This window comes from Agelaius tricolor, unplaced genomic scaffold (assembly GCF_023055355.1).
Source record: "Agelaius tricolor isolate 1412-34295 unplaced genomic scaffold, bAgeTri1.0.p SCAF_3, whole genome shotgun sequence".
NCBI lineage: Eukaryota > Metazoa > Chordata > Aves > Passeriformes > Icteridae > Agelaius > Agelaius tricolor.
The window spans coordinates 4,807,703-4,940,899 of record NW_027269263.1 but is presented as its reverse complement, the minus strand read 5'-3'; the positions used below and the strand labels follow the sequence as shown (position 1 = coordinate 4,940,899).

At 47.7% G+C, this 133,197-nt stretch overlaps 3 protein-coding genes and 1 long non-coding RNA gene across 4 annotated transcripts; 1 reads left to right on the top strand and 3 right to left on the bottom strand.

The window, feature by feature from the left end:
- Positions 1 to 3,118: 3,118 nt before the first annotated feature.
- LOC139587735 (sodium- and chloride-dependent GABA transporter 1-like) lies at positions 3,119 to 26,635 on the bottom strand. Its single transcript, XM_071422253.1, has 14 exons — positions 26,298 to 26,635; positions 21,599 to 21,730; positions 20,269 to 20,369; positions 17,184 to 17,293; positions 16,683 to 16,815; positions 15,358 to 15,492; positions 13,806 to 13,909; positions 13,388 to 13,512; positions 12,600 to 12,712; positions 8,098 to 8,229; positions 7,272 to 7,374; positions 6,757 to 6,857; positions 5,816 to 5,983; positions 3,119 to 3,292 (listed from the first exon to the last, which is right to left on the bottom strand). The coding sequence occupies exons 1-14, from the start codon at positions 26,536 to 26,538 to the stop codon at positions 3,188 to 3,190; spliced, it is 1,803 nt and encodes a 600-aa protein (XP_071278354.1). The 5' UTR covers positions 26,539 to 26,635; the 3' UTR covers positions 3,119 to 3,187.
- Positions 26,636 to 45,828: 19,193 nt separating this feature from the next.
- LOC139587736 (sodium- and chloride-dependent betaine transporter-like) lies at positions 45,829 to 76,140 on the bottom strand. The gene is made up of 14 exons (XM_071422254.1): positions 75,948 to 76,140; positions 72,227 to 72,361; positions 70,738 to 70,878; positions 69,447 to 69,534; positions 67,750 to 67,882; positions 64,744 to 64,878; positions 63,169 to 63,272; positions 61,579 to 61,703; positions 61,242 to 61,354; positions 60,403 to 60,540; positions 59,019 to 59,121; positions 52,784 to 52,884; positions 51,600 to 51,770; positions 45,829 to 48,984 (listed from the first exon to the last, which is right to left on the bottom strand). Exons 1-14 carry the CDS (start codon positions 76,138 to 76,140, stop codon positions 48,838 to 48,840), a joined length of 1,827 nt encoding a protein of 608 aa, XP_071278355.1. The 3' UTR covers positions 45,829 to 48,837.
- A 15,223-nt stretch (positions 76,141 to 91,363) lies between these two features.
- Positions 91,364 to 123,628, bottom strand: LOC139587733 (sodium- and chloride-dependent GABA transporter 2-like). The gene is given in 17 exon segments (XM_071422252.1): positions 91,364 to 91,867; positions 93,010 to 93,180; positions 94,215 to 94,315; positions 94,926 to 95,028; positions 96,100 to 96,237; positions 96,385 to 96,497; positions 97,041 to 97,165; positions 99,859 to 99,962; positions 109,013 to 109,147; positions 113,341 to 113,473; positions 115,626 to 115,710; positions 116,214 to 116,354; positions 117,351 to 117,485; positions 121,850 to 122,071; positions 123,442 to 123,468; positions 123,471 to 123,506; positions 123,610 to 123,628. Coding segments are annotated over 17 exon segments (1,905 nt in total). The 5' UTR covers positions 123,626 to 123,628; the 3' UTR covers positions 91,364 to 91,747.
- A 3-nt stretch (positions 123,629 to 123,631) lies between these two features.
- Positions 123,632 to 131,991, top strand: LOC139587734 (uncharacterized). The gene is made up of 3 exons (XR_011678467.1): positions 123,632 to 123,788; positions 124,034 to 124,241; positions 126,671 to 131,991. It is a non-coding gene; the product is annotated as an uncharacterized lncRNA (long non-coding RNA).
- Positions 131,992 to 133,197: the final 1,206 nt, after the last annotated feature.

The following is a 133,197-nucleotide window of genomic DNA, read 5'->3' as shown; positions in this document are numbered from 1 at the left end:
TGGGAGGAGAGCATGGGAGAGAAACAGGGAAGAGAGACTGGTGATAATAAAAAGAGCTAGAGATGGGGAAAGAATAGAAAGGAGAAGAGAAAGGAGGGAGAGTTGTAATTTTACAGTAGTGGAACTAAGAAAGCAGGAGGAAGAAAGCTGAGGTAGATAATTTCCACTGGGCAAATGATACCAGGGAAGGACTGAGGCAAGACAACAAAAAGGAGCAGGGTAGGAGAGAGAGAGCAAAGGAGAAGGTCACAAGCAGAAAATGGAGCAAATGGTTAAATCTCATCAAATATTGTTATTGTGAGCAGCCCCTGCTGCCACATCTAGAACAATGTGCCACAGGCAAGGCCACAGGTCAGAGAGATGCTGCGGCTAAAATCCTAGAAAACAGGAATTGGGGTTTAGAGATTTCCTCAGCAACCAGGGAAAGAATTTTGATTTCTGGACCCTTCCTTCTCTACTCCCCTAGAGGAAACAACCTTTGGACAGCTCTGCCAGCAATCAAGCTCTTTGGCCAAGAGACAAAAAAATTACCACTTACACTGATTTGTTCTTCCCCAGGCTTGAGTTGTCCCAATGAAGCTGGAAGAAACAAAGTCTTCCATGGTTTTATGGCCTCACTCAAAAATTGAATCCATTGCCCATCACCCACCTGCGCAAGCCTCAGTCTGCATTTGAGGGAAGGGAGGTCATGGGACCTGGATGCACAGGCAAAAGCAGGTCTCTAATAAGGGTAATTACTGCAAAGTTTAGAGCTTAAACACATTTTTTGTGCTCAGATGTCCCTCTCTAAGGACATACATGTTTATAAAGAGTGGTTTCCTTATTGCCCCAGTTCATAAAAAGAGGTGAAATTGGAATAGAAATGTTCAGCTAAGTGGCACAGACAATTAAGGACAAGGAAAGATGACATGTCTGTAACTGGCTGAGATTAATAGTGATGAGCTATGATTGCAGCTTTCAGTGTTTGGCTTTTGGCTTTACAAGACTAAGCCTATAAATACAGCATTTCCTCATGTCTATTTAACAGCTGCAATTTTTTTGACACAAACACTGTAACAATTACAGGTGGGACAGGGCGTGATCTCAGCTCAGGGTGTTGGAGACCACAAAACATGCACTTAATGCCCACAGCCATAACTGCTGAGAATCATGCATACAAATACAGATTGGTTACACTTCTGAAGCAACATTAATCAAGATGCACTGATGAGTTGGCAGGGGACCCATTCCCAAAGGGGTCTGACCTCAGCTTTCACCAGAAAACTTCTTTCTTCCTTCTGTTACTGGTCCACAGGCTGGAAGACTGGCAGAAGAGTAAGCTGGCCCCATGCTCTGGTGAGTCACAGGGACAAGCAGCACAGGGCCAACCTGCAGCACTTTGAAGCTACTATTGGAGAGCAGAACAATTGTGCAAAGGCTCATCACGCACCTGTCACCTGCAGGAGGACACCTGGGGGACTGCAGTGAGTCACTTCTGAGACCAGACTCTTTGGCAGGAAAGATGGGTGGAATGTACCTTTTCTTGAATGCTCATTTATGAGTTTGTTGATTCTGATCTAAAGCTGGGAGTGTCAGCAGGCCTGGCAATGCTGTGCCAGGGGAGGGGAGAGGCTAATCAGCACTAAGTGACAGTCTGTGTGCTCATCAAACACTCTGTGTCCAAGGATGTCACTGTGTGGGGTCACTGGGAGGCTGGCACAACTGGGAGTGTCACTGTCACACCTACACGTGGTGCTGTGATAGGCCACCTCCTTTCACAAAGCTTCACTAACCAAGAAATATGCTGCTGTTTTAGGATGGCTCTGAAACACTTCACAGCCTTCTCCAGATGTTACACTCCTCCAGCACCATCTACAAGAGCTCACAGCCCTCTGTGGTTTATGTGTGGAGAGCTGGGATGTGCCAGTGACTGATCTGGCTGAACAAACACGTCCCAAGGGAAGTCAGCACTGCTTCACAGGGGTGGGTTTAAGCACGGTGGTTACATCCTGCCAACTGCCTCAGGAATTCTTGCCTTCCACCAGCTGGGATTTAGGAGTGGCCACTTCCTGAAAAAGGTATAAACTGAACCACCCATGGGCATCATGCTCCATCTGATTGTTTCCCATCCAGGGACACAGCCAGGGAGGGTGCTTGGAAGGAACTACCCTGTTTTATCTTGCATGGAGATTTTCACAGTGCTGGAAAATCTCTTTATCACACAGCCTTGCCTCTGCACCAAGCTTGTTGTGGTCAGTGTGGGAGACTTGAACAGCCTGTAGCAAAGAGCCCTCCATTTACCCTTTTAGCTGCTTTTTAGCAAAGAGCCCTCCATTTACCCTTTTAGCTGCTTTTAGACTCAAGGTGTGGCTACTGCACACAGCTACAGAGGGCAGGATGCTCCAGAAAAGAAAGGTTGACTGCTCTGCTGGGCTCTGGCTCACAGTGCCAGCCCTAATGGATGCAGCAAACATGTCTGGAGACTGTGCAGGGATGAAACATAGCACTGTGAGCAGCACACCCTGTCCCCAAGCCCTTCTCCAGGTGTGGGGTGATGTCCTACAGCTACAAACAGGCAGGACTTGTCACTAGAATCCCTTGTTCTGCACTAGAGCCCTTTGTTCTGCACATGCCCTCCAGTTATGTATTTGCTGGTGTTTTATGCTCCATCAACCAACAGCCATCTGGGATTTGAACACAGGGATAGCAATCTCTCTGGGGTGGAACACAGCTGTGTGCTGGGGGATGCTCGGTGGAGTTTCACATGGAAAGGCAAGAAAAACAGAGAAGTGGATAACAATCAGTCTAAGCTCTCTAGAGACACCACCTCTCCTCTGGAGGAGGAAGATGTGGGTACCAGCTGCTCCTCCCTGAGGGCCTGGGCCAGGATGTTGCAGGATGAAGGTGGCCACCACACAATGCCCTGGGCCAGGATGTTGCAGGATGAAGGTGGCCACCACACAATGCCCTGGGCCAGGATGTTGCAGGAGGAAGGTGGCCACCACACAATGCCCTGGCAGCAGCTTGTTCAGGGCCTTGATCAGCCATGCCAGGAGGAAGACCCACAAGCAGGTTCCTCCACCAGGTCCACCAGGACAAAGGAAAGCCACTGCAGAGCCAGGGACAGCCAGCTGTGCCAGAGGAGCTCGAGGGACAATGTGGAGCTTTGAGCAACTACAGGGCAGAGCGAGGAGTTGGGGCTTTCCTCCTACACGGCGGCGTCCGAGATCTTCCCGTTCAAGGATGTCTTGGGCTGGAGGCCGTTGTTGTGAGCGTGCCCCTCTGGCCTGGGCTGGGTCATCTGCTGCAAACGCTGCCCAGGAATGAAAGGAGAGAGTGTGTAAGCCAGGGCTGGGACAGCCAGGGCATGCATGGCAGCAGTGAGGGTTGGGATCCTCGCCACATGGCTCAGAGGTGACCCTGATTGCAGGGCAAGGGGATGGTGCATGCAGCGACTCCTCCAGCAGCATTTGGTAGTAGCCCAAAAGCCTCTGAGAGTCACCTTTGCTCTGATGCTGCACAGAGCACAGCAGCTCCTCCTTTCATCTGAAACATGGGGAGCATCCTGATAAGAGGCAAACTGTTACCAGGCAAGACCAGCTGCAAGGAGGAAGAAGAGAAAGCTGCAATGCCACAGGCTTCAGAGCAGACCTATTTTTCAATTAGGGTTGGTTACAGAGCATTACTAAGTAACTATAGCAGGTTAACAAGGTTACAGTCTGTGCCTTTGATGTTGATCAGAACATCCACCTGCACAAACCTTTGCACAGCAGCAATTCCTGCCACCCTGAGCTGACCAAATGGAAATTGCAGAGTCAAGTAAAGTGAAGCAAAAACCCATGAAAATATGGAGGGGCCAATCATTACTGGAGGCATGTGGATTGAGCATCAGGAGTGATGAAAAAGAATGAATCACTTTTACCAGTCAGGGAGGGACTGGTGCTGTGCACTGCAGAAGAGAATGCAGAGGGGGATTAAGCCTGACCTGAACAGACATCACTAAGAGAAGTAGAACCTCTTTCCAGTAAAGGGGAACAAACTCCTACCCTCCAATACCACTGAAGTGCCTGCTTCTGGGTGAATTCCCTGAAATGTTCACTGAACTGCTTCTGCCATTCATTGTATTTTTCCCCCTCTAACATTCAGGCTCAGTAGGATCAAAATGACTTGTAATCTTTCCTGTCTGTCAAAACCACTTTATGCAGGATTGGCATCTAATTTCCCTCCAGCTCTATTACAAATTAATCCAGGATCTGTGTATATAAGAGGCCAAAAATTCTCTCTGTCTCTCTGATACCAACACATGCACACACAGATTAGCCTACTTTCTTCCTGCTGCCATCTGCTGCTCACTCATAGGTCTATGAATGATTGAGAGGGGGTCTGGGTCTCATGATGTTTGCAAAGAGTCACACGGGGAGGGTGCACATCAGCCACTCATGCTACTTACTGCTGCTGATGGTTTGCACAAGATGCTGAGGGGAGGGGTGGAAACAAACTCATGAGCTTCCCTCCAAGCCCCTGGGGCAGCACAGGAATGCACAGCACTTTGGAAGGACTGTGGATATAATTGGCACAAGCCTTTGGTCAGGAGGAGTCGAGCTGCTCCTGAGAGGTCCCAGAGCAGTTTGGGCTCCCCCAGATGCTGCAGTGTGCTTTCTCCATCTCCAGTGAAACAGGATTGGGACTAGGCAAAGGGTTGAACCCATACCTGTACTTTCAGGCTTCCCTTCCCTCCTTCTCCAACTTTCATGATGAGTGAATAAGGAGCCCTGTAAATGTCAGAGAAAGGGCCTACAACTGGAATTCAGTTGGCCTTCAACCCAAAATCAACTAAGTGGCTTGACATAACGCCCTGGCTTGAGTCCTGCAGGAAGGACAAGTACTTAAACCCAGCTTCAGATGAGAAACCAGAAATTGAAAGCAGATCTGAGATCCCAAACCCACCCAGTTCACCCACATCAGAGCCCATCCAAATGGAATGCTGGGAGGAAGAAAACTCAAATCCACCTGCAACTTCACCTCAAACGTAGAGAACCTGAAGCTGACCTTAGCCTAGTAATTCCAGCCACAACTTCTTTGAGTCAAAGTTTGTTAAATATACAGCATCCCTAAAATAAACTCATGTGATTTAGATGGCTTCTGGTTGCTGTTCCAGCTGGGCTGGGAAAGCCATAAATCAACACTCCTGGGGTGGCTTCTACCAACTGTAAGCACTGAGCCAGTGCTCTCAAGACTGAATGTCAACATTGTACATAAAATCTTAACAGTAACTACTGGGTATGACATAGAGACTCATGATTCACTGCTTCAAAAAATCCTGCTCAAATTACTAAAGAAAATGTTATAAACAAGACTAATGTGGTGGGTATTGTGGGTCGGTCTTGCTTCCTAACACCTCAGTCACTCAGTGTTCTCTGAAAGGCACATGACAAACCACCCCTGTGCTTGTTTCTGCTGCTAGAAGAATGCCTGAGACATTTCAGGATTCAGGCTTGGAGGTGCTGATCTCCCAGCTGAGGAGTGCCAAGTAAACTTGCTCATAGCCAGGAATCCTTAGGAGCTGGGATTTCTCTGGGTCAAGAAACCTCAAGGATTTCTTCCCAAACTCTTCCATGGCTCCAGTACCCCATGCCAAAGAGATACTCAAGAGATGTCCAGTGCACTGGGGTGATCTGAACCCTCCCTCTCTCCTGGGGAGATGGTGCACAGAGCTCCTGAGCACCAAGCTGGTGCACTCTGATAACTCTGTCAGAGCAGGACCAAGCTCTGCTTGGGCCAGGTTCAGTTCAGGGAGGAGCTTACCCTGGGCAGAGGGTGGTGAAGCTGTTCCTACCTGCCGGAGAGTCCCTGTTGAGGTGAAGAAGGAGTAGAGCATGTACCCTGGAATCAGAAACATGGAGGACAGGGCCATGAGCCACCCGATGCCTTGGCCCCACACAGGATAGACGTACTTGCCCAGAGTCAGAGGGGTCATTTCCACCACACTAAAGAAGAACACACCCTAGAAAAGAACACCAGCCATTGCAGGGGAAAGTGCAAAATCGGGGTCCCACCATTCTTTCCTTCATTACCTTCTTAGCTCCCAACAGCCTTACAATAACCCAACAGCTCTTTCCACTTGTCTTGATTCTTTCAGCCCACCAACTGGTAATTTCATATAATTTCTTCTTACCCTAAGCTGGATAAGATAACCTAAGCTTTCCAAAAAGCTGGAATTGGAATACCCCATATTTCCTTCTTCCCTAGACTCCTCAGACAAGCAGTGCCTCCACAGCAGCTCCTATGCAAGTAAACAGCATCCTCAAGCTGGTCCCAGTCTTCATATCACACCACTCCCTGCACTGCTTCTGCTGGGAAGGCAGGAACCTGCAAAGGCCAAACTGCTCTGCAGTCAGTTATCCTGAATTTGGTGATAACTTTCGTTCTCATAAGCCTGCCAGAGGCTGAAGCTGGAATAGCTGAAAGCCAGAGCTGATAATAGCTTTTTAAAACATGACATTATTTTGCTTATCTTCTGGCATCTCAGAAAAAAAAAAAAGAAAAAAGAAAAAAGAATGAAGAACCGATGGCCTCGTTTAGATTAAAAGCAATCATCTGGAACTTTTTTATGGGCGATTTCCAGCAGGCAGAGTGAAAGAGATTCCTCTATCACTTTACCTGCCTGGGACCTCCTTGCACCAGACCTGCACTGGGTTCAGAACACAATGTTCACCTACAGCCCATCTAGAGTCCTTTCTAGACCCACTCCTGCACAGAGGATTCCCCAGGTCTTACCAGGCAGACAAGAGGTGTGAAGAAGGCCCAGCAGATCTTCCACCAGATGCAAGGCTTGTAGCCAATCATTTCTTCAATGTTCCTGTAAAACCTGTTCACACCTACAAGAAGAAATGAGTATTGAAAAAAAAACCAAAACATCCCTGCACCATGGCATTAATCTCTTTTCATGGCAGAGCACAGGCCAGGCACAGCAAGGGGGTGACAAGGTGGCATGAGAATAATTAGCTAGAAGGGATGAAGTAGTGGGACACAAACTCATGCTAACAGCTTCCATGCTCCTGGGGTCCTCTTGAGGGCCCAGAGGGAGGGACCCTGGGCATCTGCCAGTCTGTGCTGAGGTTTTGTGAGGGCCTGGAAAAGTGAGATGACACCCTTCCACTCCTGATTTTCTGAAGTTATCAATCTAAGCTGTGTTTGGCTGCAAAATTGTCACTGTGTTCACTGGTTTTGGCTTTTTCAGTAAGTCACCATGCCCACAGAGAAAACAAAGGAACAAGGTGTTTTGTGCTTACCATAACACCAAGAAATTGAGATGGTCTCAAAGAAGACAAGAAAAAGAAGACACATGCCACTGGCTGAGTAGTAATCAAACAGCTTGAAGACATAAATGCCACCCTGAAAAGACAAAAACAGGGTCAAGGAGCTCAGTTATAGACTATGACCAACAATATTAGCCAGCAGCTTGGATTGCTACTGTCCATGTCTGTTGGTTTAATGTCCATTTCCTTGGACAGCAGAGCCACTGTTGTGATGTTTCCACTGGAGTCTGGTTCCCAGCAGCAAAACTGATGTGCCCTTGCAGACAATTAGCCAGCCTACTTAGGCATAGCCCAGGGTGAGGAGAAAAGTAATTACTAGGATCTCTTCTATTTCTCTGCTTTAGAAGGAGTCAATTTAGTCTGCTCTGCCCATCCCCAGAGTTTTGCCTTGCCTCCTCATGAACCCACACTGCTCCACAAATGGTCTCCTGACCACTCAGCCCTCACCTCCCCTCATGAGAACATCAGCTTCAGCTCCAGAGGTTCAAGCCCCCAATACACAGGTTTTCTTTGTGTTATCTTAATTCTTTGAAGTAAGCATTCCCTAAATTTGGGGTCTGTTGGCTTGAGTCCTTATTGCAAATAGCAGAACAATAGGCCAAGACTGACAATAGGATGATGGTAAAAATTATGGAGGCATCCTAAGTCACTTGAGACGTAGCAGTGATGAGCAAACCACATCACCCAGAATAGGGGAAATGCTGTCACTTGTCCCAAAGCTTTGCTGGTGCTGTGATATGCCAAGTGGCCAGAAAGGAGTCAGGAATGGAGGTAAAAGCACGGCCTGTACAATCTGTACCTGGGTGATGTTGGAGAATCCAATGAGATAAGAGATGAAGCAGACTACTGCGATGAAGATCTTCTTCCTGGCTCTGAGGACTTGAGGATACTCATCCATCAGGGCTGTAATGAACCCTTCCACAGTGCAGAACTATGGGAAAAGGCACACACTGAGGATACTTATATAAATAACTTAACCTGCACACATTTAACCTCAATGTTGAGAACCTTATGGACTCTGCAGACTCTAGAAAAGAGTCATCTCTGCACAAAGCTGGTCTGAACCATCTTCTGAAAATTCATCTCTCTCCCCACTGAATATAGATTGAGCTAGGAGCACCAACTATAAATATTAAGTTAAGTACTTAAAAATAGCTCAGATAAATCTCTGCCTTTTGCTTCTCATGCAAAGCCTCCTCTTTCTTCCCACAAACTCTCTAGGGTCTCCCTATCACTTCCCTGTTCCCCACACTGCCAGGCCCTGTGCCACAGTTGTGGGTTTGGCTGCTGCTGGGACACATGCAGGACCTTTATTGCTCTCCCCTTCTTGCTCTTGTCAGCCTGTTGTGCTGTTCAATGATCTAAAATGCTCAATAAAGACCTGTATTACCCAGTCTCATGTGCATGTAAATAACAACATCTCTGATTACCCAGTCCTTGACTGCATTTCATTTTTTCAAGCACACAGCATTAAATGCATGTAGCACACCAAAAGCCCATCTTCACAGCACATCATCTTTCCAGAGGTGGAAATCCCAGGATGGTTTGTGCAGAGCTGCACCAGCCACAGTGTAATAATGTGGTCTGCACTACAACACATAACGAAATCCCCATGAGTGTTGCCTTCCAGTTTTCATTCTACTTCTGCCTTCTGGTACAAGGGCAGTTTGACTGCCCTTGTGAAGTGCATTCTTCTCTCCCATCTCTTGATAAATTGTGAGATGTACTTTTATATCTTGCTCCCAGAAACTACAGGTAACATACGCTCTCTCAGAGAGCACATCTTGCCTCTAGCAATAACCCTGGGAATTTATGAGGGCAGCAAACTGGCTTCCCTGGTCATGCTGAGCAAATGTACAAGCCAGTGCAATGAAAATTAGAGTGCTTTCATCACTTCTCGATGTCAGGGACTTCCCCATCCCTGGGAAGAAAAAAATCCCCTAGAGTGGAGGTGGAGGTATACAGATCAAAAAGAGCAGCAGAGGGTTGGGAAGATGTGTGGAAGAAAAATGGAGTGCCTGAGCCTATGATAGTAAAATTAGGGACCCCAATGCAGGGAAATGATTGGTATTTGATTTGATGATTTTGGAATGTTGAATATTGGTTTTATTAAAACTATACTATATTACATTATAACTGTATTAAAGAGAGATATTATAATATACTATATCTGTACTACAAAAAATACTAAAGAAATACTTACTACTAACTAACAACTCGTGACTGTCTCTTGACAGTCAGGACACAGTTTTGAGTGATTGGCTAAGGAAACAAAATAATTTTTAGTAGAATTTAATTGCTAAATTTTTTTAGGTAAATAATTTCCTAACACATTCTACATCTGTAAAACAAGAGGAGTAGTAAGCAGAGACAAGAATTGTTTTCCCTTCTTCTCTGCCTCTCTCACAGCTTCTCTCTGTTCAGAGGGCATGTGAATACCACAGGCTATAGCTGGGCAGGCATGGTGGAAGAGTTTGCACACTGCTGGGGCTGCCTTCCACATGGGCAGAGCAAGGCAAAGGGAGATGTGCATGCCCAGGGCTTTATATCCACATGGAAAGCCAGTATTCCCAGAGCATCAAAGCTCAACTGCTTCCGCTTGAATTTTGAATGAGCTAAGCTTTTTATGTTGGCACAAGTGCCATTAAAGCATCTTTTGCCGTTCATGCATGGGTTAAGCTGCCTTTATAGCCATTGACAGTGAGTGCTTCACCCCATCCCACCTGGCTTCTTGTCTGGAAGAGTCAGGACTGAGCTAGCACCACAGTGTGAAAAGATAGCATGACTAAAAAAACCACTGCTGAAAGCTATTCCTTCCACATGGATGCATGGCCAGGCACTGCCAGAGTCATGGCAGGGCCAGGGGATCTGAGACCAAAAAGGCAAATGCATTTGGAGGGGAGCAGCCCTGGTCATGGGCAGAGGGTAGTGTCCAGCAGAAAAGAAGCAAAGAAAACGATGCCTTGAATAATTGGATGGAGTAAAGCTGACAGCCCTTTGGTGCAGGAAGAATGATCAAAATCAGGGAACACACAGAAAGAAAGACAGGGAGATGGGTGGTGAGGAACAGGGCTCAACAAAGTCAGTTGAATTCTCTTTGTCTCCTATCAAAATTAAGCTCCTGTGTAATGGATAAGGTGGAGAAACAAATGGTTGTACATTGCTTTTTCTAGTCATGGAACAGACAATGACCTTCATACCATTTACTGAAAATTGCCTCAAGACAGCCTCAGACTTGATAGGGGATGCAGCCTGGAGGAGGTTTACCTTTCCAGCCCCAGGGACTGCAGGTGCTTGGCATGGGGCTCACTCTTCCCAGCTTACAGACCAAACCTTGGCTGCTTGCACATGCAGACACCTGAATGAAAGCATGCTGCTTTCAGAGTGGCAAGGAGCTGAGCACTGGTGCCTCCTGTTCTTGCCACTGCAATCTGCTTTCCAAAAAATTCTCCTTTTCCCACCAACCCTCTCCAGCCACAATTTTTAGCACACATTCTTCTCTTCTTCATGCCTCACCCCATGATATTATTTCTCTCCCAAGCATTTTATTTCCATTAACTTCTCTCTATTGCTCCTTTTCCTCTTTAGGGGCCTAATCATTACACAACCTGCTGGGTCCAGTAATCTGGGCTTGGGAGCCACAAGAGTGGCCTCACTGCTGGCAGCTGGAAATCCTCATGACCAACCTGTGCCAGGCAGCCTCACATGGGACAGACACAGGCTGGCAGTCACAAGGCTTGCCAGCTCCCCTGAGCAATAAATGCCTGACCTGGAAACTGGTAGGTTAAAAGGAAGCACCAGGATATTATGAAAGAGGTTCTGGATGGGAGAGAGCTGAAGCCTGGTTGGATCAGAGCAGAGGGAACACCAAGGCACAGGAGGGAGGTGTCTGTCAGTACAGGTCACTCATCCCACAGGAACACCCTGGCAGGAAGAGCAGCTGGAGCTGTGCTGCACCTGCAGGACACAATGCTCGCTCCCCATCTGCAAATGCCACAAAGGATATGCAATCAGCACGCAGAAAATCCTTTTTTTTTTTTAAACTAAATGCTCCAAAATGCATGTGGAATTGCAGCCAGTGTAGCAGCCTGTGCTGACTGGTTTATATGCAGAAGCTGCCATGCTGTTGCTGGTGTGTTTGAATGAGGCAGAGCTCCAGCATGCAGACAGAAAGCTTCTCCGCCTGTATTTAGCTGTGCTGTTTAAAAGCTTGTTTTCCTTTTGATGCTTCATTCCCCCCCACCCCAGCCTCTTCCTCCAGGCAATGATAGCCTCCCAACAGACTGTCTGCCCTCTGAAACTGGCTGTCAGGAGGGACATGGAGAATTTCAAGGGGTATTTCAGAAGCAAATGCAGCAAATAAATTCCACACAGAGTGCTAGAGGGCTTATTGTCATGTCTCGATTTACCAGCACTGAGTGAATATTCCATGCAGCTAATTTTTTTTTCCTGTAAATGTAGTTTCTTTCAGAACATTCAGGTATTATTTTAATTTTTTTTTCCTATATAATGTCTGTGGTAATGCATTCTTGAGCTTTATAAAATGCATATGAGAGTGTGACATGATTGAAAACCAGGTTTGTTGATTAGATTTTCCTGGAAACCAGGTGTGACATTTCAGGAATAGCTTTGAGTCTGATTGTGAAGTAGGCTTGGCTTTATGAACACTGCCTCTAATCCAAGAGAGCATCCATTTTGTACTGGTGGTTTGTGCTGCAAGAGAAGAGCACAGGGGCACAAGGGTGGATATGACAGACAAGTGCAAGTTTTTGCAGGAACCTTTGATTTTTATACACTCCAAAGGAAGGCATGCTGCAATGCACTGCCTCACTGGGTAGCTATTTTGATGCTGAATTATCAGAAAAAAACTGTCACCACTTGTAAAAATGCAGAGATAATGTTTTTTGTTTGTTTTGTGAGGGCTCTGAGGGGGCAAGATAGAGACCTTTTGCGACATCTAACTTCTTCCCCCTCAAGTATCTTGTAAAACTTTGCCACCAGATAAGATGGCAAAGTAGTCAGGGTACCCAGGCACAGCCTTTTCCAAGGCATAGATCCTTCTGCCACGATCTATCCCTGCTAACCTACAGACGAGGTCAGGGAGCTGCAGCTCTGCTCAGGGTTGCATTGTTGCTGGCATCAACAGCAATGCCAAAATGCTGCAGGAAAGCACAGCCCTCACACCACGAGAGAGTAAAAACCCACTCTGCTCTGCACTGTCCCAAGTGCAGAAGGGGACACCACAATTGTACCTGAAGACATCTTTGCATCTTCCTCCACTTTGTCCCTGAGTTGTCTCACCTGACTGTCCAGACCCAGCATCATCAGCATGGAGAAGAAGAGGATTGACCAGAGTGGGGACAAGGGCAACTGTGTGACAACCTGTGGGTAGGCCAGGAAAGCCAGTCCAGGGCCTGCAGTAAGGAAAAGGGGGATGAGCCCATGTTCACAAAGCATTTGATGGCAAGTCTGAGATAAGTGCCACAGCTAAATAGACAGACAAAAATTACAGCCAAGAACTCAGGGGTTTTCATACAGGAGCCGTGCCTTTGTGCCTGTGACACACCAGCTTGGTGGGAGGCATGGGGGCAAGATGGGGAGACAGGAGTGGAGAAACAAGTCCTGCAAGCAAGTAATCAAGTAATCAAATTGTTGCAACCAAATGGAGCTGGAGCACTGTGCTAGAAAAATAAACTGATATTCAGAGCTGGTTATAACTTTCCTGGTGCTTTTTTCTTTTTTCCCCACCACAAAATGCTGTTTCTTGAGATAAAAGCTTTCTCTGGAAAGACAGCAATTTCAAAATATGTCTTCATGCAGAAAGACACAGTCCTATCTTGGTTAAAAAATTATTCTGAGATCTCAGTCTCAAGATTTTGCATGAAAAAGGGACTCCAAATTTTGATCGCATCTACTGAAAACATAGGTAGTGCCTATTCTCCATAAGAAAGTTTCAGACAGCAAATGGCCTAAATATTTCACTACAGCAAAATAAAACTTCAGCACACATAGTCAGGACAGAACAAGAGCACCCCACACAAATGGTTGTCACAGGTTGCTGTTGCATTTGAGCCTGGGTTTCTGTTTACCTGAGGAGGCCAGCTCTGACACTGACTTCTTCGTGATGTGTGACATGAAGCCGATGATAGAGAAAATAACAAATCCAGCAAATACACTTGTGGTGGAGTTTATACAACAGACAATAATGGAGTCTCTGGAAGAGAGAAAGAGAGAAAAAATCCCACCTGCAGGTCCCACCAAGAGCAGACAGTGGGGTAAACAAAAGACCAAGCCCTGCGAATAGCTGGTCCTTTGCCTTGGACAGGTAGCACAGGTGACATACTGAGTGTCCTGTAGGCAGGGATCCCCTCTAAAGAGATCACAGTGTGTCCCCTAGGCTGCATGGTGCCAGCAAGGGGACAGCAGAGATCAGGCAGATCCACCACAACCCCCTGCCTCACCCATGAGGAGTCCCAGCCACACAGGAGGGTGGAAAAACCCGCTGACCTGTAGACGTTGTTGTGGAAAGTGTTGTAGCTGCCCAGAGCAATGAGGGAGCCCAGCCCCAGGCCGTAGGAGAAGAAGATCTGAGTGGCTGCATCCATCCAGACCTGTGGAGAAGAAGCCAGAGGAGGAGTGCAGCAAAAGGGGACTCTGTGCTGCAGGTGCATGTCCTGCAGCAGCACAGTGCAGGGCTAGCAGGGGGACTGGGTGCAGACTGTGGAGCTGAGTGCTTGGATGTCCAGCCCACTGGGGTGGCCAGGACCTGAGGGAACCCTGTCAGTAGGGCCCAGTCAAGAGTTTCTTACTAGTATCTAATCTAAAGCTATTCTCTTTCAGTTTAAAACCATTCTTCTTGTCCTGTCACTACATGGTCTTGTCAAAAGTCCCTCTTCCAGGGCTTTTCTGTAGGGCCCTTTCTATTCTGGAAGGTAGGGAATCTGCATCCTTCCCATGTGTCAAGTGTATCAAAGTGCAGCCTAGCCCAGCATCAGACATACCCTCCAATGGGATGATGTAGATGGAGGAAGGGTCATGCATTTCTGAACAGTGTCCCGTGCAGATCAGGAGGGATTCTTGCATTGTCTGAGAGTGTGTGTGTGTGTGTGTGTGTGTATGTGTGTGTTTGCTTTCTCACATGGGCCCCCAAGGGATGCTGCTCCACTCAGAGACCCACATCCTTCTCTCACACCCTCCATTTCTCTTCCACTAGTGTGTCTTTGATTTTCCAACATGGAGCTGTTTGTGCAAACAACTGCAGAGGACAGCTTGCAAAGCTAGTCCCAGTGCCTTAAGGTGTTAAACCTTAGAAAGTTCAAGAAAAGGAGACAGACTGTTTCTTAATTGTGTAGTATTTACACAACTCTTCTGGTCTTGAGAACCCTGTTTCCTGCATTAGAGCCAATGCAGTTGGTAGTATGGTTACAGAGAGTGTCCTGAAAGAGGGATCCTTGGGACCCTTGCTGGAAAGTGACAAATGTCCAGCTGTCCCCACTCGCACATGACTGGTGACTTTGAAACTATGAGAGTATTGCTGCTGAAAAATGCTGAGTCTGTGTATCCTGAAAACTTCATTTTTGCAAGAATCCCTGCTCCTCCTGGGTCTCCTCTCTGCTGCCAGTGACCAAGAACACATTACTGGCCACCACTCATCACTTAAGCACTTACAAAAACTGCTGCTGCGGGTGCTGCTGTGTTTGTGCTCCTTCTGAGGCCCCCATGCCAGCACCACATCATCCTTTCTCTGGCACCACCAGAACAGTCACTGAAATGAGACATTCCCAGCCCAGAGGGAAGGTCCCTTTGTCAGGATAACTTCTGACTCCCCCTACCCTGTGGATAACACTGTGCCTGACTACAGCAGAGCTGCTGCACAGATTTCCACCATGAAGGGCCTTTTCCTCTGTTTCGTCTCAGCCTATGGGACATGGGTTATGAATACTTGTATAGGGTTATTCTGGAGTTATTTTAAGTAATTACAATATTCATGGGAAGTGCCTGGGGAAGCCTAATGCATAGACAGCTGGGAGATAAGAGCTTTCCTCACTAGGCTACAAACCTCAGAGTCAGAGAGCTTCCTGAAGTCAGGTGTGAGGTAGAAGAGGATCCCCTCCTTGGCTCCTGGCAGCGTGACTCCCCGGAACAAGAGGATGAAAAGCATGAAGTAGGGGTAGGTGGCTGAGAAATACACCACCTGAAAAAGACCCCATGGGAGAGAAGACATCAGCCCACCAGTGCCCAGGACCTTTCCTGCCCAGGGTGTCATTGAGTCTGGCATGTTCTCCTGTGAGGACAACAGGCTCCCAAGCACAGCCACTTTCAGTAGGATTTCCTTGCATTTTCTGTCCCCCATTCCCATGCTAGTAACGTTTCTGGCTGTTTGAGGTTTCTCCCTGCCAATGATACACAAGGACACACTAATCACAAAAGTAGCATGCTGAAGTCTGGATGAAATACCCAAAGACAAGGGAATTGCACAGGGATAATTTTAGCCCACAGAAGTAATCCCCTTAAGTCATCATATCCTTATTTTGCAGAGCTAAAGCTGGTGTTTCTCTAGACCAGTGCATCAAGCAAAACAAGTTGTCTTGATTCCACTGCTTTCTTTTCAGCACTGTTTCAGTATCTTATGGGTATGTGCCATCCTTCATCACAGGGCTCACACCAGTAATCACCAGGGCTTTGCTGTGGCTGTGTAGCTAAAGCCTGTTTGAGAGCCACTGGGGAAGTTAACAGCTTAGGTGACCTACCCTTGAAGTGCTTCTTTCTGATCTCTCCTCTAGATTATTCCTTTCATAATAGTGTCTGGCTGCACCATGCTGTGCTCTAAATAACACATCTCAGCATCTCAGCACTGCTGTTTCACTAAACAAAGCAATTACCTTTCTGCTGTGCTAGCCTGGAACACTGCACAGGGAAAAACAACGGGCTTCTCATCTGAACGTCTCCCACCAATATCAAAAGGGCAGCAGAGAAATTGTCAAAGGAGATGGTGAGATTTTTTCCACCAGAGGCAATTTAAGAGACTGTGATTGTCAGAAGTGGGAGGCCACAAGAAGCTTTGCTCTCTCAAAGGGCTGTCCCAAAGTGGGAAATATAAGTAATTTCTGAAAATGCCTCTTCCCAAAAAGAATGCATGCTCAGACCCATGACCCTACTGGCAAGAGTTATTCTCTACACTTAGAATGAAAATTACCATAAACATCATAGCAATTTTCACAGCCATGAAAGGTAAATGTCAGGAATTTAATAGCATCTACTGTGATTTTGCCTGTAAGCACTGTAACCTTAGTTATAGACACTTAAATAAAATTGAGTCTGGAGGACATTTTGACGGCCCAGCAACGAGAGGCAGCACCAAAAGACCCAGCCCTCACACTGTACCTTGCCTGTCCACTCCACACCCTTCCAGATGGAGAAGTAGACCAGCAGCCAGGCCAGGGCCAGCGTGCCAGCCAGGGGCCAGCGGACGGTGCCAGGCTCCCCCAGGCCTCCAGACATCTGGTGCATGTTCCTCCTAAGGGTGGGAGACACTGTGTCAGGAGGAGGTCTAACAATCAAGGGCTGAGGAATTTGGAGCTCCCAGAGGTGGCTGGAGGGTGAAGGGCCAGGTGCAGACAAGTGTGAGCACCCACAAATCCCTAGAGAGAAGCGAGGATCATTGTGATGGGACAAAGGGAGGTGAAGAGAGGTGGACAGACTGTTTGCCTGCAGGTCCATCTGACATGCGTCTGCACAGTGCACCCCATGCCCACCATGGCTGTAACGCCCTTCTGCCAAAGCTGCCCAAGGAGCAGAGCCCACAGGCACAGCCACAGCCCTGGTGGGCAGGCACAGTGACCACAGGGAGGGGGAGAAACCTGGTGTGGGCAGCTGGGGACGTACTCCCAGAACTCGGTGACGGCGCTGGTGAGGTTGGTGGTGTCGTTCAGGGAGTAGTTGGAGAAGCAGCGCTCGGTGTTCCAGGCGTTCCCACAGCTCTGCCATGGCAGCTCCTGCACCAGAACAAGGACAGGAGGGTCATCATTCATGGGATATCTCCCAAGTGAAATCTGGCTTCTTCTAAACTGAAGCCCCTTAATTTTTTTTTTTTTTGCAAAGATAATGGGCAGCTCCACTGGATGGGCATGCCCTTGTAGCCAAAATAATGGAAAAATTTTCAAAAATATGATAAATTGTGACAAGGATTTTTGGGGAAAAAATATCATGATGTGATTAGGGCAATATTGTAGCTCCAATAAAATGTTAGCAATTTCCCATATAGAAAGCCACTTCCAATTAACTGTTGATAATTAATACCTACAAATTAAAATACTATCAAGGGATACTGTGTTTATAACCATTACAGCTTTTTGCTAGCTTCACTCAACAAGTGGTTGGAATTTACTGCAGAAAGAATAAGCAGGGATTTGTTTTTTATGCTTCATTTACACCAACTTCAATTCTTAAAAAACAACATGGCCCTGAGAATGGAGGCAAAGTGTTGTCTACATCAACAGACTTTTATAACACAAGCATAGGAGAAAATTGTCCAGGACAGTAGCTGTTTGATACTGTCCACTGCCCTGATTATAAGCAGCACAAAGGGATTCCTGGGAGATGTTTACACTGTGGGTAGCAGTGAGACAGCAGCACAACACTACAGAGTTGCTGCAATCAGCTCTGGCACTGCAGGCAGTGAAGCAGCAGTGCCAGGGACCATGTGAGTGTGCAGGACAACTCACCCAGGCCATGCAGTGCCATGGCTGAGCCAGCCCAAGGAAGCAGCTCAGATATGAGCAGCTACCTCTTTTCCCAAGCACAGTGTGTGTAGACAAATACAGAGCAGCTATTCTGGGTGATTTCCTTCTGCAGATAAGACCTGAGGCTCCAGCTCAACAAAGCTTTAAGAAGAAGTTTGTATCCATCCCTATTCCTCCAGGAATGTAGATGCCTCTTTGTTGTAAAAGCAGATCCACTGACAAGGGGAGAGAATGATGCATCTGACTCCATCTTATCAGAAGGTTAATTTATTACTTTATTATACTATATTATATTAGAGAATACTATACTATACTAAATAATACAGAAAAGATACTTACTGAATGCTAAAAAAATAATAATGAAAACTTGAGACTCTTTCCAGAGTCCCAACACAGCTTGGCACTGATTGGCCAATGAGTCAAAACAACTCACAGCAGAATCCAATGAAACAATCACCTGTGGGTAAACAATCTCCAAACACATTCCACATGAGCACAACACAGGAGAAGCAAATGAGATAAGAATTGTTTTCCTTTTCTCTGAGGCCTCTCAGGCTGCCTTTCAGCTTCCCAGGAGAAAAACCCTGGGCGAAGGAATTTTTTCAGAGAATGTAAATGCCACACTCTTCAAAAAAATTATCTGTATTTTAAGTGCCTTTAAGTGCTGCCTTCACTGCTCCATCTAAATCAGTTCACTCCAGCAGATGATACCTTCAAAGAAGGTATCCTGGCAGAATGGTGACTATTGCAGGGGTGCAGGTGACATTCCAGTGGCCACCCAGACCACTGCACCCCCCTCAGTGGTGATTTCATGAGGACTTGCTCACTGCACTGAAGAAAAGGCAGTGGCTTGAGCAGCGCTGCACAGCAGCTCTTCAATGTCTGCATGTTAGAGAAGCTGCACAGCTCTCACAAGGAGGGGCAGGCTGGGGGACAGTTTGTTGCTGCTCCATTTCCTCTGAATTTCAGAGGACAGAAACTGCAGAAGGCAGGCTGGGCTCTTATTATAGTTCAAAACACTCTTAGTCAAATTTAGAAGGCACAGGGGACAGACATCAGCCTGGCTTTTTCATTTGCACCTTGGGTCCTTTTGGGAATTTGGAATTATTATCTTGGTAAAAGAAAAGGTCTTGAGCCAAACATCTGGATCTGCCTATGCACATACAAGCACTGTCACCACCTGGGTCTGTAACACCTGAATGTACCAAAGCCTTATCCTGAGAAACATCCTGCCCAGGGTGGAGTTGGGATGGGTTACTTTGGGGAAGACCTCTGTTTATTTGGGAACCCCTGAGGGTGCATCTAATCACCCACAGCCAATAATTCTGTTCTAGATCCAGGACCCTACAGTGATAGGTGGTGTTGGTGGTAGAAACACAGTTGGGAATGCCCAATGAAATGATTCAGCAAAAGTCTTGACAGATACTTGAAACTTTTGCAGGAACAAAAAGGAAAACTGGATGTGCAGTGTCCACAATAGCACTTCAGGGTTATATCTAAATGACATTTAAAAAGATCCCATTTGAACCATGGGGTTGATGTCTTTAAGGCTTCAGGTTGCTCAGAGACTTACATTAAGGAAACTCTTACCAGTTTCTGGGTTGAAATAAATAATTCAGCTACCAAGAAGTTAATATGGGGTGTGATTCTAACCTTGTACGGTAGAAGGCCCTGCTATGGAAGAGAAACCCACTATAAATTATAACACCAAAGCACACACTAAGGGACAGTCACAAGCAGATGTCTAGATACCTTCTGAATCATTTTCCCAGCAGAAAAAAAAATTCCTTGGAGATAATTTATCAAGTGAGGAGTGAACAAGAACTAATTAAGATAAGGAGCAAGTCCTGAGAAATAAGACCATGATATAACAAAGCCTGACAAAACCAGTTCTGGAAATGCGCAGCTCAGATTCGAGCAGCCCAAGAAATAAAACAGAAACACAGGCTGAGCTTTAAAGACTGAAGTGAGTGGGGAACAGTTCCTGTAGAGGGGATAGGACCATCCTCACCAGAGGACAAGCATCACTACCCATCAGCACCACAAAACTGCCTCCAGGGCTGATGAACCTCTTCAGGAAGGGTGTAGCACGATGCTGACAAGGGCTCTTTGCACAAATGACAAGCAGCTAGTGACCACTGTGGGTCATGAACAAACCACCGCCCACAGGTGGGAGTGAGGACCCAGAGCACAGCCAATGCCACGCTGCAGACACGCCCGTGACTCACCGAAGTGAAGGAGTTGAAGAGATAGTAGAGAGCCCAGGCAATGATGACAATGTAGTAGATGTTCAGCCAGAAGGACAGAACCATGGCTGCCAGTCCCACACCTGCAAATGAAGGCAGAGAGCAGCATCAATCCATGTGGCAGTACCTGTTGTTGGTTTCTCTAGGTCTGGATTGAAGGTACTTGAGACACTAATTCATGTTGGGACTCAGGTGTTTATTGTTTCTTATCAGTAAAACAGTTTCACTGCTGTGAGTTCAGCAGCAAGGCACAAAATGGCCAACAGTCTCTTGTTCCAAGGTCTTTTAAGACTAAACTATCCAATTAAGAACTGGCACCTAGATTATTTTCCTTTTTAACCCAATAACTCATCCCAAAGAGCTGCAATGTGGACTTTTCTGCCCAATTACAAAATGGGCAGAACCGATGAAGAAGAAGGAAGAAGAATCACAAAGAAGAAACTCAGGACAACACCCTGTGCCCTCCATCTTGCTTCTATCCACAACATACTAAAAATCCCAAAACCTAAATTTCTCACCTGATACACCTACACTACTCTCTATAATCTATTTCACACTTTTGTGGGTTCTAGTCTATCTTGAAGTCTAGGAAACTTTCTCCATGAATGAGGGTCAGAGTCAGTGCTCCCCTGGGGGTCAGGGCACCCCAGAGCAGACAGAGAAATATTCCCAATGCCCTGGGTTTCCACAAATCCAGGTCTCCAGTACCCAAGGGAGTTCATGGGCACCACAGCATGGTTTTTTTTTGAAAACCAAAAAAAGGGAACCAGCTCACCAACATAGAGTGTGCTATAGTTGAGCTGGTCAGCAAGGGAGGCTCATTCCCTTATGTCTCTCAGCCACCCATTTCCACTGGGGGAACAGTGTTACTTCAGTGTGCTACTGGTACTCTATGGACAGAACTCCCTGAAAACAGGATCTTGTCACTTCCCTGGCAGAATTTTACTTTCCCACATCCAAGGCATTTCTAAATCACCATTGGCTTCTAGAAAACAGTTACTTCAAGCATGGCAACAGGTTGCATTCCCATGCAATTAAAGTAGGCACATATAGAGAGGCTTGGGAAAACAAAGGGTCTTCTGCAACCAGAGTCACAGTCCCTTGTCATCACACAAACCTGCTTGAACAGAGCACAGTGCTGTTAGTGACTGAAACAGAGGTCAAGGACAGCTTGATAAAGACAGAGAGGAACCCCCCCCTCACCTGGCACCCCATCCCAGCCCCCAGGGATTTGCTGATTTGCCTTCAAACCATTAATGGGATGCTGCCTGTAGTTACATGTCATTGCTGGCACAAACATACAGCACAGTACCTTTGAACATGGGTGCTAATCTCCAGACTCCTAGTCCACCAATAGAGGTATACTGGCCCAGAGCAGTTTCCAGCAGGAAGAGAGGAATCCCAGCAAACACCAGCGTCAGGAAGTAGGGAATGAGAAAGGCCCCTGAAAGAAGGAGCAATGTTATCAGGCAGTTCCCCCTTTGATCAAGAAGGAAATGCCTCCAGCTGCAGTTTCTTGCTCTGCAACAGCCATGTGATGAGGAGCAGCCTCTCCCAGAGGTGACAGCTTGCAGCTGGAGTTGATGTGTTTGGTGAGTCTCCCACTGAGGTAACAGCTGCCTTTCCCTTATCACTGTGGGTATGCATGTACCATATGTACAAATACACTGGCATCACTAGCTGTGCAATGCCAGGCTCACTTTGTTAGCTGCTAAACCCAATCTGACACCAACCCCAAAAGCTTGGACACTGACATTGATAACTTGTTGATGCTTTTTGTCTTACCTGCAGAAGCTTTCAATTCTTCTTCTTCTTGAGGGAATAGTGCATAGGAATATCTGGCACTGGCCATGCTTTCTTTGTTTATAGCTGCTTCAGTCTTTTAAAAAATCTGTGACCAGGACTGTATTGGCTCTTGTAACAGTGCTATATACCACCCCACCTGTGTTTTAGGTTTTACCCTTAAAATTCCTAGTGAAAATATTATTCTTGTCCATGGCCCTATGGAAATCATCTCATCACTGCAAAGGAGGTAGAACACTCATTCATTAGGGATATTACTGACACCCAGTTTTTAGAAGAGCAATTAGAATAGAAAAGACTTGCTCTGTGATTGGAAGACTGTACAAGTTCAGGTGATCCTGACTTCTAGGATGTGGGACAAAGCCCAGTTTTATCTTTCTCATGGAATAGGCCATCGTTTCTGAGGAGGACAAACTTTTGCAGAAGATGCTCGCTGGGGACGGAGGGAGGACACTCAGTTTGCCCAGAAGTGGCTGGCTGTGTTCAGGACAGCACTGATTCCTGCACCAGCCTTAGGGCTGAGCTGTCAGTCTGAGTCTTCCTCTCCAGATAATTGTAGGAAAGCAAACACAGAGCCAGCAAGCAAAGCCACTCTGGAGAGCTGTGGCCCAGCTTGCACCCAGCAGAGCCAGGCTCCAGCAGCTGCTCTCTGAGGGCAGGGAAGCAGCCAGGCACAGCCAGGGATGCTGGCTCAGGGGACACCCAGCTGGGGACATCTGCCTGCCAAGCAGGGAGCTGAACCCAGCTGGGAGAGGCAGGTGCCAGCACTCGGCATGAGAGTCCATGGGAGGCAGCATGCAAGAGGAGCTGGCAGTGGGTGGTGGGGAGAAAACACTCTCTGTGCCAGCAGCTCAGTGACCATGAACCTGAATCACAAGCTGGCGTGGAAGCACAGGCTCTTGGCTTCACCAGCAGCCTGGTGCACAGGAGAGAACAGCTCTGGGCATCACTGTGCCTGCTCAGCAGCCTCCCCTGTGTGCTCACTAGACACCACAGCCTGCAAGGTCCAGGCCCCTGAGAGCCCTGTGGGAAGCCTGTATCTGCTCCAGGGCTGCTGCCACCCTGCTGCTGCGCAGTTTGGAGGCTGAGCTTAGCAGCAGTGCAAGTCTCCTCCTCGCCTCTGTGCAAGCAATTAATGAAATTTGGCTGCAGCTCTGATGATTCTGCACTTCTCATCTACAGTAGGTCAGGAAGGTTTGTAGGTGAAAGATCTAATTAGACTGTTGGAGGAAAAAAAACCTAAAAAACAAACAAATGAACTTTTGGACACAAGTCTTTATCCTGGCTTGATTCTCAAGAATAGTGGGAAAACTACAAACCAGACCACCTCCTTGAGCTGAGGGCTGTTGGCAATGCCACTGCCACTCTGGAGGGCCAGGTCCCCAAGTAGGCATGGATAATATCCCCAGATCCTGTACAGCCAGATAGGAAATCAGTTCTGAAATTTGTATCTCAGGTTTGCAGGCCGGTACAAAATATGGTTGTGCATGACCTTGTGAAAGTCCCAGCTTGTCTCCAGATCCACGGGTGTCAGAGGTGATGACGCTGGTCCTGCTCAGAGCACTGACCCTTGGAGGCAAGGAAGGATCAATAGCCCCTGGCACTCACTGTGCAGCCCCAAATCTGCCTGCTCCTAGTGCTGCACAGCAGAGAACAACAATTAATCCTTAAAACAGGGAACACTGCCCACGAATCAAAAATTGAGCATTACAAGCTGTTACACTGTGTTGTTTTGAGTCTCAGTGTGCAAATGAGGAGTGGAAGATGCTTATTTAAAGGACTGCTTTTCTCTCAAGTTATTCAAGCTTAGGATCTCACAAGCAATTTTTAGCATGTACTGAGCTGCATTTAGAGTGCATTTGGAGTCTCGTACAATTCTGTTGAGATCAGAGGGACTGTATAAGGTTAGAGATCACTGTAGAGGCTGGAGGCACAGCTGGGCACATCCAGCTGCGTGCAGGGCCAGCAGGGAGCCCAGGCATCACTTTGGGTGAAGCCTGCTCCCCGCAGCGGCTGGGCCGAGCGCTGTGCTGCCGTGCCCCGGGCTCCCTGCGCCGAGCAAGCCAGCCGTGAGCCGATGCAATGCGACAGCGGTAAGTGAGACGACAATATTTCCATTCAGTTCAATTTGCCTGTGCGTAATGGAAGCAGCCCACACGGCCGGGCTCTGAGCAGCGCACATGCGGGGACGCTAAAATTAGCGTTCCACCCACAGTCTGCTGCGCTCCGTCGAGGCAGAGCCGAGGCGGTGCCCGCCCGGTTGCGAAGGAGCCGCGTCCCGGTGATGCTCCCGTGCGTCAGCCCCGGCTGAGCCAGCGCCGCTCGCTCCTTGGTGCTGCCGGCTGCGGGAGCGGCAGGGCCAGGGGAAGGAGCCACCCAGGCTGCCACGAACGGCACGAAGCGGCAGGGGAGGCAGGGTGCTGGGAGCAGGGAGCAATGCCCGCATTGCATCTGTCTGCTCACAGCCGGCTGCTCCCTCTGCGTGCCCGCGGCTGCCGGGGCAGAGATCGCTCTGTGTGCCATTGCCAGTGCTAAAAATAGCGCTCCGCACCTCTCCAGCACCCTCTGTCCTAGGTTCTCTGCTGACTTCATGCATAGGATCGATTTTAGCTTCGCTACACCCCTCATCTCATTACAGGCATTGTCATCTCCACCTTTATGTGTGAGGAGACAGTCACGGGCAGCACAGAGCTGGTGTGAGACTTGAGATGACACAGCAATCACAGGGCTAACAACCAGTGCTGGACCCAGCCACGAAGAAATGTTCTGTGAGGAGAGATAGCAGCCAAAGTGTGGCCAAAGATGACAAACCTGCACCATGGCTCTGGAATTGGTGGCACAGGCTCCCCAGGGCAGGCCTGGATGTTCCCATAAACCTCACTCAGCTCAGCTGCACATTTCCATTCTCCACAAAACCCAAAGAAGCTGTGGATGCCCCATGCCTGAAAGTGTACATGGCCAGGTTGGATGTGGCTTTGAGCAACCTAGTGGAAGGTGTCCCTGCCCTTGGCAGTGGGTTTGGAACTGGCTGATCTTTTAGGTCCTTTCCAACCCCGATCATCCTATGATTCTACAATTCCATGAAAACAGCATAATCAGTTAGAAATCTTCTTGTCCAAATTGCTAACTTTCTAGTCTCCTGCTAGGACTCACTCCACATGATTCACAGAAAGGGCCTAGATACCCTTAAATGCCATGAAGTTAAGCGGACATTGCTTCAGGGAACAAGACCCTTCTCCTCTTTTCCAGGGTTGAAGGAGAAGAGCATCCTACACTGCCTGCAACAGCAGAAATGGGCTGGTGATACAAGAAGTTATGAGAGCCAAAGGTAAAAGGAAAATTAAAAAGACATGGAGAAGAAACATGAGAAGAGACCCTCAGAGCAACATGAATGAGCGTGGCACTTGGGGTGGGGACTCCAGGCCAGGAAGGGCTAAGAGGGAAGCAAAGAGCAACGTGGGAAGACTAGGCAGGCAAAAACTGAAATTATATATACAGCCTTAAAGGTGAGGAAAATGGGTTTGGAGTTGTGTGGGAAGTCTGTAAAATGGTTCAAGGAAGTGAGCAGCTCTTCAAAGGGGAGAAGGAAGGCTGTTTTAGTAACAGGCACAAGCAATGGGAGAGCTCAGCATGGAGTGAGAAGAAAGAGCCTCTGCTCTACTGACACCTGCCTGTACTCCCCTCCACAAAAGCATCTCCCTGACAAGGCAGAAGAAAGAGCACCATTTGAGAGGGGAGCTGAGGCACAGAAGTGTGTTTTCTGAGTTGATCCAAGATGTGCAGAAATTCTGTAGCTGAGCAGAGAGAATTTCCTTGAGAATGCCCTAGACTGAGGAGAACCCAACCTTTAACAGATGCAAACTGGTTTCTCTGGAGGTGCCCCAGAATCCCACTGGGTGCCTATTTGTGCATAGCCCTTCCTGTAAGTAAATGAGGTCCCACATGCCTGTTTTTGGGGTTTTTTGTAGCAAATTTGAACTTCACAAGCATGACAGAACTCAAACTGCTTGTTTTATTTCTTTGGACTGCTTCTTCCCAGCCTGCACTTGCTACTAAAGCCCACAAATCATGGAAATTTGTCTCTGGACAACTTAGTAACTCCCACCATGTGGGAGAGCTCTCAGCTGGAGGACCACCCATTTGCCCAGACCCACACCAAGCCAAAACCTGCTCAGGTACAAGGGCTGCTCATTGTGCATTTCTCTCACCTCCTCCATTTTTGCCACAGAGATAAGGGAAGCGCCAGACGTTGCCCAGACCGATAGCATAGCCCACACAGGACAGCAAGAAGTCAAATTTCCCCTTCCAGGAACCTCTGTCTGGGATCTCCTTCTTCTTCTTCTTGGTGCCCACAACCTCAGGGCTGATGGGCTCTGGCTCCTCCAGGGCTGCCTGCTTCACCTCAGAGGGAGAGCTCAGCTCCACAGAGGTGTTGTCCATCTTGCCCATGGTGACTCAGAAGTGTGTCCACTCTTGCTGAGGGGCTGGAGGAGCAGGAAAGGCAGTTTCTGCCCCGGCCACGAGAAGACAAGATGGGAAGCACTGTGCAAAGCTCCTGGTGAGAAAGGAGAGAAGGAAGGTGTCCTGTATCAATGTGGTGTGTCAGACTTGGTTGCTACCATTACAGAACAAATCCCTCAACTCTCATCTTACCTGCTTCTCATCCCAGTGCTCTGCAGGAAGAGCTTTGGGACCAGTAGGCATGCAGCAAAACCACAGGTTGTGGGTGACCCACCACACAGCACAGAAATACATCTGTCCTGTCTGAATGACAGTGGAGGAGGGCACGATGAAGGTGCCAGAGCTCCCAGGTCTGGGGTCCAAAACTGACTAGAGCACAGAGCCATCAGAGAGTTTGTGTGGCCCAGCCAGCCAAGCACTGCTATGGATGTGCTCCCCTTGGAAATCCCATGCATTTATCCCTCACCACAGCAGCAACACAGCCTGTTCACAGCTGCACACCTGCAGCATCTGGCAAGGCAATCACTGCTTGCTCAGCCCCTCCCTGTACACCATGTTGCATGTGGTTCTGTAATCCCCAGGTGTACCCAGCTTGTGCTGACTGTGACTAGAGCCAGCCTGTGAACCACTGAAATCCCATTAAGTCAGGACTTCAAAGTCCTGATGATTAATTGCATGAGTCCAACAAAAAAATTTAGTTAATACCTGCATTGATTTTAGTTCTTAAGGAGTATATAACCATCACACCAAAATAATTTGGAAAGAGAGAGAGCAGGCTATGTTACTACACCTGTGTCTAACCCAATATTGCACTCATGTCTTGAAAAATAAGTGCAATTCTCTCTTCGTGTCACACAAGCTATTGCAAAGTCAGAAAAAGGCATGGAAGAGAGCCAAAAGGCTGCTTAAAAGAGTGGAGTAACTTCCATGTGAAGAGAGTATAAATGAAACAGGATCCATTGTTCTGTGGAAGAGGTAGCTGGCAGGGGCCTATAAATGTATCAGTGTCACAGCATACAAGTATTCACCATTTCTGACACAAGAACTGCAAGGGATTAAACCATGACCAGCAGGTGGTAGGTTCAAAAAGAGCAAGAGGTGATATTCCAGAAAATGTGTAGCTATAGAGCAAGACTCCCCACTGCAGGACATGCTGGATGCCAAGAGTTTATATGACTTTAGAAGAGGAAATTAAGGGGATAAATAATGGGAGGAAAATCCACCAGAATCTACGACTGCAATTCTGCAGTAAACCTTGAGCTGGAAGTTGTTGGAGGTTGAGGGACTCTTCCAAGGAAATAGCACTCTCTACTTTTCCTGGTTTTATCCTCTCCCCTCAGCCAGCACAGAAGACAGGACTGGCATGGGGTTTGCTCTCACCCACTTCTCAGCCCATTTTACAGAGACAAATTTAATCCTCACCAGGGGTCCTGAGGGTGATCAGTGCTACAGTCTCCCAGAGAAGTCTGTTGACAAAAACATTAATAGATGCAAACACTGGAAAACAAACAAACAAACAAAAAGAAAACCAAAATAGGTATCTCAGGAAATATCAGGAAACAAATCAATGCTGTAAAGAGATGTCATGCTCTGGCAGTTAAAGCTGACCTTGCTTGAGCTTCTTTCTAGACTTGGCAGTCTAGTCTCATAAAGAAACAGTACCCATTTGTCCCATGGGATGTTTGGGGGACTCATTAATTGGCATTCCTAAAGTGTACTGGACAGAGATGGTCTCCTAAATCCAGGATCAATGGCAGTATTACTCCTGTTTACTACAGCAGGCATCCCATGATTACAGCAGGTGGATTTTCTTCCCCCACAGAATACATCACTGAGGTTAGAAAAAGTCTATCAGCTGTGAAGGGAATGGCTGAACCAGGAAATATCTGTAATTCCTTCTGATAAGTCAGTGGAGAAGCCAGAAATCCCCTTGCTGTGGTACAAAGTCTGTAACCAAGCTCCCTGAGCTACGGAGCCCACACCAAGCCTCACCCTCACTCCTCCAGCCCCAGGGTGGTTGCAGTAAGCCCAGCAGTTAAGAGGCAGCATGAAAATGGTTTCTGGGGAGAAGAGACCATTTCACATAGCCCATGAGGCAGATGCCAGAAGAGACCATTGCAGGATACTCAGAGCAAAGTCTTTGGTTGACAGATCCCATTTCTGTCCTACACCTTGTGATAGCACTGTCACACCAGCTTCTGGCTCCTCACTAAGGCAGGGAGAAAAAGCTTATGCAGAACATGTAGGAGGAAAGTAAAATCAAGAAAATTTATAAATCAAAATAGAAGAAATAGCACCAAAACCCTTGGGAAGAACTCAGAGCTGGGCTAAGTCAGGGTAATAAGCTATGCCTGGAGATATAAAAAATTTGACTCAGTAGGAGCCATTTAGACTCACTTTTTTTTTTCTGTAGACAAAAAAAAAAAAGGTAATCTGCTATCTTTAAAAAGTATTTGTATATCCTGCTCTCCCTGTGCTCTATTCCCTGTTCCTGTTGCCACATTTCTGGGGTGATACTGCAGCTAGATGGTCACACCTCATATGTCCTAGATTTGGGGTAAGATGATAAAGGAACATCAGACCACACTGGAAATTTCTTCTTACCTGAAAAGTGAGGTCCTTCATCTCCAGCTCAGAAAGAGTAAGCTAGATCTATAGAGGGTTCTTCACGGTCAAGAAACAGAAAAACAGACAAGGGGATCCCACTGAGGATCCATCCCCCCTACTGTCCTGTCTTTCTGCAGTGATCGATGATAGGACAGAAGGGCTTGTGCATGTCCCACAGCCCAGCTATGCCATGTCCTTCCCCAGACACATAGCCCTGACCAGCAAAACCACAGGCACCAATCTCCCCAGGCCAAGTGTTTGACTCCTGTGCTGCTCACGTGCTGAACAATTCCTACTGGGACAAAATATCAGCCCCTCCACTTAACCACACAGGTCTCGTCCAGCACAAGCACAAAGCTTTGTCCTGTGCTGACAGCAGAGAGGGAGCAGAGTCAGTTCAGCAGCTCTCTGTCATGTCAGATTATTTGTTCTGAAAAGCACACGGCGCTTTGGGCACAGCAAAATGCCTGAAGGACTCAAAATGATAATCAATAAGAGCAGAGCTACAAGATGGAGGTGGCTCTGCTTTGCAAGGACTTGAAAACAAGGTCAAAGTTTCAACATGACACTACAGCAGGTTTTTCATTCAACTTCTTCCAAATGCACCATGTTCTGAAGCCAGAGCTTTCCAAGCAATCCATGAAAGCTAATGCCATAAATTCCTGGCAGTAAAGGAGTGACTGTGTTTCACCAAGTTGTATAGAAGGCCTGGTCTTCTGCTGCTCAAGTCAATAAAAACAATTGCCTTGTCCCCAGTGGATGCAGAGCCAGGCTGATACACGTTGTGGCAAACAGACTGTCTTTTTTTTTGAGGGATTTCACTTCAAATAAGAAAATAGCACTGAGAAAGTATTGCTGCCACTTGAAACTCTGCCTCCTGAAACACTGTTGCTAACAACAGTGACCTTTTTCCTTTCCCCTGCTTCAGCATCAAATATTAACAATCTCCTCAAATTTGACATATACCAAAAATTTCAAGGGCATAAAATTGCCTGAAATGAAACAGCAAAATGAGCAAAATGACCTATGGAAACATATGTAAGAAATACTTTCACACACCTCTCCACCTCTTATTTGTCAGTGATTTAACAGCCACACAAATTACTTCTGACCCATGCAGGTAGAGCCACAATTAGTTTAATTACACAGTGCAGGCTGTTGTTTAGTCAATTAGACTTTTCCTTCCATCCACAGCATTTTAATGACAGCCAAGTAGCCCCAAGGCTGGTGTGTCTTGTTCAGAGCCATGACCGGCCCATCAGGGCACAGCAAACTCTCTGCTGGTTTTCTGCTCACTGCAGCAGCAGCATATGCTGGAGCTTCCTGCATCCATGAAAGCTGGAGGGTCTGGGGAAAAGCTCCCTATGGAGCCTGGGGATTCTGGCTGAGTGCTGGCCCCATGTAGGGTCCACTCAGGGCTGGAGCATCACTGTCCTGTCCAGCTGGGTCAGGCTCATGCTTCACAGCCCTCTCTGCATGCTGCCCAAGAGGTGCCATGGCAGTCACCCATTTCATGGGCTTTCACCTGAAGACAGGTGATTGCTTGGTTGGAGAAGCCAGCACTCACAGAGGATTTGAGAAAAAAATAAATTACCTCTCCAGATGATGGAGCTGCTGGGTGGCCTGCAGTTCCACGCCCTTTTCCATCCTCTTGCATAAGATTTGTGTTGATGATACCTGGGTCTGACCTGCAGCTGCTGTGCAATGTGCTTCTTCCACCAGCAGCTCACATCACTCTTAATAATGTGACAGGTGAGGCTGGCACAACACGACAACCTTACCCAGATGAGAAGAAGGGGCATGAGCCAAGTTTCATAAACCATCAGATAAATGTGACTTTCACATGAGGCAAGGACACATCTTTCAGCCCCCAGCCATGATTCCAGGAGGGCTATGGCAGTACCTCAGAGCCCTGAAAAAGTTTTTGGAGCTGCTGGGACCGGCTTCATCTTTCCATGCAATCGCTTTGTCAAGGAGCACCTTCATTTTTGTGTTATACATGCAGGAGGAATGGGGTCAACTAGAGCAACAACCTGTCTCCAGATCCCCACTTGAATTTCCTCTGGCTCCTCACCCCATAGGGGAAGGCAGGCTCAGGTCCTGCCCCGGCCACAGGCTGTGCTTCACTCACCACTTCTGCCACCACCTCAACATTGTCCCTAAGGAAAGCAGGGGTGCGTGCCTCTTCTGGAAAATGCAAATGATGCAGCCTCTGAACCATTTTAAAGCTCTCACTTAAAAACTCATCCTGGTCCCTGAGAAGCTTCCTCAGGAAGCAGAGAGATGGCAGGACTCTTTTTTTGCCCTAGCAGACTGTCCTGACCCAGTCTGCAGCACCAGGATCAAGGCCAGGCCAATCCCACTCCCTCATGGCAGTGTCTGAGCACACTGCACATTTCCAGATTTGAAGGCATCCCTGTCTCCATCCTCCTCAGTGAAAGTACAGCATTAAAAAGATTAAAGGCCTATTTCTGCTTATTTTAAATGTGTTGATAAAATTTAAAAGTGTTTTTCTTTTCTTGTATAATGCAACCTGTCATGCTGGGATGCCAGTTTCATGAGGTTGGTAGGTTTTGCTGCATTATTCTTTTGCCCTGCCTGAAGCAACATGGACATTTTTAGCCCAGCTTTATTCTGCAAAGACCCATCTGTCTGATCCCAACCCCAGCTACTTTTTGAGTTCACTGGTGAGTTTCACCTGTACATGAAAAAAGAGCACAGCTCTCAAAGAAGTTCCTCAAGGAGTAGGGAATGGAGGGAGAGAAGAGCTGCAGGTTAGTGCTCCTCCAGAAGAAGGGTGGTGGGGTGACCTGCTTTGTTCCTTGGCAAGGCATAGTCCCACTCCAAGGAGGCAAATGGAAAAAACCTTCCCAGTGCCTTAATGAGAACATCAGTGGGGCAGAAGTGCCTAGAATGGACACAGAGAGGGCAATTTCAGATGGAATTTCTCACTTGTTTTATACCTCCTGTGCCTGTTTGTGACAGCCCAGAGTGGTGTCCAGGCACTGCCACCAGGATGTGGGCAGGCATCTACACTGGCCCCTTCTCTCTTTTCTCCAGAGAGGCTGCACTGTCACAGCTCAGTCAATGCAGCCTGAGTTACTGCTCACTGGCCACTACCTCACCAAAACTCTATCTCTGAGCCAAGATTTTAGCATAAATCCTGATCTGAAGCAACATCCTGGGTGAGACTTTGGCATTCCCAGGGGTAAACTGCCCTGTCTTATAAGGACTCATCAGTGCTGTGCAAAAGCCATGGCTGTGCAGTGCATGAGGGGGAAGAAATCATAACTTCATGCACATAAAGCTGGATTTGATGCAGCTCCAGAGGTGTTGCAAGTGATGCCAGTGGTTATTTGCTGTATTTGTCTTAGTATGCTTTGGGGGTGGTTTTGTGTTTCTTTTTTGTTTGGTTGGTTTGGTTTTGGGAGGTTTTGTTTGTTCGTTGTTTGGGGGTTTTTGTTTGGGTTTTATTTAGGTTTTGCTCCTTTTTTTAAATGAAGCCATTGAACTATGCAGATTGGGCAAAATCAGTGTTGCAAAGATAAGTAATGACATGCACTCGAGAAAGTCACCTTGGACTTTGTTGCCACAATTTAATAAAAAATAAAATTGAATAAGGAAAAGCATTGTGCAGGAAAGAGCAGAAACAAGCATGAGAATGATCCAAGCTCTGCTCTGAGCTGCCAGGGAGCAATCTCTTCTCACCTTGTGTGGCAGAAGAGCAAAGGACTGGCTGTCCCTGGGGCTGGGAAGCTCAGGTTGGGAAATGACCCATGCACAGGGCACAGACGAGTTCAGCCTGCTCCACACTGCTGCCCTTGGAGTAAGATGAGCAGGTGAATACCCTGCACTGCCTCAACAAATTTCTGCTGCTGCATTCAGATGCAAGCACAAGGAGGAAAGTAGATAGGAAAAGAATGAGAAAATCCCAGACCTTCCCCCTGCTCCTTCTGGGCAGGGTCACAGCAGCTGCCAAGCACCTCATCCAGAACATGGCACCTGTGAATGTGCCTGTCACGACTCTGGCACAAGTTTACAGCTCCAAAAGGACTAGAGCCTCACCATGGAGACCGTAACATTGTTTTCCTGCTGCAGCCTGGCCAAGCTGAAGAGAAAATCTGTGTTCATTCTCAGATGCCAAACTCTTTGTTCTTCTCATGAAACTGAGAGATAATCGTGCTCCAGAGCCCTCAGGCTGCCACAGGGGCTCCCTTTGATCACATGCTTTTTTTGGGGGTGGAAAATAGAGAACAGCAGAGCCAGCTGCCTCAGCAGGAACCTTGCAAGAGCACTGGTAGCCTCTTGGCTGAGGTTTCCTGGAAAACATGTTCATTACCCAGAGAACCATCCACTGCTGTCCAGGATCAACCTGCAACTAGCTGGGCATTATTTCTACCAATTCAACATTCAGATCTTCTCTCCTATCCTCACTTCTTGTGCTAAGCTCCATAGAGCTGTGGAGAAGGAGCATCTCTTCCACCAGCACTTGTGACCAGGAGATAAATCAGAGGAAGGAAAGGCTGTTGTCCCTGCTGCCTTGGCTGAACACTCAAGTGACATCCCACACAGCCAGTCCATACCAGGATGCAGACCTGGCCCTCCAGCACCAGCACCAGCCTTTACCACATGAGTACCTCCACAGGGGTCAGACGCAGCTCCCACTTGCTCTATCCCCAGCAAACAGGACTCAGTGTCATGGGGTGTTCACCTGCAGTATAAGGACATCAGTTCCTTGTGCCTGTAAAGTTTCTTCATAAGAAAATGCATTTCCAGCGGCATGTCTTCAACCTGATTGTTGTTCTCCACACAACAAAAACTGTTGCAGAGCTTCTCTTGGAGGGGAGAGAACCAAAATTAAATGTGCTGGAGGTCTCTACCAGGTGCTGGCAGAATCACATCAAGGTCACCAGCAAACTGAGGAGACTTTGGTATCCAGACTGCAGCTCCAAGAAGCACTCATGAGAGATAGGGAGCAGGGAGAGGGTAAGAGGAGAGGGAGAAAGGGATGTGTGAGTTTGTCCAGGTCTCCAGTGCTGTGGAGACAGAGGAGAGATGGGGAGGGCTTCACTGAAGGAGTGAATTACCTCCTCCAGAGTCAGAGTCTCTTGCAGGTAGATAGGAAGGAAGGGCACAGACACAGACCCCAGAAACATCCCAGCTGCTATACAGGCAAGGAAGCTGAGCTCCACTGCCACAGACCATCAGAGCTTGCAGGACCTTTGTGAAGGGTCACAAAGAACCTAGAACACTGTGCGCCATGTTGATCCTTGGGGCTGAAACATGTAAGGCTGGGGAGGGCTATCCCAGCCCCAGGGAGATCCTTGGGGCTGATCCTTGGGGCTGAAATGTTGATCCTTGGGGCTGAAACATGTAAGGCTGGGGAGGGCTATCCCAGCCCCAGGGAGGGGCAGCTGAGCCCATGCCTCCTATGTGTGTATCACCTAAGCCATTCACAGAGTTCTACCCACTGGAGACCCTCCCCAGAGCACCTTGCCCAAGGTATCACCATAAGTGCTGATACAGCGTATTTACTGAGCAATCATTTGCACTCACTACATTTTTTCCCAGCCCACAGGCACTGTGAGAAGCTTTCCAGTCTTAGGGACCCCAGTACCATTTTCAGGTCATGCTCTGGGATGGTCACCTCCCCTCTTGCTCTGCCTGGTAGTGCCAGCTCCCTGGATGGAAGCAGGGGGTTGCTCATGCAGCGGGGCAGGGAGCAGCACCTGCAGGCCCTTCCCAGCCACCCCCACTGGGGGTGAACCATCTCTGATGGTTCATGCTCCACCTCTCTACTGCAGCAGAAACAACTTCTTCAGCCCAGGATTTTGCTCAGTGAACAAGTTTTGGAGGTTGGTTGCTGTGCCTGCCTGTTAACACCAATGGGAATCCAGTTAGCTCTGCATGGGAGTGACAGATGGGAAAGTTGCTGGTGTCTTTCTTGAGCAAGGGGACATCGCAATGGCAACTGACAAGAAATTTAGGCATTGTGGTGGTGCAGCTGTAGGTAAAGCTGGGCAATACCTGCTCTACCTCACACTGCTCCAATTGAGTGCCAGGCAGGGCTGTCCTCATTTGCTCAGCCCTCCATCACCTTTTGGAGAACAGGAACAATCCTGCATCCTGTCTTGTCCTCAGGGTGCTGCACCACTCAGCCCCACTTCCAACCCAGTATGGATGGAGGAGAGCCCAGCACCTGCCCCACTCTTCCCCAGGGATGCTAGCGCAGGCAGGTGGCTCTGTGCCACCACTGCTTTGACATTCCCTTCTCTGCCCCCAGTGCCCACACCCCAAGCCCAGACCCTGCCGTGCCAGTGGACTCACCTGCCTGACGGTGCCAGGTCCCTGGGGCACGCAGAGCTGCTCACAGAGCCACCAGCCCAGGGATGCACATCCAGAGCTGCTCCCACAGGCAGAGGGGAGCTGTGAGCCCCTCCTGCCACAGGGCCCTTGTCCCCCTGCCTCACCCCACACTGCTTCTCATTGCACTATTGATGAGTCCTTAATGAGCTTTGCACTCACGTCCAGTCAAATCAGCACCCTGCATGTCGGGGCTGTGGGGAGGGAGGGGGGGTCCCACAGCCACTGGAAAATCACAGCCAAGGGAGGGGGGGTCCCAGAGCCACTGGAAAATCACAGCCACTGGGAGAGAAGAGGCTCCAAGGTCATGGGCAGGAGGGAGGACAAAGCAAAAGGGCCTGATGCCAAAGAAGGGGGAGCCATCAAGCAAGTTGGTTGCAATGGGTTGGTTGAACCCATGTTGCTGCAGCAGTTCCTGCAAGGATCAAGTGCATTACAGGCTGTGAGTCAGGCTTTTGGGATGGAGGGGCCAGCTACAGGAAAATGGATACTTCTCACTTGAAGTGGCAGGTATCAACCATCAACCAAGAAAAGGAGCCACATGTGAATAACCAGTTGCTTAGTGTGTAAATCTTGTCATTGGCTCTAAAACAGCTTGTGTGGAACCTTTCTTTTCTTTTGCTTTCTGGGGCCCAAGATAATTTCCATCCAGTGGGAGTAGGGAGAAGCTGCTCTCAAAAGCAGTATGGGGGAGCTGCTGATGCTGGGAGCATCACCTTGTTAGAGGCAGCATTGACAGAGAGGCAGGGGAAGGAGCCCAAGTGAGCTAAAACATAATTCTCTCCAGAGAGGACACCTTAGCACTTCACCAGCTCCTCTCTTTGTGTTAAAACAGAGGTAGGGATGCTTAAAATGACAAAAGTTCATTTAGTGGCTTTCAGTGCTGAGGAGACCAAGGTAATACCACAGTTTTTATTCCTTGCTATCAAAACTCTCCTTTTTTAAAGCCCCCCCTGCCCCCTTGGATCAGGAAATAACCCATCACAGCTAAACCTGACACAGCTCATGAGCCAGAACTCTTGCCTTATAGGGATGGGAGGGAAAACCTGCTGCCTTAGAGCTTTGTTGAGGTTGCTGCTTGTGCTGCCACCTACATCTGTGCTATTATCCTGCCATCAGACTATGTTTAAAGATCACATTTCAGACTAAGTGGCCACTGGAGGAGCATGGAGTAGGCAGTAAGACCCCCATCAGGCTTTTTTGGCCCTTAAAGGAGAAAGACAGTGGTGCTAGGAAGGCTGGCAAGAGGGAAATTGGAGAAAGAAAATTATTTTTACTGGGTAAACCCAGGGGGCTTTGAGAGCTGAGTGGCTCTCCAGCACACACACTGGAGGCATCCTGACAAAAGGCACCCTCTCTGACCTGAAGCAAATGCAGTGAGTGGGAATCCCTTCTGGAAGAAAGCTATGGGTCTGACAGAGCACTCTCATCCCTCTTCTCTTCAGGGAGTCTGTGTCCCCCACTCTACTCTGGGAGCTTGAGTACCTCTTATTTAGCAGCCTATGGAGTAAAAAGAGAAGTAAACTACATCTATCTTGGAAATCTTTCATTTAGGCTCTTAGCTGGGATAAAAAATAAGCCAGTGAACATGTGCTGCCTTTGCTCCCTAGGAAACCCATTCTGTATTTCTGCTGTTGAGCACGGCTTGCACTGGCCAGACCTGCAAGCACAGGGAGCACGCAGTGCAGAACAGGGAAATCATTATTGCCCACCATGCCAGGGAACACTGCTGGAATTGCTGCCAGCTCAGTCCCACAGGGACAAGATCAAATCCCTTCCTGGTGAACAAAGGTTCCCATTGTCTTGGAGAGCTTTTTTTGTGGTGGTGGGGCTGGAACTAGAAGACCTTTAAGGTCCTTTCCAGCCCAAACCACTCTATGAAGCAACTCTTAGTGAAAGCAGAGCTGGCAGAGGCATGTTGCCCTGTCTCCTGGGAAGTGTGCAGGCACAGCCCTGGATGTGCTGGACCATGCAGGAGGCTCAGCTCTCCCTCATCTGCCCGGCTTGCTTTGCAGTTACCACAGAGCTCAGAGGAGGGGGGGCTTTTTGAATGCAATGCCATGTTACTGGGAGATTGAGATTTGCTTCAGCCAAACCAACCAAATTAAAGCAGGTACCTGCAACTAAATTCAGAGTTTCACTCTTTTGTCAGAAAGAGTGAAGCTTCAGCTGTCAAGATATCATAGCTCACCCTTTCCTGAGTGTGGCATTAGTCCATCCATCACTGTTCTCTCTGAGTCTTCAATCTCTCCTCAAGACCAACTGCTGATGTGACACCTCCTAAAATAAAAAGATAGAGAGAGACAGTAGCAATTTGCTTGCAGGGCAGGTGGAGATCTCAGCCTGAGGGAACCAGCCTATTATATGTGTTTTCACAGCTCTCCACAGAGTCCTGGCTGAGGAATACCTGACAACTGCAGTGGGTCACTGGGAACACCATTTTCCACCACAGGCAGATTCCCTTCACAGGAAGCACAGCAAACCACCTCCCCACCTCATGCACTTCTAGTCTGGAAAGAAAACAGGCCAGAAAGTGACCCTTTCCATTGAAGGGCCAAAAACTGAATTTGAAAGCCACAAGTGTTTTCTGTATCATATTTGTTGTGCGAGTTATAGGCAGAAGCAGGCTGTAAGTATAAAAGGTGCTGGAGAGAAATAATGTCTCTCAGCACCAGTCTGAGCAACCCCTGCTTTTCCAGAAAAAAAGGGAAGTTGGACCAAGAAAAGAAGACAGTACATGGATATTTCATACTTGGCAAGAACTAGGCATAGACTGGTAAGCCCAAATGAATTTGGGAACATGCCTTAGAAGAGAAGCAGAATTCATTTGAAAGGATGGGATTTGGAGCTGCTCTCTTGGTTGTTTTCCATAAATGTTCATGAGACTAAATTTTGATTCACCAGTGTGTTCCCAGAAAATGAGAGCTTGGCAGATACTCAGACAAATACTCACTGGCTTCAGTATTTGCATTCAAAGCACTTGGGCTGCCACCTCCAAAGCTTTTGGTGGCTTGGGAAATATCCAGCAAAAGAGCCCAACCCCACCATATAATCTGTGTGAGTAAACACAAGTGCAAAGAGTGTTTTCTAAATAACAGCTATTGGATGTGATGACAGTGGTGAAAGCAGCCAAATAATCAGGCTAGACATCTCTTGGTTTAAAATTCATTTGCAAAAATCATTAACACAATCATTGCAAAATAAGCAGAAGTATAATCACGCAGGGATAATTTGCAGAGGAATAGGGCTGCGCTCACTGAAAAGACCTGTTATGAGGTATGAGCCTGCCTGGCTCTGGTGACTAAGCCCACAAAGTCCACCACCTCCAAAGGGAAACAAAGCTGGCCAGCAGAGCAGAGCTGGCAGGCACGGCTGTTTTGAGCCCAGTCATGGCATGGCCTCCTCCTCAGCAACCTCAGCAATGCTGCCAACCTGCAGGGGGGGCCAGGCCGGCTGGCCTCCTTCCTCCCTGAGCAGGCTCAGAGCTCAGGTCTGACTCCTAACACCCAAGGGAATAGACAGGGAAAAGGTGTGAGACCAGGGTAGGGAAGGCAGGACAATTCCTGTGCTCAATCCTCCCAGCTTCCACTCCCAGGTACTTGATGTGACTCCCAACCCAGCGGCCTGTTGAAGACTCCCCTTGTGGTGTCCAGAGTTTCTTTGTCACCAGAGGCTGGACTGTTAATACCTGGTAACAGAATCATCTGCCATCCTCACTGACCCCTTCTCCCCAGGAAAACTGCCAGAATCTCTGCTACTCCCAATCTTGGGCAATCCTGGTCAAGCTGGGATGAGCTAGTCCTGTGGCACAGGACATATGTATAGCTCTCCAGCCATGTTTCCAGGGCACTCAGCTTCTTTGAAATATTATTCATCTGGAAACCTGTGCAATACTTTTTACAGAGAGTACTTTTATTTACAATTACCTTCAGCCACTGGTATTAAATCTGCATTTATGCCACTTGTCCCTGCAGCTGCTAGGAGCCCTTAGGAACAATTTCATCTGTAGATGACTTGCTTCAAAGTCTGGGCATTTTTAAATCTCTCCTGCTGTCAACAGCACAAACAAAACAGAACACGGTGAAGGAATAAAAATGTAAAAGAAATATGGCAAGAACAAAACTGAAAATAAATACAAGAAAAGAAAAGGAATTTCCATCACTGGAGGAGATTAAAAGTGACCTGTCAATGAAAAATAGATTGGGTTAGAGCGCTTTAGTTCAGTGTGTGCCTACTCATTTTCTTTCCCCTGGAATACTCTGGATACAGGGAGAACTAGTGAGATAAAGTCACTGGATATTCTGGCAGTAAGATTTTGTCAGGTGTGAAACAGCCAAGTTCTGTTAAGCTCAGTGTTTTTTGTGTTGTTTGTCCTGTGCACCTTGCCATAACTCATGTGGTTGAGAAACACCTGGGAGAAAAACTTCCTCTGCTAAAGATTTATCAGCACTGAGCTTTCAGTCAGCAAGTAAGACCTGAAGGACCAAGGGTTCCCAAGCACAAAATGAAGATGATCAATCTGACAAGTCCTGAGATGTCTTATGGGAGGAGAGGGATATTAGGTAGAAGAGAAAGAAAAGGCCACTAAAATAAAATCCATCAATTTAAAGATGTCTCTATGGCATTTTCTAAATTCTTTCTTTTGATGAAGAGCCTTCACTCCAAGTTTGTGTGGGTAAAGCATTTCTAGGTGCTTAACCATTTTTTCCATTTGATTGAAACAAATAAGAATGTACAGTGTGATTCTGAGAGAAGCACACTGCTACACACATTATCATGTCTGTGGCTTTTGTCAATAGCTAAAGCACAGTGGAAGCTCAGCCCTCTGCGCCATCACGTCCACTTCCCCAGGCACAGCACAGCTGGTGCTTGAGGATGGCCCATTCCTGTGGGCAGCCCAGCACACTCTTCTGGTGGGGCTGACACCTGCAGCATCTCACTGTGACACAGATTCAGTTTCCTGGTGGGCAAAGCCACATCTGAGTTGCCCTTCCAAAGCACGAGGTTAAATTACCAGTACCCACCTCCCAGCAGCAGCCAGCAAGCTGCCAGGCTGATTGCTGGTTAGTCTCTAAGCACTGGTGAGAGTAAGGCACCTGCTTTCAGCTTCCTCCAGACATGCTCCAAGGGCTGGATCCCCAGAGTGCCAGCATGCCCGAGGTCCAGGTGACACAGGGACATGAAGGTTCCTGGGTCGCCCCAGAGGCCATATGCCACTGGTGTCCCTGGTGCAATTTGGGAGCAGATTTTAAGTGTGGCAGACTCTCCCCTCAGCCCCTTCTTCCCAGCTATCTTCCCTGCCAAAGGGGTGTTTGAGTGACAGCAGGTGTGATATGCCCAGCACAGCAACAAGGAGCACAAGGCTCTGGGAACCAGAAAACGAGGGCTGTCATGGACACCAGAGATTGGATTTCTGCATGGAAGATTCCTGGCAGGACTTGAGCAATAGCAGTACCTACCCACTCTTAGGCCTTGTCTACCCAGCCAGTGCTGCTCATCTAAACCAAAACAAATTGGGCTAAATTAAACCAGAGCAGCCCACTTTGAAGCATGATTATTCCAGCTTTAAGACCATTTGGATAATAAGTGGACACAGTCACATTGATGAAAATGTGCCTGGTGCCTGCAGGCTGTTTTGATAAATGTAGTTTAAAAAAAACTGATCATCTTTTTGTCAGTGAAACTGCAAGGGACTCACAAGGGATTGGAAAGATTTAGCTCTATTGCTTCTAATCCATCAAAACCAGTGTGAGCAGTAACATTGCAACCAGCTTGGCTCAAATTTCATCCTGATGGACTTAATATAAATTAAAATTAGTATGAATGGAACATAAATAGAAGTGTCCTCACATACTTTGAAAGATTTAACTGAAATCAAATACTCTGGGAAACCAAGCTAATTTTAAAGTAAATGTGTCCACTAAATGTGTCTAGTTACATCATTGGTGTAGCTCTTACAATTTTTTTCCCCTCTTTATTAAGAGGTTTATGCTAATGAAACCTCTGAGGTAGATGCTTTAAATCAGCATAAGCACAGTTATACTGATGGAGATTATGCCACTTCCCAAACCTTATGGCAATGCCTTCCTACAGGGAGAAGCCTTATTGCATGGCTGTCTTTGACCTCAAAAGCACAGGAGTGTGGGAAAAATGTGACAGATGCAGAGGAAAAAGAGGAATGATTTGGGTATGAGATGCAAATGAGGGTTACTGACAGAGGCAGTATAACCACTGTCCACCACAGGTGCTCCATCATGATAAGTACACAGGCCCCGGGGATAAGGAAGAGCAAAGGCCTGGCTCCTCTGTGCAGTGCCACACAGGGACAACCTCATTTATTACCACATCAGAAGGGACAGAGCCTCCACTGGGAGGGGAAATATCTCCAGCCTGCAGCCTTGCTGCTGCTTGGCCATGTGATGCACACAACCAGAAGCTGCCCCTGCCTGCAGCAATCGAGTTTCACACAGCCCCACCCTCCAGGGAAATTGCATTTATTGATAGGATTGGACGATGGGAAATTGCTTTGCCATCGCTCGATGTGTCCTACGTCAGCCTGCCCAAGGGACTCTGGCCAGAACAACCAGGAGGTGCTGCTGACACCTCTGCCCACGGTGACTAAAACACCCTTCCCTTCCTTCCAGACAGGGAAAAATTTTTGGAGCCAAGATTAAAAATTATCTCTACCTATAGTATAAGTCCAGAGCCTCACAAACTCAAAATTCTGACAGCAACACATTTACCCACCAGCCCCTGTCACAATGTCACTGTAGTGATGTCATTAAGGCAAAACCTACCAAAGCACAATTCTCCCCCAAATGCCCTAAAACACACACACTTCCACATGGAGACACTGATCTAAGACGTTCTGAACCTCCAACTTCCCAAAAGGCATCAGGCCCCTTTCTCCTCTTCACATGAAGCCTCACAGGTGTCCCAAGGATAAACAGCAAAGGTTTTGCTGCTGCCTCCCTTTACCATAGAAACAAGAAAGTGAGACAGCTCAAAAACTCCCAAATGCAAGGGAAATGCCACCCCCTCTCTTGTACTGCAAAAGAGGCTGGAGTGGTTGTTATATTAAAAAAAAAAAAAAATTAGGCACCAAAAAACTTTTTTGAAATCTGATTACAGCAGGTAATTCTTAAAAAGAAAAAAAAAATAATTCCTATTATTTTCTTAGCCTAAACACTGTAAAATGAATATGCTCTGAAAGTATTCAAATATCCTCCACCCAGAGGTTCTGAAAAAAAATAACTGTGCCTGACCACACTGCTTTCCTATGTGGAGACAGACTCCCATGCTTGGGCTCCTGGACAAGGAGGTTTATGGGACGGGACAACTGGAGTCTGCTCCTGAGCCTCTGTTTTACTTGGCTGGTAATTTATGCTTTAGCTAAGGTGTAAAGCAGCTGTAAACCAGGTGTAAAGCTGAGCCCTGCAAAAGCATTTTTGGGGTGGGAGAGCCCAGTGTTGGTGATGAGAGACAGACACACACGAGACAGGATCACCTGGAGCATGAAGAGAAAGCCCTGCCATCTTCCTGTTCCTTGACTGATGTATACATCACACCAATGCCAAGGCGAGCCACAGCCACCCAGCCTGTCAGGGGAATTAACACCTCATCCAAAAGCACCGCACAAAAAACTAACACTGCCTGGGCATTACTTCCCCACTGTTCTGAGCCCCAGCACCAGCCAGTTCCCATTGCCAGGCTGCCTGCCACCATCCCAGCTAATCCAGGTTACTGATTTACACTGCTGTGCCCTGCCACTGATGGGATTTCTCTTCAGCAGCTCCTGGACCCACGCGCATGCTGCTTGAAGCATTCCAGCATAAAGATCTCTGCTTCTGGAGAGCTTAATTAAGAAACCCCAGTTCCAGCTCCCAGGTCATCCTCACTTCGGAGCTAGGAGGTGGGGAGGAAGCTCACGTTACAGTGATGGCCCTTCTCCAGGATATGTGCATGTCCCAGACTGCAAGGCAAGATGTATTCTATTTGCCAACTGTATGGCAGTTATCTTCTGTTAAGCGGGCAGTTTTCCTTATCTCTTCCACAACCAACCCTCTCTCAGGAGACACATCTGCTGATAACAGGCTATTGAATGTCACTGCATGACTGATAAGGACTATAGCATCCCATTGGGAGATGCTCCACCCAGAGGGAGGAGCCAAGCATTCCTACCTGGATATAGTCTTGAGGTTCTGGAACGCCAGCACAGCTTCTCCACTGGATTCCCCAGAAGAACAGCTGCCTCTTCCACTGGATCTTCAGAGGAAGACTACACTCTTCTACAGGATCCCTGTTCTAACAGAACCACCCCTGACACTCCACTGCAGCCACAATTCCAGTGGGACTGCTACCAACATCCTGACCAACAGGGTGTCAAGGTTGTATTCCAACTCTGTCAGTGTTGTTTTGGTTTCCTGCATTGCTTATTTTATCTTTTTATTTTCTTCCCTAATAAAGAACTGTTATTCCTGCTCCCATATTTTTTGCCTGAGAGCCCCTTAATCTCAAATTTATAGCAATTCAGAGGGAGGGGGTTTACATTTTCCATTTGAGGGGAGGCTCCTGCCTTCCTTAGCAGACACCTGTGTTTCCAAACCAAGACAGTGAAAGTGACAGGTTGCTTTTATGCTTGAGGGAGGGTTTATTTCTCCATGAGAAAAAGAAGCTTATTTCATGTCCTGTTGAAAGATGAGGTCCAGAAAGGCACCAGATGGCCTGTAATCTCCCATCCTCCTCCAGAGATCACTATCTACACCGTGGTACAACAAAAGCTGCACACTCAATAAAGCATGTTTTGGAAAAGTGGCCACTGGCAAATAATGATTGAGCGTAAGCACGCCTCTGGTCCAAACCAGCCATCCTAGTCCACAGCTCCCCTCCTGGCTGTAACCCAGGCTGGGCAGGAAACTATTCTACAGCCTGTAAAAAAACCTAAGCAAAACAGGAGGAAAAAAATCAAAAAGCCATTTAACAGAATGGTCTTGGCATGTCACCAAAACCAAGACAGGATGGAATTGCCCACAACAGGCTTTGCACAGACCTTGAAAGCATTTCTCCCTAGGAATCCCTTTTCGTTCCACATAGCTTTCCAAGCTTGGACTTGACAAACCAGAACAGACTGCTCTGAAAATTCACGTCCTCCCTCGCAAAACAGCCTTTGCAGTGTCCATCCATGCACTGTTAGGTGCATTTCTTCTCTTCCCTTGGCAGGTTCAGGAGTAAAGTTTCACTTTAATACCTCAAGCTTATTCCTGCAACATATGCACAGGGAACTGGATAGCAGCATATGCACATCATCTCAGCCTCTCAAGTCTTAAATTTTAATCTTTAATTTTTGAAATAAGTTATTATTTTTTCTTCTCCTTTGATGAACATTACTCCCCTCTTACCCCATTCAAACACAATTTAGCTAATTAGTAAGAGGTTACCATATGTCAGCACATGCAACCTGATAAAGTAAAGGCCTGCAAGAAGACCTGATACGTTCTATATGCCCTCATGACTGCTGACTGTCTCTTTCCCAGCCCTCATTTACTGTGCACCTAAGTCACTTGGCTCTCATTTCTACCTGTGCAAGGCTCACCTCTCCTCAAGATGGGGAAAGCACCTGAGCAAACCCCTCTTGCCACACACCAGGGAAGTAAAATCTCAGGGAAGTCCCCAGGTTCCTGTGCAAACCACACAGCCACTGCAGAATACCCATAACTCACACAACATAAACACAGCCAAGGTCTGAAAAACCCCTGTTCTCCTAAGAGATTTCATTTCCTCCAGTTCAGTTCCTACTGCCCTTTCTTGTCTTCCAACACTTGGCAGACTGCAATAACTGCACAGGGGAAATCCAGAGCTTTGCTCAGGTTGGGGCTGGGATTCCAGTCCTTGGTAGTTAAGCCCTGCACTAGGGCTATGGTGGTCATGGCTTCTCTCCAGCCCAAAAGCTAAGATGAGGGCTGGAGGGAGGGCATGGCTGCACCTCCAGCTCATTGGAAGCTACAGCAGGTCATTGTCCTTTGCCTAAGTGCTACCATGAGCACCTGGGACAGAAGAACGTTTGAGAGCTAAGAATTCCCACGGCAATTATCCTTCCCCCAAAAAATTATGTTGAAGGTTGGAGTCACAAAAGTTGAAGATATCCTGGTGATATTTGATAGCTTTATCTATCTTTCTTCAAATTTCGTTCTGTACAAGTTCTCAATGACCATTTCCTTCTTTTTTTTTTGCCATTTGTCACTGTCAAAGGAAGAAGGGAAGAAAGGCTGAAGAGGGGGGGAACAGGAATAACAGGATGGAGAAGGATAATACAAGACGTTTTGCCTTGATTTATTTTTAACAAACTCTGTTCCTGTCTTTTCCTTCTGGAAAGAGGGGTGAAAATGGCCTTTTTATGAAGAAAAAAACCACAAACAAAACCAAAAACCAAAACCAGAACAAACAGACTGGAAACCCAGTAGTAGTAGTAGTTAGGTGTTTACAGGTGTATGTCCTTTCTTCTGCATACAGTATTTTAATTCCAGCTGGGAGGAGCAGCACAGTATGAAAACGTCGTACCTTCTCTTGGACTTCAGCTCCAAAAGCATCGTGTCTTGGCATGTTATCAACAATTAAATCTCTCCCTCCTCTCCATACAATCCTTCAGTAGTGTATTCCTGGTGATGTGCAGGACAGGAGCAGTTTCCCACCAGATTCAGAGGTCTCCAGAGGCGCCCAGTTGCAGGGGTTGATGGACACCTGCCAGATCTGTCACATGCATGCAGCAATGCCTGAGACATTTGTAGAAATTTAACAAACCACTACTCAGTCTCTGATTGTGCTGGGGGTCACACAGCAAAAGACAGCCACTGATGGCATTTCCCCCTGTTCCTCCACCTGGGTGTATGTGGGTGTTTCGATTTTTAAAGGAAAGGTAATTAAATGACACTGGGTCACTGAGCTTTGACTTAAAATTCCTGGACTTCACTCTGTCAATTCCATCCAAAGAAACTGGTTTAATTTCCTGATCCTGGGAATTTTTTGATTGCTTTCAATGGTCACACCAATACCTCCTCTAGCTTTACTAAAATAAGCTGCTTCCTGGCAGAGGTGGGATGTTATTGTCAGATTATACACAAACAAGAGGAATAAGTTCATGCAGTCAATAACACAGCACCACATTTGAGTTCCAAACTGAAGAGTTACTTGCTTCTATCTAGGATTTTTGCAGTGTTACTCAACTGCCTCAGAAAATGAAGTGAACAGATCTCCATGACTTCTCTGACAGCATGACACTACCTCACATCTTAAAGGCATGGCAGCAGGAGCAAAGGGGCTAAATGTCCTACCAAGGATTGTACAGGAATCAAGATTGAGGGGAGCTGCTTCCCCCACCAAATTATGAGCAACATTGGTGGGAAGGAGAGGAAAAATCACCAAACTGCTTACCATGATGCCCGATTTCAAGACTCTGGGTGCTAAGCTCTTCCCACAGCTATTTGCAGCATGACATTCAGCACTTTAAAAAATAAAAATACAATAAATGGTATCCTATGTGGTGCTGCAGTCCTTTGCAGGGAATGTGAATGAGGTTTACCAGCCTTCTCCATCTTCCACAGTAAAACATCTTAAATGATGATGTGCCAGAGAGGTACAAATTCTGATAATTGACTTTCAGTGTTCATTTTACCAGCAGTTGTAGTTTGTAGTTTTTTAAAGGAAAGGAAATTAAATGGTGAAAAGATTGCCCTATGCTAATTCTCCAGTTAAACTCAGAGGAAACTGCAGCAGATAAGGTTCCCATAGCAATTGGAATAGGTACTGAGCTGCACAGATGAGACCTGATTTCTGTGCTCACTTTTGGTGCCGATTGTTTATCTCCATCCAGCACAGGGAAAAGCAATTACTTGGAACAAGGAACAAGGGAAAGGAGCATGTGGCATCTGTGATTCATTCTGATGGCCATTCTCTGGTGTGGTTGGATGTGCCAATATTGCAGCACAGCTACGCATCAGTGTATGTACCTTTGACCACAGCAAAGCTCCCGGGTGCATCCTGCCACTGGCTTTTCTGATGGGTTTAACTGTGAATTTTTGATAGGCATTGAAGCAGGATTTGGCAGGGATCTTTACAGCCCCAGCCTCCACAGGACAGAGTCATCTGGCACTGCACCAAACCCGGCAGCAGAGCACATTTCCTCCCACCTATTGCCTCACATTTTTGACTACCCTGGCAACAACCAACCTTTAATTCAACACAATCTGCTTCCAATGAACCCATATTACCTATTAATTTTGCTTTATCTTGCCTGAGCTGATGATTATTGCACCTGATTATGTCTTCCTTCTCCCCTGAGCAGTCATCCACAGCAAAGCCAAGGAAGTGCAATCATTCTCCCAGCTCCTTCCCAAAGCTACTCTGCAGCACAGGATCAGGCCCATCAACTCCTTCTATAATTCCTCTCCAAAATGCCCCAGCAGTGCAGTTAAATTTGTGGGCGTGCAGTCCTCAGGGTCTCCTTTTCCCCAGCTGTGCTGCAGCTCTTTTTCTTTTTCTTACCAACTGCTGTTACTTTTCCTGCACTCCATGAATTTTCTGAAAGAATTGTCAAATGTTCATCGGTTTCACTCTTGGATGCGTTTTCACTGGGCCGTGCAGTTTTGACCAAGAGCAAGTCCCCTCAGATAGTCATTCCTCACCCCCTTTTCCAGACTGAGACTGCCTTGAGATCCATCATCAACAACTAGGATTGCATCGAGCACCCTGTCACTCCCCTTTCCCTTCCAGCGACAGCTGAAGCTGTAACTCCTGACAGTGCAGCCTCCTTTTGTCATTGGCTATGATACATTCCTGGCTCTCTCTCCCTTGTACAGAGGTGACCTAATAATGCCCTTTCCTTTGTCATCCTCCAGCTTCTTGTGTACTTCTGAACCAACTTACTTATTTCCCGTGCTAGTACCCCATCATTTCCTGCTTTTGCATCCCTAACTTGGCTCCTTCACACCTTTACTCTCTGCTCTCTCTCACCACCCTCACCACTGTGGTTTCTTTTCCTCCTCTCAACACAAATGCACTTTTTTTTTTCCCTTTTTTGCTACAATGTTGTTTTTCTCTTCTCAACCAGTGTCAGTAATGAAGGGCACTTCTGACAAAAGCATGCTGCAGTCTCCACAGCTGCTAGCAGGAAGAGTTGTCCCCAGGGTGTAAAAGAAATGCTGGAAGGAGAGGAATTGTCCCAGATGCTTCCATCACAGACATGAAGGAGAGAAGGGAAAAGAAACCACTTTGGGAAGGAGAGAGCAAATCAGTCTGGGTTATGGAGGAAACATCCCAGGTGCCTCAGAAGTGGGTTTCTCTCTCTGTGATGCTGAGCAGCTCCTGGGCTGGAGGAGACCATCCCTCCTGCCTCAGATCGGACGGCCTCGCCACGCGCTTCTTCTTGGGCTGCGGTAGATCCTCCGCTGGGGAAATCAGCTGCATCAGCCTCTGCAGAGAGGAAGCTGCTGTTAATTAAGCTGACGAGCAAACTGACAGCCAATAGTGATCCACAACCATTGCTGGGGGCAAAGGCACCTAGACAGCACACATGCCAGCTCCCTCTTCCTCTCCTGCCAAATGGCTGTGAAACAAAGGAGGAGAGCAGGTTCGCTTCAGCTGCTCTCAGTGGCAATTATTCTGTCTCTGTGCTCAAATCTGGGCTGTGGACTGATAATCTGACATACAGCACTTCTCATAGACCTGCTACTGTGAGGGAGGATTAGCACCACAGACATTTTCTGTGGCAATGGAAAAAACACTATAAAACCTTTATTTTTCCTATACCAAGTAGCTTTCCATTGATTTTTGTGGGAGCTGTGAAGACTTTCAGATGGGCTGATCATCAGATGCTGGGCATCTCCTGCTATGATCCAAAGCAGGGTGGTAGGCAACACCTACCTCAGTGGCATTTCCCAGGTAAAGCAGTCCCTCTGCAGACTGGTTTCTGCCCCAAACCATCCTCAGCTCCCCTCTTCCAGTCAGCCAGGCTGTGATGGTGAAGGTAGGGGTTGTGAGGTAGCTGCCTGCCCTTAGCTCCCTCTGTCCTGTGCAATGCAGGGTGCTACAGGCTGTTCTATACACATGTATGCAGTGTTGGGACAACTTAGAGGAGTTTCTTCTTAAAAAACAAAAATATCTTTGAGCTCTTCAGCAAAATGTCCTGGCTCACAGGGACTCTGCAGTGAATTTCTGGTCTTTTTCTTCCCATTTTTAAAGTCTCTCTGGTGCCACATGACTTCCTGAGCTCCTGGTTTCCTTCCCTTTCCATCCTGCAGCTGATGTCCTGCAGCTACCTGCCAGCTCCATGTGACAGCCTAACATTTCCCAGCTGAAACTGACTTTCACTGTTACTTTTTCCATCACAAGCTGTTCAGGACAGTGCATGCTCATTCCCATGAGTGAAGAGTGCATGATAAGCAGAGCAGGCAATTCATCCATGACTTGTTGGATTAATTTTAGTGCTCCCACTCCTTGTGAAGTGCCTGCCAGAATCACAGATTTTGTTCATTTATTCAAAAATATTTGCCCCATGATTTTCAAAATTCACCTTGGTCTGCAGCTTCTCTGTGGGTACTTCATTGTGAGTTTTTAGCCTTTGGAGCTTGAGCTGTCTTAATCAGGGCATTAGGAAACAACATTTTTGTTTCTTGGTCAGTCAAGTGTAACGAGAGCTATCAGTTTGTAGCAGTGACTGATCATAATTACCAATTACAAACTTGCTTTCAGTGAATGGTTTGCAATATTCAACAACTGTTCCTGGAAATTTGTGTAAGGAAATTAATTCCCTGCAATTCTGGGGTGTGACTGGAAAAAGAGAACAGGTATATTTTGAGAAATTTTGTTTTAAAAACTGGTGCAACTACCCTAGAAGGTATTTCATGGCTGGCTTTGATTCTGCCCTGAATCAACCCAGGTCTAGCAGCAAATTCCTTCCCCTACACCTAAACTGTATCCTTGGAAATTTCTTCATACTAATGCAGCTGAGGAGTCCCTGGAAATTTCAATTAATATCATGTAAACCAGGACAAACAGAAACCCCCTCGATGTGAAATGGGCCAAATCAATTCCTCAAGTGTGCTCTACAATGAGCATTAACACTATTCCCAGCAGCATTTCAGTCCAAGGGCTTGAAGCACTTTGCCCCTGGTGAGAGATATTGCTTCTTTAACAGGCAGGACATGTGGGCAATTACTTCTCTGGCAGCTCCCAGCCCTCATTTATACACCAAAAGGTTCTGAGCTGTGAGGAGTCAGACACGTCAGCCACAGATTCACCTTCCCTGAGACAATGGAACAAATAAAGACTTCCTGTACCCAGCTCATCCCTGAATGTGTTGGCAATGCAGGGTCCTCCTCCCCATGAGCCCACAATGTGGCTGTCACAGCTACACCACAGCCACAGGGATGCTCCTGTTCACCTGCTCCCTCTGCCCACCCCACCCTCCAAGCAGCCCCAGTGGGGATGGGGAAGGACCTGCAGAGAAATTGTGTAGCAATTTAGATTTACTGTACATCACTCAGATCTTTCATCATGGGTCAGGTGAAGGGTCATCTCCATGATTCCATCTCCCTAGATAGAGTTCTTCCTAGGACAGGGACAAGGATGTCTACAGTGAAAGAGGACAGGCTCAGGCATGGTGCAGGTTAGGCCTTTACAGCTCTGTGAGCAGGTCCTCTTTAATAACTATGGGTAATTTCTTTTTAAAAAAGAAGATGGTCCTGACCCAGGACTACAAGGGACAAGAAGCAAAGGCAAAACAGATCTTGGTTTTGCACTTGGTTTGCATTGGTATCTAGTGCATATATGCTATATATTGCATCAAGCATGATGGTGCAACACCACATGGAAGAGCAGACATTTGATGATCAGCCTGGGAGCTGTGCTGAGACTCTCCAAGCTCTTCAAATTGCCAACAAGAGCTACAGAACATTCTGGGGAAGGGTGATTCTCACCAGCCCTTGCCTTCTCAGAGGAGAAATGTGCCGTGTACCTCCTCCCGGGGGCCCATCCTGAATCATCTGGGGGAGCAACAGCAACACACCCAGTGACCACAATCCCAGTACCTGTTTCAGGGATCCTTTGGTTTTCAGGAGGATGAAGATGGCATAGAGAGGAATACAGACCATGGAGGAGAGTGCCATCAGCCAGCCTAGCACGTAGCCCCAGGGTGGGTACTCGTAGGAATTGTTGTATTTCAAGGGTGTGTACTTGATCAGGGAAAACAGGAAGACGCCCTGGGGAGCAGAAAACACAAAGATAAGGAAAACTAAGGGGCAGCCAAGGCCAGCAGCCTGGCCACCCTGCAAGGACTGGCTGCTCTGCAAGGGTGGCAAAGGCTGCTCTGTCTTGCATGAGCCAGCAGGGACCTTGCTGGCTGCACAGAGTTCTCAGCAGTCTAAAGCCTTCAGGCTTCTGAAGAGTCATAAGCAAAGTTGGCAGCAGCTTTGAGGGTCCAGCAACTTATTCATATTCATATCAAAGACAAGAATTGTTGTTCTGCCTGGCAGAAAAAGTCCAGAGGAGCCACACAGGCACAGATTTAGCCCTCCCGGGGCTCTCTAGCTACAAAGCTCTCAGACAATTTGGACTGGTTTGAAAATTTCCCAGATCTTCAAGTCCTGCTGAAGCCTGAGGGCAAAGGACTAGGGGTACTCTGTAAGTTGTAGCTATAGATCTCATTTGTGTTCCCACTGAGGTCAAAGAAAGCAACTCTCAACATCAGATACAAAACCAGAATTTGGCTGAGAAGGCATGTAAAAGTCAGTGGAGCAAGACGAGACATAAATTCAAAACAGGCAAGAACTTGCCTGAATTTGGGTACATTTTATTTAAACATAGTCACAGAAGTTTTGGAAGAGATTTAATAACACAGAAAGCAAATGGCTATAGAAAGATACTTCTGAACCATGGGCAGTTCCAGGAACACAGACTGAAGCAAGTATTTCAGAACAGGGTAATTTTCACTAGTCCTCTATTCATAGGTAATTTGACCAAACCTCTCCAGGCTTTGAGGACACATTTCCTTTTGCCTTCACAACAAACAATTGGATTTTCAGGCTCAATTAATTTTCCAGGCAAAACATAAGGCTTTACAAAGGAAATAAATAGCTACCTCAGCTACGGACAAGCTTCTACTTCTCCATACTGTTTGAAAAATTTACAGCAGCACCTTGGAACTAAATCAGCTTTTTCCACTGAGAATCTGGGGACCCACAGTGATATGTCATGATGCCATAATTGCACTTACCAAGCACAGACCCGGGGTGAACACCAGCCAGCATATCTTGATCAAGGGCCACGGCCGGAAACCAATCATGTCCTCAATGTTGTCATAGAAACGGTTGGCACCTTGGCCACCAACCAGCACAGAGACAAAGTCATAAGTCAGATGGGTTTTGTTTTCTTCAATCACTATTCATATCAGATCCCAAACTTTCTTTATCCTTGGTGTTTACTTCTGGTGAAAACATGGCTATCTTAATAATAGAGCAGCAAGGGATGGGGGTTTCTGGCATTGAAAAGGCCCATCTGTGGCTAAACAGAGATGGAGGGGTTTAATTTCACTCATAAGTGTCAGAAAGATTGACACTGGAGAAAAGCATAGTCCCTCAGATGGTAGCAGCTGTAAGTGACAGGATGCAGCCATGCACTGGTAAGGACTGCACAGGGAAAGGAGGTGCCTGGTTTACAGAGCCGCAAGGGAAAGATCTTGCAGCTTAAGCATCTTGTGTGTGCAGAGTGCTAAAAGGAACAAAGAGAGTGGGGAACACCTAACAAACCCTTCTCTTTATTTATAAACATGCTGGTATACCAGGGAAGTCATGTCAAGAATCACCACTGAGTTGGGCAGGACCCCTGTCATCTCAAGAACTTGTCTTCCACAGAATATTTTATTATTCACATAAACTTAGAAAACCTGGCAACTAAAGCTCTTCTGAAAACCAAACCTTCCATCTGCAAGTGCTGCTGTACTGTCCACTGAGAGCTGTCTGGTGGGGTCTGATCTCCTCCTTCTTTTCTCATTAGTTTCACTTACTGGATTGGTTCATTCACAGTCTGTGGGACCCACCTAAATCTCATGGTGCCCTGGAATGGGATAAACTTCAGAAAAGCACCTAAAAGTCCTGCCACCAGCCAGGCTCTAACCACTGACTTTGCCCAACCCAAAGCACAAAGAGCAAACTTATGCAATGGCATAGAGGAGACTACAAAATGCAGATGGATTTCAGCAGACCTTGCAATAAACTCTGGAATGTCTTCAAGTATCAGGAGCCTAATGTTGGCCAGAAAGAGAGAAAATGAAGAAAAATCAATAAGTCCCTTATAATGTGCCCTAGCACCTTTCTAACCAAAACTGACCAGATATACCAGACTGCCTCAGGCAAAATAAGACAACAATAGTAGACAAAAAAAAAAGTGAGCTAGTCTGTCCAGAAAAAGGGTTACCAGTTAAGCACCTCTGGGATGAAATCATACTGTATTTGCTTTATTAAAGCTCTGTCTTGGTAATTAAAGGATTCTGCTTTTGGGGATGGTCATCCATCTGTGAACTCATGGCCAGGCCACAATTCCCAGTTGCAAATGTGATAAGAATTTGCTTCTTTCTATCTCAAGCCCAGAGTTCTGGACTAGGCAAAATATGTGCCTAGAGAACTGGCCACAATTTTGAGTGCTTGGGGTTTGGTGAGTTTTATTTTGGTTTGTGGTTTTTATGTCTCAGACTTAACAAAAGCACATTATGTATGCTCCTTTTTTTGTAATTCTTTGCATTATATTCTATATCCCATGACTAATGCTTGCAGAAAATCTCTTTTAAACCCAGCTTTTTGAAGTATTTGGGGGAAGAGAGAGGATAATAGTGTTTTGAACACCTCTTGGTGTGGAGTTGGCAAGTTAACAAGTAGCCTCAAGCAAAGACAACAAGCTGTGGTATATCAAGGGACATGCATATATATTGTGTGGGAGTCCAGCCTAGACCAGAGAACTTCCAAGCTGTAACTATCATTAGGATTCAGATATGATTTCTGAAAATATATAGGGGATGAAAGGAGTTGGTATATAAAATTAATTTTGCCAAAAAGCCAAAATCTTCCACAGGCTGAAAAAAAGAAAAGAGAGCTATAGATCATGTGAATTGCAATTTAGAGCATGAGCACAGCACAATATCTTCCACAGAAACACACTGTCATGTCAGATAAATTAATTCATAATACAACTTCATGGCAGACAAAGTTTCTCTGCCAATTTGGATCTAGGATCTAGTCAAAGAGACACATCAATTAAAGAAATACAAAAATGCCAAACAAAAAGAATACACACACACATACATCCATCCATCCTGCAACAAGAAAAAAAACCCACAATTTATTTTGTTAATTATGATGTGCCTCCACCTGTCCTTGTCCCTTTTCTCTGTAGAACAATGACCAGGTCCTAAATTTCCATGGCCACTGTGGCAGTCAGTGGGTGATGTGATGATACACAATGGGGACTGACATGAACATCCTCAGAGAACATATGAACAGGAGGTTTTACATATTCTACATTTCACAGGCAGATGAAAAAGTAATCAAGAAGTCATCAGTTCAAACCACTCAACACTGACTTTTTGAGCAAATTAGAAGCTGGAGGACACATACTGGAGCAATGTGCCCTTCCTTCCCAGCACATCAGAAGGATTAGATAAAACTCCTGCAGAGAAAACCATAAAAACGTCCCCAAAGAGATTTTTGCTGGAATGAACAAAGATGTTTGCTTTTACCTCCAATATTCCAAGACAAGGAAGAATGGGATGCAGTCACTGGATGGTTAACCATGAATGCTGGTACCACTTCCCCTGTGCTGATCAATCCCATATACCTTCAAAGTGGTTGTGTGTTCCTCTGACAAATCATTTAGCCATGTAAATTCACAGGAATAAATTTCACACAAACCTAACTAGAGATTTGCTTACATTCTTATCTCTTGTTTTTACAGAGCTCTTCTCATTTTACGCAGCTTATAAACAGCAAATGAGATCCAAATTAAAAAGGACAAAGATTTAATTTTACTTTTACCATATTCAAAAAGCAGTGAGTTTCACAGTTCTGCTAGTTTGGAATCTATTAAAAAAAATATCTCCCTGTCTTTTCTCCCAAGTTACATTTATTTTCATTCATCTATATCAAATTCCACCCACAACATTGCAATAGGTGATGACTGTGGCTCCACATCTCGGTACCAAGCTTGTATCTGCTCCCTCTCTCTCTGTCTCAAACCTGCAGCACCAACACCTGCACCAAGCCTGTGCAAAGAGCCAGCCATGGAGGTGTGGTGGCACCACAAGTGCCAGTCCTCTGGGTGCCAGGCACACAGAGCTGGCCCTTTATGGCCCATAAAGAAGCACATAAGGTTGCTCATAGCCAGTGCATCTGAGCATTCAGCACACAGAGACAGAGCCAGCCCAACAGGCAGGATCCAGGCAGGAGGAGGCTGCCATGCCATGCTGATAGTCATGCTGCATGTGAGCAGCAGAACCAGTGAAAGATTTATCACTGCACAACATGGGCTTACCCCAGGGCCACCCACAGGTACCCTCTGGCATCAGTTTGCTTTAGCTGTGTAGAGTCCTAATGATTTCAGCCCTGGCTCTCCTGTAGTGAGGGAGGCCCTTGCTTTCTCCTGGAGCAGCTAATCATAATGTGCATGCTGTGACTGCCTGCAACACATTTCAGTGGCACCACATTGTGAATCCTCTGCAGCACATTTCAGTGGCACCACATTGGGAATCTCAGTATTCACAGCCCATGCCTGCTTACAGAAGGGCTGCTTTCCCAAAGTGGAAGGAGAGCAGAGAAGAGGCAGGGGGACATCAGAATCCCTCCAGCACTCTCCCCTAGGGAACATGATCCACAAGTCCAATGCTTTGTGATCCTTCCACAGGCAGGGAGCAGTACAGAGGAAATCCTCAGGTGCCTGGGAGAGCAGCTGCCTGGCAGCAGGGGAAAGCTGCCAAGTGGTGGGTGGTTGGCGTATGTGCTGGGAGAGGGGAAACTCAGAACACATATTTGTGTTAGCAGAAACGTTGTAATTCTTCACAGTGTAAGCAAGAGGCTCAGCTCTGCCAATTGCAAGGCTGGGGAAAAAAGCCTCTTTAGTCAGCACTAGTCACTTTTTTTCCCCCCACTGTAACACCTCACCTTGGCCCTCTGACTACATTTTGGACCAGAATCATTCCAATGGATGGAAAGCAGAACATCAAGAGGGTAAAATCACACTGTATGAAGTGGCACAAATGAACCCATGGTGGTGAGGAAAAGGGCCTTTTCTCTGTCCCCAACTACTCCATCTCCCTTTGAGGCTGCTGGGGCAGCATCACCTCTCCTGTTACTCATTACCTGCCATTGCTCCTCTCCATGGGTCATCAGAAAAGGCATGTGGCCTGTGTGACTGTAAAAATGGCATTAAACATCAAAACATAATTCAGTTTAATGAATTAACCTAGAATGGTGATCCCCATCCTGTTACAGATGGATGGGGATCTCCATGTCCCTTTAAATCCCAAAAGGACTGGGCAGAAGGTGACTCAAAATTAAAATGTGGCCAGGGTCTGTTACTGCAAGTTTCCCTTGAAAGACACCTTTCTAAAATAAATCTTTCTTACACATCTGCTTCTCTTGCATTCTCTGGAGCACAAGACCAAACATCTGGACTGGTTATGCTTTCAGTAAGAGAGGAGTTTATCCAAAATAGCAATTGGCTCCTGCTACACATAAAGCATTTGGAGAAACCAGTGAGCCCTTCAGCAGCAGCTGCACTACAGCCAATGCAACCTCTATAAAACCATAAGCACCAAAAGGAGCACACAGGCACTGACTGCACATAAGGCAAAGGTGGCACCAAATAGAACTGGCAGGTGGTAGAATCAGAACAAGGAGAAGAGAGAAAGCCATGAAACTCCTTGCTGCAGCATTTAGTGGATGACAAATGGTTAGCCAAATGAACTGGAAAAAATAACAGAAAAGAAATAAATAGATTTCACTTCTGGCACTGGAAATTCCTGGGCAACAAGCTGAGTATTGCATCTGGATCTAGGAAGGCCAGAAGAAGAAAGGCATGTAGCTGTGAGTCCAGAGAAGGACCATGAAAACTAAGAGAGGACTGAAGCACCTGTCCTGTGAAGAAAGACTGAGAGAGTTTGGGCTGTCCAGCCTGGAAAAAAAAAGCTTCAATAAGACCTTGTTGCAGCCTTTTTATATATAAAGGGGGCTTGCAGTGACATGACAAGGGCTAGCAGGTGTAAATTGAAAGAAGAGAGGTTTAGAGTGGATACAGGCAGAAATTTTTGACTCTGAATATCCTGAGACAGCGGAACTGGTTGCTCAGAGGCGCTGTAAATACACTATCATTGCAAATGTTCAAGGCCAGGTTGGACAGGGCTTTGAGCAACCTGGTCAAGTGGAAAGTGGCCAAGAGGGTGGACTAGATGACCCTTAAAGGTTTCTTCCAAACCAATCCACTCTATGGTTCTACTATAAGTTGTGAAAACCTGGAAGAACATTCACAGAAATTACCACTCCTAATTTTTCTATCATATTCCTTCACGAGCATCCACTCCTGACCACTGAGATCCAACATGATACTATGTTTGCAATCTTTCCCTGAGGTTATGATGGCAATGCTGCTTCAAGTAGTTGGGACCAGCAGATGTGACTGTGGGATGTTGAGGTCTGGTCTTAGCTGTCATCTACTACAGCTGTGCACAATCCTTACAGGTATGAGGCTCATGTAGTTCCATGAAGCAAAGAGAGGGAACAGCTGCTCTGCATCACACACAAGATGCTTTGCCCAAAAATCATCAGCCTTGACACAAACTTCAGGGAGAAGAAGCAAAGCCTCTGTGGTCAGGAAGAGATCTCCCATAGGATATCAAAAGAGACTTTTCTTACTGCACAGACTAACAAGCAGTTGCTTTCCTCCTGATACTTCATGAAGCTCAGTTTTATCCTGCTCCTGAGTAGTTTAGTTACAGACTTCTCTGAGAGCCAAAGCAGTCCCTCCTATTTATTTTCTGAGTGCCATCACAGCCTGGGTAAATAGGAAGCAGGAATCATGGCAGAAGTAACACAGAGCAAGTTTGCATCCCAGAATTTTGTGGTAAATTAACTGGCAGGACTAAACTAAATGCACAATGGTAAGCAGACAGGGACAGACACCAAAGAACAGCAGTCATTCCTCTATATCTGATTTTCAATTCAAAGGGCAGATGGGAAAAACAGCAAGGTAGTTCAATATGAGGCACCTACAGAGAAGGAACAAACATTCCTAAACTAAATGTGGAGCAATTAAGAAATGTTGCAAGGAAACACAGTGAAAACTAGACAAGAAAGAACATAATTACAGCACTTCTTTGCCTCCTGAGGATCTTTTCTATAGACTCTCACTTCTCAACCCCCCATTCTTGCTTTGATAAAGAAAAAGACAGGTTTTTGTCCTCCACTTACCATACACCCATCCTATGCAGATGACTTCAAAAATAGCCAGGAAGAGCAGGCATGTGCCACTGGCAGCATAGTAGTCAAAGAGCTGGAAGATGTACATGCCACCCTGTTGAAGAGGTAGAGAAAACAAAGGCATTGCAAGACTGTTCTATGTCAGGGAAAATGAGTGGGGCAAGCAAAAGAACAGCAGCAGAAACACTCAGCCTAGAGCAGGTGGGAGAAAAGCCTTCTCTTGGGGCTGCCCTCACTCTGTTCCAAAAACACAGTCAAGCCTGGTGGCAGGAGAGTTTTTCATGCCCATTTTATGATACTGCTGGGCTAGGCTGGCTTCTATGTGCATAAGAGCAGGAGCTAGTTTGTTTGGTTGTTTTAAAACAGTTAGGGACTTCCCAGAATCATTTTTTGAAATACCATGTAGCAGTGCAGAACTTTGCACCCAAAATATTGTGATCTTGAGCAAGGACATTCAAGATACCTTGTTTTACCTTCCTCCAACCTTACATACTGCACAAGTTCCAAGCTCTGCAACGGCAGAGGCATGTGGCTTTCCTGCTGCTTCTGACTTTGAGCTGAGCCCTGCAGAGTTGCCATCAGCTACATGTACAGGCCCATGGATAATTTTCATGTGATTTCTCCCAGACAGAGCCTCTCCATGTCAAGCAGATCCTTTCAAATAATGCTGAAGGGCTCTAGACACAGTGTCACTCAAATTGACAGGTAGGTGTTGCCTTCAGCAGGTCCTTAGCCAGGATCCAGCTGGAGGATCATTCATCTGTGCCTCAGGGGGTTAACAGGAATTAGCTGTCACTTCAGAGCTCATGGAAGCAGCACAGGAGTGCTAAGACCCTCACCCAAGCTTGTGGTACACACAGAGCACAGCACCATGCAGGAAGAGGTGCAGCTGTTAGCTGCAGAGAAGTGCAAACACCATGTGCATGGCATCACACCAGCACAGCTCTGCTCCTGCTGGTCCCAGGATCACAGGCTTCTCACGGGCTCCAAGCAGGGCTATGGCACAGCCATTACCCCCAGGCTCCTCTCCTGCTGCTCTGCTTTGTGTGGAAAGCAGCCAGCAAATGATCACTGCCCTCAGAAGAGCTTGTTTTCAAACAGCTCGGCCTGTTTTAGCTCCCAGGTCTGGTATTTGCACAAAGCCTGTGTCAGGCAGCCTCTCTGGGCTGTGGGAGCAGCATCTCTGGAAGGCTCAGGGATACAGTGAGTGCCCCAGTGTCAAAGCAGCACTGGCTGTGAGAGACACCAGCTAATGGATTAGAAATGAGAGACAATTAACAGCATTGAAGACAAGCTTGCTGTCTCTGCCCAGACCTCCAGAACTGTGTAGCAGTGGGCTTGGTGCTCAGCTGTACAGCCCTTGCTCCTTGCTCACCTCAGTGACCAGCAATAAGCCCAGCAAGTAGCATATGACTGCAATGGCCAGGATCAGCAGCTCCCGACGCCCCTTCTTCCGAAACACTCCTGGGAACATGTCAATAATAGCTGTCACCATGCTTTCCACACAGACAAACTGCAGAAGAAAACAGGTCAGAGAAATCAGCATCTCTCCTTCCCCAAGCACGCACTTCCCCTCACTGCCCTTTTTTTCCTCCCACATGCCAAATCTTTACTTTTTCATTTTTTTCTCTTAATCTGTCTTGCTTCCACCAAAGGCCAGCAGGAACAGAGGCAAAAGGCCTTGTTATACAGGCAAAAGGGCTGGGGTATAACAGAGTAGAGCCTGAGCAAAGCACCTGCCTGGTGGACATGCAGGACACCCTCTGCTCCCCTCGTGCCAGCAGCAGAGTTTCAGACTGCACTCTGCAGGGTTTGTTCCTGGTATAACAGGGATATGGGATGTAAGACATGGGCACACCACTGAGGACACAGGGATTGCTCTGGTGGGATGCAGCTGGGAGAAAACAGCCCAGTTTCCCATCCCAGACTGTTCTGCTCTGTGCTCTGCCTTGCTCTGCAGGGTGCACAGTTTTGAAGAGATGTAGCTGAGCCATCCTCACATACACACAGGGAGAAGATGCCAGCAGAGATGCCAGCCCACATAACCACTGACTCTGAGCTCCCACAGCGTGAAAGCGCTGCATACATTGCAAAGAACCTATTTAAGGTATCAGCAAAGCACAGACTCATTTTTATCCTTTCCAATGACCATGGGGAATGCTCAGAGTGGGAACAGGCACCTGCATGTTAGATGAGGAGGGGGGTTTGTTGTACCTGGCTGTCCAGTCCCAAGAAGATCAGCATGAGGAAGAAGAGGCAGGACCAGAGCTGAGACACAGGCATCATTGTTACTGCTGTTGGATATGCTATGAAAGCCAGGCCAGGACCTGCCAACAGACCACAGGATGACCATGTGTGCTCCTACTGTCACAGCTCCTTGACCACCCACGGCTGAAAGCTGTGTTGAGGAGCACTGGTCCTGCAGACCTCTCTGCAGACACCCATAGCAATAGAGGATGTAGAGAACATCCTGGGTTTCACCTCAGGAGAGTGCCCTCCCCTTCAGGCTGTTTGTTTTCCCTTGGCTCTGAAGTTGCCCAGAAAAACTTACCTGATTCAGCCACTTCTGAAATAGGCACGCCCTGCTCTTGAGCCATGAAGCCCAGCACAGAGAAAATGGCAAAGCCAGCAACAAAGCTGGTGGCACTGTTCAGGGAGCAGAGCATGAGGCAGTCCCTGCAGGAAGGAGACCAGAGAGAAATGGGGGTTTCCTGCTGCAGAATGGATCCACTTTAGGATCATGTCTGTGCTCAGCTTCCTTAGCTGGACAGCACTACCAAGAAACAGAAATGTTGTTCTAGAACCCCTCAGAGCAGAGCCAAGAGTTCAAAAGTTACAGGACTACACATGGCACAGTGGGAGAATGGGGCACAACCACACAGCACATAACAATTAAAAAAAAATAAACTACAAGAATCCAGAGAATAGCAAAAACAACAGAGAAAATCAGGAAAACAGAAAATTAGAAGAGGAAAGAGGTTGCAAAAGGAAACATAGTTAAGAAAGAGGAGTATCTGAAAGCATGAGGACATACAGGTTCAGCAGGTCTAGTAAAATGAAGGTAATAGGACAATAAAAATCCTCACTGACAAGGGCAGTGTCTATACCGTCTCTATTAGCTGTGCTCAGATGGAGGCTGGGATATGCTATGCTACTTGTCCTGAAACTTCTGTGCTCTTGGTCCTTGTGAAAATTGGGCACCACTCTGAGCTGGCAGGGCTGGAAGCCCCACATCCCTGGATCCTGCCTGGGCAGCTGCCAGAGCTGACCCACAGCATCAGCTGCCATGGGGTAGGCACTGTGGAAAAATTTGGGACACCCAGAGGTAAGCTGCAGCACAAGGCACCTTAGGAATTAGCTGAAGGTGTCAGCACAGCACTTCATTGGTGCCTGAAATATTTTGGGAGAGCCAGGAGAAAGCATTAACTGCCCAACCAACAGCCATGGCAGCACCTATCGGAGCACAGGAGAGATGATTGTTGTCTCCCAAGCACAATTCCATTTTACAATCTGTGCTGGAGCAATATGTGAAAGCACAGCAAAGTCCCTGCTTCTCAGGGCTCTGTAGAGGATGTCAAAAATGGTCCTGATTGCTCCACTGAGCTCCATGTCAGGCCATGGATAAAATAGACCTGTAATCCAAGGGCAAGGAGAAGGCCAGACAGACTTGATTAACCTCCTTGATAGGATCAAAAGGCCACTGGCAGTACATTACTCTGATGATAGTAAAGCACTGGAGACAGGAGGCCCCCATCATCTTTGTACCACCTCCCCTGCCTAGCCAGTGATGGCAGAGCTGGCCATGTCACTCCTGCCCACTCACTCTGTCCAAACAGAGTGTGCTGTCTACACAGTGGCTGGAGATACTCTCCATTTTCATTCCTCCCCCTCCTCCAGTCTCTCATTTCCACACTGACTCGTGCAGGAGAACACTGTTAAAGTAATTTTCTGGACTCCTCTCTTCCCTCAGCCATTCTCTATCCCTGTGCTGAGTCCTCTGCAGCTTCTGCACTCTGAGCAAGTTGTTAGTCACAGCAGCACGACCCAAGGTCTCCCCCAGGGACAGAGCCTGCCTCTGATGCAGCTCTGTGCTATCTGAGAAGATTTCCAGAAGGAAATGAGGAGTGCAGGCTCTTCCTACCTGTAACAGTTGTTGGTGTATTTGTTGTAGCTGCCCAGAGCTGTCAGGCACCCCTCGCAGATGGCGTAAGAGAAGAGGATTTGAGTGCCTGCATCCATCCACACCTGGAACAGAGAAGGTCAGTGGTCTCCAGACGTGGCAACAAAATTAACAAATGGCTGTGCCCTGTCAACAATAACTCCTCCAGTCATGGAGAACAAACCCTGTGAGACAGAAAGGGGATCTACAGTGAATGGAGAATCTGGGATACCTATCTGGAAAAAACTGAGCTATGGAACTGGAAACCCTTTAGGAAAAAGCTCTGAGGAGACCCTATTTTCACATCTCATTTAAGGTTGGCACCATTTCTCCACCCCACACCTTTGCATTCAAGGTAGAGATGGCATCCCTGATAGCATAGCTCCTTCTGAAGCTCTCACTACAGCTGCCTGTGGTCCTTACATGGCCCAGATGATTAATCTCCTTGCAGAGCCACTGGTGAGTCACCCCAAATGACAGTGTGATCAACAACCTGTGTACTCCCTTCCCTGCTCCCAGACCTAGTTTTCCACCTCTCTGAGGCCACAGTGCACAGTGAAGGGCAGAAAATTGCTGAGATGAGAGATTGCAGGCCAGTGGGGTGTCACACACCCAGGTTTCCCTTTGCTCTGGCATTCCATGGGAAAAGCTGAGTCGGGCTTCTCACCACTGCTCCGGCCTTCTCCTCCATGGAGAGCTGAGCTGCAACTCTGCTCTCACACAGTGCCAGGGAAAGCCCTGAGCTGGGAGATGTGGGCAGGCAGGTAAACAGCCCACCTTTCTGATGGTCTCCAGGCTCCCCAGTCATTCTCTTTTTCCTCTAAGCAGCCCCCAGCTGCAAACATCCAGGCAGATGGAATTTTGTAGCCTTCAAAGAATCCCATCCCAGGCACTGCTGCCTAAGTTCACCCTGATTTCCCACACATTGGCATGTACATAGGAGCCCTTCAGGCACAGACACACATCCCATGTGAACTAAAGCTCTACCTTCTGCCTCAACTCAGTAGCAGGATCTCACTGAGGGTTTCCATGAGCTCCAGTGACTGGGGGAAGTGATTGACCTTTGGCCAGCCCCTGCCCTAGGCAGGTGGGAGCAGCCCCCAGGAGCAGTGAAGGAAACCCAGCTGGTCACAGCCCATGTTGCATGCATGCCTTGGTCTCTTCTGCAAGCACAGAGACCCCTCATGTCCTGGAAGGGTCCTGAAGGAGCCAAAGTGCTAACCAGGCCAGAAAAAAAATTAAAAGGGATAGATTATATAACCCCTCCCTTAATTATCTACATTTAACAACCAGAAAAACTCTCTGTTACACACTAATTATTTTCTATACTCATCTGGCTTTGCTGAGCCCATGAGTAGAAATGACCTAATATGTCCACATGCTGCAGTCCATGAGCAAAAAGAATGTGCTGTGTAAGGGAACCAGACCCCTCTCAGAAGTTTTAAGGATCCTGGTTGCCTGACCTCCTTTCATAGATGCCAGCTGGATGCTCAGCTCCAGAGGCCAGGGCACTGAGAACATCCTTGTGGCCAGCATTTGCCTGACACCACCCCTCACCTGTGGGTCTGCCAGCCTGGACATGTCTGGCTTCAGGTAGAAAATGATCCCCTCAGCAGCCCCTGGCAGCATGACCCCTCGAACCAGCAGGATGAGGAGCATCACATATGGGAAGGTGGCAGTGAAGTAAACAACCTGCAGGGGCAGGGAAACAAGAAGAGAGAGGGTCAGCAGGGAGGGGGCAGGCATCACTTCACCTCATCTGCAGGCCCTCACCCCAGCAAACCTCCCTGACTCTGCTGTTGGCTGTGGCTGCTGCTGCTAACATAGAACAGGGGTGGGGAAAAAAAGTAATCAAGGTTACATCTCACTGGTGATTTAGTTAATCTGCATTTTGTTCTTCATCCAAGACTCTGCCACTGGTTGCTCTGCTTTGTTTTCTCTTTCCAGCCAGTGTAATTTCCCTGCTGTGCAGCTGTTCCCTTCATCTTTTGAAAGCTGCAGAAGAAACCCAGATCTCTTCCCATCACTGAGTTTTAATAAGTTATTAAAATAGTCCTATGCACAGCAAGAGCTTTCCAAATTAAATACCAACTTTTGCTGGCCAATTTGAGACACCTATGAGGCATCTCATTTCCAGAAGGGCTCATGCGTCACTCTCATCCCTTTAATGCCTTTGAGCTCACAGGTAAAAAATGGGGCAACTCAAAGCCTTTAAAGAAAAAGTAGACCATTATTTTGTAGTACCTATTTTTACTTCTTTTTGTGTGTGATATAAATAAATATTACAGTAGAATTAATCATCTCTAAACCATTTCTCTAATATAACATATTATTTTTTTCTAGTTGCAAAATATTTGTGAGCAAGTTGCAACTTCTTAACATTTATTCATTATTCAAATTCATCCAAGCAGTGTGAAGGCTTGTTTACTCCATGGATTCATAGTGATAGGCCTGAAATTACATTTTTTTGTGCTTAGTGATAATTGGTCAAATAAGTCACAGTACATGGTGCTTTTGCTGTTCCCTGATTGAATGAGAATGACACTCCTTTGGGCACAAGTATTAAAATCTACCTTCAGAAATCAGTTTTAAGAAACATTTATGCATAAGGAAGAGAAGCATAGGGGGGGAAAAAGGCTTTTAAAAGAAAATGAGTCTTTATGGAGTTATTTGAAATTATTGTCCTGAGGTCACTATGGTTTCTTTAAATTTGGGTTCCTTAAATCACAGAAGCAGAAACATAAGGATCTGGCAGGATTATGTGATTAGAGCAGCCTCTCAGGCAAACACAACCTCCTGTTTAATCTGGAGCTGTTGTACAAAGTTAGGCACTTGCTCAGAATTCTTGGGTCTTTCCTAATGCTTGTCTTAGTATATTGTCAGCAAAGAAAAAGAGAGAAGCAGTTTAATTTTTTGACAGTGCCCCTGTAATACTCAAAATTACAGCCTGCAGAGAAGACAACTGGCCTGTTTAACCTGTAGTATATTTGGGAACAGAAAACCTCTCTCTTATTGTTGCACCATGTCCATAACACCTGGCTGGTAAATAGCCAATAGCCCTGTACCCTAAAATTTGTGATGGAAAAATCTTCTGTAGTCTCAGGAAGACCATTCCATTTACTATATGTAGTCACTGTTTTCTCTCACTTTCTGGTCTGGTTTTGCCAAACCAAGTCAGCTAAACCAGCCTGACTGAAATACTTTAGCTTTCTCCTTGTGCAGGTAAGTTACGCACACTGGGGAAGCAGTGTGCATAAGGAGAACCATGCAAAGAAAAAACTCAGTGGAGAAGTCTGAGAGCTAAAGAGAACCTCGAGTGATTTAATTATTCTTCCATGCAAATCACACAATCTCTCAGACTCAATTTCTTTTCAAGATGGCACTGTGGTATTCAAAATAGGGGGCATCAGAGCTTCAAGGTTTAAAATGCCATCATTTATCATCCATCCCCTCTTCCCCATGAAGGTGGAGTCTGGATCTCCTTCCTTCAGAAATGGTGGACAACAAGTCTGCATCATCAAGAACCAGTCATCAGCAAAATCTGGGGAAAATCTAGTGAGGGGAGCAAGCTGTTATCTCATTCTGTTGCAATGGAATGGGTGCCCAGTGCAGTTTTCAGTTAGCAGATAGGATTTAACACTGAAACCCAGGTGTCAAGTATGAAAGGGAACACTCATGAAGAGTAGACAGTGTTTTGAAGGAAGAAATCTGTTGCAGAAGTTGGTTCCCTCCCTTTGCTATTGGGACATTCCCTGAACACCCACAAGACTAATCATTAATCATCAATCATCATTAATGATCCACCCATCTCATGGCAGCTCCAAGAAAGAGGTCCTGAGCAAATTAAGGCCATGGCAGAGTCCCTAATACCCAGCCCAAGGCATCAAACACTCATTCACTCCAAAAGGAACACCAACCCATCTGCTCTGTAGCATAAACATCAGGAGAAAGCATTGGCTCCAGCCTCATTAGCAAAATGCAGAAAGTCAGAAGAACTGACCCAAAACCTGCAGATTTAGAAAGAGGAAAAAAGAGAGAACAAGGACAAGAACATTTCTCCTACCCCAAGTATTTTCCAGGATAAAGAAGTAGGAGAGATTCATTATCTATTCTCTGAGCTGGTTACAGGCAGCAGCTTGTCTGTTTTGCTCAAGAGTTTAATAATTGCCAGGGATGGGAAGTCTGCCACTGTAGAGGATCTTGTTGAAAACACCCTCAAGCCACAGCAGGACAACACACTGGTGAGTGCATGATTCCCAAGGGCACTTGGGGAGAATCCATCAGCCAGTGTGGGTATTTGCAAGAGAAAATGTGCCTCAAAACTCCCCTCAGTTCCCAATTCTTTCCCCATTCTCCCCTCCCTGATGGACCTACTAATTTTATTCTTCCTCTTAGGTTTCAAACACAACTGGTGTACATCAGTATGGCCTCAACAGGTTTTAAGTTTCACTTTGGTGCTGTGTCTTCTGCCTCTACTTCGTGAAGAAGGAAAAGAGATTGGGGAAGAAACAGAAGTTGGATACAAGGAGACTTATGGTCTGGGAGGATAATCTCCATTCCTACTTTGCCTGTGGACTTGACCCCTTTCCAGATGCAGAAGTAGCAGATGATCCAGGCCAGCAGGAGACACAGAGCCAGCTCCCAGCGCACAGTGCCCAGTTTGTGAATACCATCCGTGAGCCCCAGCACTCGCTTCCTGCCGGTGTCCAGGGACAGGGAGAGAAGCATTAACACTCCACACCCCACTCAGGGTCCCACACAGCCCTTTCCCATATTACCCCATCCAAAGACTTAACAGCCTATCTACAGCACATCTGCCCAGGGCTCCCAGCCATGCACATCGCCCCAGCTCTGCTCCACCGTGTCCTGTGGCTGACCCAAACCTCCCACTCTCCAAACCCATGGTGCCATGCCTATCAGACCCCTCCTACACAAAATCAACACCTGCTCCCCATTGCTCCCTGAGCCTGGCAGCTCCCCAGCAGAGATAACTCCATCCAAAGCAGGCCACCAAAGCCACTATCAGCCCATGGTCACCATTCTTCCTCCCCATATGCTACACACACCCTATATTTAAGCATAAAATATCTTAAGGATTCCCATGTCCTTCCCTCAGTCTCCTTCCTTGGAGATTCACCATCAAGAAGGTAGGCCATACAAGAGCTCAGCACTGCAACTCCTGCAGTTCCCAGCAGCCTAAACCCCTTACTAAACCCCTTACAACTCCTCTGCACATTCTGCTCAAAACCACTTCCCTCAATGTCCCCTTGCCCTCTCTACAGAAAACCCAAACAACTGTTTCAGAGGAACCTCAGCTCTCACTAAATATTATGTGCAAGGAGCAGGGCAGGAGAAGGGGGCTAGCACTGTGCAGCCTCTTTTTGCAGCCAGGGGCACCCATCCTCTTCTATGTGCCCTGTGGTAGCTGCAACAAAGGTGAGTCAACCCTTTCAAATGTACTTTAAGAGACAGAAATGGGGAAAAAACCCAAACCCAACTGCTGAAGCTGAGTCCTTGACACCCCTCTTCTTTGTAAGACTTTCTTCTGTAGCATGTGGAGTGGTAGGGTGGCACCAGCAGTCATTTCTACCTCTCCAGGCTGCGCTGATGACCCTATCTGGGACATAGTGTGGCTTGCTGTAAGACCTCTCACTCAGACTGTACTTTAATGTCTCCAGCCCCAAATTCTTCAAATTTTTCCACCTTCCTCAAATTATTCTCTGGCATCTCATGCATGCATCTCAGATCTCTGCTCTCCAGGAATGATCCTGAGCAGCCTGATGGATCACTTCCCTTAGACAGCAAGCAGGACTGGGTCAAAAGAAGGTAAAAGGCAGTTTTTCTCCCTTGTGTTTCACTGTGGAGGACTGTTCCATCTGCCGTGGTCTCATGCTTGCCTGCCAACCTGCAACGCTCAGCACATGCACTCCTGCTTGCAGCAAGCCCTCGCCTGCTTTTGGTGCCTCTCTCAGTGGCCACACTCACCCAGGCAGCCCAGTGCCAGAAAGGGGAACACACCCTCAAGGTGCACATGAGCACCCCTGGTCAGGCACACCATGAGCTGCCTTTGGGGTGTGCCCAGTCCTCACACCCAGGGCTCTGTGCCCATCTCCTCGGCAGCTCCTTGTGCTCCCTGTATTGGATCTGACACGTGGCACCTCACTTTGCTCCTACAGACACACAGCCCCCAGCCCAGGGAGTCCTGCAGCTGCAAGCTTTGGATGAGAAGGAGCCTGAACAGAGGGAAAGCGATCACATACTCCCAAAACTCAATCATTGAGGAGGTGGCGTTCGCTGGCAAGGTCCTGTTGTCCAGGCTGGATCTATTCAGAATGTCCACACAGAGATCTACCAAAAGAAAAGGAAGCTGATGAGGTGAGAAACTCTCTAGGGCTCCTCCAAGAGGGATGCTCCTTCCCCTCTGGACCCTAACCCCCACAGATCCTTCATCTTGTGCTATAGAGCATCTCATTAAATGTCTCACTAAACTCTGGCTCTCTCCAGGTATGAATCCCAATCCAGCAGTCACCAGAGGGGCTTTGGGAAGGGAAGAGGGGAAGGAGAGAACAATTCCCTGCCAAATTGAAAACAGATGACTGAAAAATATAGATTATCAAGGGAGAGCAACTACGAGTAGTCAGGATAGAAAATCTCATTCTCTTTCCACATCAGGCACCATTCCCTGCCCACACATGCACACGCCACAGAAGCCTTCATGTTCTCCTTTGCCATCCCCAACCATTACAAAGCATGAAATAACTAAAAACAGAGGAGATGCCACACATCCAATGCACCCCATCTTGCATTTTGCCAGCAAAAGACAATCCAATGGAAAACCAAGGAAACTCAGCTGTTGCTGGGAAACTTCTCTCTGTTAAGAGAACATTTGTGGCTTTCTGTGCAAACAAATCCATTCTGGGGCGCTGAAGGAATTGGATCAGCTCCTTAAAAGGCTGGTTACTTCTGCTGGGATGAAAAGGCAGAGGGAGCTGTGAGTAAAAGGCCCACAGGGTAGAAAAATTTAACTAATTGCAGAAATTAATCATCTGATGCAAGAGAAAAAGGGAGGGAACCAAGCTGCTGCCAAGCAAAACCTGTTCAACATGTTAAAAAATTCCTGACAAGGACATTCATGAGAATTACCTCACATCCACCTCATCTTCTCAGCTTGTGCTGAGCCAAAGTCAAAGCCAGGTCTCCTTTGCAGGGCAGAGTTAAGTGAAAAGCTGAGTGCACAGAGGAAACTGTTCAGGCACTGGCAGTGGCAGCAACCGTCCCAGTCACTCCGCAGGAATGGGGCAGAGCAAGGGAACTATAAGATAAACCATTGCACCAGAGCTAATAAGATCCTGCCACATGAGAAGGGCTCTAGATTGGCTTGAAAACTCTACCATCCACCTCTCCTGCTCACCAAAAAATGCCTATTTTTTGGTGACACCACATGCCAGCTCATGAGAGCTTCTTATCCAAACAAAAACAAATATTTTCAACAAACCCAAATAACTTCTGGGAATTGGAAAGAAGCTAGAAACTGCCCAAGAAAAGGTGTACCTGAGTTCCAGGGGTTATTGCAGCTGGCCCATGGTAACACTGAAGAGAAGGAGCTGAACAGGTAGAAGAGTGCCCAGGACAAGATGACAATGTAGTAGATATTCAGATATCCCACAATGACTTGGGTGGCATATCCAATTCCTGTGAAGAAAAGCAAAGGAGGTGAGGATGGGACTGGCAACCAACTCCCAACACATGAGGCCTAACCCCAAACAAAGACACTGGTCATGCTGTGGTTAGAATGAGGTAACACCAACAACATGGCTCTCCAGAAAATAGTGCAAAACCTGCCTAAGGGAAAGAGGAAGGATTTTGTGGTTGGGCACACAGAGAGGAAACATTGTTGGTAACTCTAGACAGGTTTGTGGTGAAACAGCCAGAAAACCTCATGCTGATTTGAAAAAAAAAATTCTGATGGCTACCATGCCACAGCATCATAATGCCTCCTTTTCAGAAAAAATACAGCTCTAGCCTTTGAAGAAAAGAAATGCAGCTGAGTCTCTTACTTTTGGAAAGTGTCAGGCAAAAAAGTCTTACAGCTGATATTCACCATGCTCAGCTTTGGTCCTGGGTCCTGCCTGTGCCCATTGCTCACTGAGACCTCAGAACAGTAATCAGAGCAGAAAGGCCCAATTCATTTATTTAAAACTGGTTGTCAGTGTCCTTTGAGATACCCCTGCTGGTCCAGCTCCAGGTCTGTGCCAGAGCACAGGGGTCTCCAGTGCAGGAGGTACCAGACTCCCCAAGGAGTTTCAAATAGCACTGCATGCCCATGCTCAAGCAAACTAACCAAGCTCCACTCTGCCTGAGCACAGGTTTCTCCATCTGCAAAACATGGTTAATAAGCTCTCCTCTGGACAGAAGAATTGAGGAAATTGTATTCATGAATATATTAATCCCATTAAACAACCTTCCCCAGGGCCCCAGAAGTCCTGGCTCTTATCCCTGTGGCTTAACCTCATCCCCATCCCATCTCTGGGCTGTCAGACCCAGTGCACACAGTCTGATTCCCCCAGTTTGAAGGATTCCAGCCTGCAAATGCTGCCACAGCAGCCCTGGGCATGGGAGTGGGCAGGGAAAGCACAATAAACCAGACAGATTTCCTCAATCTCTTCTCTCCTTACTATTTGTCCTGAACTACACACAGGTGTTTGTACATTGCTACTTCCATCCTCCTCCTTCAAGCTGGCCGTCCTGCTTCTCCTCTCTCCCAGGTTCTGAGCTCCTCAAAGCAGAGACTGTGGTTCAGGTGGACCAGCACAGCCCCCAGGCAGCACCACACACCCTCACTCACATCAAGAGGGGTCAGGGAACTGCCCCTGCACACACAGCAGGCAGCAGAAGGAATAACAAGGCTGGGAGACAGAAGAAGGGAGGGAGAATAAAAGAGAAAGGAAAAAAAAAAAAGAATAATAATATTTAAAAAAAAAAGGATCTGAGTCACTGATTTTCAGAAAGCGTTGTCAGTAAATACTGTAACTTGACTGACCTTCAAAGATGGGACAGATCTTCCTCCAGGCTGTCACCCCTCCCTGGCTCGTGTACTGCCCCAGCGCCGTCTCCAGCAGGAACAGAGGAATCCCACAGGTGAAGAGGAAGATGAGGTAAGGGATGAGGAAGGCTCCTGCAGAGAGGGTTTAAATGCTGCCTCAGAAACCTCTTCAAAAACCTTATCCTTAAAATCTCTTGCCAGGTACCTGGGACCACAGCTGGAATCAGCTACATAAACATAAATATTTCACTGAACTAAATGTGCAACCTCTGCTAAAGAAACAAGGTCTCCATCACCATAATTTTTAGAAAAAAAATACATGGGTGGTCTGTCTTGTGCTACTGCAGCACTTCTGCATTTGGCATAGGCCAAAACCTAGAGGGGTAAGGAGTAGTCAGACAAGGAGCTAAAAAAAGATAGTGCTGAAGAAGTTCTCCCTGCTTCATGCTCCTGACCTCATTCCAGCTTTCAGCAGGAAGGGGATGAACAAAATAAGTCCTTGTTTCACATAACCACATTTGTTCTGCCTTTCATGAGAGTCACAGCAAAACTCCCACTTGCCCAGAGGATACAAACCTGGAGGCTGGTGACATTTCTTGGTAAGTAAAACGTTTGCCAGGATATAAATTTACTTGAGACATATTTCACGTCAAATTTGGAAAGTAGATTGCACCAGAAAAATGGAAATAGGGGAAGAATATCTTTCCAGCATTTTCAAAATGAGCAAGTTTAACTTCTACCTTCAAAATCCATTACTTGCTAAAATGTAGAGAAATGTCTGAAGAGAAATCAGCCTAAAATGGCTCTCAGATTAACCTTTGTCAAAAGGGAAGAGGAAGGAGAAAAGAGCAAGGCTTTTTCCCAGAAACAATGACCAACATAAACTAAGCATAAGAAAAGACAAACAAAAATAACTAAAAAGTTTCACGCCCTGAAGAAATGGCTTAGTCCTCTGTTCAGCTGCCTGAGATTTTTTTGCACCTTTTCAGTTATGTTGTCAAACCAAAACAACAAGTACCTTCACTCCTCTGCTCAAAACTGCTCCTGAGATCTCATTTTCACAGCTGACCTTCCTTCTGACACCTCACCCTCTTTCTCCACATCCTTAGTGTAGATTTTCACACTCCTGCTCCCCTCCAAACAAGATAAGGTGACTGCCTTCCTTGCTGAAACAACTGTGGCTATCTTGCCACTCCATACAAGAAAATTTGGTCAGGAACACCTGTCTTGCCAGGGCCTGGAGAGCATCTCAGTTGCTTGTAACCAAGACGAGGGTGCCTTTCTCAGCCACCGTCCCCCCTGGCCCTCTCCTCCCCTGCCAGCACAGGCATTCACACTGACATTCCTTCCAGTGACTGTGAGCAACCAGGAACACTTGCCCTTGTTTTTAAGCCAACAATGTTACAATAACAAAGAACATCCAAATTTCCCCTAAACACAGCTGTGTGTAGCTGCAGGAGACCTGGGGCCAGAGGGAAGGAGGCTGGTTCTCAGGGTCAGTCCAGGTTTGCAGGGTAGGAAGTGAGAACTGCAGACCCTGAACTAGAGGCAGCTGCTGCTTTTGGTGTTGCAAGACATCTATGCCAAATCTGCAAGACAGCTTTATTATCCTGCACACAGATGAGCCTTTCAGCAGACTCCAGACCCTCTCCTCTGATACAATTTGTCCCAGAGGTTGACCCATTTTGGTCTCTGAGCAATGATGACTTTCTTCCACCTCTATTGTCCTGTCTCTCTTAACTGTCCCACAGCAGTTACCAGCTGAAACTCCAGCTGTGATCGCCTCCTCAGTTTGCTGCTCTACTGAAGGAGTCTCAGCCTTGAGTGGGGCGCCCAGAAACAGACCCTCTTCCCTTATGAGTCAATAATAAGTTCAGGATGCTGAGCAATTTGATCAAATCTGATAGTGCAGCAGCAGACAAGGTTGCAGTTGGTCACTTTACAGAAAACTAGCACTATTGTTTCTATGGCATCTCTCTTCAGAGCTGTAGAACCATTTCAGTACATCCAGGTGGAGAAAGGTGACAGGACCGCAGTCTCAAATTTGGAGGGTAAGGGTGGGACAGGGATGAAGCATTTATAGGTGGAAAATGCCTTTTTTTGCAATTTCAATAACTTTTCCAATGCTGAGAATGCTTTTGAGTGTCATGGGAAATACATTGCCTTGTCCTGTATCAGTCTTCTGGTTCCCTAGAGCCCTGGAAAGAGAAAAGGACCTTCTACAGCAGTAGCATACTTTCTGCAAGGGAGCTGTGAGGGAAGGACACTCCCATCCTAACCTCTCCCAAGCCTAGCCTCCTTGCCCTCTGAATCACACCCTTAGCTATTCCAGAGCAGTTTAATTAAAAAGAAAAATGTTATTCAATAGACATTTAAAGTGAACAAAAGTAGCCTTTTCACTTACACTTATTAGCATACAAATTGCAAGGACTGCTGAACCGGGTACCACAGGCACAAACTATGCAAAGATACCATCTGAGCTCAGGGAGAAATTTTCCATGCAAAACCCATGGCTCCTCTCTCAAAGCATCCCTGCAGAATGGGCTCCTCAATCAGATGCACCCCCAGTGTTTCCTAACCTGTGCCCATTTGACTTGCTCTTGGGTGCCTCCCATCAAAATATTGGAGAAGGAAACTGGAGGATCTGCTAAAAATCATTCCAGGTTCAAGAAAAACTTAATTCCATTTTCTGTAACCATTTCTTACCCTGCCCCTCACTGGTTTTGAGGATTTATTTCTTGTCTCTTGTTTGATTTGGATAAACTCCAGCAACAGCAGAGGACAGGAATTTGGAAGCCCTGGGGAAAATTACAGTGGAACCACTCAGCTATTGGTGAAAGCTCATGGCACCTTGGAAAAGAAAGGCCTCTGGGGCATGGTCTGCAGAGAAAGGAAGCTCAGAATAGGGGGGAGGGGTGTGAAGCAAATCCCAGACCATTAATTCAGGGTGTTTTTAGAGAACAAGAACAAAAGAGAAGTTATTGCTGGATTTGACATGTAATTTGCTATTCCTCCTTTTCTTTTATAAAGTTAGATTTTTATTCACTGAGAAAAGTTAGTGACAGTCAATTATTCCCTTACGGTTTCATTTTATTGTTATGAGAAATTTTAACTTTTAACCATGTAATGATCTTATTGCAGTGTTACTACAAGAGAAAAGGAGAGCCATGCAGAGAAACAAAAGGGAAGGTGAATGAACCTTTTTTGGGGTTGAATTTTCCTAATAGTGGTTTGATCACTGTGAGAATTGCTCCAGGGGAAGAGGCAGAAACCTCCTTCTAGGGTGTATCAGGCCTTGGCTAGGATACCAGCACTATCTAAGCCTTTCCTCCTCTGTAACAAAGGATGGATTTGACACCAGCAGTAGGAAAAGGGAATATGTAGGAGGAGGTTGATGTTGGCTTTCTGACCACTCACAGCACCTGGTATTTTCTAAAGACCAATAATTTCTTGAGATGCCCAACAGCTTTAAATTGTTGCTGGGGGTCAATTTTTCAGGATTCCAGATTTGAGAATGCTGCTTTAAGAAACAGTACCCACTGGGGAGCTGGATTCACCCCTGAGTTTTTATTCCTCCTGGTTTTGGCAGGAACTAACTTGTTGAAGGAGTGAATAAGGGAATACCTTAGGAAGTACATAGAAGAATTGGGTGCAGGCATGTACACGTCTCTCACCATACCTACAGATCTAGAACAACTCACGTGTGCTGTGCACTCACCACCTCCATTCTTGTAGCAGAGGTATGGGAACCTCCACACGTTACCCAGGCCAATGATCTCCCCAGCCACTGACAGCACAAACTCCATTTTGTTCCGCCACTGGCCTCTCTCTTCAATTTCCTCCATTCTTATCTCTTCAGGAGATGTGGTGGCCCCATTGCGTTCTCCTTCCTTGGATATGGCTCTTGTCATGGCTCTGTGGGACAGAAGGGAAGGAGAGCATGGGATGTAGGGAGCTGCTGCAGGACACGCTTGTGGGAAGAGGAGCGAGGGGACCAGACACCACAATAAGATGTGGTTCCAGTATCAGTATGTAAATTTAGGCACATCTAACTGGTGGCATTACTGAGCAGAAGCTGGCCTTTCTAGAAGTGATTTGCTTTAGCAAGGGACACACATTCCCTTGTTGAGATTAGGAAAATAGACTGGAAACAAGTCTCTCCAAAGCAGCAGCATCTCTGCTTCCATTCCCATCAGCTGGGGCTGCACAGAAACCAGGGTTTTGTTCCCTTGTAGCAACTTGCAAATTCATTTTGCTGGTGGTTCAATAAGTTTTTTAATAGCACATCTCTCATTCCTACTGTGCCACCTAAAGGAACATCCCCATCTTCAGGGAGCCACAGAGACAGCAATCTGCATCACCCACAATACTCAAGATTTCCACTGCCCCTGGATCTGCTCTGGACTATTTAAACTTGCTTTCTCCCTTGGCTCTGGAGGCAGCTCAAGCCAAGGATCTCTCCCAGTCAGCAGCTCAGTGGTGAGCAGGACTTCATCACCTTTGATGTCATTTACCTTATAGGACCACCAAATCTTCTACTGACCCTTTGCACCAGGACCATGATGCCAAACTATTCCCTCCCTCCTTGTGCCTGGTGTCCCTCCAGCCATGTCCCTCTGGACAAACACCAGGTATGAGCCATCTCCCATAGTGAGTGGGGACTACCAGGGAACCTGACCTAACTGGAAATAAGAGCAAACGTAAGCCCAAATATCTAACTGTCCCAGCAGCCAAGGAACACTATGGCACTTGTTTGGGTGTAGTTTCCAATGAGGCAAGGAGGAAGCAGGAGCTGGTGGGCCATGCTCACACTTAACCACACAAGGCAGCATCATTATCAGTGTCTCATTTAGTTCTGTAAAGGAAATCATTCCTAAATGCTAACCCTCTGGATATATCAGGCCCTGGGGCAAAGAAAGATGCTTGTGTATGAAAAGACAACTTCTAATGAATGTTCACAGCAGAACAAGTAGTTCTTTGACGTAGGCATGTTTCCTGCCTGTTATTCAAGTAACAAAAGTAAATCAGATCTCACAGAGTAATACACCAATTGCTCTCCAAATGCCCTAGGCAACAACAGGCTTTGTTCCCCCATCTGCTCTCCTGAAGGGCTCATCCTATTTGCTTTGCTACCAGCAGCAGATTTCCATGGATGCTGAATGGAGGACTGAGTCTCATGCAAGACATCAACCAGTGTAAGAGGGGCTGCAACAAGATCAGGGGGACATAAACCAGAGAGGAGAGCAGTCAAAGGCTGGTGAAGATCATCTTCCAGGCTAATATAACATCCTTTTCAAAAACAAGGCAGAAAGATCCTGGTCCCTGCTGAATTTGAGAGGTTTTTAGAACTATTGTCAGTAAGAGCCTATATATGGGTAGTGCTGCAGTGGGCACAAGCAGTTTTGGTGTCAAATGCAGATGCATGAGGGCACTGAGGAAGCAACCTCTGTTTTATCTCCAGCCTTTGCCCTTTATGGTCCATATTCTGGAAAGCAACTATTTGCTGGTATGGCTTGCACTGAGCCAAACCACCAAGGAATACAACACCTGTGGATCTACATGAGAGTGGGAAGGTGAATCAGCCCTCTAACAGGCTCCTAACAAACCTCTCACCCCACATTTAAAGGTGGTGAAGCCCAGGAATCAAGGCACACGCCCTAAATGCTGGCTTGCAGCTGCAGCTCTGCAGCTCCCCAGTCCCAGATTTTCTCCCTGCACTCAGCCCTTCTGCTGGGTTGGATTGGGAGATGGAATCATCAGGTCCTCCTGCCAGCCATTTCTCAGCTTCTAAAGCCCAGGCAGGGCCCTTTCTCCCCACTGGCTGCCTGCAACAAGGCCTGCTAGCTGGCTAATCAGTTTATTCCAATGCTGCAGCACAGCCTCCTCATCTCAGAGGAGCAGAGCTCCACGCACTGTCAAATGTGAGAGAAAAAGTAACACGTACCTAATGAAACATGTTTGATCTGTCACAGTCCTTGGCACATTCCAATTTGCTGCAGTCCAGGACACGTTATCAAGTGCAGCAATGTTTAAGTCTGGGTTTGGTGAGGATGTCCCAGGAAGCTGGTAGGACAAGACTAGCTAATTCTTGGGTTTTATTCTTTTAATGTAAGGTGGATCCAAGAGCCAGCCAATTTCTGCTAATATTTGTAGGTTTATTTCATTTTTGCTAGACCTGTTTCACACATGGGTGCAGAGGAAGGTCACAATCAGAGAATCACCTCCTCTCACCTAGTCCTGGGAAGGGAATGTATGAGTGCCAGCCCACAGCCCCAAGCCTGTCACCAGCCTCCAGCTCAGGGACACCTGGACCAGGACTTTTTATCTTTCCTCTGACTCCTGAACAGGCCAACATGAAGGACAGAATTTGGGATGCTGCAATGAGGAACACAGCTGGGAGAAACACAGAGCAGCAGGGGAGACACAGCACTTCTGCCTTCATTTTCCTATTTTAAGAAGGGGGAAAGCACCCTGGCTATGAAATCAAATCTTTTCAAGTGGGAACAGATGGTGGATTAAACTGGTGCCTAAAGTTCTGGCTCTTCATGGCATGAAATACAACTTCTCCTTCCCAGACAAAGCCATGCACATTACACATCCCCACTACTTCCCTCTCTGCTTCGCCTACTGTTTCTATGAGAAAGCCTATTCATACACCTCCTGGCTCTTTTCCTAAACATTTAATCCTACTGTGCCCCTGCTCTGTATGTTCTTAGGCCAGATGGGGACTCAAATAACTTCTTGTTTCCAGCTAGGAAGAATTTGGTTCTCCCACAGCAGTCACAGCCACCTACTGGGTTACATCCTCCCCAACAGACACATTCTCCTCTTCCTTTGGTAGCCCCCTCTTTAATACATGAGTTTGGAGTAAAGACTGTGCCCCTCACTGCTCGCCTGCACTTTTTTTGCTGTTCCTTCACCAAAGTTAGGAGAAAAACCCTATGACCACTTCATTCCCAGACTCTTTTTTTCCTCTGCCACAAACTTTTCCCAACTGCTAAAATGCCATCTTGGTGCAATCCACCCTCTATCCTGCTCCTGGAGCCTCTCCCCACCACCACCTTCCCTCCTCAGATCCTTCTGACCTCACCTGTCTCTTCCAGAGGTGCTCTGCTGTATTTTCAGCCCTCAGCACTTGGAGGAGATGGTTTTTTTGCCCTTCACAGAAATGACCTGTAGTCTGTCATCTTCCCACAGAGAGCAGTGAGCTCCCTCTATGCAGCTCCATAGGAAATGGTACAGTATTTGGTACTGGGCTTGGTGCATGGAGATAGCCACAATTTTTTTCCCCAAAAGATTTATGGCTGGGAAAACAAGAATACACCTGGATTCCTGCAGGACCTGAAAAGAAAGAAGGCAGCATGCAGGCAGCCATAGACCCAGAGCAACAAGTTCCACTCTTGAATATTTGAATGAGGTAACACAGTCTCCCCTTGGTTATAAATTTTGGACTGTGTTTGTCCCACACCTACCACCATGAGATCCTTCAAGTATGGCCACAAAAGGCAAGGAAAACCAAGGACATCTCTGAAGCATTGTGGTCACTCAGCAGTTGCCTATGATGTGCTGAACACACAATGCAGATATGCAGGAGAACGGCATTTTTTGGCTTTGTTTGGAAACAAGATGCCACTGAAGGGGAGAGGCAGTAATAAGAAAAGAGGAGAAAGAAAGCATCACCATTTGAAGCAAAATACAGTGCTATCCTCAGCCTCTCTCAGGGTAAAAAAGGGCTTTTTCAAAGTTCCTCAGGTGAGGCAAGGAACAAGAGTGAGACAAGATGAGAGAGAAGCCACCTGGAGTTTTGGCACCAGAGGAAGAAGCCAATAGAAATTCTCCTAAAGCTTTTATTTCAGCAAACTTACTGCCTGTTCCCAACTGCTGTCAGACAGGAGTTCCTACTGCTGGGAAGTTAACATCCTCCGTTTGACCTATTTTGCTGTTTTATCATAAGGCAAATGAGATGAGGACAATCTCCAGAGGGAATAGTCAAACAGAGGGAACAGCAGACAAAAATGTCTCTAAAAGGCAGCTGATAACATTTATGAGAGGAATCACAGTGTTAAAGCTCCCTTGGACACTCAAAGGTACTGCCTGAACTGCAGAATCACAGGTGACAACGCAGACAGCTGCAGTGCATTTATATTTCTTGGTTTCATTTTGAAACAAGCAGCAACCAAGCACATAAACTGCAATTTAAGATGGGGAGGGAGGAATCAGGAAGCAAGACGACTGGGCTGTGTTACAAAAGGAGGAGCAGGAGGACACATAAAATTCTCGGGTTGCGCAAGCGGAGCCAGCAGTTAGTCAGCAGCTGAAACCCTGCGCTGCATTTTGATGGCAGGAGGCGGGGGCGGAGGTGGGAGCAGAGACAGAAAATCAGGGCTCAGCATGGAACAGCAGCGCCGAGGTACAGCTTAAGGAGCCAGCCCGGGTAAATTAGTGCATGGGGGCTGCTACTGGAATCGGTCATCTCTGCAAGATGAACAAGAAAATATTAGCAGTGGAAGAAAAGTGCTTTCCAGCCAGTCTAAGAGCAGCTACGCGAGCAGAGACAGCTGCTTCCAAACTGGAATGCTGCTGGAGAATGGCTCACTCCAGCTGCATAACAGAGAAAGGCAAGGAAAGATGTACAAAGAGAAAAACTGATCAACTTCAGGACAGCAGTTGAAATTAAAATGTCTTTCATTTCAAGCAATTGAAAGTTAGTTGGCTTCTTTACACTTTCTAATTAACTTCCAGGTTCTGTGGGCTGCAGGGTACTCTCAAAGCATCTGTTCAGAAACGTTCATGAGGCACAGGAGACTGTTCCAAGAATCAGATCCTACCTATGTTTTCTCCAGTGTGAAATAAGAGCAATGCTTGTGCAGAGAGTTTGCTACTTACTGACACCAGAAAGAGTGAGATAAGGAACTCAGTGAGTTCCTCATGAGCGAGTTCACTGATGGCATGGACATCTGCAACACAAGATGCAAGGATTATAGAGCATCACCCTTCAGAGCACACACCCCCAGTGCAGGAGGGTGCCAAATGGGTCCTGCTCTGACTTCTGCTGCTGGACAGGAGACCCTCTGAAGCTTCTAACAGTGGCTGGACTTTTCTGAGGATCAGTGCAAATCTCTTGCTAAAAGCAAGGTAGGCTGTTATTCCCAGAGCCAGATGGGTCTCTGTTGGTGTCCATGGATCACCATCCCTGCTCTACAGGCTACAGAGACACAGAGGTGGTTTCTTTCTCTAGCCTAGAAAAAAAACAAGACTAACTGATGAAGTCCATAAATGGTGTCTAAATAGGACTAGAAACCAGCCTTTGCACCAAACCAGATAATCTCAAGACCTCCACTCAGGCCATAATCTGGCTATATGCAGTGCAACACAGCAGGAGGGCCAGCCACAGCAGGATCCATTCTTCTTACAGAGCACCAGCAATAAGTCTGGTACAGCCACAGATCCAGCCAGGCCCCAGTGGCTGTACCAGACTTACAGACCAAAGTCCTGGGGCTGCATTGGGCTGGCTCAGAGGTCCTTGTGTGCAGCCAAAGCGTGTGGCCAGCACAGCTCCTGTCACTGGCTGGAGAGCAGAGCAGGTGAATGGCACAGAGGGTGAAAGCCACGCTGCTCCAGCACTCCCTCTGCAAACAGGTCCCTGCACAACAGGGCAGCGACCTGTGGTGCAGCCCAGAGGTGCTCCACAGGGACAAGACAGTCTGCAGGGTGCCTGCAGGGCTGCCACCTCTCTGGGGCAGCAATTTCATGGAGCAAGACACCAGCCAGCAGCCCTGGGCAGGCCAGGTGAAGAGATTGGAGGCTGCCAGCCCCCAGCCCTGCTTGGCCAGCTGCTGCCATCCCTGCAGCTGGGGGTGAGGGCAGAGTGGGAAGCAAAGTTGCTAGAGCAGGAGAGCAGAGGAGCCAGCACTGCAGCCAGTGGTTCAGAGGAGGGAGAGCAGCACAGGGAATTTGGCACCACACTGCTCTAGGCACTTGTATCTAAGCTCCTCCAGGTAGGCACACCCTGCCTGACCTCCCAAAAGCACAGCCTGGGGACACTTGCTGTCAGTGATGAGAAACAGGAAGCACAAGAGAAGAGCATCAAGCAAGACACTTCCAAAAGCCAGGCAAGGCTGAGGCATAACACACTGCCTTATGCTTCCCAGCAGGGAGGATGAGGGGAGCCAACAGTGTGTGTGGCAGAGCCTGGTCCCTCAGCACAGACGTGTGTGGCCAGCACAGAGCAGGGCCACAGGGCTCCCTGCCATGATTGTCCCCACACTGTGCTCCCTGTTCAGCCCTGCACAAGCACAGCACCCTGTGTCAGACTCTGGGCAGGCTCAGCCAACCCCAGTTGGTGCTCAGGACAACTCACATCAGGTGAAATCAGCACAGGCAGAGGCGCACAGAGACCGTGATTCCAGCAGCGCCTTAAGTGTTTTCCAGCAGTTCCTGCCATAATGCCACACTGGTGGGAATGTGGTGGGAATGCATCCCACCTGCACCCTCCAAGGGGCCTGGAACCTGCTCTCCAGCCTGCAGCACCCAAGATTTCCTCTAGCCCTGCCCAGGACCACAGCCAGGTAGAGAAACAGCATAGGCTCTTTAGCCTGCCCTCTGCAAGGACCACATCTGCAACCATGAATCCAGAAAAGTTGGGCTGCTGCAGAGCTGCAAAGGTCAGGTCCAAGGTTCAGCCTCTCGTATCACCAGCTGTCAAAGAGGAAAAACTAGGGCAATGGTATTTCCACTGGCATGAGATGAAAGCCCTGATTAGTAGTGATTACTTTAAAAGCACTGTTGATTTAAGAAGACACAGATCAGGTGTTATGAAACCCTCATGTGTTCTGCCCGCATTTGCTCACAAATATGCCCACAGATCCCAAGAGTTTAGCACATGCAGAAACCATGCTGTCTCCCTGCCTCAGCCCTACAGGAACAAATTTGATGAAAACTTCAGGGCAAGGAGAACAAGAAGTGCACTCCCAAGCTCATCTTTTAAAACTGCAGCTCTCAAGTCAATGCACTGGGGTCAGCACCTCTGCAGCACAGGAGAGGACTCATGCTGGCAGTAGCTGAAATGCCTACAGCCTACTCCACTCCTAGTGCCTTGGCCCCTGTACCTATTATCAACCAGCCAGCTCTGCCCTTCATCCCTGCCCCTGTCTCGCTCACTGTTGTCTCTGTTCTCAATATTTCTGCTGTCTGAGTACTTACCTGTCACTCTCTCCCTTTTTCTCTGCTGCCACAACCTTCAGGATCAATTACCCATCCTTCAGGCATCTCTTTGCTCTCAGCTTCCTGGTACCCCCTGTGCAGCATCTCAGCCTGTCCTTTCTTTTTCCAAAGGAACCATTGAAAGAAAAACCTCTTCCCTGGGTTGATCCGAATCGATTATTTCCTCCTTATTGTCCATCTCACTCTTGCCTTACTGAACCTTGGGAAGATTTTGCCCTTGCAGATTTGCTGGCCCACTCTCCAGAGCACAGCAAGCAGCTGGCGTGCAGCAGCTGGCTGCGGGAGGACCGGAGTCATGGCACTCCCAGGGTGACACAAACACCCAGCCAGATCTGCTCAACGAGCAAACGCCCAACTCACCTGAACCCAGCGCCGGTCTCCCCCAGGCAAGCCCCTCCCGTCCCACTGGAGCCCAGGCAGGGAATCCACGGACTGCCAAACAGATACAGCAAGAGTTAAGGCAGACACTACCCTCTCTCCTCCTCCTGTCCCACCCCTTCCACCAGCTCCCCCCACCAAATTATCACCCAGCTCGTGCGTGGGTGGTGGGACGTAAGGAAGGGAGGTGCATCAGGGCAGAAGAACTTTCTCCCCTGTTCCCTTACAACATGCACCTCTCCAAACCTTGAACTGTGGCCCTGACAAGAAAGCAAGATGAGAAAGCAGCCACAGGCAGGCAGGGTGAAGGCCCAGAGTTTGTAAATATCAGCTACAGCAGTCAGAGACTAACTCCATGTCCTCTTGACCTCTGCAGGGCAGGAACTCTCCCTTGGCAGACCCCACAGCATAGCCAGGCTGGCTGCCACATATTCCCACTGTTCTAGGGCTCCACCACTTTAGTGGGATTAGGAGCATCCCTCAATGTCATCCTACAAACACGCAGAATGAATCTCCACAGAGCATTACATTAAACCTTCTGTGGCCAAGCTCAAGCCTCACCAACACCATCAGGTAGGTGGAGCAAAAGGCAGAGTGTGGGTGAAGAAGGAACAATTGCTCTGGGGTCATGCAGACCCCTCCATGCCTGTGCCATATGCTGAGAACACAAACACAGATATGGGACAGAGCTCTGTCAGCAAGGAGATGCATTGCTGAAGTCTTTACAGTGTCCAGGTGCTCACTAGAAGTGAGCAATCCCTCTGTGGTTTTGTCCAGGCAGCTTTCTTTGTATCAGTCTCAGCTCTGATCTGCTTTTCCAGAGCTTCTCATGACCAACACCAGTAGCAGGCATTCCAGTTACACCATTTTTCTCAAGATACTTCAGCTCAGCTCTTCTCTTTTTCTAATGGTTGTGTTTAATGCTATCACTCTTTTGTGTTTTGCTTTGTCCGCTTATGTGCCTGCCAAATTCCTATTGATCTTTTCATGCTCCCATGTGGTCAAACCAGAGCGGCATGCAGGAGGGAATGTGGGACATACCCAACACACGCTAGGCTATGCCTGCACCCACCAGAGGAGCATTTCTCAGCCCCTCAATGGGAAGCTGACAGGAGCTGACAAAAGTCCCCAATGCTACAGTGTGGGGAAGAAGTAGGTTTACCTGCCTGCACACTCTATAGAGGTTGTTTATAATGGTGGCTCTAGAAAATCCTCCATGTGTGCTAAAAGCCAGTGAATCACATCCCATTAGAGCATGCTGGATTGCCCTGGGGACAAATGAGGCTGGAGAGATGTATAAGGGGAATCAACCCTGGACTGAGGGGAATCCTCAGGATAAACCACTGAGGGCAGTTCTGGAGGCAGTAGGGGAAAACATCTCTGTTTACTTGGAGCTTTTTTTGTGATTAAACCTTCCAAGTATGCCATTTTCAAAGCTTTTGGCTTTCACCTAGCCCACAGGCTGGTTGAGTGGATTGGTCCCATACCCAAAGAAATACAGACTGATTCTTCCCTTGTGAGATCTGGCATCAAAATCAGACAGGACAGGCTCCATCTTCTGCCTTTTCAGGGCTGTCTCCAAAGTCCTGAAAGACTGCAAGGTGAAGGAGCATGTGCTGGCTCTGCATTGCCTCTGACCCTGCTTGTGGAGGACAGTGCCACTGGCTGTCCTGTCACAGAGCACTGGCATGACCCAGCACAACTGAGGAAAAGGTGCAATAGAGGTTATCCAGATATGAAAAGGGGATTACGATAAGCCTAGGTAAGCAGAGCTGACCTAAAAACTTGATTTATCTATACTGAAGTGTTTCACAGGAACATGGCAGGGGTTTTGCAAAGCTGTAGATGGGAAATGACCTGTGACATTAAGGTAAAACAAGAAGAAAGTCAACCTAAATGAAAACTTTATCCAGCAATGTGTGAAAATCACTCTCTAGGAGGGGAAAAAAGGCTATTTCTGTTTGCCAGCCTGGAGGTACCAGAAGTTACACTCAGACTTCAGAACTTCCCACCAGGCAATAATTCACAGGGTTTTTTAATCCTGCTATGGGTAGGGACACATTTATCTCACCACACCAGCTTCCATGTGAGTGATTTCACTAGTGTGATGACCCAGACTGAAAAGCAAAAATCACGTTCTGAGCAGCTCAGCTGGGGGGTACAAACTGTGCTGAGTCCCATTCCAGGAGAGAGCAAAGAAAGGGGTGATGCACTCCCTGAACACCAGATGCCACCTTTGCTGGCACAGTCAGCCCTGAGCAGGCACTCTGGGCTGAACAGCTGTGTAGGTAGGACAGATTTGCTAAAGGATGTGACAATCTGACTGCAGGTCACCCCACAATGTGGGCTCCTCCTCCATAAGTGTGGGTGAGGTTGCTCTTAAACACTCATCCTCAAAAGAGAAGCACTGCTTGCAATAAATCCTGGAAATGTCCAAAGCACCCCCTCCCCAGGGAGCACAGACCCCTCCCAGCCCTGGGAGGCCCTGCTGTGAGCAGCTCACCCACCAGCAGCACTCAGATCTCCACAGCTCTCCCACAGCACATCCCAAGAAAGCCCCATCACTGCATCCAAGGCTGCACGGGAGAATTGGGAAAGCACTGCTGTCCAACCACACAGAGGTGCTCACTCCCTCTGCAGTTGCCAGCTCACAGCCAGCTGTGTGGGTTTCCATCCCCTCTTATGAGCAGAGGAGGAAAACTCTCTTTGAAAGGACCAGGCTCCCTCAACCTGCCCGGCTCAGGGCAGCTGGAGACCAGGACTCAGCCTTTGACCTGAAGCATGGCTGATCCCAACCTCAGATCTGTCCTGCACCTCTTCAAAGGTGTCCTCCTCCCCCACCTGACAGCTGCCAATGCCCTCTTGCCTCTCCTTTTACCATTTCTTTTCTCAGAACAGCTGGCTCTTCCCATCATCTGGGTGTCCCCACCCTTTCCTCCCAGCAGCCAGCTCTGACATGCTTGCTGCAGAGCCAACTCAGAGGAGCAGGCTGCCAACCTCAGCCCACGCCAGGCTCACGTTCCCTGACAGCACTGAGTCCTGGGCCCCTGAGCCTGTAAAACACATGGCTTCCAGCCAAAATGAGTCAAATCTCCCCCTAGCCCAGATTTTGGGAGAGGTCTGTCAGCATGACACTCTATGGGTGAATCCAAACTGTGCTTTACAAACATTAGAGGCCACAGAGGCTGTTGCTGGGACAGTTATGGGACACAGTGGAGCCTGCAGCCCTGGCTGCCCCCATCACTGAGTCACCTGCAGGAGAAACCACCACTGCCCTCATTTGTCCACATTAATCCCATCTTTTAACAGCTTTGCTAACAAAATAGGTGAATTGCTGATTGCCCCATGGGCACAGTTCTGCTGCTTCTTCATCTGAGAACACGCCTTGCTGACTGAACACTATGTTTCCAGGGGATTTTCCCCTAGGCATTGGTATAATTTATTTTTCATGTTTATGGCTAATTTCCACTTGAGTAAGCCTGCGACTCCTGACCACAGTTTCACTGTAACTAATCACAAGTGAACATAACCAAAGCAACAAGAGCTAATGAGGCTCCACAGAACCCTGACAGTCTCCAGCAGCCATAGCACCACTCCTATGCCAGGCTCCTACAAAGGAGGAGGAGGCTGCCAGGAGCTTTTATCTGTGAAAGTACAGGCAGGGTGAGACATCCCCCGTTTCACAGCATCCCTGGTATGGCAGAGGATGAGGCAAGGGCAAATGGCTTAGGGTCAGAGTCAGCAATAAAGGTGGTCAGGAGGGAGGGCTGGCAGTGCTGGGGATCTGTAGTCTAACAGCATCTCTGAGCTGCCCAGCAATGCTGGCTCTTGATCAGAGACCAAGAGGATCCCAGAGCAAAGGCAAGCAGAGGACACAGGGGTAGGTGCCTGTTTGCTCCTGCTTTCCCTGCTGCTCCCCCAGGGTAGCTGAGCCTGGTGTTGCAGGACGTGTGACAGCAAACACCTCCAATGCACAGGGCACAAGGAGACAAAGGACAAGGTCAGATGGAGACTCAGAGAGGCTCCTGTTGCTGCTGCCCAAGATGTTGCACCTCTGAGCAGGTCAGATAGAGACAGGGTTAACAAAACCACTGGCAATTTCTTGGAAGCAAGAGCTTCTCCAGTGTGCTCCCCCATGCGTGCTTCCCTTATCTGCATCATGCAGATCCCCCTCCTGCAGGATGCTAACCCCATTAGCACACAAGGGCTCAGCCAAACACCCTGCTCTGTGGGGTATGCTCATTTGCACCTGCCTGTAGGAGCCACTTAACAGATTATTTGGGAATTTCTGCTTCACAGGATTATGTATTCCACAAGTTAACACGTTCATCTTACTCCATTCTCTCCATTTATGCACCATGGCATCCAACACATCCACTTTTCTTGTCACCATAATGTGCAATACAACTCACAATGCATCACTCTGCAACTGCCCTGTAGTTACCATTAAAGGCAAAAGGAAAAGAGCTCTCAAGCATGTGTTCAAACATCCCAGGATTTGGGATGCTTTCCATGACAGTAGGTGCACCCTCATCCATGGGTCTGTCCCTGACATCCAAAGTCCCTCCCTGCCCTATGTGAGCATCTCCATCCATGGACAAAGAAGGCTGAGTTTTCTCCCCAGGCACCACTGACACAAAAAGGGAAAAGCAGAGCCTGGTTTTTATGGATGGGTGGATGGACATCCTTTCTAAGCACCAATGATGTGGGGCAGAACCTTAGGGACTTCTTTAGGTTTATTTCTTATTTGAAAAAAACAAAAAATAAACACCAAAAAACAAAACCAAACCAAATAAAAAAAAACCCAAAACAAAACTCAAAACACAAAAAAGCCCCAACCAAAACACCAAAAAAGCAACAAAATCGAACAAAAAGCAACAAATCAAAGCCAATCAAACAAACTGAAAAACCATGATCACCACCACCACAAAACAATCCATGAAAAAAAAAGGCTCTTTAATGTCATGCCCAGTATCTAGTAAGTAATGGGTTGAATTCTCAGGCTAATTGGTAGGTTTTGGATTCTGAAAGTGGGAAATACCCAATGACCACACACCTCTTGTCTAAAGGGAGATCAGCATCTCCCCAGCTGGCAAAAGTATGGTGCAAATTCCACAGACTGCAAGGCTGATCTTGGAGGCAATGAAAATCCCTTTCACCGTATCCCAAATCATAAACAAACACTGTATGCTGAAATTGCCATATTCTGAATTTCACAAAAAATTCCTTTAAAACATGGGGGTTTAAAAGTGCTGTGTAAAAAATGTCATGTCTGGAAATTTCAAATAAATTAATTTCAAATTTAGTCCATCAACCTTTTCAATGAGCAAGATAGAATATACTTGATTCATATTTCAAGCCAGGTGTCATCAAGCCTAACACTTTGCCTAAAGTCATGTCAGAAATAAGAAACTTATTTAAGAGTATTCAGCAAAACCTTTGGTTCTCTAGCTTATCTGACCTACCTAGCTCATCCACAGCTTTACAGCAATTGGGTCATGTGAGAGCACAGGCTTGGGAGATTTCCTGGGTCATATATAACCAGATCAATAAACCACATGCCCAATTCACTGGACGCCAGTCTATTTTGAAACAAAGCAAGTCACAAGCCTTTCAGCAAATTCACACTTTCCCTACATGCAGCCAAGCAGACTTTTACATCAGCCAGATTTTAGAGATAGCTGCAAACAATTACTGTTTTCTATTATGGTTGAAATATCTTGCCAGTGGGACAAACCTCTTATAGATATTACTGGAAAATGAAAGTATAATTCTGTTTAAGGTTAACATTACATGAATAAAAATATCTGTTGCTAGAACTTCTGTATTGAACTCAATCCTCTCATTTCTAGAAGTAATTTTTACCAGCCAATTCCGTTTCCAAGTGGCAGGGCAGCTGGTTGGCTCCATCTTCCCTCACGCTTTGTGGGTCTCTTCCAAAAGGGGCTTCCCCTGGATTTCTCAGCTCTTTACTACCTTTAGTTCATGCATCACCACGAAGTACAGTTGTAGCAGTGGTAGTGCCCATGAAAATAGTGGCAACCTCCAACTTCCCAGTGGTTTCCAGAGGCAGAGAGGGAGGCATGCAGAAACTTGAGATTTTGATGTGAGAGGTGCAGACCGACCAAAAGGGGCAACCCCTGGTAGTAAAAGGAACCCATCCACCTCACAGTCCGTGTGGAAAATAGGCTGGGAAAAGGGAAGACAGGCTGGCAGCGACATGAGGTTTCCAGCCACGCTGGAAGAGAGGCAGTGCAGCCCCGGAGGGCTCAGCTCTGTGGGTGCTCCCTCCTGCAGGTTAAACCTGCACCGCCTCAGAGCAAATCCCCTCAGAACCTGGCCCTCATTGCAGTTTCACAGCCTCCAGCAGCAGAAGTCCGTGTCTCCTTTCCACATAGACCTGTGTCTATGTATCTCAGGTTTCCAGGCTCCAAGAACACTAAACGAAGTCCAGGCAAACCAAAATCAGGAACTTGACATTGCCTAGAGGAGTAAACCCGTTCGTGCCACAGCTGGGAGCACGGTTCTGAGATCACGGTTCCCTGAGGGAGGCAGATGTCCTCAGAGAAAACCTCCACAGGGAAGCGGGCAGGAAGGGCGAGGAGCATGGCGGGGGCACCGTGACCCCCGGGCCCAGCGTCCCTCAGCCGGGTGCCGCCGCCTCCGCCCGCCCGCGGGGCCCCGTCCCGAGCGAAGGCTGAGGGCCTGGGGCCACCTTGTGGCTAATGGAGCGGATTGCGCTAATTCCCTTTAATTTGCTTTAATTCGCGTCTTCCTCTGCCCGCGGCAGCAGAAGCCTTGGCCCACCAGTGTCTTTGTGTGCTTCAGGAAGCCGAGCGCCTCCGGCTGCTGGCTCAGCTCTGTCCAGGCTCCAGCTCCCTCAGGGTTCCCTGGGAGCCATCCAGCTTCCCAGGGTTACGTGTCCTCTGGCTGCCCTCCTCGGATGCTGGGGCTACAGCACTGAAAACACAAGCGCTGAGTTTTATTTCTTTTACCCAAACAGCCTGGAAACTAGGGACCCTGTTTGTTGACATAACATGCAGATTCTGTTTCCAACACACAGCCCTTCTTCCATTCACAGGAAAACCAAAATTACTGGCTCCAGAGCACCTGGGAAGGTAGTCAGCACTGAAAAACACATACATCTGCAGAGGGGAGGGAGAGCTTCCTATGATACCTCACTTGCAAGAAGAAAACACAAATCCACATGCTGCTCTCAGACCCCAGGAACAGCCTGGTGACTCATCAGACAGATGACACTGCTGTCTGAGACCTGGCAGTGGCTCCAGCAGAAGGTGGCATTGCACTCTTCACCCCAGGCCTTCTACTCAGAGAAGCCTCTGAACCCCTGTTCCCTGTTTTCCTTCCTGCCCTAACCAAGCTTCCTCTCCTCTGGCCACCTTCCCATATCACTGCGTCAGTGCAACCGAGATCCAGACCTGGGTGCCCAGCACAGCTCGGCTGACACACATCTCACCTTAACATGCTGCTGGCAAGGAATGCCAGTGGGACAAAATAGAGACAAAGCAGATCTAGTCAGGAAAAAACATAGATTTAATGGAATGAATGGAGAAGCTCCCAAAGTCCACACTGGAGCCACAGCTCTGACTCTGACACTTTACTCCAGGGTCAGTCCTTCCTTTCTGCCCACCAGAAGCCTGGGGATGCTCAGGAACACTGGTGCTTGATGTGCCCCTTCAGAGCTCTCTCCAGGGAGAGAATTAAGGTGCATTGCTAACTCCACACAGACCATCTTCATGGCAGCCTCTTCATCAGCCCTTCAAATCTTCCAGAGAAGGGAGCTCAGCCCAGAAATCCCTCTCTTCTTGGTGAATGAAGAATCCTTGCGTTATCCAACACGTGGCAAAGGCTGTATAGAAACCATCCTGGGGGGAGGGAGGAAGAGCCACACTGGTCCTAGCAATGAGATTCGAGCTCTGTCAGCATCAGGAGGCCAGCTCTGGTAGAGGGAAGGGGCTGCTCTGTGCCTGGCCTGGAAGGCAAGTCCTCAAGTGGGCAGGTGAGTTGGCGGAACCTCTGGAAGGCAAAGACAGGCACTAAACAGCTGCAAGGACAAAAAGTGACCTGGGCCCTGCCCTACCAGTCCTGAGTTTCATTCAGCCAGCCAGGCCCAGCTGCAGATCTGCTCACTAAATGCCAGAGATGTCCAAAGTAAGGACAGTCAGTACTTCAAAAACTGAGGGGATAAACTCATCTTCCAACCACCTGTCCCAAGGCAAGCACTGAGCACATGAGGTATCTAACACAGGGGTAATGGAGAAAAGCTTCCTCCATTTGCTCCAGGCCAGGGCTAGAAAACAGTCTGAAGGAAGGTTGGTGACAAAGTACCTCCAAGTCATGACCTCCATCAGCACAGAGCCTGTGCACACAGAATTTGCTTTAACTGGGACAAGTTCATAAGGGGTTACTCTCATACCACATCATGCTGTGCAGCCTTGCCTTGCCTCTGCAGCTGTTCCCACTCCTCCCTGTTTGTGCTGGACACAGGGGTCAGGGGCCCATTGCTGTCACAAGCCATTCTGGAACACTTGTAGGAGGCAGGAAATGAGAGGGATCCTGGGGGTTCAGAACTGTTTGTGAAACCTCACCCTGAAATCATGAGCTGTGGCAGGGATAGGATGCTCATGTGGAGCAGGGCCTGGTTTTCCAGCTCCCTGCTTCTCCAGTGTATTACAGGGCAACCAGCAATTCATCACTCTGGAAGCAGGACAGACCCAGAGCTCTAAGACTGATAGCAACTCCAAATTCCCAGTGATTGCTGCCATTCCAACTCTGGGGCCTCAGCACAGACTGGTGAACTCAGCTGACCATAATGCTCAGGGGATCTGGAGCTTTCTCAGAGCAAGTCCTCAAGCCTCAATTAAGGGCAGCATAGAGACCATCTTTATCCTCTCCATCTAATGACCTTTTTCCTGGTGGTACTTGCAAAGAGACAGAAGAAATTTAAAAAGGCAACCAAGAGGCAACAGCCAGCTTGGAGCAGCCCTCCAGCATGGCAGAACTTTAAAAAACAGGTCTGTTATAGCAATTAACTCATTTAATTGATTTATTCTGGGCTCCTTCCTAATCAACCTGCAACACACAAATGATTCTGCTGCAGGGCTGGAGTTCAACACAGAAGCACAGCCCATGCCCTGATCCCAGAGCACCAACCTCACCTCTCTGAGCGAGCCTTTGATGGTGGAGAGTTTGTAGATGACCCAGAGAGGGATGCAAACCATGGAGGAGAGGGCCAGCAGCCATCCCAGAGTGTCTCCCCACCACGGGTACACATACTTCTTGTTGTAAGTCAATGGGGTGTATTTGATCAAAGAAAACAGGAAGGTTGCCTGGCAAGGTGAGAGAGATCAAGAAAAACAAGAGAAAGAAAATCAACACATGAGAAAAGAGAGGTTTTCCTGGTAAGTACACATCTGCACAGAGACTCATGGTAAAAAAGAGCCCCTCAGGGCAGCAACAGAAGAGACATCCCTTAAACAGGGTTTGCATTGCCCCATGGGCAATGTCAGAACCCAGGATATTCCTCTGGCTGCCCTGGAGGTCTCAAGACCATGGCAAGGGGCTCAGAGACCTTGGAACGGAGTCAAAAACACCTGTGCCTTGAATTTTAGCCCACAGAAAAAATTACAAACTTTGTGTGAAGATTTACAAGCCACAAGAGTTTGAATAGAATGATAGTCAATATGTCACAGGGTGAAAAAGTAGAATTTTGGGGATTTAGAATGGAGGTTCAAGAAGCAAAATGGAGGAATCTGGGCGTGTTCTGTCCTTCTTCTTGTCTTCCATCTTCTGCTGAGATGGTGGCACTGTTTGATTGGCTTAGAATATAGACAGACTGTCTAACATAAATGATAGGTATTGGAAAATTATTGTAAATAATGTACACGTAGTTCTTAGTATAACAAGCTAACACCACCCCAAGGGCAGTCAGTGTGTGATAAACCAACCTGCCAGACAGATCTCAGCAGGTTAGAGAAAAAATGTAATAGATAAAAGAAAAAAACAACCTCAAAAAACAGAACTGACAAATCTCAACTTCTTCAGTCACAGAGCTGGGAAAAAAGACTTTCTAATACCTCAGGAGCCATTTCAACAACAAAAACCCAAAAGGGCTACACTGGTCATGACATCAAGGAGCTTGTCCCACCAGCAAACACCTCTGTCACAGCTGAGCCTCTCCCCATTGTTTAAGCCCCAAACCTGGCCCCCAAAGCTACAAGCAACAAATGGCCCCCATAGTCCAGGCCACATAATCCCCTATATATATGCACATCCCTCTGTATATATGTAGGTGTCTGTATCTCAGAGGCACCCAGCTCTGCCCATCTTCCTCCCCACAGCTCTTCCTGCTGTGTGTCCTCACCATGCAAACAGCAGGGGTGATGAAAAGCCAGCAGTATTTGATGACGGGCCACGGCCGGTAGCCGATCATATCTTCAATGTTATCATAGAAACGCTCAGCACCTGCAGAAGAGAGCAAGGATGGGATCCCTCACTGCCACCAGGGAAGGAGGGCAGCAGGGTCTGCACGTCCAGAGTCTTGCTTCACCATTCTTTAGGTGTAATAGTCTCAGCAGAGCCAACAGTCAGGTCAGGGAGTTCCTCAGGAGAGTGGCCAGCTTCAGTCTTTGTCCTGGACTAGCTTCCTATCCTCCCAGAACAGCTCAATAGGTCAGCAGGGCCAGCCCCTCAGCCTCTCCAAGGCTAGGACCTCAGCAGAGGTTTTACCCATATCTGGTGACTGTCAGGACTGTGAGACAGGGCTCTCAAAATGTTTGAGTCTCAAGCCCTCTGAACACACGTTGAGAAAAGATTTTTCAGATAGCTCCAATTCCCCAAGGAAGGAGCGTCTCAAAAGCAGGAACACATAGGAGCATGCAGAGGATATCCACCAGGGTGTTCCCGTGAGGAAGTCCCTGCCAGTTGAGTCCAGGGGCACCAAAGCAAAGGTTTGGTGCTTCTGCCCTGCACTACAAAGCAACTACCAAGTTAAGCTACCAACCAAAATTTTGAGAATGAATCAGACAAGACTGTGAGAGGCCAGAGCTGTGGACCGCCCCCAGTCCATACTCACCGTAGACCCAGGCAATGCAGAGAGTCTCAAAGATGGCCACAAAGAGCAGGCACATGCCACTGGCAGCATAGTAATCAAAGAGCTGGAAGACATACATCCCACCCTGGGAAGGCCCAAGTGGGCAGCAAGGTGAGAGAGAGGGGAGAAGAATCAGGCAAAAAGCTAGAACCAGAGCAGAAAACAAACTCAATATCTTCCTCAGAGCTGGAGGCATCTCACTCTCTGGGGAAGAGTTTTAGCCTACAGAAAAGACACATCCCTTGTGCCCAAGGCCCAACAGAGACATGCAGCCACGCTGCTGCTCTCAGGAGTCTCTGCAACCCTTCATTTCCATGCAGGGCAGCACAGCAGATGGCAACTGACTGCCAGAGATTGTGGGGATGTTTTAGGAGAAGACAAAACCTAGGCAACTCTTGTAGCTGGAAGTGAGAAAGGAAACCCCCCTTTAAGATACACAATCCATCTGATCGACTATAAATTCCCAATTTGCAGAAGGAAATAACTGCACACAGCCTGGCTGTTTCACTGCCCAGGTCTGCAAGGCTGCCTCCAAAACAAGCCTATGGGTAAATCTGGCACAATGTTGCATATACAACATCAGAGACAGCTTTTCCAAAAGTTATGCCCAAATGAAAACAGCAAGTGCCAAGAGCATTCTGGCAGCATCAATCCACACACTCATATTGCTAGGCAGAGTTCAAAGTTTTAAACAAGAACAGTTTAGCTCCCAGACAATTACAAGGGGAATACAGAGGGTATCAGTATAATAGATAAGGGGTGCCCTGAGGCCTGACAAGTTTCCTTATAGCAAGTGTTCCTGTAGCTCCATTCAGGAAGAAAGAGAAGGACAAGGGCACTCCCCTTCCCATGCAAAAGGCTACAGCTGTAAAGGTTTGGTCTGTGTCAAGATAAATTTATAACCAAAACATAGGCTGCCCAGAGCTCCAGCTATCAGTCTTGGCAGGGCAAGTATCAGGACTGTGACTGGCACAAGGAGAAAGGGCTGGAAGGGAAAACATGAACAGCATGAGAAGGGCAGGGCAGCCTCCTGCAGGCAAAGGGCAGCAGGATGGGACTCAGCAGCAAGCTCTCAGCCCCAGTGTAAGACCTCACTACCCACCAGGTCCCACTCTGTCCTGACAAGTACCATGCAGGTGGTCTGAGCCCAAAATACCTCTGTGAGCATCACCAAGCCAACCAGATATGAGAGGATGGAGACCACCAGGATGAGGGTCTCCCGGCGGTTCTTCTTGCGGAAGATGGTGGGGTACATGTCCACAAGAGCTGTCACCAGACTCTCCACGCAGACAAACTGCAAAAAGCAGAGACCCCACCTCCGTCAGCCCATCCTGACCAGCATCCCAGCCCCACTGGCTCCCCCCTCAGCCAAGCTGAAGCCTGTCCTGAAGAGACAGTGGCTTTTGTCTGGTAGGGAGTCACTCTGCTCCTGCAGTTTTACCTGGCTGTCCAGTCCCAGCAAGACAACCATCAGGAAGAAGAAGCACGCCCAGAGTGGGGAGAAGGGCAGCATGACCACAGCCCGAGGGTAGGCGATGAATGCTAGGCCAGGCCCTGCAGGGAGAAGGGCTTTCAGAGCAATGCCACAGCAGCAGCACAGCTGGTTCAGACCTGCCTGAGGCAGCCACCCAGCCAAGGCACAGCTTGGGGCCATGCAGCCTCTCACTCCAGTAATATCCGTGCTGTGCATGAAACTCAGGCTCCTGGAGCAGGGAAGGAGAAGCAGGAAGGGAGGTAAGGGGACACAGCAACCTCTGGCTGCTTCACTGTGGCAAGGGCTGGGAGCCAGGGGAAGCCTCTGAGCCCAGGGAGCACAGCACAAGCCTGGGGATATGCCACGCAGTCACCTCAGCACCCTTCCCACAAGAGACAGCAGCTGCATAATGCCAGCCCTCACCCTTAGAGGCAACTTTTATTAGGCTCAAACCTACTGCATCTCCATACTTCATGACTGTGCACTTACTTGCACTCATTTCTCCCTGCTTTTTGGAGGCACAGAGCAAGGGATGGGAATCTGCAGCTGCAGGCTTCCCCCAGTAGCTGGGGGATCAAGTGGCAGCACCCCCACAGCCCCATCCCACCAGGGTCTTCACTCACCTGACTCAGCCACGTTGGCAATGGGCACACCCTGCTCCTCTGCCATGAAGCCCAGGATGGAGAAGATGGCAAAGCCAGCCACAAAGCTGGTGCCACTGTTGAGGAAGCACAGGGCCACACAGTCCCTGGGAGAAGGGGGAAAAGCATCAGCCAGCTATGACCCACAACTCATGGCAGCCCCCCAGGACAGCACCTGCTTTTCTGTCCTGGCCACTGTGTCTCTCCCAACACACCTCAGCTTGATTCAGCACCAGGAGCTGCAGAAAGACGCCCCAGGCTGGACAACACAGCAGGACTCCCCCAAGGGAAGCCTTGTCCAAGGACAGCATAAAGATGCATTGCTCACCTAGCCCCCTTGCTTGTGAGGCAGTCTTCCCACACATCTAAATGCCAGGGGTCTTTTCTGTTTTTCCCCTCTCTCTCCCCTGGTCCCTCCTGTGGCAGCATGTAACAGTTTATTTTTGTCTGAGAAGGGAACTTTTTTTTTTCTTTAATAGATTTCTCAGACCAGTTACAATCTTCTGGGTTCTCAGCACTACTAGTTATCTCCTGGTCTTTGCATTATGAGAAAAAGATAATCACAGCCATCCAATTTATTTTCTCTGACCTATTCCCTTTTGTCTCTGTTTCATCTCATTCTCATCCATCAACACTTTAAACTGAACATCTCTTATCTACCCAATTCTTTTTTATGTTTGAGTCTCCCTAGTTCTCTTGTGACTGCAACCCTGGGGACAACAATAACATTTGCAGCATCATTTTGAGATATTCTGAACCAAACTGAATGCACCCCTTCTGGCATTTCACGGCCTGCTCTGACTTTATTAAATGTTACTCTGCAAATCCAGCGTGATTTTTCTGTATCAGAATATAGCATTTTTGTATATTGTATAGCATTTTTGGGGCTTCATGCTCCTCTGCTTGCATGTTAACTAGGTCAGAGCCCCTGCATCATACAAATTCAAATCATTCCTTCCAAAGCACAGCTCCTTGCACTGTCAAGGACTGCACTGCACCCAGCACCATTGCTCTGCCTTTGCATTTGGTTTCTAAGGCTCAATGAATCTCCCAGCTGGAAAGGAAGGTCACACTCCACCAATCCCAGCTACACAATGGGAAGCCCAAACCCAAACCTCATTTCTCCAGTTGCTATAAAGTGCCTAATCTCCACTCAAATTATATTCTCAGTAATTGATACAAATTCTCACATGTTTCAAATAGTTCCTCGTCCTTCCTGGTGTTTCTCCCTCTTTCCCCTGGATGTATCCATGACAGGTCAAACCCTCCTTGGAAAGGAATGGGCTGAAAGGTGTTCTCCCATTATCTGGAAGGTGGGAAGGGGTGTCATGGTAGAGAGTAAAATGAGGGGATGGCCAGATCAAAGAGATCTCTGCAGATTTACACCTGAAAGGGAACCAGGAAGACCTGAAGTATTCCCTTTCTGTGACAGGAGACAAGAAATGGTCAACACTGTTTGATGCCATCTTGGACCACTGCCATATGAACAAAGGTTTCTACTGCCCATGTCCTTTTCCAGGTCACCCAGAATAGATGACCTGGAAATAACAAAGTACCTGGCCTGGCATAACAAAATGGGGCACCATGCTGATGTCCCTCTCCCTTGCTAAATCCTGGTTCTGTCTTCTTATCCAAACAAGCCTGTAGAGCACAGGATTGACTCACTAAAACTGGGTCCCTGCCTGGGAGAGGCTCATCGAGGTTTTGACACCAAAACTAAGACCAGTGTTCCTAGAAGAGCCAAACAGCACACAGGGTAAAAGTACAGGACCATGTGCAGACAGAGGTCTCTCCCCTTTCTACAGCAACTCCCAGCTGCAGTTACAGAAGGTCTTTACAACCCTTCTGCTGAGCAGCCCCTGTCATCATCTCCATGTTACATATTAGACTGGGGATGCAAAGGGCTAATGTCCAAGGACATGTTGAAGGCCAGAAACAGATCCATTATCTCTTCTTTTCTTACAGCTTTTTCTCTCTAAACTGAACGTGGGAGAAGGGATATGAAAACAAACAAGCATCCTAGCCCTGTTGTTGGAGAAGCAGCCCTGAAGCAGAAATTAACCCCTAAAGTGAAGAAAGATGCCAAGCAAGGATCATGTAGCCAGTGGCGTCCCTGGACCTTTGATGACAACAACCACAGTTTTGAATTTAAAAGATGGAGGGAGAAATCAGTGCCAGGAGCGGCCCAATCAGCAGAGGAAGTGTGGGAAAAGAGGTGGCCTCTTCTCCCACAAGCCTTTTAACCCTGGGGATGGATACACCTACAGCAAAATGGGTTTGTTTTCACTGGACCACAATCAGCAGCCTGATTCTATCTGGCAACCTGGTCTATTTCTGCTCCTGCAGTCCAGCACGCAATAAACAGAAGTGACTTCTGCAGGCTCCTATGTAACCATATGAGATAGCACACAGGAACCCAGAGCACTGACAGAGTCACTGGGTCCAAATGAACCACTGAAGGATAAATCCCAAGGGGAAAGCACTCCAGTTGAGAGCCATTAGATTTCACAGTTGTGCTTTCCCTGTAGCTGCCTGTCCACCCACATAATAATGGAGACTGTAATGTGGGCTGGGGTCACAAAGCTGGTGAAGAAGATCTAACTTTGCAGAGTGTGGAAGAAGGGACAGACAGACAATTCCCTTGGGTATAAAGCACAGAGAACTGGACTTGGGGAGAAAACACCTGGAAAGAGTTTTCCTATGCCCTGAGTAGAAACAAAAATCATGGCACTTGCAAAGGCCAGCAGGCTCCAGCAGATCCCTCGTGTTCAGGGAAGGGAAGGCTCGAGGCAGCAGTTACCTGTAGCAGTTGTTATGGTATTTGTTATAGCTGCCCAGAGCTGTCAGGCATCCCAGACAAATTGCATACGAAAAGAAGATTTGAGTGCCTGCATCCATCCAGACCTGCAAGGGAGATGCAAACACAGGTGAGAAGACAAGGCCAGCACAGACACTGCACAATGGGAAGCACAAGGCTGCTGTAAGCACCAGAAAGGCCAGGGATCAGAAGGCCAGCAGGACTGTGCATTGAAACATGCCTTTTCTAGAGGCAAGTTGTACAGTGCCAGGAATTACAGTGCTCAGTGATGCACCCAGGGGGGCTAGGCATGCCAAAGGGAAGGGATACATCAGGACCCTCATCCACCTAAATTACATATAGCTCTTCATCACTACCCTTCTTTCTTTGACAAATCTGCTGCACCCTGTGGCATTCACATTCCCTGAACATGATTCCTTAGCCCAGGGTTTTTCTCCTGGGAAGCTGAAAGGCAGCAAGAGAAGCCTCAAAGAAAAAAAATTCTTATTTCATTTGCTTCTCCTGTGTTGTGCTCATGTAGATTGTGTTTGGAGATTGTTTCATTGGATTCTGGTGTGAGTTGTTTTGACTCATTGGCCAGTTGAGGCCAAGCTGTGGCAGGACTCTGGAAAGAGTCACAAGTTTTCATCATTATCTTTTTAGCATTCAGTAAGTATCTTTTTTTGTATTCTTTAGTATAGTATTCTTTAATATAATATAGTAGAATAAAATAATAAATTAACCTTCTGGTAAGATGGAGTCCTCCTCATCATTACTTCCTTTGTTGGTGGACCTGCATTTACAATAGCACTCTGTGACACTCAAGAGCCTTCTAGCAAGAGGAGACCAGATGAACACTTTCCATGAGAGCTGAAGGAGCCCTCTGCCACCAGAGGAAGGGCACTTGATCTGGGCAAGCCTAATCTCCAACTGGCCAGCACAGGAACATACAGCTTGTGGTGGTGGCCCTTCCCTCCAAGACCTAATATAAATACTCCAAACTTTAAATGAAATTCAACTGGGGAGGAATACTAGAAATAAACAGAGCTGATTGCAAAAGACAGCTCCTAAAAGAACATACAAAACCACTGTTATTCCCATGAGGCCCTTTGCTCTCACTGTCAATAACACATCCCAGGGCTCTGAGGCTGACATTTGTCAATGCCAAATTTCATCTAAAAGCCTAGCTGTGTGCAGTCACCAATTCAGACACTGTCACTGCCTACTGCAGACAACAGCAAAAGCAGGAACCAATGGTGGGGAATAAAGCAATGACAAAGATTATTTAATAAACCTCTGTTCTCTAAGATCTTTTTTTTTCCCTAGGGGTTTTATAAAACAGAGATAAGACAATCATTCAACAATGCTGAAACATAGCCACATTTTCAAGACTAAAGAAAAGCAGAAATATTGCTGGGACAACTTTATGAGAAAAGTCTCCATTTGACTACACTCTCCTCTCCCACAGTGGCAGTGCCAGTAAGCCCTCAAACAGCAGCCTTGCCCCAGAGCCCCTCTGAGAGGAACAGGAGCCAGTGGAAAGCACCACAGTGCTTTCCAGAGGTTTTGATGCCTTCAAATCACACCTTTATCTGTCAACCAAGACCTCATGTCCTGAGGCAATGGTTGGCTGGGCAGCACCTGCCCAACCACCCCCATTGCTCAGGCCTCCCTTACCAATGCATGGTTCTGCCTTTCCTCTTTTGTACTGGCCAAAATACAGCCATGTGGTGACAGGTTTTGTTTTATATTTACTTCTCCTTACTGGGCTGATGAGCCTTATGAAGGCATGTTACAATCCCATTAACTCCCATTTTCCCAGAAGAAATTCTGGATTTAGCTCAAGGCACAGAATAAACCCTCTCCCCGCCCACTGCCGCAAACCCCAGCAGGGAAAGAAGGCGAAGTGCTGCTAGGGCTAGGTTTGGTGAAACGGCTCTCCCTGACTGTTCTGCAAGCCACTTGCCTAACATTCAACCCCACAATCTTCCAACCCCATAGAAACCCCGGACTCTGGGTTTCAGATCAAAAAGGGAGGGAGATCCAATCTCTGATTTGTAAAATGGGAAGGGACAGGTGATGAGATGGGACTGGAACAACTAATTTGAGGCACTGGGAAGTCAAAAAAGTAATTGACCTCAGTGTATTTTATTCTTTTTAGAGATGAATGGGAAGATGGGTTTAGAGAGCAAGGTATTAATTTTTTTTAAGTTCAAAGACATTAGAAATAGATCAAAGCCCTTTTAAAATTGATTCCTAAAGCATCAGTGTGCTCTTGGGCAGCACGGGCACAGCTTTCATTTTGCAGCTACATTTTAGGCACAGCAAGGCACCAAGGTGAGCTGGACCAGCAGGCACCTTTGCATCAATAATTTAAACATCTTTGCACAGACTGGAATCAAATGCTTTGTTAGGTTTGCTTTTTATTTTGCTGTTCATTGATAGAGCTCTTGTTTTCCATCAAATTTGAGCTCAAAACACACCTTCTCATGGGGTTTGTATCTCTTAGAGCTCAATTTGTCAAGATAACAAGACTTTTGCCATTAAACTGCCTACCCCACGCCTGTCATAACATTAGACTCAGTTGATGCTTTTCTACCAGATTTAACAGTTGTCAGAAACCTCAAGGATATCAATTACCTATGAATTGCACAACAGTTAGGGAATGGGAAAAAGACAGGAATTCAGGGTCCCCACTGAGCAGAAAGCTACAGGGAAGAAGAGTCAACCAGTGTTAAATACCACATAAATCACACAAGCAAAGGAGAAATACCCCTCAGGCAGGAAAAGAACTGGTGCTTCACCAGCCATGGTGGAAGCCAAATATCAAGAGGCCAAGCTTCATTAGCTCTGTGGTTTATGACGCGGCTCATTTCTAAAATCAGTGATAACCCTGATTTGTGTAGCAGAGACCAGCATGGGGTCTGTGGGCTCCCCACTTCCCTGCCTGCTCTGCCCAGTCTCACTCCTGTGGGGTTCACACCTGGCTGTGTGGAAGTCCAGCCCCAAAGGGATATCTTTAGGGAATACAGGACCTGCCTTAGCATATGCTCCTGTTTGAAGCAAGGCAGCCTGTCACTGAAACCATAAATAAAGCTAAGCTTGACTTGCAGAGCTGATGATCCTACTTAGCATGACTGTGAACACCAGCTCAGGCTGCCTGCACATTATTTCAGGCATTAAAATGTAACTGCAGCTCTTGGGCCAAAGACAAGAGACATCTACAACCTTCCCAGTTTCCTTGCAATTCCTGACTGCTTCCCCCAGATTTCTTGAGGGGGCAAAGGACTGCCACAGGACTGAAGCCATGTGTGCTCCTGACCCACTGGTGATGGGGTCAAGCAGCAGCAGCAAGTCCCAGGACTGTGGGGTCACTGGGAGTGGAAAGGATCCAGCCACCTCCAGCAGCACCACTGCCCATCCAGCCCCACAGGGCTCATGGGGGCTACACAGACCTGTTATCATTATATTGCTAAAGTTCCATACCTTCTTGGTGATTTCTCATGGGCACCTCCTTGCAGCACTAACTTCTTCACAGCACAACCAACAAACTCCAACTCTCTCCTCACCCAGCTAACCCACTCTTTTGTAGCACTCATCTTCTTACTGGACACAGCTGTGGCCTATTAAGGGCAGGCCTGTTCCTAATCTTTCGTGATTGGTACAGCTGCAACTCCTCAGGTATGAAACTACCTTCTGCACTACCTTTATTTTCTTACATTCTATCCCTCCACACAGACCATTCACTTCAGCAAAAGCAGCTCAAACCTTTTCTCCCCAACCTGCTGCCTGTGCTCATTTCTCTCCCTGTAGTGACTCAGAGAAATGTTTTTTTCAGCTGTTCCCAGACCAGTCTGACTAAAAGGCCTTGCAGGGTCAGGCAGTGCTCTTTTTCCACTGCAGATAAAAGCATCCTGCTGTTCTCTCTGGCCACTGCTCCCAAAGAGACTGGTAACATTTGTCCTGTTCAGATTTTGCTGGCATATTGGCAGAATGGGTATTTTTATTTAATTATTGTCTGCATTTTTCTAAGCCATCCAGTTTATTTAATTCATAATTCGAATTCTTTGAACATGTTGTTTGGTCCAGTTTACAATAGCCTCCTATTCTGTTTTTAGCCAAAACCTTTACACCTGAGCTGCAGTTATTCAAGATGGCTATGGCCATTCCTCTGTCTCTTAATTTTCTCTTTAATATTCACTTTATTACATGTACTGGAATTTAATAGCTCCCAGTACTGAAACAGGTCCTTCCTTAGGAAGTTCTCAAAGTATTAACATAATAACAGCAAAACCACTTTCAAGCAAAACATTATTGTGGATGCCATACATCGAATATAGGTGGCATGCTGAGAAGCACTGAACTGTCCCCATCAGCAAGCAGAGACAGCACAGTACGGAGTGGGTACATGCTGTGAGGAGGGTCACGCTTGGTGTAATACATAGCAGAGAGCAAAAACCAGCCAAGTCTTCAGCTACAGTTCAAGCAGCATTTCTTTTGCTCACAACATCACGGCTCACGAGTCAGCCTGGGGCGCTGGCACTCCCACCAGCCACCCACTGCACCACACAAACACATCCCTGCCTTGGAAAGGGACATGGTGACTCCTAAGGTTTTACTGCAAGACTCCCAGGGCTCGATTTCCAGCACACTGACATTCCCCTTGGCTCAGGGCTGGCCCACAGGCCCCAGCCCAAAGAAGCAGCCCACGTCCCACCGTGCTGCACCAGCACAGAGCTGAGGCACTGCCACACAGCTCAGGGCAATGCTTCCCCCATCCCCATTCATCCTAGCAGAGAGGAGACAGGGAATGGGGCACTGGCATTTATGTTCCTGTTCCATTTGCCCAGCACCATGTTCCCAATCCCAGAGCCCAATCTGCTTGGAAAACTCTCCTCGGGAGTGAGGAACAGGGGTTTTGTTCCCCAATTTATCTCCCTCTGCCAGCACTCAAGGCCCCCACAATGTCCTGCCTGAGAACACTGACCTCATGCTACCCCCACACTTCAGGACACCTGGGGGCCTGGAGGGACATTTTGCACCCAGGAGGGCCCTCCCGCAGCTGGGGTTACTTTAAACACCACAAGGAAACAAACAGGTTTGTGGCTCGTCCCAAGGAACGCAGCTGCCTGCCCCGGGGAGGTGCAAAGGGGCGAGCGGTGCTCCGAGGGACGCTCCTCGCTGCCTGGGAAGCCGGGCTTGACGGTCCTCCCCGCCCTGCTGCTTGCGGACAGACAGACAGACAGCTTCATTCCTTCCTGCTATGTCAGCGCTGAGATCAGGCTCAGCAGGGCAGCAGGGCTGGGAACAGGCATGGGGCAAGGAGGCGGAGGGAACCACACGGCTGCGGTTCTCCCCACAGGGATGCGCTGCTGCAGCAAGGCAGAGCAGAGGATGGCAGCCCCGGGCCTCTCTGGCACGGTGTGCGAGCACCAAGCTCTCCCTGCCTGCTGCCCCGTGCCTGCCCTCTGTCCCCGGGGCGATGTGGGAGCAGTGCCCGGCTCGCAGCCCCTCTGCCGGGGCGGTGGGGACGAGCAGGGCCCTGTGGGTGACAAGCAGGGCCCTCTCGGTGCTCATGTCCGCACACGGCACAGCGGGAGAGGCTCCGCACCGAGCAAACACCCGCCCGCCGAAGGGGAAAGCTGTGCAAACCCGGCACGCTGGGTCAGGACACGGCCCTGCTGGGAAAACAATAAATACGGGGAACAAATAATATTTAGGAGGCCTGTGGTCGCCCTCCCCGCTCACAGGGAAGCAGCAGCGTTTGCTGGCCATAGAGCAGCAGTGGGAAGGGCCTGGATTTGGGGCTGTGACCCCTTCCCAGCAGGGCTTCAGGGGCCCGTGGTTAACCCAGCGGGTCCCGGCCCTGCAGGATGCACGTATCTCTCATCCTCCCTGTGGTGGCTGGAGAGGTTTATCCTCAGCTCAGCATTGACTGTGAGAGCTGCCCTGGTCCAAACCATGACCTCAGCATTCTCCCTCTGCAGCCACAGGCAGAGTGGGCAGACTCCCCAAAAACACCAGGGGCATCTTCTCTTGCCTTCCCTTTCTGTGCTATCTGTTGGGAAACAAGAGCCATGAGGGAAATCTGCAGGGGCAAACACTCCAAAATCCAGTCCTCAGGGAGAGAGGTGAAAGAAAATGAGAGGGATGCAGGGAAGGATATTCAGAAATAAATGCTCAACTCTGCTGACTACTGGCACCTCCGGTGCTTCCCTGACCCAAGACTGGGTTACAGCCCCCAGATTCAGGGGTCTTCACATCTGGGATGGGTGGAAAGCAACTTATCACAGAAGCTTCTTTCTTTATATAAAAGACTGGATAAAGTACAAGCAAATACAGCATGGTGGGTGTTTTCTGGAAATTTCAAGAGGAAAATAAGAGTGGGATGCTTTGAGAAACATTTGCTGCTTTTCCAGAGAGACACAAACTCTGAGCACAACAGCAGCCTCTGAACACAACTTCTCCATTCTCACACAGCATTAACCTAAGGAAATTTAGCTAAGACTTGATACCATAGTGAAAGGAGACTACTACATTTCTTCTCTTGAAAACAAACCCAAACACACAAGACAGCCCTTTCTGCATCAGCCCCACCCATTCTCTCTTTATATCTGTCTGTCTAAACAGTGACTGGCAGTGATATGAAAGCTTCAATCAATAGAAAGCCTGACAGCACCTGAAAAAATTCTTTTAATGACAAGTTTTACACACTTAAATCTTAGTTCTACTCTGAATTCCTCTCATTTCATCTTCTCACGAGTAGATCCCACTATGTATCCCTCTCCTTAATCACACTGATAAATTTCCAGCATTTCCTGTGAATAAAACAATTGATAAAACTGATAAATGCAAAGGGTGATCAAAAGTACAAATGGAGGATGACCCCAAGACCCTCTGTTGGTCCTCACTGTGAAACACACAAGATGCATCTGGAGGCACAGCAATGCAGTCAAGGAGTGAGAAAAGACTTTGGGCCTGGTTATGACTGACATGCTAACATCATAATATTAAATAATCTACATATTTTAAAAATGAGCTCTGAGCTCGTTTTTTAGATTTTTTTTTTTTTTTTTTGTTTGGGGACATACAGTTCAAAATAGATGATCTCTTTGGTGGTTTTGCTGTTATCTGCTCATATTTGAGCATAACTGGCCTTCCTTATTCAACACCTTGGTTTGGCAGTTCTCTGTATGGTCTCATCTACCTATCAACTGCAATTAATTTACCAGTTTAATTATAGGCATTTCACAGATTGAGGAGATGAAGATGAAGGAAGATTTAGGCCACCTCACAGCCAGAAGAGACCATTACCAATCAGCTCAACTAAGCTCTCATAGACAGGATTTCCCAGTTTTGTCCAAGGTCACTTGGCAGGTGGAAAAGCAATGATTTCCACACACCAGCCTGATATTCTGACATTCAATCACATCTCAGTTGTTGCTGCTCCCCTGGTAGAATCTGGTAAATAATTCATCCTCTCTTTTCATGTAGTTTTTCATATACTTTAGAGGAACTTTGATTTTATCCCCTTGCATATTGTTTGCCCTTTGTTAAACATCCCCTTGAGATGCCTCCTCATAAGGCTCAGATTGGAGAGGTCTTTTTTTTTTTTTTAATTTCCAAAATCCCTTCCCAAGCACTAAAGAATATTCCATTTTTCAAGGCAGTACAGAACTGCTGGTAAACAATTACAGCTCACTGTCCTGTGAGCACAAATTAATTATAATCAGCTTGGTCCCCATGGGCTGGCAGGACTCACACCACAGTCCCTGCACAGAGACAGGAGGGCACAGTCACACACATATGTGGGGCTTGGGGCACTAACCCTTCCATCTCTGATGGGAAGACACAAGAGAATACTCAATACGGTTCAACAGGATGGTTAAAACATGCTACAGGAAGGCAACCATTGCTGCCAAATCCTGCTTTTCTCTCTCAGAATAAAGCATTCATCAGGGAGTGTGGAATGGGGAGGGAGAAGCAAGTTTTCCTCCCCTTGTTCAGAGCTATCCTCTTACTCTGAAGGGTTACTCTGCCTTTCTGCCAGCATTTCCTAGGCTAGAAGGAAGATCTGCTTCTAAAGCACAGGCTGCAATTGAAAAGGTTTGCCAGGACAGACCTAATGAGGACACAGCTAGAACCAACCAAGTCACGCCTGAGGTGGCTTAGTTCAGTCCCCCGGGCAACACAGCCATGGTAACAACAGGACTTTTCATGAGAGAAGGAACACCACTCAAAAATACTGTTTCATTTCAGGAATCTCTTGCACCTCATCAGTGCAAACAGAGACACAGTCACATCAAACACAGACCTGTTCTCACCCTTCCATGCTTTTCTGCACCTCCATGCTGATGGAGCAGCTGTCCTTCCCACCTCCTGCCATACATCCACCAGCTTACGCTCCTATTTGCAAAAGTAATAACCAAGGCAGCACTGGTGCTAGAGCAGAAAGAGTTAATGGGGTTACCAAGGGTTTTGCTGGCCTATTTTCCAGGCAGGCACCCTTTAATCTCCTTTGGAAACACCTTCACACAAAGGCTGGTACAGTAGCTCAGCTGGAGCCAGGATTTAACATGGAAGAACTTGTCCCACAGAGATTAAAAGCAGCAGTCGGGCGCTGACCCTCCTGTCAAACAGGCAGGAATTTCTCACCAGGGATGGCAAGGAGAGAAAGGCAGCCATGTCCCAGGGACTGCTGCTGCAGCATGCCATGGCTCCCACCATCCATGCACCCAGCATGCTTCCCAAGGAAGATGGAGCAAAAGTGCCAGGTGCAGGGCTCATCCCCACAAGCTGCCAGCACAATGCAAAGGGGCACCCCATGCACTGTCTGGCTCCACAGCAGAGGAGCCTCCCCAGGAAAGGGAGGCATAGCTTGCACCACTCATGGGAAAGGATTAAATCCCACTGCCCATACCCCTGAGCAATTCAGACTCAACTCAGACAGGAAAACAGCCCTGGAGGGCAAGAGAGCAGGGACTATCAGAAACGACACCAGTATCACAGCTCTGCCTTACGGCCACAGAGAGGCAAAAGAGAGGTCAGAAAGTAGAAACTGGAAGAAAAAGAGTAGGAAAACAGAAAGGAGAGAGTGAGGGCTGCCAGAGGAATCCATGCAAGCACAGCTTAGCCATTATCCCCCCTTCCACCTTACCTGCGGGTCTCCAAGGCGACTGATGTCTGGGTAAAGATAAAAGAGGATTCCCTGGGCTGCCCCAGGTAAGGAGACTCCCCTGATCAGCAGAACAATCAGCATGACGTATGGGAACGTGGCAGTGAAATACACCACCTGGGAGGAGCAGGAAGGGACAAGTGTGAGAGAGCAGCACGGGCCCGAGCACACAGTGCCAGCCAGCAGCACAGCACTGATCCCTGGCCTGGGAGAGCTGGGCAGGGAACAGGCCAGGCTGCTTTGTTCAGCACCTTGCTGTCTCCTGCAGTAGAAAGAAACACTTTTAAAGTGCAATCAGGAAATGTATGACATGCCATTGCATGTCTGCAGCCAGAGAAAATCTTTCCAGTCCTAGAGCAATCCAGACCCTGAACCAGGCTGTCAGCAGGCTGGACTCAGAGTGGGTCTTCTGAAGCCAGTGGTGTAATATCTACATGCATCAGGGAAGGAGCTGTCCCCAGTAGCCATCTTCACATCCCTACTCCAAATAAAGTCTGAGTGACACACAGTCTCTTCTCTGTAGCATTTAGTGGCAAGGGTGAAGGGTGTGCAGGTAACACCTTGAAACATGATTGCCACTGAAGGACCATCAGGGACAATGCTGGGATCCCCAGCTCAGAGCTGGGGCTGGCAAAGGGAGAGTGCCCAGCCCTTCCCACTGCAGTGGGCATTTCAGGCAGAGCAGGGCTGCAAGTCTCAGAATTGCCACTAAGGATGCAGACCCAAAAGGTGGTATTCACATGCTCTTTGAACAGAGACATAATTCTCTCTCCCAGGATTTTTCCTGGGGAAGGCAGTGAGAAAGCTCAGAGAGAGAAGAGAAAACAATTCTTATCTCTACTTGCTGCTCTGTCGTTTGGTACATGTGGAATATGTTATGGAGATTGTTTACAGAAAGGGATTGTTAATTGGACTCTGCTGATGGGTGTTTGGACTGATTGACCAATTAGGTCAAAGCTGTGCTGTGACTGTCTGAAAGGGTGACAGGTTTTTCTTTAGTATAATATAGTGTAATATAATATAGCTTAATAGAGAGTTTGTTCTGCCTTCTGAATCATGGAATCAAAGCTCTTTATTCCTCACCTCAGGGGAATACCTGCATCGATACTTGAACACATGTCCTCTTGCTTTTTGTATCACTAGCCCCATGAGCATTGAGACACACTCAGGTAGGGTTAAAACCACTTTTCTCTAGCAAAGAAGCTACATCCCTTGGGGAAAACCAGCATCAGATAATCCTTTCAGGTACTTCTCTACCTCTGGTAAATGTGACATCCAGTTTGGGGACTACCAGGGTACTTTCAGGACTGTTCAGGCTAACTGCTGTAGCATGTTAGTGACAATGACACCACATTGCAGTCTGTTTCCCACACAAACCGATATTGAGAGCTCATGCAACCTCCTCAACAATTCAAGTAATGTGATTAATCCTTTTGCATCGTTTCCACACCTTAAAGAATTATTGGCCACCTTGAGAAGAGGTCGTTCTTTATCATGCTAGGCCAAAAAAAGAAATGTTGCTTCTTCAGGTTTTTTTCTGTGTGGACATGCTGAGCAAGGACTTGCATCAGCATGCTTCACCTGAATGCTACCCTACAGCTCTTTTCTCAGCTCTGGCAGCTTTGCACTGGAGAGCTCATCTCTGGAGAAAGTGCAAAATGTAATGATGTGAAGTAACCTGTTTCTCACACCTGCCTGTCCATCCAGAATAAGTTGCTTTAAAATTCCAAAGCCCACCATCTCTTAGTGGGAGTCACAGGCTGTGACACATCTTTGTCAGTAGGATGTCTGCCTTAGGGGACATCCTACTGAGAACAGGTATGTGATTTCCCTGGACAGTATGACCACTTCTGCTCTGCCCCTGGGCAATCTTTATGGTGTGAGCAGTAATTTACAATGAGATTTTGGTTTCTGGATCCACTCTGATAGACTCCATCTGAATAAAGCAATGTCCAAAGCACCTGATTCTGTGAGTCCTTCCCCAAGTCAGGACACACCTTCCAGTCATTCAGTTTTGTATTGTAGGACAGGATTTGAAAGATACAGGACTATCATCTCTATCTATGCATTTCATGTGCCCTGCTCTATGTATCTCAGCAGTCTTGCATAACACTGACACCAGAGATCAGTGAAAAATACCTCCTTGCTGAGGCTCTGGATTGCCTGAGTTATCTGAAGCAGGTTCATCCCAAACACTGTAGAAACCAAGGACAGGATCCTTCAGCAAGTAAATTCCCCATAGTCTCAAATTTTCAAGGAGGCTCTGATTTAGAGCTGTACAGTGACATTAAATCAAATCTGCAGGTCCTGCAAGCTTAACCATCATCACTGTATTTACCACACAACCAAAGTCTTCCTTCAGGAAATAGTGGGATGCAAGTCTAAGCTTTCTCAGCCCATGAAAGCAAGATTAAAAACAAAAATCATAAAAACAACTCGTTGTCTTTGAACCTTAGTGCACGTTCTTCCAGGATGCCAGGTTGCACATTGGCTTAATCTCTAAATAACATTAGTTTTAGGAGCTCAGGACACAAACTGTGTAGTTGTCTGCCATATGATTTAGATACATATTTTGGTAACATCCTATTGCTTTACAGCCTGTGTGAATTACTGTGTTAAGCTTTTCACTCCACAGTCACTCACACCTCCACCTGAATTTGGAGAATGCTTTGCTGGATTAATATTGCCAAACTTCTAACAATAGGAACATCTGGATCCAATGAGATATTACTCAGTGCTTGGCTCAGACCCAATATTTTTTATTTTTTGGGCATTGTTAGCACTTACATCACTAGGAACCTTGCCGGGATCAGTGTGATCGTTCTGTCACATGCTGGTCAACAACATCCAGGGTTTTATTTGAATCTGATCCACATGCCTCTGCAAAGTGGTTCCATCTGTGACAACCTCCTGCCTGTGGGAGTGCTCCTGGGGTCAGGCAGTCCCTGTGCAGGAGGGTGAGAACCACTGCTGGTCTGAGTAGGGTGATTTCAGCTCAGGGTGTTGACCCTCCACAGGCAAATCCTCAGAATTAGGGAATATTTCTTTCCCAGTGGGGTTATATTCCTACAGCCATCACTTCACTCAGATTATGAAATACGTGGAGGGCTGATAAACCTGTGGACACTGTTGCTTCAATGAAAGAAGGTTTCTGTTTTCAAGATCTCACCATCACTAGTACTTTTTGCTAAAAATCACTTGCATTTGACTGAGAACTTGTATCTAAAATAGATGGAATTTGTTCTCAGGCCTTCCCACACTATGTTTACTGTATCTTCATATCATATTTGCTGTTATTAGACTGCCTCTGTTTTCTTTTACCAGGCCACCACAGCAAGCAGTTGCTCTTTTCTTCTAATTTTACTCCATGGAAACCAGAAAACCTCATCCCTGCAAGCTGCTTGATTTCCCTGTCATGTTTCATAATCCCAGATCATTCTGGAAGCAAGAGAAACTGCTAACACCCATGCCATCAACTTGATAGAAATGGGTGCAGCTAAAGTTTACACCCCATCACACATGATGGCTTGTTCAAGACATGCAGAGAAGACACCATTTAGGAAATGCACTAAACCTTTTCATTTCCATCTGTTCTTGCTGGCTCCAGACAAAGCTAGCTGGGAATGGGGTCAGGAGGCAGTGGGAGAAACTAAGTAATGGGGTCAGTGCAAATCAGAATGGCACACTCTGTAACAGACAGCATGGAATGGAGCTGGACAGCAGCACCAGTTTTTTCCCCAAAAACTTTACAAGAAATAACTCTGGGGTGACTAGTGTGGGGATAGAAAAAGGAGATCTTTACTGCTGGAGAACATGAGCAACTGTAGGAAGAGCTGGGACAAACAGAAAGCATAAAAAGACAACTCCCATGGTGCTGAGGCAGAGAGGGCTTTGGGGCCATCATGGTTACCTTTTTTTATAGCTCATGATTTTGAATGTTTTCCAGCTGCACTTGCCAGCAGAGGCAAAAACATGCTGCTTGCTCATGCTGTGGTGGGAAGGAAGGGAGCATGCAACCACCCCAGACAGAGAAATGCTGCAGGGTCTCCTCAGCCTGTGAATGGAGAGGGACTAGATGGGCATATACACCTTGGAAGTTAATGCTCTGAGGTGCCTCAGTGCTCCCCATCCTTTCCTACCCAAAAACACAGAGCCTGGCTCACACTCCTGCTCCACATTGAGCCCTACAGGCTCCCACCAGCTTAGGCAGACAGGGGTTCCCAGGGGACCTCAAGGACCTCTCTGAACCTGTAAAAGGTGAGTAGAAGCAGTGCTGTGACCAAGAGGCTTGACCAGAACCAAGGACTCACCTTGCCCGTGGACTTGACCCCTTTCCAGATGCAGAAGTAACAGATGATCCAAGCCAGCAGGAGACACAGAGCCAGCTCCCAGCGGAGACCACCCAGGTGCTGGATGCCATCAGAAATCTTTAGCACTCGCCTCCTGCATTGGGGGGAAGCAAAGAAACATGCAAGGGTCACTGATGCTGGCCACTAATGTTCCCAACACCACGCTGGTTCTCACCTCCTCGGTGCCTGATGGCTTGGGGGAGACAAGCTGTCTTACTAACAAGGTTCAGGTCTGAGCTGAAAGCCTCAGAGAAATTAAGCAGTGCTCTTCTCTGAAAAACCCTGCCAGCCTGGCAGGTCACACAGGGACACACAAAGTTCACCTACTTTTCTGACACACTGCAATCCTCAAAGTCGGGGTACACTGCACTTACCATGCAGAATCCATCAGGATCACCCAAGAAGCAATGCTGTCCAGCCACTTCTCCCTGGCACATTTCTCTCTTTTGAGGCAGCCACATAATTGACCTCAGGACACAGAGCAGCACAGCATCCCATTCTGGGACTAAGACCCAACCACAACCACCATAATCCCCACTGCACAGTCAGAAGAGGCCACCTAGAACATCCTCTCACAGCCAGTGTGGAGATAAAATCCTGGGCTAGGTGTACAAATGAGGTCAGATAATAACAGCCTTTCCATGTCATGTGTGTGACAAATCTTCCTCATCACTTACAAAAGTAAGGATTCATCCTCCTCTATCTCCTACACCTCACAGCTGAAACTGAGTGTGAAACCCCAGGGTGCAGTCCCAGAAACCCAAGCCTGAGAAGGACTTGCACAGCACTGGAGCCCAGCAACCAGCAGTGTCCCCCCTGCTGCAAAAGAGAGCCATTACCCCAAAATAAAGGTGCTGCTGGAGAACCCTTGTCTAAGGCACACTGCTGCCCTCACTGCCCCACAGCCTTGCAGCAGATTGAGGGGGTGAGAGAAGGGCTGGAAAAATCACAGTGCACTCTCAGATACGCTTTGTCATGCTGCTCTTTGCCTGCTGCTGAGGATGTGGACTCTAACCAGTGCAAAGGGTGCCACTGGACTGGAACTAACTGGGGGCTGTACTGCAGCCAGAAGAGACCTGTGGAGCCTGTGTGATCACCCCACTGGCAGGTCAGAGCTCCTCAAAGAAATGCTGGCCTCCTACCTCCCTGTCCAGGGACAGCAGGAACAGATGCTGCAGGCAGTGGAAACAGAAGGAACAGAAGCAATGGACAGTGGAAATTTCCAGTCCCATGCTGCTTATTCCCCAGTAACACAGGGATGCTCACAGCAGTGGGAGAAACAACAAATTTTCCTGTGTTCAGCCTCAGGAAAAGCAGCCTAAGGCAGGCCACCATCTAATCACCTGTGAGCAACAGGCAGAGGGAGAGCACAGGCGACAAAAAAAAGTTTTAAAACTTTGGAGTTTAAAAGCAGTGTCCCTGTGCTGAGCTGAGGAGGCCCTGGAGGTGCTGTGTGTGTGCTCCATGTCCCCCTGAGGGTTGGCAGGGACAGAGCACTCCATGCATCCCAACACAAGGGAAATGCACAGCGGCAGCAGAGGGGTTACCTGCACAGCCATTCAGCCAGGGCTCAGTGCTTAGCTGGGCCTGCTGAGGATCATCAGGGATCCTAAGCCAACATCCTAAGCCTTTGTGACAGACATAAAGCTACTCTGTTGTTGCAGTGTGATGCTATATGATCCCAATACTCTGTACCCCAGGGTAACTAACAAGGGGAGAAAACCATGAACACGAGGGACCAAATTTCAGTGTGAAGTTATCTGACCCTAGAAACTCACCATTAGTGAGTTTCTCTCCTCAGTTTAACTTGCATATTAGTCACCCTATACTGAGGACATCACTCCTTTTTCTATTTTTGAGATAAGACCAGTGCACATACAAAAGTCACTGCCCACCATGCCAGAGCCTCCTGGGAGCACGCTGGTATCACACAGCAGCATGGATTCAAAGGAAAGAGGTCAGTGAGACCAAAAAGGGCAAAAGGTCCAGAGGGACAGGAACACAGCACATCAGAGAAGGACAAAATCAGGTGGCTCTGAGGCATGCCAGCACTGCTCCAGAGCAACACCCTGGGTGCACTGAAGTTAACCTTGACTGACAGGGCTACCCCTGAGAGCCTTCACTCTGACCTGCTCAGCTTCCCCCCCCTTTGTGTCTTCTGGCAAGGGTGGGTTTATGGGATGTGCTACTGCAGTTTGTCCTTGACCCAGGGAGGGAAGGGGTGTTCAGGCCTGTCCTTTACTTACTCCCAGAACTCGATGACAGGGGACGTGGCGTTTTCACTGGTCACGTTGAAGGTCGAGTTTGCCTTCTGAAGCTCCATGCAGTTCTCTGTGGGAAAGGCCCAGGGAAACAAGAACTGTAAGCAGCAGTGCCTGGAGTACCAGGGGGTCTGAAAAATCCTTCCCTGTCCATCCACAGTGTTGAGAGTCCCTAACATTGACTCTGGGATGAGTTATAACCCCAAGGATGCACAAAAAGAAACTCCTTTCGTGGAAAGGCTGAGCAGAACCACAGAACAAGAACAACCAGAGAAACACACAGAACAAGACGATTGAAAGATGCCAAGAAGGAGAGCACCCATGTTTGCTGGAAACCAGAGCAGGAGCCACCAGGGAGGTCACCACTGCACAGCACTGGTGCTTCTCTAGCAAAGACTGAGATCAGCAAAGCCTCTCCCACAAAAGTGCCAACAGCACTGCAGGGACCCAGCACCCCAAACCAATATCCCACCCACACAGGAACAGGACACTCTCCTGAAGCTTGGCCCTGGGCAGTAGCAGGTTTCCCTCAGTGGGATCTGCTGCAGAACAGGCAGAGGGCTCCACACCCACCTGTGTTCCACTCGTGGTCACAGCTGCCCCAGGGGAGGTCAATGGTGAAGGAACTGAAGAGATAAAACAAGGCCCAGGCCAGGACGATGATGTAGTAGAAGTTGAGCAGTACGACGATGACCTGCGAGGCGTAGCCAATTCCTGCAGAAAGCGAGCCCCAAAGGAAGGTGACCCACATGCCAAGGACAGGAACAGGATTCCCTGTGGGACCTGCTCTCCCACTGTTTGTGCCTGCTGCTCTGCATTTTGAGTGCTCTGCCAGATCCATGTCACTGGGGTGGCCACCAGAGCCACTGTCCCCTCCCCAAATTCCACTGTGCCACATCAGTGGGCATCCAGTCAGGAGCCCCCAGGCACTCCCATTCCTGCTGCCCTCCCACAGCCTTCCCTGGTCAAAGGGTGGCAATGGGAGGGATGCTGGGCAGGGGGTGAGCAGCTTATGGTTGGAACACCACCCAAAGGGGCAGAAACATACAATGGTGTGGCACCTGCTGAGTCACATCTAACAAAATTCATTTTTTAATAATTTTCACTTTCCCTTTTCATTTTTATTTGGGAAGCTCTTTTATTAACTCTGCACACCTTCTCTGGGAGGTGTCAGAGAAGCATCCAAAGGTTTGGGCACATGAGGAGGAGGCAACTGTGACTTTCAGAGAAATCAAAGAGAGTGGCTTGAGGCTGGATAACTGTGAGGAAACTGTGCTAGAAACAGAGGATCTGACTACTGACAATTCATTAAGAGAGCTGACACCTTCACCAGTAGGGTTTTACACAACCTGCAAACTCACAGAGATGACAGAGCATCTACTTAAAAAAAAAAAAAAAAACAACAGCAACAGCAGCATGCTTCAGGTTCCTCATAATCAACAGAAGCATTTTCCCCATTTGCCTCTTAAAGGACAACCTTGACTGGGCATAAAGCTCCTTTCCATGAAGAAGGAAATGGGGATGGGATGTAACAGTGAGAACTGTTGGGTGAAGGTGACCCAAAGGGGGCAGCCAGTGGCCCTCTCAGGCAGCTGGGCAGGGGATGTGTGGTGCAGGTGCACAACGATCCAGGCTGTGAGGAAACACATCTCTGCTCATGCCCTCAGGGTGTGCCCACCTCCCCATGCCCTCCCAGCTCCCCCCTCTCACCTTCAAAGAGGGGGCAGATCCTGCGCCAGGCCGTCACCCCTCCCTGGCTCGTGTACTGCCCCAGCGCCGTCTCCAGCAGGAACACTGGGATCCCACAGGTGAAGAGGAAGATGAGGTAGGGGATGAAGAAAGCACCTGGCAGATTCAAGTGGCAGATAGAAAAATAAGTCCCAGGTGGGGACTGAGGTCAGGCTGTCTCCAGCCAGTCACCAGGCAGGTTCCTGCTGAGTAGGACAGCCTAGAGATTGGAAGATCACAGACAGGATGCCATGGAAAAAGAAATTTCCTCACGTTTCATCTTCTGGTGTGATCTGATTACATGAATAATTCAAGATGTACAAAGAATGGAGAAGAAAGTTGTGAATAGCTGTATGGAAATACAGAAGAACACTGCTGTAAAGACATTCCAACTTTCAATCAGGTTGGTGGCTCCTTTCACATTGATTATTTCACAATAATCAGTGTGAATATGAGAAACCCATGGATGCCAATACCAAGGCTCTGAGGAGCACATGGAGACTGACACTTTTACCCAGTTTGTGGGGTTGCTCAGTCATTTGCTTGGCAAAAGGCAGCAGACATGCAAAGGAAGAGCAAGCAGTGCAGGAAAGCATGCACCCCACAGCAGCAGCCAGGGCTCCCCTCCTGTTCCAGCCCTGTCATGGAACAGGCAGGAAGAGATTAAATGTTTCAGGCTTTTGATTACCCCAGGCTAACGTTAATTGCAGTGATGGCCTTTGCCCCACAAGATGGTGCATGCACATCATGTGCCACTCACACATCATGTGCCACTGGAGCTGCTCAGACTGTGCTGAAAGGCAGGGACACAGGTCAGGAAAGAGGTAGGCTCAAGCAGAGAGCAGCATCTTGGCTGTGCTGGGCTCAGAGGGCCTGCAGGGTCAGAGGTGGCACTAATTGTGGTTTCCCTACACAGGCCTTTTCCCTGCCTGTGTGATGCTAACTGGCTTTGGGCTCAGCTCGGTGGGGGTGTAGGGGAAATCACAATCCTGGTGCACAAGAGAACTCAGAACCCAGGAGATTTCATTAAGAAGCTTAACTGGCAATGCAGGGGCTGGGAAAGGGAAGGGGCACTTGGGGGACTGGCTGGGATTCCCACCCTGTGCTCATCTCAGCCAGATACAGAGCCACAGGCCCCTCTTCTTACAAAAAAAAGAGCATGAGCAAAACAGACAGGGAAGGCACCTTAGCAGCTCCCTGTGGACAAAGAGGAGCTGAAAGGGGTGCTGGGTTAATGGTTTGACTCCATGATCTTAGAGGACTTTTCTAATCTCAGTGATTCAGTGATACCTGGCAGCCCTGCAGGAACAATGCACATCTGCCCATATGCTGTGAAGAAAAATTGGTGAAGGCAAATGGCAGGGGAAATGTGAAGCACTAGAGGCTGTGAGGAATTTGAAGTTCCAGGCAGAGTTTTCATCTCTGGCCCCCTTTCCATGAGGTTAGAGCAAGGATGGTGCACGAGACTCTTGTGTGGTGAGGAAACAGTTTCTGTAAGATTCCTTTGTCTTAACACCATCCTCTCAACTCCCAACTTGTACAAAATCTTATCATCATGAAAATCAAGCCTGTTTCCAAGAGATTGTTGTAATATAAAGGTTTGTATTTAACTAAACTCCAGGACAGATCAAGTCCAGCTTTCCAACCCAGTTTTCCCTTATTTGCAGTCTGGCCTGTCCCCTAACCTGCGGTTATCTTGAGTTTCAGGAAGGTTTCAGGAGGGTCCTGACATGTAGGCTGTGAAATGGCACAGAATTATGGAGGAGAAAAGGAAAAATTTGTCAAGATGTCTCTGCAATCTGCCCTAATCCCCTCACACCCCAGGTGGGGAGATTGGTGTGCTGAGCAACAAACTTGACCTAGAGAATGAATCCTGGGCACTGTGTGATTAACACCATCAGTATTATTTAGCTAAAAATATATATGATAAAGACACTTATGCTATCTCTGTATAACCTGGTGTAGTTATCTGCAAGAAATGTATCATTTTAAGCAACTTTCCCAACTGCCAAGAACAGAGGCTTGTTTGTAGGGTATTTTAGGGGAAAACACTCCCAGCTGGGGCCTGAGCTTTGGCCAAACCCTGGCCCCTGCTGGTCGGGCTGTGTGCCATCAGATCCAGGTGTTTCTGTGCTAAAAAATATTATCAAGTCACTTTGACTTATTGATTTGGGGCTATAAACCCTGAACCCACTTTTGGGGTGAATTTGGAGACCTCAGCTACAGGTGGACACACGTGTAGGATTTTCCCAATTGCTGGTATTTCCCAATCAGTGGGGCCAGCCTACCCAGGGAGAGCCTGGACCTGCCACTGCAGGTGAAAGCACACAAAGAAGAATTTTTTGCTTTTCTTTGTAGTTTTTCTCTACTGTGTAGGGTTTTGGTATCATGCACTGAGCATTAAATGTGTAAGGGACTATTCTTCCTTTGTTATGTGAAAATATCCCCAAAGAAAGGAAGAGTGGCTCTTTAAATAACCCAGATTTTGCAGACACCATTCCTTGAAGAGGTTCATACTTAGGCAAAGCAAGAGCTGCCAGCAGTTGTCACCACTGCCTGCACACAGTTCAGAAGGGAGAGAGAGGCATCCAGCAGGGCAGAACTACCTCAGACTGATGGGAGTGCTGGCACAAGAGTTAATGGCTGTAGGCTGGCTGTGACTGACCTGGGGAAATGAAATCAAAGCCCTGCACCTTTATAGAAGAATGAGAGAAGCAAGTGCCTGGACCAGCATTTCTAAGGGAGTACAAGGCAAAACCTCGGGGAAGTTTTAACTTGAGGTGTTACAAGGGTTTTGATACAGTGCTGTCTGTGGTAGGCTGGGTTCCATGAGGCAGCCTTGTGTCCTGCACCACCTCATCACAGTGCTATGGCCCAGGAGAAACCTTACAGAAACTGTCTGTCTCCTCACCATGCAAGAGTCTCATGCACCATCCTTGCTCTAACCTCATGGAAAGGGGGCCAGAGATGAAAACTCTGCCTGGGACTTCAAATTCCTCACAGCCTCTAGTGCTTCACTGGGCTTTGCTTCAGGCCCGTTTCTCCAGGGAAAAAAGGCTGAGAAATCCCTTAGAGTCTTGCCTCTGCTGCTCACACAGGGGCTCCCCTCTCCCCAGAGCTCTCCCTGAGCTCTCCCCTAGCACCCAAGGCAAGGGGTGCCTGGACATGATTCCAGGTCCTGCTCCCATCAATGGAATAGTACCCAAGAAAGTTGCAGCAGTGGGACCAGACACAGCTCAATAAGCAGCCAAGAAGCATTTCCCACAGAAAAAGAACATGCAGAAAAAGTCTCCTTTTTCAGCAGGGAAAGAGACTGCCTGATCACCTGGTGAAAAGAAACAAGCACTGAAGAAAGCATGGCGTGAAAGTAGCTAAATAGTGTTTAATCCTCTTTTATGCCACTGGCATGAAAGCAGTTTAGTGAGGCCCATGAGGCTACTGCAAGCTCAAGCCAGGGGATTTCAGCCCTGGGTCCTCAGTGCTCACTCCCTGCCAGCTCCCAGCCAAGCACCACTTCCCCTCTCCCCTTCTGGAGGGCCCAATTAGGAACTAATCAGAGAGCAGCTCCCTCTCTCCACACGTCTCTGAGCCAAACTTGAGAAAAACTTTGTGTTTTCATTTTTTATGGTCTTCTCTTTTAAAAGGCAGCCACAAACTGTGGAAGCCTGCAGCAACCCTCCACCTGCACAGCAAGCCCGGGTCTGGTGCCAAGGCAGAGTGCAGGCTGCCCTGGGGGTGCAGGGCTGAGCAGCACTGCAGTGCTCACACCCCACTAGCAGCACCCTGCTTCCCTGCCTCTGCATCAGCCACAGCCACCTGCACTGTCACAGCCCTTCCGTGGGGATCAGAGGCAGGGCCCCTCTCCCACACCTCACAGCTCTGGTGGATGCCAAGGGAGCGGGGCAGGAGTGGTGTTGTACTTCTACCCCGAGGCAGGAAAAGCCCCTTCTCTCTGTCCCTGCCACCAGGACCCAGGGGACAGCCCTCCAAGGACACACACAGGAGCAAGACGTGTGTCAAGAACTCCTGGGAGCCCCCTGAGCTCCTCCTCACAGAGCCTGCAAAGACACTGGGGCCCTGTGGCCTCTTCCAGCACTCCCTGCTCTCCCACCAGGGCCCCCCATCCCATTTGCACAGGATGCTCCTGAAGGAAGCAATGCCTGCAGTGAGACACAGGGCTCAGAAAGCTGAGCTCTCTCCCTGCTGTTCCAGCCTTCCCTCTGCATATAGCCACCCTCTTCAGCAGCAGGAGCAGAGCTGCATCCATCTCAGGGTAGCACAGCTCCAGCCACCAGAAACCCTGGGATGTTCCCACTGCTATCCACGTTCCATTGGGTTCAAAACAAGCCCCTGGTTGGGGCCCAGCTGGCAGTACCGTGTTGGCAGGCTGGCACCTTCTCTTCAGACTCATGGGCAGAGCTGAGGAGCTGGCAGGGATCATGGGGTGGTGCTGGTGACCAGGTGGCCCTGGCTGCTCTTACCTCCACCGTTCTTGTAGCAGAGGTAGGGGAAGCGCCAGACATTGCCCAGGCCAATGATCTCCCCAGCCACAGACAGGACGTACTCCAGCTTGTTGTTCCACTGACCACGCTCCAGGGTCTGGTCCTCCTCCTCTTCTTCCTCCTTCTCCTTTTCCATGCCAGGGTGTGTGGGCACCATTTCACCATTGCTGACAGCACCAGGGACACTGTAATCCATCCCACCTGCAAAAAGAGTTTCCTTCATCACATTCAGCAGGAGCCATGCAAAGAGGCAGAAATTTGAGCCACGGGAGGCAAGAGAGGGGCAAGGACATGCACACACACATCTCAAACTGTTCTTCCCTTTCTCCTCATGCAGATTCCTGCTGGTGCTGAGAGCACACATGCATTTTCACTAAAGAGTTCAAAACTAGTCCTTGAAAGCCACTATTAGTTTCATTATTTTAAATTTCTGCATCCCAAAACAGCCCTGTCTCTGGAAGCCCATGCTCTAAGCCCAGTGTTACACCAAAGACCCAGCAGCTCAGGCTGGAGCTCCCACTGTGTCAGGTGTGGGAAACAGGGCTGGAGGGGGATGACAGCAGGATCAAATACTTGACAAGGTACTTTATAAGGATTTCTCTTCTCTTCTGTTGCCCTGGCCTGGTTTTACAGACCATGTGATGGATACTGCACATAGACATCCTAGACACAGGAACAGAAAAAACTGAAATGATAGGAAAGCAAGTTTATCCTTTTGATGGCAGCAACTGTTGCTGATAATCTTCAAAGATAATCTTCAAAGCTACATGAAAAGGTGATTTTCAGAACAGTGCTATCCTTCTAACAGCAGGATAAAGCATGCAGAAACCATCATTGGCATCTGGGATCTTGCCTTTCTCAAGGTCCGCCCTTCCAAACATCTGCCCATTTCCTGCAGAGTTTCCCACAGCACTGCTCTCAGATCCTTTGGCACCATCTCTAAACACATTGGATCAGCAGAGAGCAGGTGGGCACCACTTCACTGCCCCACGTTCCCCCAGGTACCTCCAAGAGGACACCATTTGGAAGGATCACAGAGGGTTGAGCCTGGTCCTTCCAGGCAGGATGCCCTGCTGGCTGCCAAGTTCTACAGCAGAAAGGGTGAGGATTGTGGTTTTACCAATCCCCAGTGTCAAAGCTGGGATTGCTGAGGACCTCATGCCAAGGAGGGCACCTTCCCCTGCACAGTGCCAGCCCTCAAGCCTACTCCATGCCCTGCAGAGCTGCTCCCCCAGCCGCAGCCTTACACTGACATTCATTCATTGGGAGGGCAAGAGAAGGCACTGGCAGCGAATGACACTCTCCCTTACCCAAGGAGAGCTAAAAAAGGGCAAATCAGCCATTTCAACCTCTCCCCTCCCCCTGCTTAGTCCCTCTACAAAACACCTGGGTACATGAAGAGGGCTAAGAAACACTGGCAAGCGTTTGACAGGAAAGGAAGGACTGGGAGGACCCCGCCACGCTAGAAAATGATTAAACAGGCAGAAAAGGCTCCGTGACCTCTGGGCAGCCCCGGCAGGGCGAGCGGCACAGGGGGAGCGGGGCAGAGCGAACGGGAGCAGAGGTGTTACCTGGCGGACGGCGCTGTCGGGGCGCGGGCGACGGGAGAGGCGAAGGCAGGACCGAAAGGTGCTGGCTATTTAAAGTGTGCAAAGAAAAAATTCAGCGGTGGTGTAATCCTAGACTTCGCCCAACCCACATTCCTTTCCCCCACCCCCCAGGGCTGGACAAAAACCTACACATGACTGATTTCATGGCCAGTGCAAAGGGGCTCGTTCCCCCCGCCGGGCTCTGTCCCGGGCCGGCACCGCTGCGCTCCCGCTCTCTCTGCCCGGCTCTGTCCCTTCAGAAAGGGACACCGCCGCTCTCAGGTGCTCCTGCAGCGCTGCCCGAGGGAGTCCAGACCTGCTGGGAAGAGGTAAGAGAGAAAATATGAATTCCCAGTGAATTCCCTCCTGCTGCTGCTCCTCACAGCGGGGAGGTGACGGGCGCAGGGCAAGGTCCTGCACCTCAATTGCCAGGACTGTGCTGTGGCCAGGAGCAGCAGCAGGCAGCAAATCTGGGAATAAACCCAGCTAAGTGCTCTGCTGCTTCTCACTGAGGGCCCAAAAGAGCCCCATGCAGAAATCTGGCAGGGTGCAAACTCTCTTACTTCACACACAGGGATTTTCACCGCTGGTCTTGTCCAGAAGCAGCACTGCCCCATCCCAGGACACCACTCTGGAAGCTGCAATGGGAACAGACAGTCAAGCAGTGGATGAAAAGTTTCATGGCAAGGAGACAACCAGCCCCAGTGATGGACACCCAGCACTGGGCTGTGAAATGAGCTGTTCTTGCTCCAGAATGTCCCCGTGTCTTGGGATTACAGCAGGTAATGACATTAGGCTCCATAAAAGATGCAAACAGAACAGGATATCATTCATGATGGATATGTTACTGCTGTGATGCTCCGAGGATGAATGTGAGGCAAGGTTTTAAGGTATTTTTATTACATCTGTTGATAAATATCTGAGGCAAGAGAGAACAGGGAAGAAAGTAACGCTTTTGGGGTCAGTGTCCCTGTGTGAGGTGTGTAAAGCAGCAGCAAAATGTGTACAGGCAGTCTGAGAAGAAGGAGAACAATGAGGAAGAACCAGCAAGCACTGTGGTTTCACCACATGAATCTGTGGTAAATCCTCACAGCACCAGACCTCCTGCAGGAGAAACAGAAATGGAAGAGAGGCAGGGACAGGTAAGGAATTAATTCAACCCAGAGTGATGGAATATGCAACAACTCCTCATTTCAGGAACAGATGCCTTGGTTGAAAAGAAGGTGACAACAAAGATCCAGAGAAGATGAATATGTTAGGCACTACATCTCACAATGTAACAACTAATGTCATTTGATGAAAAATTCAGATTTAAAATAAATTTAAATACCTCCTCCTCCCACTGAGCATGGTTAATTAAACATGGTACCTGTGGCCATTACCACAGAATACTGTTTGGAAAAGAAACAGGCAAATCCACACAGAGCTGCTCCTCTTCTGCAGCAATTAAACATGGTGGTCCAAATAAAACATCTCCACTCCCCAAATCAGTGATTCTGAAAACCAGGGAAGATGTTTTTCCCATAATTCCTCTTCCAGAAGAGAAATTATGCAATATGGTGAGAAACAGAAAATATCCCATTTTGTGCAGAAACCATCTTACAGTGAATAGTGCAGCTGGGTAAGAATGCAAGGATTAAAAACAATTGTAAAGACAAATAATATCTTGACTTGTGCAATAGATTGGTGTAAGGAGAGAGGAGATTAAGGAAATATTTCTATAGATTTTCAAACTATATTTTCCATTTCAAATGATTGCATTCGTCAGCACCACTGCATGAATATCCCTGGGTAAGCACAATTACTGCAGCACAGAGATAGCAATAATCCTATCAGCAAGACAACAAGTTAATTGGCAGGAGCTAATAGACTATGATAGGAAAATGTGCAGTCAATTAGAGACTATTTGACTTGCACCCCATGTGATAAGACTGCACTGAACACAACAATAACCCGAAAATGAAAACAAATGTTCAGTGTAAACATAAGCAGCGAGGGGAGATGAAATCTACAAATGCAAAAGCAAGCTGGAAAATCCTGAGCAAAGCATGTTTAAAGTAAAGCATCACTTTACACATGTTCTAGAGTGAACTAAGAAAAAGTCCAGATGGTTCTGGGAGATGCTACTTGAAAGACTGATTTTTTTTTTTTTTTTTTTTTTACAAAATATAGAGAAAAAACCAACAATGCCACAAAGGATCAGTTAAGACTAAAGAAAATAAAATATACTTTCAATACATATTTTTAAAATGGTAGAAGGCAAAGAAATTGAGAGGGACTTTAATCGACCCATTAAAGGCAATGAAAAATTTAAAGGGAAAAATGCTAAGGATGAAATCTCAATGTCCAGGATTTTCAGTGTAATTTCAGTGTAATTTCTTCCCCTAAGGCAAGGGGAAGGATAGGGACAGTCAGAAACAAAGCTTTACCAAACAGCTTTGCAAGAAACAAATAAGAGAAATGGAAAAATGTGGATCTTTCAAAAAAAATACTAAAAATGAACAAACCTAGGTAATAAATATGCATGCTGTAGTAACAGGAAAATAACTTGACCCAGAGATCTACCAAGATAACACCATCCCAAATTATTTGGATGGACAGACACACATATATGAATAAGGAGAACACCAGGTAAGAGCTTCTGAAGCAGTGTGTGCCACCTGGAATCATGCAAGCTGAGCCCCCCTGGGCAGCTGCAGGGCACCTTGCAGTGCCACAAGGGCTGGCAAGTGGCAGCACTGATGGTGGCACCTGTCCCACAACAGGAAAGCCCTGGGATGGCACAAGGTGGCATCCCCTGAGAAGGGTGTGAAATGAAAGGGTGTGAAATGGATTAGCCTATTCAGTGATCTGCTCTGAGCACAGGGCTGGTGGTGGCAGCAGCCAGAGCAGCCACACTCCTCAGCCCCATCCCAGGCAGCCTGGTGTCACTCACCCACCATTTCTTGGGACAGTCCCTGCTGGAGCAAAGCCTCCAGAGCAGGTCCTGCAGCAGCCCCCAGGTCCAGGCAGGCTGCCAGGCACTGAGCAGCTGTGCAGCTGTGGCACAGCTGGCTTACACACTTCTCCCCAACACCCATTTTGGGGAAGAGCAAGAGCTCTGGACCAGGGGGTCACTGTCAGGGTGCCTTACACCTCAGCCAGGAAAAGGGCTGGAAATCTGAAAGGCTATTGATCCATGCTGTGTTTTGCTCCTTTCTCTTTACTTTAGAACATCTGCCAAGATTTCTGCCTTGAGCTTGATCCCAGTCTTCCAGCAGCAGCTGTGGCTGTGCTAGCAGGGAAGTGCTTTCAGCCCAAAGAAAGCAAATGTGGAACAAAAGCCTCTAGAGATAAAATGGTCCTTGGACTTTGTCTGGGACAGATGGCATGAGAACTGGCCCCAGCCCACCCCAGGACTGCTGATACTTCATGCTCTGGTAAGAACTACACAACCTACTCCCAGGTCTGGTCTTGCTTCACATTTTTGTCCAGCTGAGCAGGGAATAAGCGTTGGATTTCTCTCCTCCAAAGCACCAAGCCACCTCCAGCCACCTGGAAAGGTAGTTCAAACCTAAAAAGAGGAGGGTTTCAAAAGGCACCTACTTAGAAGAATGAGGAGGAGAAAAGAGGAGAGGGAAATGTTTACAGGGAGACAAGCACAACCTCCTGCTGCTGTGCAAGTAGCAGCTCCTTTAAAATGAATTATGGCCCAAACCACCAAAGTCTTTTCAGGAGAGTGGCCTGGGCACAAATGCTGCTGTTTCACATTCCCAACACAAAAAACCATCAGCCACGTGTGGCCTTTGCTGAGCACTGAGAGCAACTGTGCCCCCTCTGCTCCTCAGTCACTCAGGACAAACTGCCTCCTCACGTGCTGAGGCACTGCAATCCTGTGAGCGACCTCCCAGCTTCCAGGAAATACACAATTTGCCATTTTATCATCTGGGAACCAAAGGCCAGAGCAAACAGGATGCATTTCCTCCATCTGATAACCCCCCTGCTACTGGCCTGTTCAGCCTGAACATGGTGTTTAGCTTAAAGCAACCATGGCTGTAGTGAGCAAAATTGTCACCAATATGCACAGAAATGGGATAAACAGAGGTTGACACTGGCTGGCACGTTACAGGAACCTAGAGACTGCTCAGCAGAGAAAGAAGCCCAAGCACAAAGGATTGGCTATTGCTTGAGCAACTAAACTCTGTCCCAGAAAGGCACACACATTTTGAAACTACAGCAGCAGAAGAAAAAAATCCAGGGCCTGAAGTGCCTGCATGACAGAAGATCCTGCAGTTGGCTTTCAACCAATCTCATTCAGAGACAGCCTGCCTAGTGAACAATTGCTTCCAAATCATGGCTGGAAGAACCAGAATCCTGAGGTTGGGAGAACCCTGTCCTCACTGGACAGCTGCAGAGCAGCAGGGGCCTCACTTCTGTGCCCAGGTTTGGGAGGGAGATCCTCTGTGTGGACACTGGTTTGCACACTGGAGATAAACTGGTGACATTGCCGCATGAGCCAGAGCTCAGGGACTGCTCAGAGTGCTGGAAACCCTTCTCCTGAGGATATCACTGCCACAGCCCTGTGTGTGGGTGACAGTACACTGGTTTGTCCCTCTCTATGACCAGAGCAGAACAGGGAAGGAGATCAGCTGACAGCAGAAGAACAGTGCCCCTAGAGCTGCTTTGGTTGCTGCAGGAACTCCCAGCAGCAGCAGAGCTGCAGATTCCTGTCACCACTCTCTTGGCTATGCCCAGTGCCAGCAGCTTCCCCCCAGAGCAGGATGAAAGCAGCAGGTGCTGCTCCTTGGGGGTGCACTTGGCTGCCAGGAGCACCAAACCCAAAACTAAAGCAGGAGCACACAGTTCTGCATGCATAGTAACAGTGCAGCAGGCAGATGTGCATCTTACCTCTGCTTTATGTGCATCTTACCTCTGCTTTGGTTTCTTAGTGCTCTGTCCCCATTAAACACTGGCCTTTTGCACTCATGAAAAAGGAAAAGGGGCTTTTCTGCCCAGAATTAAAAAGTATCCTGATTTCTTTACAGGCAAAATGAAGGTTATGCCCTTATAAGCACATAAGTAAGGGCTGCAAGGTTATGCCCTTATAAGCACATAAGTATAGATATCTATATGTGTATTTATAAAATAGTAAAGCACAAGGTAATATAAGCAGGAACTGAGTAGCAAGCAAAGACTCCTGAGCCTGAAGACTTCAATTTTTTTAGCATCTCCTACTTTCCCCTCCACTCCATCAGGTACCACCAGTTCTCAGGCCTTTTTTCTATTCCCACTTCACCAGCAACCTGAACAAACCCTTGCAGAGTAACTATGGGAATAAAGCCTGAACACATTTTAGGGAGAGGGCAGAAGTCATTGCTCTTCCAAAATCTAGCCATGGGCCTCCTGATGTGAAAGTTGATAGCTGCATCAAGAAATTCAAACTCACCAGTTTGAAGTTGCAGCCAAGGAAACAAGTGGAGGATATTTTCATATCAAGAACCATTTACCAAAGGAAATGATAATTCCAGCAGTGGTGTGAGAGGCCCAGGATGAGCAGATTGATCAGGTACAGGGTAAACTGAGGGATAGAAAGGGAGCTGTATATTGGGACCACTTATGGTCTTTCCTCATGCTCTGCACATCCTACTCCTTTGAGGTGAAGATGTAAATCTGAAAGCACCTGCCTGCACAAAGAACAAAATCAAAACCATTGATAGGGCAGGGATTTGCATGTCCCTGCATCCTTTCTGTCTGCAAGGGGGATGTTCTGGCAGGAAAAAGGAAAACTTTTCTCAGAGGTTAGACAGGGCTGTACTTAACTGATTCCTGAGAGAAAAGAAAACTCATAATCTGCTTTTAAACAAGCAAGATTTGGGCAGTGATCTCAGAGCATCTGTTCATACTTACTTGAACACTCTAAAAAGTAAAGAAAAAAAAAAGATACTTGGTAATTCATGACTACTGGGCTGGTACCTACTCAGAACACAAAGTTTCCATTCAGGGAGGAATCCAATACTCAGCTAGTCATTGGCTGACAGAATGAGAAGTCTTCAGAAATTTCTCAAAAAACAGGTTTTCTATGCAAAAGCTGACAAAGTGAAAACTTGGGCATTCAAAAAATGGTCAAAAAGAAAATTTGAGTTCAGTTTTTCCAGCTTCCAAAAATAGAATTACAGCAGATTTTTTAAAAAATCCTTGCACTGCCAGGAGATGTTCTCTGCTAAAAAGATCACAGATAGCCCTTGTCTGAGCACAAGGAGGGAGTGAGAGCCACCAGCTCCTGGGCACTGATCAGCAGCAGCAGTTTGCCTCTTGTTTTGCTCCTCTGGTCACCAGCAGCCCAAGGCAGTGGAGGAGGAAGCAGAGGGACCTGTAGTGCCAGGCTTCTTCTCTCACCTGCCCTGCTGAGCTCCCTGCAGAAAGGGACTGCACTCCCCAGCACTCACCCCCTGCACTGGCTGTGCCTGCTGGGGCTCTGAGACAAAACCTGAGCACGACCTGGAGCCTTCACTCAGCTTCCCAGGTGGAGAAATTCTGCCTGAAGCAGGAATCACAAACCTTCACACCATGGCTGATCCCCTGTCTACAAGTCATTCCTGTTCTGGTAGTCAGTTGCAACATATGGCACCAAATCTCTTTCAGGCTTATTTTTCCTCAAAGAAAAAAAAAACCTAAATAAAAAAAAAATAATCTGTCAGTTTTGAAAGCTCAAGGCAATCTTATTTTTCTATTGATGAGTGCCAGAGATGAAAAAGTTCAGGTTCAAAAGAGATGCAGCTGATGGCTGCAGAAAGCTGAGCCTTCCAGCCAAGAGGAGGAGTGGCAGTGGAGCAGGGGAGCAGGGAATGGGTACCCAGGCACGAGGGACAGGGGGCTGAGCAGAGGCACAAGGGTTTGGTGTGGTTGGGCTCACTCACTGCACCCACACTAAAAGAGAAGGTGGCTTGAGAGCCCTTTTGAGAGAACAAAAGGGCTCATGAGCTTCACTCTTTGCCATTTTTGACTGTCAAATTCCAAGCCACATCACCCTTTGGCCACCATGAATTCAAACAGTGATGCTCAGGGGGCTGAGCAGATCAAGAGGTCCCATGGAGAAATACACCCAAACACAAGTATTTCCACCATGAACATCAATTACTTCCCTGCAGCCAGAGAGGCTCAAGGCATCACAGCTCTTTTTGGCAAGGACACTTCATTCCTGATCCCTGCAAGCTAACACAGAGGGTCAGGCACTGCTTGCCAATCATCTGACAGGTGCTGAGAATGTGGTTTCATTAAGTCTGTCACAAAGCTTTCCATGGTGATCAGGGAAGGAAATAGGGGGGAAAAAAGACATGGTGATGTGTTCAAATGGGAGAATTAATTGAAAACATGTGGAGCCAGTGGAACTTTTTAGTTTTGGTGTTCACCATAACTGGGATCTAGAAGACAAAGGAGACTGGTCTTTGATACTCTAATTTACCTAGAAAAGTGCCTGCTACAAGGTTTGAACTCCATACCCCCTAGGACTAGCACAGAACCTGTGGATTCACGCAAGCAAGCCAAGAAATGGCTGTTTTATTGCTGCCCAAATCTGGCCCTGCTGATGCCAATGGGCAGTCTGCAGTCACACAGCTCCTGTGGAGGGAGCCAGGCAGCCCAAGAGGGTGGGAGGTGACACCTCCTTGCTGCAAAGGAAAAGCAGTTGGGGAGGACCAGAACAAAAGTCTGCAAAGGGAGTTTGTGCTGATTTCTTTTAGCCTCACACTTCCCTGAGAACGGGGACTGCTCAATGTGTAATGGAAGGGCCCTAGGGAATGAAAGCAAAAAGCACAACAGTCATGTTTCTCTGAGATGACCAGAGCTGAGAAACAGGGACATGGAACAGCTGCTGCTCAGGGCAAAGCAAAGTGAGCTCTTATTGCAGAAATCTCAGGTGTTGCTTGTCCAGCAGCACTCTCTGCACACAGGAGTTACACAAAGGTCATGCCCACTTTCTGCTCCAAAGAAGTATCTGACCCCTCATCTCCCTAGAATCACATTACTCAGCAAGAGAAAAAAATCCTGTAAGTGATGAACACTTTTCCTGTAGCTGTGCACTCTTCCATTATTTATTTATTTATTCAGCTTGTGTACTCTCTAACTGCCCTAAATCCCAGAGTCTGACCATTCCAAGACTATTTGTAGCAAAAGCCAAAGGAAACCAGTGCCATGGTAGGGGTGGTAAGGCCCAGAAAGTGAGAAAGTGGAGTGTGTTCAAACCTTACCAGTGAGATACAAACCTGGAAATGGGTTACACCTGTGGAGCCTCCCCTTCTGGCAGCAGGTGAGAGCAGCAGCAGCACCACTACACTCCTCTGGGGCTGGTCCTTCAGCATCAGGCAGTGATTCCACTTCTCCACCAGGTGTTCAGATAAGGTAACAGTCACCACTCTAACCTGAGCCCTATCTGGCTGCCTTCTGTGATGAACTCGATGGACAAGGGGACAGCAGTGGGTGTTCACCCTGATTTACAGCAGAAACACACTTAGGGGGAGTGGATGGACAACCTACAATGGCAGCAAAAAATGGGGAGGACTTCAATACTCGGGCTTCAGCAGTCACCAATTTGAAATCCTGGAGACAGCTCAAAGTGCAGTAGCTCAGGTGTTTCTTCTTACCCACCTGGGTAGTGGTATAGAGCAACTCAGATGGCATCAAACAATGCTGGCAGAGGACTGGAGCAGCAGAGCCCAAAACTCAGGAGGAGGGAACTCCCATTCAGTTGGATCTTTCCTGGCTGAAGTGATGTGCTGATGGAAAGTTTAAGTCCTGCATCTGAGAAATTAGAAACCAAAAGATCTGGGGCTAACAGTAGCCAGAAGGAACAGGAGTCAGCAGTACTTGCAGCCATACAGGCCAGCCCTGTAGGAGGCTGCACAGCACAAGTGTGAGCAGCAGGTTCAAGGAAGTAAACTCACCCCTCTATTCAACACTTTTAAGCTGTACCTGGAGTAACACACCAAGTTTTGGGCTCCCTGCAACAAGGACCACCGAGACTGTCAGAAGGCTGCAGCTCATGCCATGGCTCAAGGGAGGCTGAGGTGGATTTGTTCAGCTTGGAAACCAAGGCTGCTGGAGCTGCAGTCTCCAACTACCTAAGGGATGATTAGAGAAAATACAGAGCCAGACTCTGGCAACAGGCACATTACAGCAAGTGAATTTTGCACTGAAGATGCTACAAAACCAAATGGAAATTCAGGGAAGTTGTTGAATGCTCATCCCTGGAAATACTCAAAATTTTACTGGACACAACCCTGAAAAATTTCACCTACTTTTAAAGTCACCACTGCTCTGGTCAGGAGGTTTACCCAGATGACCTCCAGAAGTGCCCTCCAACCTAAATTACTCTATGATTCTAAAAACTGAAAAGATCAGTGCAAGTTTCACAGTGTGGCTGATATAACGAAAACTGCCTGTTACCTTATGCTGTGTGACTGTGTTCCAATCCCTTCAGATAATTCCCATAATATCAGTAATATTAAGTTGCTGAAGACTCTTAAGTCTTCATTACCAATGGTCCAGGCTGCACCAGCATTCAGCTACAGATCTGTCAAAAGCATAAATCCTAAAGGCAATGGTACTGAAGGTCAGCAGTGACATTTATCTCTCTGCAAGCAAAGCTGCCAAATTGCAGGCCCTGTTTTTTTACAGGAAAAACCTGAAAACACGTAGTTTGTACAAGCCATACAACTCAAGCCCTGGCCATTTTCAGCTCCTCAAAACAGCTCAGGTAATTTC

What these genes read in the sequence shown, in the direction of transcription:
- LOC139587735 (XM_071422253.1), bottom strand. Translation starts at nt 26,538, where the DNA reads ATGGGCAAGATGGACAACACCTCTGTGGAGCTGAGCTCTCCCTCTGAG. An exon ending in ATTAGCACCCATGTTCAAAG is followed by an intron (nt 20,370 to 21,598) that starts GTACTGTGCTGT and finishes CTTCATTTGCAG; the next exon opens with GTGTGGGACTGGCAGCCATG. An exon ending in TCTTCAACTCCTTCACTTCG is followed by an intron (nt 17,294 to 20,268) that starts GTGAGTCACGGG and finishes GTTCTGGTGCAG; the next exon opens with GAGCTGCCATGGCAGAGCTG.
- LOC139587736 (XM_071422254.1), bottom strand. Translation starts at nt 76,140, where the DNA reads ATGACAAGAGCCATATCCAAGGAAGGAGAACGCAATGGGGCCACCACA. An exon ending in TCTTGGGACTGGACAGCCAG is followed by an intron (nt 60,541 to 61,241) that starts GTACAACAAACC and finishes TTTCTTCTGCAG; the next exon opens with TTTGTCTGTGTGGAAAGCAT. An exon ending in CTGCATAGGATGGGTGTATG is followed by an intron (nt 52,885 to 59,018) that starts GTAAGTGGAGGA and finishes TTGGTGGCCAAG; the next exon opens with GTGCCAACCGTTTCTATGAC.